We start from the raw sequence: 135051 nt of genomic DNA, 5'->3' as shown, positions 1-135051 counted from the left end.
AGAAAATTTGTACTAAGTCCAGATTGTAAACAACAACACTGGGAAAATAAATACAAGTCCAGAAAGAAAACAAACAGTGAATATGTCAATAAATATTTTCTGCTATCCGTCTGCTAGCTACTGCTTTTTCGTCTGCTGAGGGCCCAAATTTTAACATTTCTAACAAAAATTACATCATGTTCTTGCAGCTTGGAATTTTCAGAGTATCTTTGCTTTTAATGCAATCGTCATTTATAATTAATATTATGGCTTCAATGCTTCTCAAAAAGATTTTTAAAGCGAAAAAAACATTGTGTTAATTATTTTAGGTTGCCAGTACTGGGGCGACCCTCTACGTCACAGCCCACTTAGGGGTATAGGCCTTCTCTGAAGACTTGCCATACCCTGCAGGGATTCGTTAAAATACCCTGTTAGAAATTTCATAATTATAATCGTACTGCTGATCTATGCTGCGTGTTTGCACTAGATTAATAGTCTTACTCATTATCTAGACCAGAAAACACCCGCAGACACTCACAAGTTCGTTCAACGTTCATGACTGGCTGAGCGATAGCGAAGCCCGTTACTCCAGTGGGGTTAAAAAACTTTTTCTGTCTGCGCGTGTGTGTGTGTGTGCGTGCACTATTTATCCTGAACAGCTCGGCCGATCTGGCTGAGATTTTGCAGGGTCATTAGGTATGTCCTTGGCTCGCCACACACCGAAATGCAGCTTTCCATCTCAACCCGTGTGGTAATTATAGCCAAAACACACTTTAAAACCGTCAAAAAAAAAAAAAAAATAACCCTTTACTGACATCTGTTGTTGTGTTAAGTTTTACATCATTTCATTTGTTTTGAAGGGTGCTGGTAATGAAACTAGAATTTATTTCGACCTCCGACCCAGGTAAGAGCCCTTACGAGGCAAAAGTTAGCCAGAATGTTACGGGTGTCAAACCTAAAATGTCAAGCAGTTTGCCCAGCGATCCAACCTTGTCGCTCCGTACTTGAGAGGGGGGTAGCACAAAAGTTGGAACCGAATGATCCTTTGATGTGCGGTCACGTCTCTTTGTTTGGCGAGAGTGCCAGCGACGCAGCCTAAGGTAGGTGGAAACGCCAGGCGTGGATTGTCGGAACTGGTGCATCGCGAAGCCTGTTGCGTCAAGCCACTGTCTGGCGTACACCTTCCTTGTAAGGTGAAACTCCAACCCTTGCATCTGTTACCGACTACCTCAGGCCGGGGCAGTTCGAGACAGCGACGGGGCAGTTTGAAATAGCTGTATGGATCTAGGTACTTAAATCTAAGAATCAGTTATGTACCTTACAGTCGCAGCTGAGTGCTGGCCATGAAATTTTCATGTCACGATCAAAACTACTCATGGTTCAGTGCATTAGCCCATTCAGCCCAAACCCCGCCCGCGTCGCATCTTATCTGAACTCCTGCTCAAGAGTATCAGCTCTAACCCTGCATTATCCTGGGCTAGCAAAAGATGCACCGTTGAACTGCCATCGGCCATAGCAGAATCGGCTAACGGTAAGGAACATTCAACTTTAAATCACGCTGTCAATACTGCAACCACTAATTTTTGTTTGAGCCACGGAGTCTCTTATTTGTGGAGTAGCGGCAAGTCGTTTCCCTCTTTCTCCACCCTTAGTCTTGCCTTCCACCCGTCGCACAGTGGGGCGAAAACGGAAAAAGTCACACAAAATTATTTTCTTCACCAGTTTTGTGTATAGTGTATTTAGGGGTCGCCGAATAGACTATTCTAGTCGTGGCTGAGTGAAGAACAAGAAGAATCACAAAAGACGCCATTAAGGGCATTTAAAGTGAATATATTTGATGAAATATGTTGCATTTACTAGAAAATATTTGAATTAACTTCTACCAAGCAAGGGGACTTAAACATTTGAAGTAAAAGTGCAAAAAAGTACACTTTTGTTATTCTTCTTGTTCTTCACTCAGCCACGACTAGAATAGTCTATTCATTTCTGACGAGATTTGAACGTGACAGGCACCCTAAGAGGCGGAGCCAGGTGCGTGAAGGGGGGTAAAACGAACCTTATCGCTGAATTCTCGCAAAACTTTGGATTTTAGGGTTTCATTGGTAGTGAAAATCATTTCTGAGGAGATAAGAAGATATACCCAGGATATGACCAAACGCGCCTCTTGGGTCGCCTATTGATACTGGCTGCACCCGAGGCCTGCGTAACGATGCATGTCTTGGCGTAACAGCATGACCACTGAAGCTGTAAGTATCACTATCGGTGGCAGCCCAAAACGATGTCTGGTGTGGCACAGAGTCTGTCAGAGCTGGCTGGAGTAGCCAGCGCGCATAGCGCCTCTGCCGTCCTCTCCCGAGGGCGCGGCGCGGTGGCGGCGGCGTGGCGCGGCGAGACGAAGTCGCATGTTTCACTTAGATTTCAAAGAAAACGGCATCGAACGGCATCGCCGGACAGGATGGACATGAAAGTGGGGTCGCCATACTATCTCACCACGGTGCCCGACCGGTTCGCAAATGTTCGCAACTCGACTTATCCCTCGTCAAAAAAGTCGCAGACGACGACATTTGAAGACCCGCAGTTTCCACAATTTTTGTTTGAAACCAATTCCAATGCATGGACTGGACTGCTTGATCTTTTGCCTTTCCAAAAACATATAAAACTTGTTATTTTGCTCTGCAACCACTATGCCTTCAAAAGTTTCGTTCAAAAGAACAAGTACGAGCAAGAAATGTGAAAACACAATTAACTATCATAAATAAGGGAAGCGACATACTCGGACATACTCATGCTGAATCTGTCGAATGAAGAAAACTCCAAATACCCCAGGCATCATTTAAGCTATACAAATAGACTATTCTAGTCGTCGTCGACTGAAGAACAAGAAGAATCACAAAACCGGAAATAGCGTAGATCGGGAGTAGGTAGTGAGCCTGGTTTAAGAGAGTAATGCTAACAAATACATTTCTTTCCTTTGACAAAAAGTATTTGACACAAGCTAAATTGATTTTGAAAGAGTGTCGAATCGAAAAACATCTTAAATGACGCACTCGGACGGGTTAGTGAGGTTAAGTTGCCGGCGCCATTTCCGGTTTTGTGGTTCTTCTTGTTCTTCAGTCCGCGAAGACTAGAATAGTCTGTTGCCATTGGTGAGTTCCAGTGACACCCGTTGAATGAACACGGTTTGAACTGATTCCGTGACCCAATGCTGTATTTCGGTATGCGGGGTGGAGTGACTGAAATATTAGGGCGTGTCCTTGCTTTGCGTTCAAGTCACTCACCTCTAGCGGGACGCCAAGACCCCGCGACAGCCACCGCCCTCCACACTGGAAGAGGGAACAAATCATAGTCACACTTGTTGAATGCAGCCACCTGTGAGTCATTCTTTGATCGTTGTCCTGTTTCATGTTTAGGGCTGACTGCACCATTACGGCAAGGGACTGGTCCGAGGGGGTAACGACTTCGGGAATCCGGCTGACAGCATATTAGGAGGTAATCCGGGGTAATCCAGGATTATTTTGGTTGTAATCCGGAGGTAATTTGGGGATAATCCGGGGTAATCCGAGGTAATCCCTAATCCGGCTGACACGAAATTTACCAGTCGTTACCCCCTCGGACTGGTCGAGGTCTTCTTACTGGTGTCCTTGGGCTCGGCTGGCGTTGGGCGTTGGGGGCGATCACCCCGGCCCTCCTCCTTTCTGTCCATGGTTGCTTTGGGGGGTTTCTGCTTAAATGATCTGCATGGAACAGCCCACTCAATGCTCAGATTACCTTACAAGGTACGTTTACGCTAGACCGCGTCTTGTCGTGACAGGCTTCGCGATGTCTCGCTGCCCGTTTCTCCAATCCGCGCCTGGCGTACTGTTGATGGGTTAACTGACTAATTTTGTTCCTGCCATTTGTTTAGGACGAGCTCAGAGAAGAAGAAGATCTGCAATTGACCATCGCACTATCTCAGAGGCAGAAGAGGAAGAGAAATTGGTAACTTAATTAAATTTTAACAGCCTACCTGAGTACCTTCAGGTAGGCCTTCAATTCTTTAAGTCAAAATACTTTGGTATCTCTAGCATTTTATCATCTGTTTTGAAGGGAAAAGTGCAGCTAGCCCGTCAGCGTATTGAAGAACAACAGCGGGAGATTAGGTTGAGGCGAGAACAGCAGAAGCAGAAATACTCTCTACCTTGGCCTGCGGCGCTAGCCTGCCTTCGGCAGGCCATGGCTTCTCCATCGTCGATTTTCCTAACTTGTTGCGTGCTGGGGGCCCAGACCCCCTTATTCTAGATATAGTTGCTTCATCTGCAGATAACGCGATCTTGACCCTTGTAGCTTTTTCACTTGTCCCCCTTTCTTCGAGACAGAAGCGATCTGCCTACAGAAAACTCGATTTTTCGCCGTTTTTAAGTGTTTTTCGGCTATAAAAACCAAACCAGTTGAGCTAGGATGGTGAAATTTCGCGTGTGCCGAGCCAAGGACATACCCAAGAAGTGAGCAAAATCTCGCCGAGATCGGCCGAGCTGTTCAGGAGGAGTACAGACACACAGACAGACAGGAAAAATTTTTCAACCCCACTGGAGTAACAGGCTTCGCTATCGCTCAGTCAAAAAGTTTAGTTTATAAAGATGATCAGCAGCCGTGCATACCGGTCAGTCCGGCAGCTCTCGCCCTAGTGTCTGCTGCATTTGTTGTCGTTACTGAAGGGGCGCATGCGACTGCCGTTGCCAACAAACGGCTGTTATTTTGCCGCCTACCTATCCTGCTTGACTGCAATGTCACTGCCTTGCGCTGGCGTAAACCCGATTTGCCACAATTTTGGGCAATAAAAACCGATATGACACACGAGGGATAATAAGGTAGGTGTACGCCAGGCCGTGTGTTGTCGTAACAGGCTTTGCGATGCTGCGCTATGAGGGTTGCCTACCTTCAGGCGCGTTATTAACGCGAAAAGGAGCAAAAATGCTACTTAAGTTTGTTTATTTAAAAAAAGCCATATGGTAAGAAAAAACATACATTTCGATTTATTAATTGAAGGTTAGGCACAGTCACGCACACACATTTACAATCACAAACTACATCAGCATACACCACTCACAGTGCACACACAACAATGGTCCATACATTTTATATTATACACTACAGAATGAAGTCAATGCGACGTTCCCTTGTCTTCGCGAACCTGTCGATTACATCCTCAATATTTACTTTTATGTCTCGGTGGACATGCATCAGCGCTAAACCAGTCAACCTATTCTGAGACATACTGGCGCGCAGCCATGATTTCAGTCGGCTCAATGCCGAGAAAGACCGTTCTGCCGTTGCTCAGCCAATCAAGTATTTAAAGAAATATTCCATAATGCCTTTTTGGCTGAGCGATAGCGAAGCCCTTGCCGTGTTTGGGCGCTCCGAAAAGTGACTGGTCGTGCGTCTGTCTGTCTGTCTGTCTCTCTGTATGTAATCACTCACGTTTCTCAGCAACTACTGAACGAATAGTATCCAAATTTCACACCTGATGTCACCTAAACATCCTACAGGGGGAGTTTATCTCAGATTAACAATTATCATCGTTTGAAATATTCAAAACATCATTTTGAACTAGGTAATTAGCGTGTTTAGGTTGGTAGCAGCGTGTCGCTTACCAATTTCTCATACCGGCTGCCGCGCTTGCAAGCCGTCTGCAAGACGGGACGGCACTTATGCAAATAAACAAACTAAAGAGCAAAGGGGTTCTCAAATAGGTACTGAGATAGTTTTTTAACATTCTAGAATGATTGAAACCCTTCCGGGGTGTCAACAGAGGAAAATACGGAAACTAAATGTGAGAATGGTTTACGTGTTTCTTTTCCCTCTTCCCCCGTCACGGGGGAAAACAGGTCAGTGCTTTGAGTGTAGTTGTGGATTGTAAATACAATTTTTTCTTTGCCTTTGTGTGCATCTACTGATTTTATTCTCTCTGATACTATCCTAATTTTTAAATTTCATAGTAAATCAAATCAGGTAAATGCATGAATAACTTCTGTTGAAATTAGAAGACATGTTAATTGTCTTGGTTTGTCTCGGGGAAATGACACTCTATTGCAATGCTGCAAGCTAACATCAAATTCTAGTATTACATCTTTTGATTAAAAGAATCCATAAATAGATGTATTTTGTGCAATAAATAATCCTATATTTAGTGCTAACAGATTTTGAACTGATATTGGGTTCAATCAGACGATTCAGGTTTTGAGCGGTGGGTGACTTGGTAATTGCTTTTAATGGGACGATTCCTTTCACTTCACCAAAGCTTGTGTCCGACAACTGGAACCAAGTATTGTAATGATTTAAAAGCTGGCTTTCTGAATGTAACCCCAATGTTAAGACTATACTGTACTTTTACTCTAAAGATAAAATATCACGAGGCATGAATAAGGTAAATTAAGTTGGCGTATTAAGCAACAAGTGGCCTCTGCATTTGACTTCATGAGACGATTCACTAAATTTTGACAAAACTTGTTCTCCGTCGAATGCTTCAGATCAGCCTGCCCTAAACTGAGTCATTAATAAAAACTATGATTACATATTCCAGTCTATATTTTTTAATTCACTGGTTTAAATGAAAGAATGACAAAAGGCTTCTCAAATATAACTAAAAAATTTTGTGAATTCATTAGTTTGAAAAAAAAGATGTATCGAATAGTGAGTCAAGCAGACGAGTAGCTAATTAAGCGATTCAATGCTGGCAATGGAATGTTACTCGACTGAAGGAATCGCATTGGTGTGGCATTTGAGTATTGGTGACGACAAAGGGTGATCCATGAAGACCAACCCAGACCCATTCTTTACCCATTATTGATAAATTTTGATATCAATATTTTTCAATCGAATCTCATATTCATTCTTGGAGTTTTGGGAGTGCTGATTATGAAAACCACTTCCATCTCTACTCCAGACTTATATTTTCATCTCAAATTAGGTCATTTGGGACCAAAATTTTCAGGTCGAGTTTTATATTGTTTCCTGCAGTGTTTGATGAGCTGAACTCAAAAATAACTTCCAAATTTTTCCCAGACTCACGCCTTACCCAATTTTGACCAAATTTGGACCAAAATTTTTGAATTGAGTTTGATGTTGATCCCAACAGTTTTTTGTGTGCTGATGACGAAAATCTCCTCCATTTCGACTCCAGACTTATATTTTTATCCCAAATTCGGTCATTTTGGACCAAAATTTTCAAATCAAGTTTTTTTATTGTTTCCTGCAGTTTTTGATGCGCTGAGCTCAAAAATGACTTCCAAATTTTTCTCAGACTCACGCATTACCGAATTTTGACCAATTTTGGACCAAAATTTTGGAATCGAGTTTGACGTTGATCCCAACAGTTTTTTGTGTGCTGATAACAAAAATCACTCCCATTTATACCCCAGACCTACATTTCACTCAATATGAGCCCACAAGCTGCAGTCCGAAGTGCACAAATTCGCATCGCTCAGCCACACTACGCGCCCATACAAAACGGCGCGTACCCCTAGTTATGACTTTATCCTCAACACTATTGCATACGATTGCAGAACAAACATAGATCTTTCCATAAAGTCACTTCTTCAGGCACCACACTTCACAGAGGGTAAATCCTCTTCCTGGGATTGCGGAGTTGGAGCCGCAGATCCGCTACCCCTATCAGGGGCAACACGAAGTAGTCCTCAACATCGTTGATGAAGTCCTCGAAATGCTGCTACATCTCCACGGCACGTGGGTGCTCCGAAACGAATTGGGCGTTTTCCTACACTGGCGGAAAGGAGGCCACTGCCCTCATCTTCCGGGAGACTCTCCTCAAAGAAAAATCCAATCCGTGGGATTAGTCCTCTCGTAGATCAAGATGAGGATCTCTATTGGCAGATTTGTTAGGTTCATGATGGTACTGCAAAGCAAAAGGACGCTCGTGTTTACAAAACTTGATTTAGAGAGCCTTTTTCAGGAATACTTCCCGGTCTATTGGAGGAGTAGTGCGGACACAGGCACACACACAGGCAGACAGGAAAACTTTCCAACCCCACTCGAGTAACATGCTTCGCTATCGCTCAGCCAAAATTCTTACCAAGAAATTTTACGAGTGTTTGGGAGCTTTGCCGATCGGTCGAGCCGTTGAAGACGAGTAGCTCAGACACACAGACCGCACTGTGAGAAAAAAGTACGGAACATGTCTGGTCAATAATTTGCCTGGACCGTCCGTACTTGCCAACTACGGAACGTTCCGTACTTTTTTTCCGTACCCATTTACATGGGTTCATATGGAGCAAGTACGGAACGTTCCGTACTTTTCTCCGTCCCTCCGTACTATATTTTTCTGTACCATTTTCGTACAAAAGTACGGAATTTTTAACAGTGCGATAAAGAACTTTTCAACCGGTACAAGGTAGGTGTACGCCACATTTTGTCTTGTCGTGACAGGCTTTTCGATGATGCGCCAGTTACGACGACCCACGCCTGGCGTTAACATCTACCTTGGCCTGCGGCACTGCCCTTCGGCATGGCCTTTTGCCACTCACCGGCACTCAAAGACACATAATCGCAAAGTTGCGATCATTTGAGACACATTTATGTAAAAAGCATGCAGTTTCGAAACAAATGGGAGGGGGGGGGCGTAATTTTGGTTGCACAATGTGGGACAAACGTGGCTTACACTTGTAAGCGTGAGACATCGTGGTTCGCTCGAAATAGTGTGAGACTGTCTCACACTTCGATTGGCAGTGCCAAACAAGCTGCTGCACATTATTTGGTGCACTCTTTTCTATTTCGCAAATACTTTCTTTCTTTACTTCGGTGACATAAATGTTCTTCACATTTGATTTCATGACAATCATACAAGGTAGGTTTACGCCAGACCGCGTCATAACAGGCTTCGCGATGTCTCGCGGCCTGTTCCTCCAATCCGCGCCTGGCGTACCTACCTTGGCCTGCGGCGCTAGCCTGCTTTCGGCAGGTATTGGCTTGTCCATCGTCGGTTACTCCTTACTTGTTGCATGCTGGGGGCTCCGCCCCCCAGACCCCCCTTTCATCAAGACAGGAGAGATCAACCTGCAGAAAACTCGATTTTTCGCCACTTTTTAGGTGTTTTTCGGCTATAAAAACTGAACCAGTTGAGCTAGGAAAGTGAAATTTTGCGTGTGCCGAGCCAAGAACATACCTAATGAGCCTGCAAAATCTCAGCCAGATCGGCCGAGCCGTTCAGGAGGAGTAGTGTACACACACAGACAGACAGACAGACAGAAAAAGTTTTCCAACCCCACTGGAGTAACTGGCTTCGCTATCGCTCAGCCAAAAAGCAGCCAGGTTGTCTTCATCAGCTCCATGTGCACATGCATCATCTGTCACATTTTAACACATCCCCCGATAACATCTGGGGCACCGTTGCCATGCCCTGCGTCGGTGTTGTTATGAGACACTGTCGGAATTTGAGGGTACTATTTGGAACCAAGTGGCCGAGGAGACAGTACAGTCTACTTGCAGTACACAACATACAGATTCATATTCAGATGTAGGCAGGTTCAGGTGTTACGAGAATATGTACGGTACAGGGAAGGAAAATGTCTATATTCAACACTCACCGGTGGTGAACGGCTTTTTCCGTCTGACGTTTACTAGCTCATTTTCTCCCCTCACTGTCACGTTTGGGGTGTCCGAGTGGTTAAGCATAGTTCTTATTTCTGTATTGAGTTGTGGGGCCATCACTAATCAGCTTCCAGGCAGCAATGGGAAACTTTGGCTGAATATTTATATAGAATAGGAATAACAGTGATGCCCTTACACCACACCAGCACCAACCTACCTTTCCCTTCACCGCGCATGCTGCATAGTGTTCTGCATCCAGAAAATAAAGCCACTGCACGAATAGAGTAACATGGGACAAGATCTGCAGAAAGAACAAATTGAATGAAAATGAGGCAGGTGTACGCCAGACCGTGTCTTGTCGTAACAGGCTGCGCGATGCTGCGCCAGTTTCGACCGTCCACGCCTGGCGTATACACCTACCTTGGCGGGCGGCGCTAGCCTGCTATCCTAGTCAAACCGTATGAATAAGCGTGATCCCCACAAAATTAAGAATTTGATGATCTGCCCTTTTCAAGTGTGTTTTGGCTAATATGACCGATGGGATTGAGGTAGAAAGCTGAATTTTGGTGTGTGGGGAGCCAAGGACATACCTAATGAACCTGCAAAATCTCAGCCAGATCGGCCAAACCGTTCAGGAGGAGTAGTGCACATAGACACACACGCTGAAAAAGTTTTTTAGCCCCACCGCAGTAACGGGCTTCGCTACCGCTCAGCCAATTATGCCGGTGTTTTAAAGGGGCAGTAGCGTCATTTGCACGTATTTTGACGATTTTCGAACCTCCTGTTTAGACGTTAATATTAAGATAAGTATGAATGCCAGAGACAAACAGCCGGCACCATTTTGAAGAGGGAAGTTTTTACAACATTTTCACAGAAAAAAAAAAACATCTTGTTTTAGCATTGAATTAGGATGTTTTTAGTTCTATGCATAAATGGTCTGCATAATTACATGGTGTCACTGCGCGCACGATTGCAGCCAAAGTTTCAAAGCAAACCAAATTCATAAGAGGAGGCAGAGGAGGGGCGACTTTCTCAGTGTGATCGAACTGGCGGCACGCTCGTCGGATGTGGACAGCCTTGTGCTGGAAGGAGTTGAGAGGGGCGGCACAGAACTCACACCTCATCTTGCCTGGTGCAGGGGCGTAGCCGGGCATGTTGGCAGTGGGCACCCACTCGCCCTCAGCACCAGTGACGTCAGCTTCGCATGTTGCGACAAGTTCATACATATAGTCGAGCCAGCCAAAGGTGGCCCTTTTGACGACCGTTGGAAATGCGGCGGCTGGCCGAAGCATTGGCGCTGCCGTCGCCCGGGCTACCCCCTCCTCCTCCCGAAGCCCCGAACCGCCAATAGGAAGCGGTTCGGGAGGTGGAAGGGGTAGCCCGGGCGACGGCAGCGCCAATGCTTCGGCCAGCCGCCGCATTTCCAACGGTCGTCAAAAGGGCCACCTTTGGCTGGCTCGACTATAGCTGCAACAGTAAGGTCGGCATGAGCAAGGAACCCCAGCTCCATGTGTCTTCCGCAGCAGTTCCCTCGGCGTCGCGGTGTGAAGTGGGTGGTGCGGGTGCTTCTTCACGCACGCCGGAGGTGGCGCTGCAGGTGCTTCTTCACGCACGCTGGAGGTGGCGCTGCAGGTGCTTGCATGTCCCGTCCCACTAGAGAATAGTCGGATGAGACGTGCATCTCCCATCCCATTAAAGTTTGTTTTCTTACCACTGGTGGAACGTCCATGGGCAGCCAGAATACGAGATGGAGCTGCGAAGAACAGGTTGGCTTTAAGGTTATGTCCGTCGTGCAAAGTCCATCAACATTGGTGAGAACCAATGCGAAATTAATGAACGATTTAAAAAATAACAAAGGTAACACTAGGGACAGAGGAAACAGGGATGCGACATGCCTGTACTTACTTTCAACGACCCCCGGCAGATACACATTTCTGTTCACAAGTTGCTTGTACGCTTTTTCGTAGATAGGAATATAATTTTCTTTGGCGAACTTGTAGAGAATGATGACGGTAGTGTCTGTAGGGTTCAGTTGTGCACGTGCATTAACTTCGCCTTCATAACCTCCTAACCGGCGTTGGAAAGATGAGGGTGGGATGGGATGTCGAACATGGGCCCGAATTTCTGCTAGGTTTCCGATGTAGGCAGACGTGGCTCTCAGAAAACATACCAGAGGCACCACTTCCCGTTCAACAGTATCAGCTACACTGCGCAGATGTTTAATCTTATCTTCCTGAGCTTTTTTTTTTCCATTTTTCTCACGGACACACGCGGACAATTCGATTAACTATTACCACGGCGACGTCTACAAAGACACTGGGATGCGACATAGAGCACTTCCAATATGCGAAATATGGCGGCACGAAGTATGGCAAATACTGCTCGCTGAGGGCCAGCAGAAGACGCCTGCCAGACGCTTGAAACTAGCGATATTTTAGTATTGTCAGCGTTTTCCACCCGATTTCTGTTACTAGTTTAATCCTTAAGATATCCGAAACATTTTATTGCAATATTATTCACAGAATTCACTCTCGCGGGTGAATTTAAGAGTTAAATCATGATGCGACGCGTAACCCTGTTTGAACTGCCGCGGCTTTTCGCTTGCAGACTTAATTTCAAAAACTATTCCTAGGTATCTTTCGTGTCCTCAGTATGAAAGTACAATATCAGGTGATGCCAGAACAGGTTTTGGTTAGTCTTAAAGACTTAGCATTCCCGAGATTTGAGCGATTTCGTAGCGTCGGCTGCTCGGCCCTCAGCGAGCGGAGAACGTTCTTTACCCGGCAGTGACTCGGCTCAGACATAACGGTACGCCATTGGAGGGGCTCTATCCGGAATACGAGATAGCGACCTGTCGACTATCGAGATATCGACCTATCGATTCCAACTGTGCCAACCTCAAAAAGTCACTGCAACGCTTCATTTACGTGTGCATTATGGCCGATGCAGGTGGTTTCGACTTAAATTCATTTGTAAAAGATGTCAGCATCCACACCAAGGGGGAAATCACTTGTGTAATGGTCGGTCGAAGGGTCTGTAATAGCCCTGTAATGGCCCTGTAATGTGTAATACCTATGTAATGGGTGTAATATTAGTGTAATGCCTGTAATGGTCCTGTAATGCCTGTAATGGTCCTGTAATGCCTGTAATAGGTGTGTAATAGGTGTAATATGTGGGAAGAAAAATACAGAAAATGACTAAAACATTCGCGAAAGTCAGCGAAAAAGTCATTTGGCTGCAATAAAAGTAATACCCAACGTCCGGATCGAGCCGAAAGCAAGCCGAAAGTGGCATGTAGGGTGTGTGTGTGTGGGGGGGGGGGGGGAAGGGGGTGTCTCTTGTGGGGGCAGGCGAGGGGCTGAATCTGTAAGAAGGGGTAGTCTAAACCCTAATCTGGTTTAATATGTACAAGCTATTAAGGGGGGACCCTGGTGAAACTTTCAAGTAGGCTTTAAAATAATCCCAGAAAGTTGAAACTTTGCTTGATTATTAGGTTCATTATGGTGAGTTCATAAAACAAAATTCAATCCAAAATGTTGAACGGTTTCTGAGAAAAGTGGCTTTTTAGTGTTTTTTAGAGCGTTGGGGAAAAATCTTCCTGCGTCTTTCATTGGAACGGAAAGTCTTGAAAATTTTTTTGGGTTATCCTTAAGATGTATAGAAGAGATTTTAGTGACGGAATTTTCAATTTCAACTTCTGTCCTGAGATAACAATTTTCAAATTTTAACATTAAAAAAAAGTGAATTTTTTGCCTTTTTTTGAAACTTTTAGGTGTGTGTTAAAAAAAGTAGGGCTGATATCAAGATTCCGTCACTAAAATTTGTCGATAAGTCATCAATGAATAGAGTCCATGCAATACGACTCATGTAGGTGTCAACCAGGAACGCAGGAAGTCTTTCTACGACAAAATTTTTTGTCGACTGAGCAAAGCTGTGAAGTTGAGCGTATAAGCCAACGACAACTGATCTCAATGTTATTTCTTTCCAAATGATGAAGGAACTACCCACATAGTTTAAAGGTGTTCAACCTGTTGAATCTGAAACCTTCTATGCACATTTTTATCTATGAACTTTAAAAATACTATTTTTGGCAATTTTGGTCATTTTTTCACCAGGGTCCCCCCTTAATTGATTGGAAAGACGAAGGTTCCTGTGGCCAAAAGACATACTTGTCAAATGATATTTCGGCCAAGATTCAAATTCCCAATTTTTTCATGGAAAATGATTGATGCAAGGGCTGAATTTTATCAGGACGGGTTGTTGAGAACCGTATCTGCTAAATAGATAGTACAACCACTTCCGAAAGAATCCGACCAGCCCGGCCCAGCGATACCCCGCGCGCCCAGACGGCTACCTCCAGCGGCTACCTGGGCGCGGCGGGGTAGCGCCGGCCGGCCGCGGCGGTTCGATTCTTTTACAAGCGGTATTAAAGGTATCGGGGGGGGGGGGGGGGGGGGGAATGAAAGATCCCCCGAGACAGCTAACAACAGCGACCAGCTGAGGTGCCACTGCTGTACTACCTAGCGATACCCTGTGCCCACGGGACAAAATAGTCCCTCTGGAAGCTGAAACCTATTTCCAAGGCCGTCCTAGCAGCGTAATAGCCTTGTAATAGTAGTGTAATAGCTGTAATTGATAGGTAATTCCTGTGCAATTGCGTAATAGGTGCGTAATGGGCGTAATGATTGTAATTGCTGTAATTGATGTAATTGCACTGTAATGGTACTGTAATAGCAGAAATATCGATGTAATATCTGTAATTAGCGTAATAGGTGTAATTATCTGTAATGATTCAAAATGTAATAGTCGGTCGACCATTTTCATGAGGGATTTCCCCCTTGATCCACACTTCAAAATGTCTATTACATTACCACTGAGAAGCTTTTAAAGTTAGATTGTCAGAGCAAACGAAAGCGACATTCAGAGTGCGAAAGCATATCGATGGAATATACAATAGAGCTGTAAAGTCTGCATGACCGTTGTAAAAATGTCCCTCTGAATCTGCTGAGGCGACTATATAAATTCCATAAGTTATCCGCCACGGTGCTGTGCTTAACACCTTGCTCTCGACTTGTGTAAAAACTTATATAAATCATTGTACCGCAATAAATACAAATACAATTAGGAACATATATACAATTTATTTTCACTATTTACATACACTCATTACATTTACACACACTCATTCCACAGACACACACACACACACACCTACACACAATCCATCTTTTGCACTCTTCTTCCACTCTTCTTGCACTCTTCTTGCACTCTTCTTCCACTCTTCATTCACTCCACTCTTCTTGCACTCCTCTTGCACTCATCGTCCACTCTTCTTTCACGCTTCGTTCACTTCACTCTTCACTCACTCCACTCTTCTTTCATGCCTCTATCACTGTTCATTCACTCATCATTCACTCCACATCCATAGCATCTTCATCTCCATCCACGTCCATCATCTCCTCGTCGGGCTCCCAATCCATGTCCTCGGTGCTGCGGTGCTCAACAACTGCAACAAGAAAGACACTTCATTACCCAAATGTCATGAAGGGAAGGGTGCTGTTAAAATGATCCAGGAAGCGGAAGAAGGGTACACTGTTCGGGATTATTTTGTGAAATTACGATTAATTGTCTGTTAAATTTGTACCACGAACTGCTCGTAAATTTAAAAAACGATCTGATCATCCACCTTTTTTTCGTCAATTTACAAATATATTCTTAAACTTACAAACTTTATCCTCAAATTTTGGTCGTTTCAGGCATTTTTTCTTCCTATATAGTGTTATGATATGAAATAATAGAGAACATAACCAAAGCACGGCCTCTAGATGGTCATTCCCCAGTTTTCTAACCACTGCCCTAGTGATCCTGGCCAGGACCTCAACCCTTCTTCTTTCCGTTCTTCCCTCAAATACCCTGGTTCCTAAATCCCATTGGCCATGCACCCCCACTCTCCACCATACTGTTCTTCCTTATGTTCTTCTGCATCTGTAATATAAAGGCGCGCTGTCTGGCGCCAGCCACCATTCTGTACACGGTCACCTTGCTGATAATACAGAAGCTTCCGTCTCCACGAGACCTTCGACTACCCTTTCCCTCCAAGTCCCTTACACTGCCACACTATAACACTGGTGACAGCGGTTAATCGGGCTTTGAGGTTAAGGTCGGTCCGTGCCTTCCCTGTTAGGGGGGAAGAGAGTGAGTGATAGCGCGAGAGTTTGAACTTAGCAGTTTTCGAGTCAGTGAGTGCTAGTGTGTGAACTTGAAGCTAGTAGAGGCCCACCACAACCAATACCAGCGTGTGAATCGTGATTGAAAAAGCTGCTAACTCAAGCTAACGAAAGTGGATACTTGTGTGTGTAATTGAATCGAGCTTAATCGCTGAGGCCAGCCCCACCTGACTTCAGAGGTTAGGTTTTCGAGTGTGACTCTGAGTGAGAAAGAGTGTTGGAAACTCGCCGCAAGGTTTGAGTGTGTCCGACAGGAGTACAAGGGAGTGCTAGAAATAATTTAAGACACCTGCTACCTGAGTGGATAGTCATCGCCTGCATTAATTTGCTGAGCGAAATTACTCACTTATGGAACGGGAACAACCTGTAGACATACAAGTAGTGTGAGGCTCGCCTGCATTAAATTGCTGAGCGAAATCGCCTACGCGAATACTACAGTTAGAAATAAGTTGATTGTTACGTGACCAAGTGACGTCCACCTGCATTCATTTGCTGCGTGAAATTGCCTGCTCACTTATCAACATACTCAGCCCACACGATCCCCCAGTGAGGTTCGCCTGCATTCATTTGCTGTGCGAAATTGTTGAGAGAACGTGCTTGACTGATAAGGAACACGTAGCCTACTGCCCCTAACGCATGGTCGCCTGCATTCAATTGCTGAGCGAATTGCCGCATGATCAGTAAAGCTGCACGTTCGGTCCTCTCCGCGCATTGATGATCGCCTGCACACGCCTGCTGAGCGAATTCGTGCTGTGGTGAGGCTAGTTAAAGGCCTACTCTGCCACTGTGTCAAAGTGACCAGCTGGCATCGAGCTGTGCTAGTTTAAGGAGTGAGTGAACTAGTCTTAACTTAGGAATTAGAGGCTTGAAATCAAGTCAAAACTTTATTAAAGTCAAGTGCTATGTCCCATCCCCCACACCCAACTGCATCTGTTGTTGAAATCGAAGCTCCTCGCGAAGTGAACACCGCGTCGTCCTGCAACACAGTACACATAGATTACTGCACAGTAATTACCTGGGATAGCAAGGGCAATCTTGTTGAACACAAAACCCCAGTACGCGCTTACACAGCGCCGCCCCCGTCCGACGAGCCCACGCGCCCCACGCCGCGAATCCGCCCCGTCCAGCAAAGGCGCCGCCCTTTGAACACTATCTTGTACAACCGCCGCTGGTGGGACTAATTGTCCAACCATGGCCGACGCGCCAGTTCCCCTCGACGTAGAGGAGGCCGAAGTACCCCGCGAGCAACACGACGAACCGGGCGTGCCTGCCCCACGCGGTAGAGGGCGCGGGCGAGGACGCGGTAGAGGCCGAGGCCGCGGACGCGGAGGTTTAGGCGCAGGGCAAGCACCGGACCGCCCCCGCCGTGCTATCAGGCCGCTGCGGCGCTACGGGTACGACACCGACGAGGACGACGACGACCTCGATCACGACGAGCAGCACGAGCCGCAAGTCAGGGACCACGGCCAGCAGGCCGGCGCGCCCGGGCGCGACGATGTAATGGACTGGGACGACAATCCTGGTGGGGATCATGATGAGGAAGACGACGAGTACAGCCAGGCGCCACGCCGCCGTCGACGCGCGCACCCTTACCGCCGCGAAGATAGGCGCGATCAGCAAGATAATCTACAGCCCCAACAATTTTACAATCTAATGCGCGACCTAATTAACCGCGCCCCTCCAGCACACATGCAACCAGTAGCTACAGTCACTTCCACATCTGGCTATGTACCACCATATAATGGCAGCACGGGGTACGATGTCTACAGAGCACAATTTCTGAGCATCGCAGAACACAAAAACTGGTCCGAACAGGACAAAGGGGCATTCCTACTGCAGGCCCTACAAGGGGAAGCTACCAAGGTCATTCGAACCTTGACCACACAAAATAGGCCATTAACATTTGCCAATTTAGATGCTGAGTTAGAGAACACTTTCCATATCCGGAGAGAGTTGTGGGAGAGGACTCGAGTTTACGAGTCACTTAAACAGGAAGAGGGACAAACTCTGAGAGATTATGCTCAGAAAGTAAAGGAAGCTGTGGTCGATTACATGCCAAACAGCAATCAAATCGATAGGGATCAAGCCGGTGTTAAGGCTTTCATCAAAGGGTTAACAGATAGGAAAGTGGCTGAGCGTATTTGTTATGCATCGGTCAACTCGGTGGAAGAAGCACTCACCCATGTGAATAGGGCACTGTCTCTGACATCGGAGACTCCCAGCAAAAAGGTCAGGAAGATAGAAGTTGACGTTTCAGACGATAATGCTGAAGTCAATTACGCTGACCAGGAAGCAGCACCTGGAACAGGGACACAAACAGGTAGAGGCAGAGGTAGGGGCCGAGGCCGAGGTAGAGGCCGGGGTGGCCAAACCAGCAGTGACTCCAATTGCCACACATGTGGTAAACCAGGGCACTTCGCTGCAGCCTGTCAAAATCACTTGACTTGCTACTACTGTGGGAAACGTGGTCACATCAAGCCGGACTGCAGGCTTCGCATTGCTGATGAAGCTGAAGGTCGCTATCAGGAACACAGCTCAAATTACGAGCAAAATCAGAGTCAGAACTCTAACGGGCAAAACAACTATAGAGGCACCTCTCACCCAAGGGGCAGAGGTCGGGGCGGTTACAATAGGGGGCAGTATAATAACAATAATAGTTATAACAGTGACTCAAAAGGACCGTATGTCCGATTCCCTGAGGCCCCACCAGACCTTTACCAAGCAGCAATGTCATGGTACGCCAGACACAATCCACTCCAGGGCACGCACGAGGCACCCCAACACAACAACACTCAAGCTAATAATAATACACAAAATGACAGTAAGGTAAATATGCCATACGTTCCCAAGCCGGAAAACCAATAAGGCCTTCTATTGAGCCAATGGAAATAGAGGTCCCCAAAATTATAAGACCATTGGAAACCGAACCTATTTCTGTACTAAGGACTCAGGTGTCCCCTCCTGTCATTACTAAAGCTTGCAAACATCAAGCCAATTTGGGCAAAGAAAATATCAACCCGGCGCATAAATTAAAATGTGCAGCTTGCTTTCCCCATAAGAAAGGCCCACTGGTAAACTGCCTTGTGGCAGGCGAGGCCAGAGAAGCCATCATTGATACAGGAGCTACTATAACTGTTTTTAAACGAACTCGCAATCTACCTGTTTCTAAATTACGACTAAAAAGTGCGACATCACACAAGACATCGCTGTATGGGCCAGAGTGGACTGATGTTAAATTTGGAAACCAGACTTATAGGTTCCCAGTCTATGAGGCTGATATTACAGAAAATCTAATTGGTTATGATTTCATTGATACATTTGAGGGTGTTGTAAACACCAAAACTAAAATGCTCGAACTTGAAAATGACATTCAGGTTCCATACAAAGTAGTAAACTCAGTGCACAAGGGAGATTTCGCCAGTGGCAATCTGTCCTACCCCATACGTGCTAATCAGAAAATCTTGCTGAAACCTTTCGTAGAGAGGCAGGTTTCCACGAAGTTGGAAACTGACCTGGTGGTTGATGAGTCAGAATTGTCTGACGCGTTGCTTGCCATGACGATTAATGGGTATAGTCGTCCTCCGGAGTCGGAAAGGAAACTGTCCACTTCTGCTTCACCTCCGGAAACGACATGCCACACAGTGACGTCTCAGGCAAGAGCGGAGGGGGCTGATCATCGCCAGCTTGACAGCCAGACCGGTCATCGCCAGCCTGACGGTCTAGAAACAAAGAACAAAACCATGGTAAAAGATTGTGAGATGAGTGCGGCCAACGCACATGAAAGTGAACAAACATTGGGAATCCAACCACCCGAAAGAGCGGAAGGCAAGATGCATGTTGGTTTGTTAACAGCCAGTAAAAGTAATCCTAATGTTAAAAGTCAAATCTCAGAAAATATAGTCACACAGACAGGCGTTGTACCGTGTGTGACAGGCCCAGTAAATGTAACTCTACTAAATCTTGGAGACACTTGTGTCCAAATTCCCAAGTATGCAATTATAGCAGAAGTCCTACTACTCCACCCACTACAGTATGATGGTCTTGAGGATGAGGCAAACCCAGATTTTGAGGAGGACTTAGAAAGGGAGGAAGAGAGTGGATATGAAAGCGATAATGAAACTAATAATGAAATTAAAGAGTGTCCATGTCGAGCAGTCAACATAGCAAATGGGACAGAACATCTGAATTTAAGGGGGCACACCAGTGAAAATCGTCAAATTTTGGCCTCCTTTTTTATTTTATCATATTTTTCTGCTATTTATCCCGAGTCGAACGCCGCAAACCCAACCTCAAAATTCCAATTACTTTGGCTTGGGCACATTTTTGAAGTTCCTAAAAGGGTAACTTTTTTTGCATATTTTACCTCAATTGTCAACGTTCAGGTGTTTCACTTGAAGTCCAATGCCAAAACCCTGGAACCATCGAAACGCAGTTGGAGAAAGGAATATTTTGGCGCAAACCGAACTCAAAAATGTCAATAATTGCGTCCGTAATGAGGAATAATGCGAGTATACCGTAGTTTCACTTCAAACGTCGTTTTCTCGAAACGCCATTTTTGGACCTGGTGCCCACGATTGCGGGCGCAAAAATTGAGATAATTGAGTGTGGTTTGCGGCAAAATGTTTCTTAAACTTGTCGCTATCGTGTGAACCTCGGATATGGTCGTAGCATGTACAGGGCCTGAGCCACAAACACGGAAACGTGAAAAATATGGTCAAAAAATGAGTTTCGTTTTTTGCTTCTCAAAAAAACATATTTAGGATTGTTTTCCGACATTTCGTGTTCACACGATAGCCACATGTGTCCTGATGAGAAATTTTGAAACCCCATGTTTCAGGCTCAATCGAGGGCTACCCCTTCCAAGTACTCGCGTTAGCCACGCTTGGCCGCCGCCAAACCAAATTGCTGGCCAGTCACCCGGAAGACTAACAGTCCTGGAACGCTCACCCCAGTGCTCACTGAGAGTGTTTGCCCAAGGCCTCGCCGAGATGAGCGCCATCGGTCAAGAACACATGGCATTCTACGGATTCTGCGCGACGCCGTCGCCCAGCCCACTCAACAACCATACACTACATCTACGTACGCACACCCCCGGCCATAGCGTACCAACGATTGAACCGCAGAGCCGCACAGAGGAAGCAGGTGTCACTGTCGAGTTCTCACTCTGCTACACGATCTGACTGACACCTGCTACTGCAAGAGGAAACTAACCCAGTTTCACGTCCTGGATGGAACGCTCACCCCTGAGCAACTGCTGGCAGCCGCCTGGACATTATCCAGAACCTGAGAAACGATGTCACGCCAGCCCAGGAGTCCCAACCCGTACGCGAGGAGTAGTTCCATAAGTTAAGTATTGGCACTAGCAAACAGCTAATTAAGTTTCTTAGATTTCAAGGTGCCTTTAGAATAGGATTAGCTAGATAGTCCGGATGGCACCAGGCAAACCAACCAGACAGAGTAGAGGTTAGATACTTAAAAGCGCAAAACTGTGTAGAGTGTTTTTTCTGTTTGTTTCAGTTGGAGCTTCACCAGAACTAACACAAATTGGTTGGCCCACAGGCGGAACATCCAACTTCACGCGGTGTTGCAAATCGTGACGACGGTTGTAACATCCGTTTGGAGCTGCTGGAGTCTACCTGGCGTCTAAGATGTTAAAGGCCAACTATTCTTTATTTTTCTTTTTTTAACAACAAGCCGACCCGCGGGCTTAGGACTGGACACCCTAACGCCTGGCACCCAGAAGTGTAATGGGGAAGCGAGCCTTTGTAGCGTCACATCAAGACAGCGAGCAGTCGTCATCAACTCAAGAAAGAAAACTCAAGAAATTACCAAAATTGGACATTTAATCAGACTGTGAAATCACGTTTAAGTTGAGTGAGAGAGTGGAGAATAGTTCTAAAATCTTAAACCAGTACGTCAGAAAAATTTAAAGTCAGTGTTCAACATGAAGCCGGAAGAAAAGGGTGTACGAGGAAAATTTTAAGAAACTTCGTTTCTTTCATTCAGGAGGGAGTGGTGTTATGATATGAAATAATAGAGAACATAACCAAAGCACGGCCTCTAGATGGTCATTCCCCAGTTTTCTAAACACTGCCCTAGTGATCCTGGCCAGGACCTCAACCCTTCTTCTTTCGTTCTTCCCTCAAATACCCTGGTTCCTAAATCCCATTGGCCATGCACCCCCACTCTCCACCATACTGTTCTTCCTTATGTTCTTCTGCATCTGAATATAAAGGCGCGCTGTCTGGCGCCAGCCACCATTCTGTACACGGTCACCTTGCTGATAATACAGAAGCTTCCGTCTCCACGAGACCTTCGACTACCCTTTCCTCCAAGTCCCTTACACTGCCACACTATAACAATAGTAAGGAAACAACGGACGAAAACGCACTTTTCAGACTTGCTTTTACAATCATACTTGTAATTAACGATTTCACCTGTAAATTTTAGAAGCAGTTTGTAAAATGATAAACAGATTGTCAATTTACAATTTTCTTTGTAAAAAAACAGTGCAGTTCGTGGTACAAATTTAACAGGCAACTATTCTTAAAAATGAAGCTTCATTTTAAGAAAACAAGTTTACGCGTTTTAAAAACGAGAATAGTCGTAAGATAACGATTTTATCAGTAAAACTACGATCTTTCGTCAGTAACAATAAGATTTCATCGTAAAATCGAATTTATTCCTAAATTATGAGTTAAGTTTGTCGAAAATTTACAATTGTTCATGTCATGAATCTTGTTGTTAATTTACGAATTATTATTTGTAAAATTACAACACTAATTGTTGGGATTACTGTTGTAAAATAACGACCTCTCTTAACAGTGTATAAGTCGAGTTGAATCCGTGCACTTTTGCAAGGCCTAAACCTTGCAGGTGGGAGAACAGGTGGGGATGTCATCTAAAAATAGATGCAGAGGATGGGACTTGTCTCACCACACTTATTTTTGGACCAAATTTTCGCTCATGTTTACTTGATAGACTGATAAGTGGTCACTGAATCAACTCGACTTAACCCCTTCTTCGCTTCCTGGATCAAATATTACCAGTAAATAAATATTATCAGTAAAATATTACGAAAGAAAGTTCTAACTTACTAATGAAGCGACATTCAGAGTGGGAAGTGTATCGATGGATATAGTGGACTCTAGAGCTGTGAATGTAAACAACCTTTTTAAAATAAGTAAGTGGCAGAGAATGCCAACGCCAGCCTATCCTGACAATGCGGAGGAGAGCAGGACAGAAAATCCCAAGGCCATCTGCTACCAATTGTACATGCAGGAGAATTTTTAAGATACCTCAAACATAAGCTAGAAGTGAAGGGGTTTCCGAGAGAGAGGCATGTGATGCCAAATATTTAATTCTGATGTTTCCTTTCATTCATTTCATTCAATCATTAATTTTCTCTGTAGACATACAAGTAGTGTGAGGCTCGCCTGCATTAAATTGCTGAGCGAAATCGCCTACGCGAATACTACAGTTAGAAATAAGTTGATTGTTACGTGACCAAGTGACGTCCACCTGCATTCATTTGCTGCGTGAAATTGCCTGCTCACTTATCAACATACTCAGCCCACACGATCCCCCAGTGAGGTTCGCCTGCATTCATTTGCTGTGCGAAATTGTTGAGAGAACGTGCTTGACTGATGAGGAACAAGTAGCCTACTGCCCCTAACGCATGGTCGCCTGCATTCAATTGCTGAGCGAATTGCCGCATGATCAGTAAAGCTGCACGTTCGGTCCTCTCCGCGCATTGATGATCGCCTGCACACGCCTGCTGAGCGAATTCGTGCTGTGGAGGCTAGTTAAAGGACTACTCTGCCACTGTGTCAAAGTGACCAGCTGGCATCGAGCTGTGCTAGTTTAAGGAGTGAGTGAACTAGTCTTAACTTAGGAATAGAGGCTTGAAATCAAGTCAAAACTTTATTAAAGTCAAGTGCTATGTCCCATCCCCCACACCCAACTGCATCTGTTGTTGAAATCGAAGCTCCTCGCGAAGTGAACACCGCGTCGTCCTGCAACACAGTACACATAGATTACTGCACAGTAATTACCTGGGATAGCAAGGGCAATCTTGTTGAAACAAAACCCCAGTACGCGCTTACACAGCGCCGCCCCCGTCCGACGAGCCCACGCGCCCCACGCCGCGAATCCGCCCCGTCCAGCAAAGGCGCCGCCCTTTGAACACTATCTTGTACAACCGCCGCTGGTGTGGACTAATTGTCCAACCATGGCCGACGCGCCAGTTCCCCTCGACGTAGAGGAGGCCGAAGTACCCGTACCCCGCGAGCAACACGACGAACCGGGCGTGCCTGCCCCACGCGGTAGAGGGCGCGGGCGAGGACGCGGTAGAGGCCGAGGCCGCGGACGCGGAGGTTTAGGCGCAGGGCAAGCACCGGACCGCCCCCGCCGTGCTATCAGGCCGCTGCGGCGCTACGGGTACGACACCGACGAGGACGACGACGACCTCGATCACGACGAGCAGCACGAGCCGCAAGTCAGGGACCACGGCCAGCAGGCCGGCGCGCCCGGGCGCGACGATGTAATGGACTGGGACGACAATCCTGGTGGGGATCATGATGAGGAAGACGACGAGTACAGCCAGGCGCCACGCCGCCGTCGACGCGCGCACCCTTACCGCCGCGAAGATAGGCGCGATCAGCAAGATAATCTACAGCCCCCCAATTTTACAATCTAATGCGCGACCTAATTAACCGCGCCCCTCCAGCACACATGCAACCAGTAGCTAAGTCACTTCCACATCTGGCTATGTACCACCATATAGGCAGCAGGGGTACGATGTCTACAGAGCACAATTTCTGAGCATCGCAGAACACAAAAACTGGTCCGAACAGGACAAAGGGGCATTCCTACTGCAGGCCCTACAAGGGGAAGCTACCAAGGTCATTCGAACCTTGACCACACAAAATAGGCCATTAACATTTGCCAATTTGATGCTGAGTTAGAGAACACTTTCCATATCCGGAGAGAGTTGTGGGAGAGGACTCGAGTTTACGAGTCACTTAAACAGGAAGAGGGACAAACTCTGAGAGATTATGCTCAGAAAGTAAAGGAAGCTGTGGTCGATTACATGCCAAACAGCAATCAAATCGATAGGGATCAAGCCGGTGTTAAGGCTTTCATCAAAGGGGTTAACAGATAGGAAAGTGGCTGAGCGTATTTGTTATGCATCGGTCAACTCGGTGGAAGAAGCACTCACCCATGTGAATAGGGCACTGTCTCTGACATCGGAGACTCCCAGCAAAAAGGTCAGGAAGATAGAAGTTGACGTTTCAGACGATAATGCTGAAGTCAATTACGCTGACCAGGAAGCAGCACCTGGAACAGGGACACAAACAGGTAGAGGCAGAGGTAGGGGCCGAGGCCGAGGTAGAGGCCGGGGTGGCCAAACCAGCAGTGACTCCATTGCCACACATGTGGTAAACCAGGGCACTTCGCTGCAGCCTGTCAAAATCACTTGACTTGCTACTACTGTGGGAAACGTGGTCACATCAAGCCGGACTGCAGGCTTCGCATTGCTGATGAAGCTGAAGGTCGCTATCAGGAACACAGCTCAAATTACGAGCAAAATCAGAGTCAGAACTCTAACGGGCAAACAACTATAGAGGCACCTCTCACCCAAGGGGCAGAGGTCGGGGCGGTTACAATAGGGGCAGTATAATAACAATAATAGTTATAACAGTGACTCAAAAGGACCGTATGTCCGATTCCCTGAGGCCCCACCAGACCTTTACCAAGCAGCAATGTCATGGTACGCCAGACACAATCCACTCCAGGCACGCACGAGGCACCCCAACACAACAACACTCAAGCTAATAATAATACACAAAATGACAGTAAGGTAAATATGCCATACGTTCCCAAGCCGGAAAACCATAAGGCCTTCTATTGAGCCAATGGAAATAGAGGTCCCCAAAATTATAAGACCATTGGAAACCGAACCTATTTCTGTACTAAGGACTCAGGTGTCCCCTCCTGTCATTACTAAAGCTTGCAAACATCAAGCCAATTTGGGCAAAGAAAATATCAACCCGGCGCATAAATTAAAATGTGCAGCTTGCTTTCCCCATAAGAAAGGCCCACTGGTAAACTGCCTTGTGGCAGGCGAGGCCAGAGAAGCCATCATTGATACAGGAGCTACTATAACTGTTTTTAAACGAACTCGCAATCTACCTGTTTCTAAATTACGACTAAAAAGTGCGACATCACACAAGACATCGCTGTATGGGCCAGAGTGGACTGATGTTAAATTTGGAAACCAGACTTATAGGTTCCCAGTCTATGAGGCTGATATTACAGAAAATCTAATTGGTTATGATTTCATTGATACATTTGAGGGTGTTGTAAACACCAAAACTAAAGTGCTCGAACTTGAAAATGACATTCAGGTTCCATACAAAGTAGTAAACTCAGTGCACAAGGGAGATTTCGCCAGTGGCAATCTGTCCTACCCCATACGTGCTAATCAGAAAATCTTGCTGAAACCTTTCGTAGAGAGGCAGGTTTCCACGAAGTTGGAAACTGACCTGGTGGTTGATGAGTCAGATTGTCTGACGCGTTGCTTGCCATGACGATTAATGGGTATAGTCGTCCTCCGGAGTCGGAAAGGAAACTGTCCACTTCTGCTTCACCTCCGGAAACGACATGCCACACAGTGACGTCTCAGGCAAGAGCGGAGGGGGCTGATCATCGCCAGCTTGACAGCCAGACCGGTCATCGCCAGCCTGACGGTCTAGAAACAAAGAACAAAACCTGGTAAAAGATTGAGATGAGTGCGGCCAACGCACATGAAAGTGAACAAACATTGGGAACCAACCACCCGAAAGAGCGGAAGGCAAGATGCATGTTGGTTTGTTAACAGCCAGTAAAAGTAATCCTAATGTTAAAAGTCAAATCTCAGAAAATATAGTCACACAGACAGGCGTTGTACCGTGTGTGACAGGCCCAGTAAATGTAACTCTACTAAATCTTGGAGACACTTGTGTCCAAATTCCCAAGTATGCAATTATAGCAGAAGTCCTACTACTCCACCCACTACAGTATGATGGTCTTGAGGATGAGGCAACCCCAGATTTTGAGGAGGACTTAGAAAGGGAGGAAGAGAGTGGATATGAAAGCGATAATGAAACTATAATGAATTAAAGAGTGTCCATGTCGAGCAGTCAACATAGCAAATGGGACAGAACATCTGAATTTAAGGGGCACACCAGTGAAAATCGTCAAATTTTGGCCTCCTTTTTTATTTTATCATATTTTTCTGCTATTTATCCCGAGTCGAACGCCGCAAACCCAACCTCAAAATTCCAATTACTTTGGCTTGGCACATTTTTGAAGTTCCTAAAAGGGTAACTTTTTTGCATATTTTACCTCAATTGTCAACGTTCAGGTGTTTCACTTGAAGTCCAATGCCAAAACCCTGGAACCATCGAAACGCAGTTGGAGAAAGGAATATTTTGGCGCAAACCGAACTCAAAAATGTCAATAATTGCGTCCGTAATGAGGATAATGCGAGTATACCGTAGTTTCACTTCAAACGTCGTTTTCTCGAAACGCCATTTTTGGACCTGGTGCCCACGATTGCGGGCGCAAAAATTGAGATAATTGAGTGTGGTTTGCGGCAAAATGTTTCTTAAACTTGTCGCTATCGTGTGAACCTCGGATATGGTCGTAGCATGTACAGGGCCTGAGCCACAAACACGGAAACGTGAAAAATTGGTCAAAAAATGTTTCGTTTTTTGCTTCTCAAAAAAACATATTTAGGATTGTTTTTCCGACATGTCCGTGGTTCACACGATAGCCACATGTGTCCTGATGAGAAATTTTGAAACCCCATGTTTCAGGCTCAATCGAGGGCTTCACAAAGTTGGGCAAAGTGGAGCCGTGTCACCGAAAAATGAAATGGCGCCCACCCCCCCTTCCCGTCGCCCCCCCTTGCTGCCGTGTACTTTTTTGGTTAATTGACATATTTTATGCTTCAGAATAAAATTTCAACCCATTACCTTCGTTACTTTACTCAGAATAACGTTTTTACGAAGCCTCTGCATTTTCACTGGTGTGCCCCCTTAACTGAGCATGAAATAGAAAATTTCCATGATGCAGAGTACAAGTTGCCAGAAAAAGAACCCATTCCAGAAAATATGCCATTACCTGCAGACTTAGATGCCATGATCAAAGCCACTGCCATGCCACCAGAACAGAAGGTAGAAGTAGAAAAACTCATTCGCAGACACCACGATGTATTTGCACCAGACAACTTCACATTTGGTCGATGCCCATGGATGAAATTCAGAATAGACACCGACGACCATCCACCCATCAAACAGAACGCACGTCCAGTACCCCTGCATTACAGAAAAGAAGTGTATGAGACATTTATGAAATATTTAAAAATGGGAGCCATCAAGCCCAGCCAATCCGCTTGGGCATCACCCATTCTCTGTGTCCCTAAAAAGACTGGAGAAGTAAGAGTTTGTGTAGACTACAGAGCACTCAATGCCATCACTAGAGTTCCAGCAGCACCAATACCCAGAACACAGGAACTACAAAATTTAGGGGGACACAAAATGTATCACACCTTTGACTTAGCACACGGGTACCACAATCTAGAGGTACACCCTGATGATCAACCCAAAACAGCTATCATTTTACCAGAAGATTTGGGACTACCACACAGACAGTTTGAATACACTCGATTGAGTTTTGGGCTCTCTGCAGCCCCAGGGGCATTCCAACAAGTCACAGATAGACTAGTCACACCAGCCTTAGAACCCAACAAGCACAATGATTTAGGAAATACTGTATCTGTTTACCTGGATGATGTCTGCATAGCTGGAGACAACTTCGAACAAATGTTGCAACGGCTGGAAGCCTTCCTTAATAGAGTCAGGGCTGGAGGGTTCCTCCTCAAAGCCAAAAAGTGTGAGTTGTTTCAAAAGGAGATTTCCTTCTTAGGACACATCCTGTCTGAAACAGGAATAAAAGTAGATTCAAATAAAATCGATAAAATCATTCATTGGCCACAGCCAAATGACAGCTCAGAATTAAAGTCATGGCTTGGTCTAGCCGCCTACTATGGCAAGTACGTACCTCATATGGCCAGCAAGGTTTCACCCTTGTACCGCCTACTCAGAAAAAGGAGTCCACTTTGATTGGACGCCTTATTGTCAGGAAGCTTTTGACTCTGTCAAAAACAGCTCTCACCACTGCGCCAGTCCTTGGTTCTCCAGATGTGGATAAAGGACCATTCACGTTGACTTGTGATGCCAGCCTCACTGGCCTAGGAGCAGTCCTAACACAAGAACAAGACGGCAATGAAGTAACAATAGCTTATTGGTCAAAAACATTAACCCCAGCACAGAGAAATTACTGTGTCACTCATAGGGAGCTCCTAGCATTGGTAGAGTCAGTAAAAGCCTTCAATCATTATCTAGCAGGAGCACCTTTCATAGTAAAATCAGATCACGCAGCTCTACAATGGCTTAAAAATTTCAAAAACCCTACTGGCATGTTAGCAAGATGGTTGGAAAAGTTGTCTCCATACAAGTTCACAGTTGTGCACGAAAAAGGCACTAACATCAGTCATGCAGATGCACTAAGTAGACGGCCAGACAGGCCATGTGAACCTAACTGCAAAAAGTGCACAAAAATCGAAGCTAAGGACGCAACAGCTTACCTCATCAGCTCCACTCTTGTGGAAGGGTTAACAATCCAGGAAGTCTTCACATCAGTACTCCAGGCCCCCAACACAGCACCAGTAGTTCACCCAATCAGCTTGGAAGGGAAGTTCTCCTCTCCACTGGCCAGGCAAATCGAAGAGTGGTACCAAGTCAAAAGAGACTTCCACTCGAACACAGACAAAACATTCCCCGGGCTGTGCACCTACAACAGAAACAACAAAACAATCATTAGTCTCATTGTCAAGGAAAAGATGGAACGCAGACCACACGTTAATGATGTAGAAATAGCATTAAACATCCTGAAAGCCTGGCTCATCAACAGAAACATCACCGAGTGGAATTTACCAGAGTTTGACTATTACAAAAGTCCAGAAAACAATTTAGAAATAATTCCGCTACTCTACAAAGTATTCAAAGACACAAATATGACCATCAACATCTGTCACCACCACACTCAGCCAGACCCAACTAAGGTGAGAACTTGTGAAGAAAGTTGTCGCATTTGCCAAACAGTTGAGGAAAATAAAAGGGTTACAGAAATTCTACACACTGCAATCTCACCTGAAGGGGAAACACCACTAGAGATGGCATCACTGCAGAGAGCAGACAAAAACTTGGCCCCAATTATCACAGCAGTAGAGAAAGGCCAGAAGCCCCTTCTTCAAGATGTCATCAAGTTTGGGCGCAACACCAGAACACTTTGGCACCAGTACAACTCCTTAACACTTCAAAATGGAGTACTCTACAGGAGGTTTGAAGACCCAACAGGAGACCCTGCAAAAGAAACGCTGCAATTAATATTACCCAGGGCCAGTGTAAAATTCACAGTCAGAGAATACCATCAAAACTTGGGAGAAGGGAATCACTTTGGTGAAACAATGACACTCAATTACCTACGTAGGTTTTTCTGGTGGCCCAGAATGGCCGATGATGTAGCAGCACACATATCCAATTGCGACACTTGTCAAAGGTTCAAGAAACCAAGACACCCCACCAAAAACGCAGCACTCAAAATATTCAAGGAAGGAACACTCCATGGCAGGTGGCATGTAGATATTTGTGGCAAAGTACCTAAAACAAAAGAAGGATACGAGTACATATTAGTGGCAATAGAGGCATTTTCAGGCTGGCCAGTTGTAGTCCCACTTGTTAAAAATGATGCTAAAGAAATTGCAACTGCATTAATAACCCATGTTTTCTCAGTTTACGGAGCACCAGTCTCTATCCTTTCGGATCAAGGGACACCCTTTGAGTCGCAACTATTCCAGGAAATAATGGACTTGTACCAGATAAAGAAATATCGAACAACAGCCTTTCACCCTTCAGCCAACGGAAAAGTGGAAAGGTGGATCAGAACCCTCAAGCAGCAGTTGGCAATGCTTGTAAATAAAGTCCAAAAAGAGTGGGTGAAATATTTACCTCACATAGCTCAGGCGTACAGGAACTTGCCAAATCCAGTCCACAAGTTCTCTCCGTATGAAATGATGTTTGGCACAACAATGAGGACTCCACTCACACTGAATCAAGGAAGCCCACCATGGACAAAGGACGTTGGAACCATGCCGCAGCAAATCAGAGAGCGTCTGGACCAAATCCACGAACTGGTCAGGGAAATGCAAGAATCAGCTGCAACAAAAATGAAACAACGATATGACAACACGGCAATGCTGACCCCATTCAAGGCAGGAGACAGGGTCTATCTCTACAGACCAAGAGGGATTAAAGGAGTCTCCCCAAAGTTAACATCACCATGGGAAGGACCCTACACTATACTAAGTATCTTAAACGACTGTAACGCAAGAATTCAGAAGGAAGCTCACCCATATACCATGATGATAGTCCACACCGACAGATTGGCAGCATATCCAAACTCCGAGGAAGAGACTCAAGCTGCCTGGCTCACATACGTCTGAGTCATCCAATAACCAAAGACGACATGTCAACGGGCCAGCACGACTGACCAAGGGTGAAGGAAAGGGCAGCCTGGCCTTGTCCAGGTCTCCGGTATGGTCTGTGGCAATCACCGCCAGCCACCCGCTTGTGGTGCAGTTGTCGTGAAGCTTGCTGTCACAGAACCCGATGGTGAGCTCTCAACCTGACGGTGCTGCTGGCGCTGGTGGCGGCGAAGAGCAGCCTTCCAGCCCTGCGCTGCGAGGCTTTCTTCTGGTCCATCGGAGCCGCTCTCGAAGTGAAGTTCCGCTTTCATCCGCCTCACGCTGGCGGTGCCCCAGCAGACCACGCTGGTATTCGCGGCGGCGATGGCCGGGACCACCATGGCCGCGCTGCGGACGCTGGTGCTGCGGTCGGCGCCCGTTCCAGAGGCGTTGCTGGTCTTGACTGAGCCGCTCCCGACGAAAACTCCACTTACATCCCGACCCGGTCACGGAACCAGGCCGGGAACGGAAGAGGCAACTTCCAGCCCAACTACGCCGGCGGGGCCGCACCAGGGGGCTATCCCCGACATAAAGCCGAGGCCTTTCCCTGGCAACGACCCCGGGCCCCCGTACACAAAGGGGCCCGCCGGTACCCGGTTCCACTGGCCAGATGGAAAAGACTGTCTCCCGGATCCCAAGCCTGAGAACAGCCCCCGAGACCCCGACACCACAATGATGCCGAGAGTCCCGCCGGGAAAGCCGTGAAACGGCAAAGGTTGGAACGTCCACCAACAGGACGCGGCGGATCTTCTTGAACCACTTGACCCACGACGTCGGTCACAGCTGGGCATCTTCCGGAACTCGAAAATCGGTGTCTTCAAGTTCAAACGTCCGGAGCAGTCACCAAAAGTTCAATTCTTCACGGACGCACTCCAACCTTGTCAACAAACAGCTGCGAAGCACCGCCTGCTCGCAATCGGCACTCTGACGCCTCGGAAATAGTCGGGCCCACATAACCTGCAACAGGAGAACCAAGCATGAGTCGAACCGGCCATGAAAGCACCGCCTCCTACGACTAACCGGAAACAACCGGCCGCCATCTTGTCCTTGCCCGCCATCTTGTATCGAAGTTAAACTTGAATCTAAACCCAACTCAGCTACCAAATCGGAAATCGGAAAACATCTGCAAAAATGGCCCCCAGAACTTGGATTGCTCGTAAAGGAACCAACGAAAAGGACCCTACCCACGAATTGAAGGATGGAAAGGTAAAGAAAACTTACCAAATACCCAAAACCAGCCACCATAAAGAATGGGCCAGGGAATCGCCACTTCAGCCAAAGGACACTCTCAAAATGAACACGGATCGGATTACGCCACTGAAACAGAATAACAAGCAAATTAAACAAACCAAAACATCACCACTAGCAAAACTATTTGAAAAAGAGGAGGAGAAAGAAAGAAAAGTAAGACAGAGGCAACACCAAGAGCTACTTAGAAAGAAAAAACGAGACGCAGAATTTAGAAGAGAACAGCTCGAGCAAAGAGAAAAAATCAGAAAACAAAAGATCCAAGCTCAACGAGAACGAGAAGCCAGAGAAAGAAAAGAATATGCAGAAAAACTCAGGAAAGAAGAAGAGGCTCTAAACTGGTTCGAAGACCCAGGGTATACAAATTTGCTAGGAGCATGGGACTCAAACTTCAGAATCAGAAATTGAAGTTATAAATTTGGAAGAAAACGATTCGGACATTGAGGAAATCTACTGCACAAGCCCAAAAATAATAAAAACTAATGAAAAAGATCCAGAGTATGTAAAGCAAGTGTTGGAATGCATGAGAGCCCAAGAGAAAGAAATGATGCAAGAAATAATGGCAATAGAACTCCAAATAAAAGCTATAGAAACAGTAAACTCACCACAGAAGGAGCAGCGGGAACTGCAACCCAAACTCGTCCTCGATAAATCCAACAGCAACACAGCATTGGAAGCAGCTCAGAACAGCACGGCGACTCCAAAACAATCAGCACGACAGGAGGAAACCACTTCACAGAGTCCAGCGCCACTGAAACATAAGGAACAACTAGTTGAAACAAAAGAACAAATGGAAAATAAACCAAGCATCAAGAAAAGAGGAAAAACCAAGAAGACAAGATGCAATAAATGCCATTCAAGGGGACATAGTTCACTAATGTGCAAACTCATCGAGGTAAACGAAGCCAAGTAGAGTGAGCAACAGCAGGGAAGTAAGGGACGTCAACAGTAAGTCCAACACGTCTGGTCCCCGAGCAAAGAAGTAAACTGCTTCAACAACGGCTCGGTCGAGACCAGAAGAAAAACAACATCAAACCTGAAACAAAATAAACCAATTAACAACTGAGCGAGGGAGCGTCAAGTGGGCCCTTATGATGAATAACAAGCTAACAAAAGAAAGCACATTACCAAACCCAAAAGAAAAGTAAAAGAAGAATAAAACTCACCAGAGGGATCGTCATGCACATGCCAAGGAAGTATTTCCAACATGCCAATTAAGAATTAAAAAAAAAAAAACATGGGTCACGTGCAGAAGGAAAGGACAAGCACAAGGTAACCCTAGCGTCAGTCAAGCCAAACAACCAACGAAAGTAAACATTAAGTATGCACGTTCCAACACATGATAAGTATTATGACTGACGTGAGAGCACCAACAATGCAAAAGGATGAGACCAGGAGAAGTGTTTAATTAACATGCAATCCACTTAGAGGGTGAATAAACAAACAAGTAAGGAAGGTTATTGAACACCAGAAAAACTGTAACTTTGACGAAACAAAACGGTTACTAAACGAGTGGAGAGGCCACAATTTCAACAAGGCACTTATTAAATAAAAGGACCACAATTTAACAAATGGAGTTAAACAGGAGGAAGGACGGGCCAAGTTTTCTTCTCGCAATAACGGCAGGGGCAACCCTCAAAATGAACCAACCCAGCTGCCCGCTCTTCAGGGTCCAGGGTGATTCCGTACGTAGGGGCCGTTTTAGCCACCTTAGGAAGTCACATGATCAATCTTGCTTGTTCGGCCTGAATTTTGCCTAGATGGCGTCAATAGGACACCAGGACGACACTGTGAGCGTGGGCGAGCTACAAGTTGACTTTCGTTTTCTCCCCCTATAAAATATGACGAAATTTACTGAAAATATGACGGAAATTACGCTCGACGGAAATTACAAACAGATGTTTCTAGCTCACTACAAATGCCCATCGCCTCAGAAATATGCTTTAAGTTTGGCACACTAGTCCGACGTCAAGACACGCCCTTCACGTGTAGGATGACTTTCTTAACCCAATAGGAGAGGGGTGAGAGGGGCATACGGAAATTACATCAATTGTTACAACCCACCGTTTTCACACACAACTTCCACTCGCACACACAGCCCCCTTACTTTTTCGCCACCGGGATTCGTTCATAGGGTAAACAGACCGTGCTGATTCTAAATACGGCGGTGGTTTTCAGCAGGGAGCACTCTAGTAGTTTTATGGTGGTAACTTTGAAACTACTAAGTCAAAAGTCGGAGTACGGTGGACATTTTGTACGCGTTCTGAAAGGACACTTCCAATCAATATACGATCTTAAAATTCAAGCAAGATAGTCACTACACGTTAGAGATTTGATGGGTGTGTGTGAATTCGAAGATTAGAATGGAACAAATGGTTACAGAGCCGCAAAGTTGGTGCAAGGTGCGAATGGACATGACGGAACTTACAAAATCGACCCTTTTGGCCCCTCTCCCGCGTCACATGTTGGCTTCGAAAGTCCATATACAAAGGGAACAGCTAGTCTGGTGCCAAAAAAGATTATTAAGTGCATAAATGGGCTGCACTCGATAAATTTGCCCTGGGGAGGTGTGTGGGACACGAAAACGCCCTCTACGCGCGGAATCACCCTCAGAGGGAATCGGAACAATTTTATGCCCCGGGGAGGAATACGGTGGGGCTGCAATAAACTCGTCCTCCAAGAAAAAGGGGTCAGACCCTCCCCAAGTGCAACTTCTTCAGCAGCCGCAGCAAACGCAGCATCGGCGGCCCGCTTAGCGTCACGAGCGGCGCGCGCCTCCTCAATCTAAACGACAAACAAGTAGTACGCGTACCCGGGTAACGAGTACAACACCACAGGAAAGGAGAAGGGCACATACCTCATCGGCCGCAAACTCGACCACAGGGAGAGGATCCATTTTGGATAAGGGCTGCCCCGTGGCTGGCCCACACCCGGGACCACGCCAGAACGAATTCAGACTCGGGCGTGGGTTCAAAAGGGTCGGGGACGATCCCAGCTCCCAAACTAACACGTCAGGATCAGGGTCAGCTACCTCAATCCCATAGACGAAGTCCCCAGGACAAGTTCGAGTTCCGGGAGGACATGGCCGGGGGGCATGCATGGTGTAGCACCTCCGGCACAACAAACCATAGGGAATGAGGGGACCCGGGAGTTGTTCCTATAACCCAGGTAAGGTCAGAAGCAAGCAAGCCAAGTACACCAAGCAAACGCAAAGAGGGAGTACTCACAAAAACGGGTGCATCACAACCAACACAGCAGAACAACGGCCACGTCTGCATGAGCGCGACGGCATCCCATTGCTGAGTTTCAAAGATTCCCAAGGGGGGCCAGCAAGGAATCAAGTGAGGGGGATACCCACCATACTCACACCCAAAGCTGAGAAGGAGAAAGCAAATCATGCACCACACCACCCAAAGAGAGCACCAGGCTCAGCAGGACTACTCACGTATCCATCTGACCCCCGGAGCAGAAAACTCGCACACACAGCGCACAGAGTACGCCTCGAAGCGCAGGTGGAGCAAGGACGGCGCCCACATCCATCTTCAAAAACAAGAAGTGGCACAACAGCCAAAATACACCGCAACGCAAGCTCGCGAGACGCTGAGTCGGGACAAGATGGCGCACGAACCTTCCAAACCAAGCGTCCCACGGAGTGACGCTACCACGACCGACGCTCAACGCCGGCGTTGAGGACGCCGCGAGAACCGGAAGCCGCAACAACAGCCAATCAGGAGCCAAGAATACGTCAGCTGACCCGAGCCGACCAACCACAGGCCGAGCGCAACAGTCAGAGACGCACCGCAAGGCCCGACCTGCGCAAACTCGGCGCAACGCAGGCTAGCAACGGACAGCGACGGCACAACCCCAGCGCCACCTGCACTGGCGGCGGTGCACGTACCAGACCGCGCTAGGAACCCGACGCGAGGAGTATCGCCAGACGCAAACGCACGAACGGCATTACACAAGGAGTGTCGTCAGTCGCAACCGAATAAAACCATAATAAAACATTGTAACCTGACTGTACAGACATGGAAAGAAGTAAAACTGTTCAAATGCTTCGCATTTCCTTCATTCGGAGAGGAGAGGAGTACAAACAGAGTTTAGCAACTAAAGTCTAAATTCACAGAACCACTGTCGACTTGGCGCGCGCCTACCGAGCCAAAATGATCTTCATCATGATGAACGTCGTCTCCTGGCCATCGTCGCTGCCTGATGGTGCACTACTTCATGAAACAACGTCGCCCGATGGCTCCAATTATCTACCTGGAAGGAAACATCGCAGCCGGAAAATCGACTCTTGCAGCCAACCTCAAGCGATTGGAACTTTCCCAGTATTGGACGACCCTGTCAAAGACTGGCAAAACGTAGAAGGGCACAATTTACTGGAATCCTCCTACACCGACCGAGCTACTTGCAGCTACCCCTTCCAAGTACTCGCGTTAGCCACGCTTGGCCGCCGCCAAACCAAATTGCTGGCCAGTCACCCGGAAGACTAACAGTCCTGGAACGCTCACCCCAGTGCTCACTGAGAGTGTTTGCCCAAGGCCTCGCCGAGATGAGCGCCATCGGTCAAGAACACATGGCATTCTACGGATTCTGCGCGACGCCGTCGCCCAGCCCACTCAACAACCATACACTACATCTACGTACGCACACCCCCGGCCATAGCGTACCAACGATTGAACCGCAGAGCCGCACAGAGGAAGCAGGTGTCACTGTCGAGTTCTCACTCTGCTACACGATCTGACTGACACCTGCTACTGCAAGAGGAAACTAACCCAGTTTCACGTCCTGGATGGAACGCTCACCCCTGAGCAACTGCTGGCAGCCGCCTGGACATTATCCAGAACCTGAGAAACGATGTCACGCCAGCCCAGGAGTCCCAACCCGTACGCGAGGAGTAGTTCCATAAGTTAAGTATTGGCACTAGCAAACAGCTAATTAAGTTTCTTAGATTTCAAGGTGCCTTTAGAATAGGATTAGCTAGATAGTCCGGATGGCACCAGGCAAACCAACCAGACAGAGTAGAGGTTAGATACTTAAAAGCGCAAAACTGTGTAGAGTGTTTTTTCTGTTTGTTTCAGTTGGAGCTTCACCAGAACTAACACAAATTGGTTGGCCCACAGGCGGAACATCCAACTTCACGCGGTGTTGCAAATCGTGACGACGGTTGTAACATCCGTTTGGAGCTGCTGGAGTCTACCTGGCGTCTAAGATGTTAAAGGCCAACTATTCTTTATTTTTCTTTTTTTAACAACAAGCCGACCCGCGGGCTTAGGACTGGACACCCTAACGCCTGGCACCCAGAAGTGTAATGGGGAAGCGAGCCTTTGTAGCGTCACATCAAGACAGCGAGCAGTCGTCATCAACTCAAGAAAGAAAACTCAAGAAATTACCAAAATTGGACATTTAATCAGACTGTGAAATCACGTTTAAGTTGAGTGAGAGAGTGGAGAATAGTTCTAAAATCTTAAACCAGTACGTCAGAAAAATTTAAAGTCAGTGTTCAACATGAAGCCGGAAGAAAAGGGTGTACGAGGAAAATTTTAAGAAACTTCGTTTCTTTCATTCAGGAGGGAGTGGTGTTATGATATGAAATAATAGAGAACATAACCAAAGCACGGCCTCTAGATGGTCATTCCCCAGTTTTCTAAACACTGCCCTAGTGATCCTGGCCAGGACCTCAACCCTTCTTCTTTCGTTCTTCCCTCAAATACCCTGGTTCCTAAATCCCATTGGCCATGCACCCCCACTCTCCACCATACTGTTCTTCCTTATGTTCTTCTGCATCTGAATATAAAGGCGCGCTGTCTGGCGCCAGCCACCATTCTGTACACGGTCACCTTGCTGATAATACAGAAGCTTCCGTCTCCACGAGACCTTCGACTACCCTTTCCTCCAAGTCCCTTACACTGCCACACTATAACAATAGTAAGGAAACAACGGACGAAAACGCACTTTTCAGACTTGCTTTTACAATCATACTTGTAATTAACGATTTCACCTGTAAATTTTAGAAGCAGTTTGTAAAATGATAAACAGATTGTCAATTTACAATTTTCTTTGTAAAAAAACAGTGCAGTTCGTGGTACAAATTTAACAGGCAACTATTCTTAAAAATGAAGCTTCATTTTAAGAAAACAAGTTTACGCGTTTTAAAAACGAGAATAGTCGTAAGATAACGATTTTATCAGTAAAACTACGATCTTTCGTCAGTAACAATAAGATTTCATCGTAAAATCGAATTTATTCCTAAATTATGAGTTAAGTTTGTCGAAAATTTACAATTGTTCATGTCATGAATCTTGTTGTTAATTTACGAATTATTATTTGTAAAATTACAACACTAATTGTTGGGATTACTGTTGTAAAATAACGACCTCTCTTAACAGTGTATAAGTCGAGTTGAATCCGTGCACTTTTGCAAGGCCTAAACCTTGCAGGTGGGAGAACAGGTGGGGATGTCATCTAAAAATAGATGCAGAGGATGGGACTTGTCTCACCACACTTATTTTTGGACCAAATTTTCGCTCATGTTTACTTGATAGACTGATAAGTGGTCACTGAATCAACTCGACTTAACCCCTTCTTCGCTTCCTGGATCAAATATTACCAGTAAATAAATATTATCAGTAAAATATTACGAAAGAAAGTTCTAACTTACTAATGAAGCGACATTCAGAGTGGGAAGTGTATCGATGGATATAGTGGACTCTAGAGCTGTGAATGTAAACAACCTTTTTAAAATAAGTAAGTGGCAGAGAATGCCAACGCCAGCCTATCCTGACAATGCGGAGGAGAGCAGGACAGAAAATCCCAAGGCCATCTGCTACCAATTGTACATGCAGGAGAATTTTTAAGATACCTCAAACATAAGCTAGAAGTGAAGGGGTTTCCGAGAGAGAGGCATGTGATGCCAAATATTTAATTCTGATGTTTCCTTTCATTCATTTCATTCAATCATTAATTTACTGAAAATATGACGGAAATTACGCTCGACGGAAATTACAAACAGATGTTTCTAGCTCACTACAAATGCCCATCGCCTCAGAAATATGCTTTAAGTTTGGCACACTAGTCCGACGTCAAGACACGCCCTTTCACGTGTAGGATGACTTTCTTAACCCAATAGGAGAGGGGTGAGAGGGGCATACGGAAATTACATCAATTGTTACAACCCACCGTTTTCACACACAACTTCCACTCGCACACACAGCCCCCTTACTTTTTCGCCACCGGGATTCGTTCATAGGGTAAACAGACCGTGCTGATTCTAAATACGGCGGTGGTTTTCAGCAGGGAGCACTCCTAGTAGTTTTTATGGTGGTAACTTTGAAACTACTAAGTCAAAAGTCGGAGTACGGTGGACATTTTGTACGCGTTCTGAAAGGACACTTCCAATCAATATACGATCTTAAAATTCAAGCAAGATAGTCACTACACGTTAGAGATTTGATGGGTGTGTGTGAAATTCGAAGATTAGAATGGAACAAATGGTTACAGAGCCGCAAAGTTGGTGCAAGGTGCGAATGGACATGACGGAACTTACAAAATCGACCCTTTTGGCCCCTCTCCCGCGTCACATGTTGGCTTCGAAAGTCCATATACAAAGGGAACAAGCTAGTCTGGTGCCAAAAAAGATTCTTAAGTGCATAAATGGGCTGCACTCGAATAAATTTGCCCTGGGGAGGGTGTGGACACGAAAACGCCCTCTACGCGCGGAATCACCCTCCAGAGGGAATCGGAACAATTTTATGCCCCGGGGAGGAATACGGTGGGGCTCAATAAACTCGTCCTCCAAGAAAAAGGGGTCCAGACCCTCCCCAAGTGCAACTTCTTCAGCAGCCGCAGCAAACGCAGCATCGGCGGCCCGCTTAGCGTCACGAGCGGCGCGCGCCTCCTCAATCTAAATGACAAACAAGTAGTACGCGTACCCAGGTAACGAGTACAACACCCGCAGGAAAGGAGAAGGGCACATACCTCATCGGCCGCAAACTCGACCACAGGGAGAGGATCCATTTTGGATAAGGGCTGCCCCGTGGCTGGCCCACACCCGGGACCACGCCAGACGAATTCAGACTCGGGCGTGGGTTCAAAAGGGTCGGGGACGATCCCAGCTCCCAAAACTAACACGTCAGGATCAGGGTCAGCTACCTCAATCCCATAGACGAAGTCCCCAGGGACAAGTTCGAGTTCCGGGAGGACATGGCCGGGGGGCATGGCATGGTGTAGCACCTCCGGCACAAACAAACCCATAGGGAATGGGGGACCCGGGAGTTGTTCCTATTAACCCAGGTAAGGTCAGAAGCAAGCAAGCCAAGTACACCAAGCAAACGCAAAGAGGGAGTACTCACAAAAACGGGTGCATCACAACTAACACAGCAGAACAACGGCCACGTCTGCATGAGCGCGACGGCATCCCATTGCTGAGTTTCAAAGATTCCCAAGGGGGGCCAGCAAGGAATCAAGTGAGGGGGATACCCACCATACTCACACCCAAAGTAGCACCACACACAAAGCTGAGAAGGAGAAAGCAAATCATGCACCACTACCACCCAAAAGAGAGCACCAGGCTCAGCAGGACTACTCACGTATCCATCGTGACCCGCCGGAGCGGAAAACTCGCACACACAGCGCACAGAGTACGCCTCGAAGCGCAGGTGGAGCAAGACGGCGCCCACATCCATCTTCAAAAACAAGAAGTGGCACAACAGCCAAAATACACCGCAACGCAAGCTCGCGAGACGCTGAGTCGGGACAAGATGGCGCACGACCTTCCAAACCAAGCGTCCCACACGGAGTGACGCTACCACGGCCGACGCTCAACGCCGGCGTTGAGGACGCCGCGAGAACCGGAAGCCGCAACAACAGCCAATCAGGAGCCAAGAATACGTCAGCTGACCCGAGCCGACCAACCACAGGCCGAGCGCAACAGTCAGAGACGCACCGCAAGGCCCCGACCTGCGCAAACTCGGCGCAACGCAGGCTAGCAACGGACAGCGACGGCACAACCCCAGCGCCACCTGCACTGGCGGCGGTGCACCGTACCAGACCGCGCTAGGAACCCGACGCAAGGAGTATCGCCAGACGCAAACGCACGCACGGCATTTACACAAGGAGTGTCGTCAGTCGCAAACCGAATAAAACCATAATAAAACATTGTAAACCTGACTGTACAGACATGGAAAGAAGTAAAACTGTTACAAATGCTTCGCATTTCCTTCATTCGGAGAGGAGAGGAGTACAAACAGAGTTTAGCAACTAAAAGTCTAAATTCACAGAACCACTGTCGACTTGGCGCGCGCCTACCGAGCCAAAATGATCTTCATCATGATGAACGTCGTCTTCCTGGCCATCGTCGCTGCACTGATGGTGCACTACTTCATGAAACAACGTCGCCCGATGGCTCCAATTATCTACCTGGAAGGAAACATCGCAGCCGGAAAATCGACTCTTGCAGCCAACCTCAAGCGATTGGAACTTTTCCCAGTATTGGACGAACCTGTCAAAGACTGGCAAAACGTAGAAGGGCACAATTTACTGGAACTCCTCTACACCGACCGAGCTACTTGCAGCTACCCCTTCCAAGTACTCGCGTTAGCCACGCTTGGCCGCCGCCAAACCAAATTGCTGGCCAGTCACCCGGAAGGACTAACAGTCCTGGAACGCTCACCCCAGTGCTCACTGAGAGTGTTTGCCCAAGGCCTCGCCGAGATGAGCGCCATCGGTCAAGAACACATGGCCATTCTACGGATTCTGCGCGACGCCGTCGCCCAGCCCACTCAACAACCAATACACTACATCTACGTACGCACACCCCCGGCCATAGCGTACCAACGATTGAACCGCAGAGGCCGCACAGAGGAAGCAGGTGTCACTGTCGAGTTCCTCACTCTGCTACACGATCTGACTGACACCTGGCTACTGCAAGAGGAAACTAACCCAGTTCACGTCCTGGATGGAACGCTCACCCCTGAGCAACTGCTGGCAGCCGCTCTGGACATTATCCAGAACCTGAGAAACGATGTCACGCCAGCCCAGGAGTCCCAACCCGTACGCGAGGAGTAGTTCCATAAGTTAAGTATTGGCACTAGCAAACAGCTAATTAAGTTTCTTAGATTTCAAGGTGCCTTTAGAATAGGATTAGCTAGATAGTCAGGATGGCACCAGGCAAACCAACCAGACAGAGTAGAGGTTAGATACTTAAAAGCGCAAAACTGTGTAGAGTGTTTTTCTGTTTGTTTCAGTTGGAGCTTCACCAGAACTAACACAAATTTTGGTTGGCCCACAGGCGGAACATCCCAACTTCACGCGGTGTTGCAAATCGTGACGACGGTTGTAACATCCGTTTGGAGCTGCTGGAGTCTACCTGGCGTCTAAGATGTTAAAGGCCAACTATTCTTTATTTTTCTTTTTTTAACAACAAGCCGACCCGCGGGCTTAGGACTGGACACCCTAACGCCTGGCACCCAGAAGGTGTAATGGGGAAGCGAGCCTTTGTAGCGTCACATCAAGACAGCGAGCAGTCGTCATCAACTCAAGAAAGAAAACTCAAGAAATTACCAAAATTGGACATTTAATCAGACTTGTGAAATCACGTTTAAGTTGAGTGAGAGAGTGGAGAATAGTTCTAAAATCTTAAACCAGTACGTCAGAAAAATTTAAAGTCAGTGTTCAACATGAAGCCGGAAGAAAAGGGTGTACGAGGAAAATTTTAAGAAACTTCGTTTCTTTCATTCAGGAGGGAGTGGTGTTATGATATGAAATAATAGAGAACATAACCAAAGCACGGCCTCTAGATGGTCATTCCCCAGTTTTCTAACCACTGCCCTAGTGATCCTGGCCAGGACCTCAACCCTTCTTCTTTCCGTTCTTCCCTCAAATACCCTGGTTCCTAAATCCCATTGGCCATGCACCCCCACTCTCCACCATACTGTTCTTCCTTATGTTCTTCTGCATCTGTAATATAAAGGCGCGCTGTCTGGCGCCAGCCACCATTCTGTACACGGTCACCTTGCTGATAATACAGAAGCTTCCGTCTCCACGAGACCTTCGACTACCCTTTCCCTCCAAGTCCCTTACACTGCCACACTATAACAATAGTAAGGAAACAACGGACGAAAACGCACTTTTTCAGACTTGCTTTTACAATCATACTTGTAAATTAACGATTTCACCTGTAAATTTTAGAAGCAGTTTGTAAAATGATAAACAGATTGTCAATTTACAATTTTCTTTGTAAAAAAACAGTGCAGTTCGTGGTACAAATTTAACAGGCAACTATTCTTAAAAATGAAGCTTCATTTGTAAGAAAACAAGTTTACGCGTTTTAAAACGAGAATAGTCGTAAGATAACGATTTTATCAGTAAAACTACGATCTTTCGTCAGTAACAATAAGATTTCATCGTAAAATTACGAATTTATTCCTAAATTTATGAGTTAAGTTTGTCGAAAATATTACAATTGTTCATGTCATGAATCTTGTTGTTAATTTACGAATTATTATTTGTAAAATTACAACACTAATTGTTGGGATTACTGTTGTAAAATAACGACCTCTCTTAACAGTGTATAAGTCGAGTTGAATCCGTGCACTTTTGCAAGGCCTAAACCTTGCAGGTGGGAGAACAGGTGGGGAATGTCATCTAAAAATAGATGCAAGAGGATGGGACTTGTCTCACCACACTTATTTTTGGACCAAATTTTCGCTCATGTTTACTTGATAGACTGATAAGTGGTCACTGAATCAACTCGACTTAACCCCTTCTTCCGCTTCCTGGATCAAATATTACCAGTAAATAAATATTATCAGTAAAATATTACGAAAGAAAGTTCTAACTTAGCTAATGAAAGCGACATTCAGAGTGGGAAAGTGTATCGATGGAATATAGTGGACTCTAGAGCTGTGAATGTAAACAACCTTTTTTAAAATAAGTAAGTGGCAGAGAAATGCCAACGCCAGCCTATCCTGACAATGCGGAGGAGAGCAGGACAGAACAATCCCAAGGCCATCTGCTACCAATTTGTACATGCAGGGAGAATTTTTAAGATACCTCAAACATAAGCTAGAAGTGAAGGGGTTCCGAGAGAGAGGCATGTGATGCCAAATATTTAATTCTGATGTTTCCTTTCATTATCATTTCATTCAATCATTAATTTTCTGACAAATTCCCTCAGACTCAATGTGAAGAAAGCATGTAACACGCCGCGTTTCAGGGGACCATTCTTATTGCGCAATGCGCGGGGTGCGTCACGCAGCGTCTCCGTCTCTCTCCACCTCATGGGGCGCTCCGAAGGGGTGCGAGAGAGAGCGAGCGGCGAACAGTTGGGAATCATCCTAGCTCCGCCCCTACACACAAGTCGTGCCCTGTCCGGGGCAAGGGCGCGGCGGGGCGGGGCGGACTGATTCAACTTTCCCCTTTCAAGATTCCAGTGTCAAGTTCAGGGTTCAACTATTAGCCGAGGGGTGGCTTCACCCTCCGACGGTCGTTTTCGTCGCTCTGTCTCTCTCGCACTCATGGGGCACCCCGTGATGGTCGCGGCGAACAGCGGCCGAACGACAGCAATAGCGAACGCGCTCCACCTGGCGACCAAGACGCTGGTCGCGGTGGCGGTCGCCGTCGCGTCGGCAGCCCTCACGGTGGAGGCTGACAGGGGCGGGCCGATAACCAAGGCCAGCATGAACCTCAAGGGGTCACCGCGACACACTAACACACGAGCCGGGGTGGCGCCCCGCGCAGCAGGGCAACTGCGTGTGAGTCCTTAGTCCCGGGGTGACCCGAAGGCACTGCCAGGGGCATTCGGCGGGGATCCAGATCACTCTCACGTGATTAAGCTCGCAGTCCTGTACGAATGTTGTTACGGTAGCCAGGCCGTGCGCGGCCCTCGGGAGCGGCAGTACCAGCTGGAAAAAAATTATCAACATTCCGACGGGGTTTCCACAAAGGCTGGATCTCACAATCGCATGACCCTCGCTCCGCGGTGGTCGCCACAGGACGCGCAGCGGCTGGCGCGTGACCTGGGTAATTCCACGCCAACTTGAACACTCATAAACCTGACGTCGTCCGATTTCAACCAAAATTGGTGAATCGCCACCAATTAGTGTCTAGAATGACCCCTTAAAATGGTTTTGGCCAATAGCCAATAGTTCCGGAGATATAGCACTTCACCATTTTTGGCCATTTTCCAAGTTACAGAAACAGTGTTTCACTTAAGTGCCATTATCTCAGCTCCTATTGGACTTACAGGTCTGATTCTGTGCTCATTGGAAAGGGAATGAAATTTTGCATCAAAATGTGGTACTCTTAGGTTGATAGGGCAAAAACTCAAATAAATGTATTTTTCGATTAAATGTTTAACTTGGAAATGTCGTTTCCAAAATACGTCATCCTGAAAAAAAAAATTTTTTTCACCAAAAGGTCTCCTAAGGTGTCTACTTTAATGTCCTAAAGTGCTTCAAAAAGTATTTGAGTTTTGCAGTATTTGCAGGGGAAACCGTGATGAAATGTGCCCAAAAAGTGCACTTTTTTCACTCTTCGCCCAGCCTACGATGGTCCTGTTGCAGTCCCACTTCTTCACCACCCTCAAAACTGTTACTCCTATGCCCAGCATCGATTGGTATGTATCAAAGTAATTGTTTGAGTAAGTCTGAGCGCTCAGGGAAGGGGTCAGATCAAATTCCAGCTTAGAACTTTGCGTAACAAGACATCAAATCGACTACTGAGTAACTCCACCCCAAGGTGGACCGAGATCTGGGATTGGGTCACGGATTCGGTTCAAACTTTGTGGGTTCAATAGGTTCCACTAGTACCTATCAACCCATAGAGGAAAGTTGGCTAGCTCAATTAGAACCTGAGATATTTACATTTTTCTAAATTTGACTAATTTAGCGGAAAAATGTAGCTTCCTGATTTTTTTAGGGTAAAAGTTAGTTTTTAAGTTCTGGCTTGTGATTCTTCTTTCTAGTCATAAAAAAAGAAAATAAAAGGTTGTGGTAGTCCAAGTTTTGTACGTTGCTTGGTTTGGCCTACTTGAGCAATTTTGTCGAATTCATTGAAACTTTCATACCCAAAATACACCACCTTGGATTTGACCCTGGTACGTCTCATTCCACTTCTTTTACTCTAGTAAACATCTGCTTCTAGAAAGAAGAATCACAAGCCAGAACTAAATTTATTTTTTTTCAGGATGACGTATTTTGGAAACGATATTTTCAAGTTAAACATTTAATCGAAAAAGACATTTATTTGAGTTTTTGCCCTATCAACCTAAGAGTACCACATTTTGATGCAAAATTTCATTCCCTTTCCAATGAGCACAGAATCAGACCTGTAAGTCCAATAGGAGCTGAGATAATGGCACTTTAGTGAAACACTGTTTCTGTAACTTGGAAAATGGCCAAAAATGGTGAAGTGCTATATCTCCGGAACTATTGGCTATTGGCCAAAACCATTTTAAGGGGTCATTCTAGACACTAATTGGTGGCGATTCACCAATTTTGGTTGAAATCGGACGACGTCAGGTTTATGAGTGTTCAAGTTGGCGTGGAATTACCCACCTGTTCCGTCGCGACCAGCCTGGCTTAGAGAAGCTCCAGACAAAAAAAAACCACTTGGTCGGCGACATCCTAGGAGCGGGCGCTTGTGGTGTTTTATCGGTTCCTTGTATGTATACGAACTGCCGAAAAGACACTTGGACGAAATCCGACACCCCCTGTGGCTTTGGTACGGGTCTAAACACCCCAAAAACAGCTGTTTTCGAGGGTTTGGGACTAGATGGGTTCTCTCAAACCGAGATCCAAAAAAGTACCCAAATGGGTCTCAGATACTCAAAAAAATGCGCTCTTTCGAATGCCGTGTCGAACGAGGCTCTACGTCAGGTTTGCATGCTACGGGCTCTCAAAGTTGCTCAATTTCACTATTTTTACTGAAGATTTGAGCATATCAGGGCCGTTTCACTGGTGTAAATTCATTCAGGAAGTCACTCAGGAAAATTCACTCAGAAAATTGTCTGAGTGACAAATCCTGAGTCATTTTCGCGCACCTCTGAGTGACTTTTCCTGAGTGACCCTTCTGAATGATGTATCCTAAGTGGCCTATTTCTGAGTGGCTTTCTCTGAGTGAACCATCTCTGAGTGGCAATTTTTTGACTGCCTTAAAAAGTCAAGAATATTACTGATACGAACATAGGAAGAACTTCCTCCCGATGTTGAAATCAAGTCCGATCCGAATCCGAGGTCCGTTTGGCGATAGCTCGCCATCGGCTCTTGGAATGCTAGTAAATGCGGTCCGATCTCCACGAAATAAAAACTGCCCTTGTCAATTGCCGAGAACATGCCGCCTACCAAAATTGAACCGAAAATTCCGTCAACTTTCGGTTTTATGGGCATCAAGATTATCTGAATGGCACGTTTCCTGAGTGCCCCAGCCTGAGTGTGCAGGAATTTCCTGAGTGACACTCAGATTTCTGAATGGCATTCAGAGTTCAGAGAACCACTCAGAAATTTTCTGAGTGGCATTCAGACTTCAGAAAACCAGTCAGAATTTTCTGAATGCCATTCAGAACTCAGAAAACCACTCAGAATTTTCTGAATGCCATTCAGAATTCAGAAAATCACTCAGGAAATCCTGAATGATTTTACACCAGTGTTGAAGTAGACCGTCGGCGATTTCGCTCCTCTTTGTCTTAAATGGTGCCTACCCATCGGTGAACACCTCCACAAAATTTCAGCCATGTCAGCCAATTTTTAGAGGAACTGTGATCAATTTAAGTTTTGGGTCATTTTACCACTGGGCTTAGGTGGTTTTGGGTCCAGAAAAAATAGCTATCTACTTTTGATCAGCACCTCTTAAAACGCCTTTTTAACATGGTGCCTCAAAACTTTTTTTCGAGGACAAACTTGTCTTTTTCTAGCTGTAATTGGAACATAACTTGGAGAGTTTAATTACACTAAACTAAGTTAAATTACAAAACACTCATTATCTCAGTAAGTAGACGTTTGCGCCCACTAGTTCACTAACGAAAAATGATCCGCTAGGGGTGCCTAAGCTTCCTACAAATTATTGACACATCGAAAAAACTCACCCTGTACTTCTTCTGTTGCTATTCTAATAGCCAATAAATACACTGCATCATCATCAGCGTCATCCCCTTCAACAACTTGAGTAGCCATGACGGCCACGTTCATGGCAACAATTAACGCAGCTTCATCCATTTCTCCAAAATTTTACAATTTTACAGTAAGGCAGCACAGAGCAAGTAACCACTACATTTAACGAAACCGGATGTTTTTGTTTTCCGCTGCGGGTGAGCCCCAGGTCTCAGCACAACATATCAAAGTATGCACTCGCTGGATTTCGTGTTTTTGCAATCTTCGTTTCGTGTGCTTGCACCCTTTGACTTAGTTTGATTTTTTGAAAAGACGCTCTCTAGTTCTAAAACCATAAATGCCCATTACTTTGAGTTTATAAAAACAGTTTTCATCTTTTTTGGTTGGTACAACCTGATTGCCCCCTCCATTGCCATTCCCACGAGAGGGGGCCGAAAGTCGGCGCAAAGTCGGTCCCAGGTCGGTCCCAAGTCGGCGAGACCCAACAACAGAGCATAAAGATTATCAACTCTACATGAGTAAATTTCCGCACTGGCCTGGAGGCTGCAGCTAATAACCTTAAATACAAAAGTTCACTTAAAGGGAGGTGTCTAATTTCAGACAATGCAACCTGTCGTTGAAGTTCCACAAGCCAGCATCAGGCCCTCCCGACGCACCACGAATCGTGCGAAATCTCACGGCTTGGGTACTCACCAATCACTACGATGACCAACATCTCGCCTGTCGCCTGCGGCGTCACCTTCCCTACTGTCTGTCGGGGGCGGCAACACTAAGCGTAGCCGGCCGGCGGCCGGGCATACGGGAGGGGAGGGGGAGGACCGCCGGCTTTCCGCGAATCGGCAAGACAGGACGGCTGCATGTCGCGCCGGCCGCGGGAGTCCTGCACTCCAAATCCAGGGTGGCTAGAAACTATACGCCTTAGGCGTATGCAACAGAAAAGCGAGCGCCTTAAGGTGAGGTGTGGGTGAAAATGGAAACTTCTATACCACTTGGCTGTGGTGGTTGAAACTTTAGGGTGTTTAAGTACTAGGCAGGAAACTATTACACACCAAATTTCATCCAAATCTACCCACCCATTTAGCCACAGTAGGCTTTTTTCATTGAAATTAAGCGTTTAGTAGAAAAATCAGCCACGCAAAGTTTTTTGACGGAATGGTCTGAAACTTGTTTTGGAGTTACTTAGACCCCTATACTTCAATGTAACAGAGAGATATTTGAATTTAATTTTTTTGTTTTGTCACAATTTTTGGCCCGTCCCGTTTATTTTTTGTAAAAAAATGACGGAGGGACGGGCATATAGTATGATGCATGCTGTGCGTCCGTTCGTTCGTTCGTTCGTCCGTTCGTTCGTCCGAGGACTTCCCGTGGTCCGATCTTGACCAAATTTGGTATGCAGCCTCCTTGGGTGACCCTAAGAACGGCCCGGTGGCAGCAAATCCGATCCGAGCCCCGGGGGCGCTGCTGCAGGTGCATCATGGTCTACATGGGATCCAGGAGGATCTCGGCAACGGATGCAGCTAGGAGGGCATGTAGGGGTATTTTTGGAATCGGGGCGACGAGAGAAACCCAATGGCGCCAGTTTCGAGCAAATCGGAGAAGTTCGGACCCGGGTTCAAATCCCAGCGGGGTATTTTTGGAACATTCTTTTTATTCGAGTTTTTGCATTGTTTCTGATGTTTTGGAGGGTGCTGATGACGAAAACGACATTTATTTTAACCCCAGACTCAGATTTAATTCCCGTCAGGGTCAAACATAGGAGAAATTCGTACGTTTCTTAATGTACGGGACGGGCCAAAGTTGCCGATGTATATCGCTACTTTTCCTGTTATTTAATTGGAAAAAATAAATTTTTTTCTCCATGCAAACAAACTATTAAGTGCAGGTGCAGGCACAATCAAAATCAATGCAGTTTCATTCAAGCAGCTATTCAAGCTGTGCAAGTGAGGTTCACAAGCCGTCAGGTTTTTAAAGCAACAACCATGGAACAAGGGTTACAGGAGCGAAAAGTAAGGTAAGATTAATACATGTATTAGTACATTAAAAACTTTGTACAAAAGTGGTTATCAATGTAAAGATTTATCAAAAGGGCCCGCTGAGCGAAGCTGAGGTAAAGAGTATGAGAAAAAAAAAGTACAAACACTGTACGAAACTAGTACAATTGGAGGCCCGTTATTAACGTAGCTGAAGACAGAAAATAAACGTGATAACACATTGGTGAAGTTCACTGTTCATTGTTGATTGGGGCATGCTGCGATGGAATGCCGCCTGTTGCATCGGTAGCACAACATCCGTGGCTTCCCAGTGCGTTCCTTTCGCACTACATATTTCTTCACCACTGGGACGGGTACCATCACATAATCAACCTGTTGCTGTCCTGGTGGCAGGAGCTGCGCTGGTTGCAGGTAGGGGTTGTGCCCCGCGGGCTGGAGATGATGCGCTGGGGTTGGGGTTGTTGTCCTGCGGGCATAGGTTGTTGCACCGAGGCTTGTTGATTGAGTTGTCGCTGGCGCTTGGCGTGCTGTCTCTTCTTCTCCAGACACCAATGGCAGAGGCCACTTTCCAGCGGCATCTGGGTTGGGCACCCACAGTGCTCGCAATGATCGGGCGGGATGACCTTGGGCTGATCCTGCGGGTGGGGTGGCATAAATGTTCTTCGCATTTGATCTCATGACAATCATAAAAGCAGCCAGGTTGTCTACATCAGCTCCATGCTCACATGCATCATCTGCCACATTTTTAACACATCCCCCGATAACATCTGGGGCACATTTGCTATGCCCTGCTTCAATTTTGTTATGAGAGACTGTAGGAATTTGAGGGTACTATTTGGTTACATAGGTTGTTAAAAGATGATAGAAGTACTTATTTCTGTATAGGGTACTTTCGTAGATCCCTGAACCGGAAGCACACAGACGCCATGTTGGCGGAAGTAGATCCAAACTTGACATGGGAAAGAGACGTTCGTCAAAGGTATCGGCCACACTTGAACATAAACAGTCGTTTGATACTTGTTTGCAGTGCATATGTGTTTCGCGAGCAATATTTGTACAGCTCGGCTATAGTTTTGGATCCGAAGAGAGGTTAGTTTCCGGCCAATTTGGCGTCTGCTGGTCTGCTTGCTTCCGGTTCAGGATTCTACGAAAGTACCCTATTGAGTTGTGGGGCATCACCAATCAGCTTCCAGGCAGTAATGGGAAACTTGGCTAAAAATTTATCTTGGAACAAAAGTGATGCGCTTACACCACACCCGCACCAACCTACCTTCACCGCGCATGACGCATAGTGGTCTGCATCCAGAAAATAAAGCCACTGCACGAATAGAGGAACATGGAACAAGATCTGCAGAAAGAACAGAAATTGAATGAAAATAACAAGGGCAGTGTACGCCAGACCGTGTCTTGTAACAGGCTTCACGATGCTGCGCCAGTTTCGACTACCTACCGTGGCCTGCGGCGCTAGCCTGCTTTCGGCAGGCTGCTTTCCTAGTCAAACCGTAGGAATAAGCGTGATCCCAGCAAAAATTAGAATTTGGTGATCTGCCCTTTTTGAGTGTGTTTTGGCTAATATGACCGAATGGATTGAGGTACAAAGCAGAATTTTGGTGTGTGGCGAGCCAAGGACATACCTAATGACCCTGCAAAATCTCAGCCAGACCGGCCAAGCCGTTCAGGAGGAGTAGTGCACACAGACACACACGCACGCACACACACAGACAGAAAAAGTTTTTTAGCCCCACCGGAGTAACGGGCTTCGCTACCGCTCAGCCAATTATGCCGGTGTTTTAAAGGGGCAGTAGCGTCATTTGCACGTATTTTGAGGATTTTCGTACATCCTGAAGTATGAATGCCAGAGACAAACGGCAGGCACCATTTTAAAGAGGAAAGTTATTAATACATTTTAAAAGAAAAAATCTTGTCTTAGCATTGAATTAGGATGTTATGTGTTCTATGCAAAAATGGTCTATATAATTACATGGTGTTACTGCGCGCATGATTGCAGCCAAAGTTTCAAAGCAATCCAAATTTATACACTGTCAGAAAATTCCGAAAAAAAATGGAAAAATCATAGAGTTTTTCCGAAACTTCTGCATGGAGCTCTCCATAAATGCAAATTCTGGGCTTTCTCCGAAAAATTTCGGAATTTTAAACAAAAATGCATGCTTCACTATCACAAAAACACGAAAAAAAGGTTTGCAACCAGTTAAAAATTGAGGGAAAGGTGAATCCCTACTTCTGGAGCTCAGTTTTCATAATATTAAGGGAAAGCTACAGGATGTAAGTCAAATGAGTTTGAATGAGATTGTCCCTTCTTTGACCATTTCAGACCAAAAAATGCTTCAGCGAAGTCCGCTATAATATATCTGAGAAAAGACTTGCATTTTACCTGCTATCTGGACCCAAGGAATGCTCCGAAGAACAGATGTTCTTCGGAGTAAGCACTTCTTCGGCATAAGTAAGCACTGCGAAAATCTCTCCGAAAAAAAAATGGGAAATGAATGGAGTCTCCATGAACGTGATAATAGGGTTTTTCTCCATAAAATTTCGGAGCTAATTTCTAACAGTGTAAGAGGAGGCAGAGGGGCTACTTACTCATTGTGATCGAACTGGCGGCACGCTCGTCGGATGTGGACCGCCTTGTGCTGAAAGGAGTTGAGAGGGGTAGCACAGAACTCACACCTCATCTTGCCTGGTGCAGGGGCTCGCCCTCAGCACCACACTGAAAAAACAAATGCGGAGAATTCCGCATTTGAAATGCGGTTTAGGTAAGTGACCGCATGAGGTGATGCGGTCACCTGAATAGCCAGGATTTTGATGCAATTTCACCGCAGGAGTCATGCGGTGTAAAATTTAACCGCATTTCCTGATGCGGTTTCCATTTTGACCGCATGAACAGATGCGGAGTCCTACATTTCATAACAGCCAAACAGCTAGCGGCTGCTACCAACTTTCCGTCTCTTACTGGACAACCAGAAAAGGATGGCATGTACTGTGCCTTCTCATTTACTTCTGATGCTTATCATTGACTAACTAACACATACCTTTGATGTAAATGTTTGTAACGCTGCGATGAGTAAATATCCTGTGTTTGAAACAGCAAGCCACGGAATAATAATTTTGGCTGTATAAAATGTTGATTGACACTGGATATTGTTCCAAATGCAGTATCAAACTATTGTTATTCATCACTTTAAATTATTTTTAGCCTCAAACTTCTTGGTGATACTAGTTTCCATGAGCCAGGCTATGCTGCTGCATGCTGGTAAGGTTAAACCAGCCGGCTGCTTGACTGAAGAATTGTCTCTGCTGCTGTATTTGAACAAGTCAACGCACACGACGCACTACAGCATTTCTTTGATTGAGGTTATTTCAGGGTCTGAATCATTCCAAACCATTGCAAGAACGTTTTCTAAAGGAATAATCTTTCAAATCTCTGACACTATCACACAAATCAACAACAAAATAAATAAGCTAAACAAAAACAAAGGAGTGCCAACATAAGAAAATAACATCTTATGAGTCAGAAAGTTAACTATAAAGTTGTTCTTTTGTGTGAGTCGTTCATCAAATTTTAAGCTTTAAGAAACAAACCGTTCCCTTAAAAATCCCTAAAATACATCCAAAGTTGGTTTTACTTTAACGCTAGCACGTTCCCAAGATCTTAGGTTGGCACTACCATCTTCTTGTTGTTAGGCTTGTTTTGTTGTTCTCTATGAGAGTGTGTGTCTTGAACTTTCTTTGTGTGAAAAAACGATTTTTCAATAGTTGTGGATGTTTCACTGTGGCAAAAAGCTACGGAAAATTCTGTAAACAGCTTGTGGTAATTCTCCGTAGCCCCCTTATCAATATTCTCCGTAGGCCCTTACAGTATTTTCCGTAGGACCGCACAGTATTCTTCGTAGGACCTTACAGTGATCTCCGTAGGACTATACAGTCTTCCATGTCCTACGGAGAAGACTGAGCGGACTTACAGAGAATACTGTACGGCCCTACGGAGAATACTGTAAGAGCCTACGGAGAATATTGATAAGAGGGCTACGGAGAATCCTGGCAAAAAATTTAACAGAATTTTCCGTACCTTTTTGCCACAGTGTTTAAAGCATAAAACTATGAATATTACTAAAATACAGTTGTACTGTAGTGCTTCGCATGTGTTGACATGCTTCTATATTGCGGTATTGAAAATATTTGTGCCAAAGCAACCCGGTCACTTAACCTCAACCTTGCCCTGGGCTGGACAACATTGGAAACCTCAGTGCTGTTCTCACCGAAGACTGCCGAGGACTTGAAAGATAAAAAGAATTTTGAATTGTGTTTTCAAATTGTGTGACAATTCATCTCTAAAAAAATGCAGTTTCAATCATTGGTTTTTATTTTTAAAAAAACTACTTAATGAGGCTGATATCGCTGTTAACTTTACGCTCATCTCAGCGTTACAAACATCTACATGACAGGTATGTACTGGTTTCCCAAATAATATTGTTTAAGAAGTAAATGAGATGGCCAAGTAAACGTAACCACTTTGAGGATGGACTGGGAAGGGAAGTTGCCACTGCTGTAAATATCGTGGGATCTTCAAATCCACCTCAACTAATGCGGTCAAAACTGAGACCGCATCAGTTTGGCACACACCGCAGGAGTAAATGAAGTCAATCTTCTCCGCATCAGTTAGTGCGGTCAAATTGATAGAAAATTACACCGCATCAGATTGTGCGGAATCCTCCGCATTTGTTTTCTCAGTGCAGTGACGTCAACTACGCATGTTGCGATAAGTTCGCTGCAACAGAAAGGTCGGCATGAGCAAGGAACAGTCGCCTGACTGGGTCCAAAAAACAAGACGACACGACAAGATCACGATGAGATGCACCCAGTTCCACCACCTGGATCCCTGGGAAGTGATAAAACGCCATTTCTTGGCGCCTTACATTCGCATTGTGAGCGGAGCAACCTGCAAGAAGAAAGGGAAACGTTAAGGCTGACGCTCCCTCCAGGTGGCCCATGTCCTCGGAGATGTCCGGGCACTGACTTGGAGGAGCCCCACCAGTTTGCTGCCCGCTGTGCCGACGGCACACATCACCGCACAGTGGCGAGTCCAGGCGTCCTAGAAGTCCTCGCAGTCTAACGACCCCCTTAACTTTTTACCAACCGGTAAAATGCATCTGAAAAAGCATGAAATTGCCCATAAAATGACCCTTATTGGGTTTCAATATTGGGTAAGAAAAACTGTTAAAACGCTCATCTTCAACTTAAGATAGGAACGAACCACATTTTTTCTTGCCCAATATTGAAACCCAAGGGTCACTTTATGTGCCATTTCATCCTTTTTCAGATGCATTTTACCGATTGGTAAAAAGTTAAAAACTTTGGCTGCAATCGTGCGCGTAGTGACACCATTTAATTTTGCAGACCATTTTCGCATAGAACACAAAACATCCTAATTCAATGCTAAAACAAAATATTTTTGTTAAAAAAATGTTGTAAAAACTTTCCTCTTTAAAATGGTGCCTGCCGTTTGTCTCCGGCATTCATACTTATCTTGATATTAACGTCTAAACAGGAGGTTCGAAAATCGTCAAAATACGTGCATATGACGCTACTGCCCCCTTCATGTGAAATTGGAACGTACAAAACTTTTCGTACCTGGAGAGCACTATGCATATGACAACTGTTCTTTATGTTCACAAGAGCAGACCCGGCCTTGAAGAGATTCTTGAAGTCATCGTCGAGTAGTTCAATATCGGAGATGGGTTTCAAAATAGGTGGGAGGTCATTACTTTGAGATTCAGACTAAAACCGCACTAGCTCAGACTCAGGCATGTGATCTGCCGCTGGACCTTAGGACGCTTCGGTTTCTGTTCAGGCCTTGTCTCCTGGAACAGAAAATGTTTTTGTCCCTCAAGCCCTCAGCCTGGCGCGCTGCATGGCGGCGGTCACGGCCAGGACCCCGGCGCTGGATCCCGAACTGGAACTTCTCCTAGACGAAGGAGCCCCGCCAGGACCGACCATGCTCCCCGTGCACAGTCACTTCGCATTTGCAGGCCGAATGCATTAAGGACATGCTCTGCTGATCGAAGGCTTCTCTGTACAAAAACAAAGAGGATCCTGCATTAAACGTTTCACAAACGATAACAAAGCATTTGATGTCAAGTTTCTTTTCTTAAGGCACTACAGGCTGAGACGTGGAAACATGCCCATGCGGCAGCGGAGTCGTTTCGTCGCTCTGTCTCTCTCGCACCCCTACGAGGGGTTCCATTAGTGCGAGCGAGAGACAGCGAATCAGCCTGCGGCAGGGGCGCGCAGCAACGCGTCCGAGTTGAAAGAGCACGCCCGCGGCGTTGCGTGAGTTAGTGGAAGCCGAAGAGTCATTTCGTCCCGGTCGCACTCGTGGGATGTCTCGCATGGCCGAGAGAGAGAAGGAGTTCTAACTTAATTAGTGCCATTGCTGCTCCACCTGCAGGTGCTGCAAGTTGTGTTCTTGCTGTTGCTGCAATTGCTGCACTAGGTCCTCTTGCCACTGCAGTTGCTCCTCTTGCTACTGCAGTTGCTCCTGCTACAGCTGGTGCTGCTGCTGGAGCACTTCTATTTGCAGCGGCAGGGGAACATTGGCAGCCGTCAGCTGAGCGGGGAGCGGGGCTACCACGAGGGCCCGTGGTAGCTCTGTGGTGCTCGGTGCGTTCCAGAGGGGGGAGGAGATCTAACTAACTGCCATTGCTGCTCCAGCTGCAGGTGCTGCAAGTTGAGCTCCTCCTGCTGCAGGTGCTGGTGCTGCTGGTGAAGGTGTTGCTGTTGCTCCTGCAGCTGGTGCACTTCTATTTGCAGCTGCAAACTTTTTTGTTTACTAGCTTATGGTACGAGTCTTGTACGTTTCGGTTATGTTCTTCCTAGTGTAATGGTCCACAAGTCGCTGCGGTTCCTCCTCGGCAGTGTCATAAGGTACTCGTAATTGGAGATGCGTCGAGAGAGATTTGCCGGTGCCATCGGGTGCCTGACGTGGGTTTTGTCTCCACTGGAGTACAGAGGACGATTTCAGCTTTCCATAGATGTTAACTACTTCAAGTGAAATCTTGCAATGTCATCTCAAAACATACGGTCAGGGCATGGATTTTCTAGCTCCACAGCAAGAAAAGCTACATCAAAAGTATAAATACGGCAAATTTTTTACAAGGTAGGTGTACGCCAGACCGTGGCTTGTAACAGGCTTCGCGATGCTGCGCCAGTTTCGACTATCCACGGCTGGCGTATGAACCTTCCTAGCCTGCGGTGCCACCGTAGAAATGCACGTGATTCCCTCAAACATTGGCATGTGGTCATCAAAATCTACACTAATGGGACTTAGGGTCGGAGGTCCGAATGGATTCTATTTTCGTCATCAGCAGCCTCAAAACCATCGGAAACGACGAAACTTAACAAAAAGTTGAATGTGCTTAAAAAGTTGTCCTTTTTCTGCCGTTTTTAAAGAGTAAATTGGTGGTTTTAACTGCAGGGATTGAGATAGAAAGCTGCATTTTGTTGTGTGGTGAGCTAAGGATACACCTATTGACGCTGCTAAATCTCAGCCGAATCGGCCGAGCAGTTGAGGAGTAGTAGTGCGGACAGACTCACACACAGACAGAAAAGGCTTTCCAGCCTCACCCGAGTACTGTCGGAACCGGGTCCATCGAATCGGTCTTGTCGCCCCGATTCCAAAAACAACTCTTCATGCCGTGCTAGCACCAATTGTGGCCGAAATCCACTGCTCATGTAAACCATGCCTTTTTCTGCCGTTATTAAAGTGTGTTTGGTGGTTTTAACCGCAGGGATTGAGATGGAAATTTGGTGTGTGGCGTACACTGCAGGAAATAACCACAACAAAAGTACACAAATTTCTGGCAAATTTTTTATCAGGTTTTTGTTGTACTTTCAAAGTACAACAATTGTTGTACCAAGTACAATGGAACCGGCATGACGAGTGCTGGGCAGTCCCGGCCTCGTTGTGGTTTGTACAATTCTCGTTGTACTTTCTACAATCCCTGTTGTACTTTTATTGTACAGTTTTCGTTGTACACTTGTTGTGCTATTCACACTTTTTCTTGCAGTGTACCACTACCAAAGTCGTCCGCCCTCCAAGCCTGGACGGGCCCGACGGCTGGTGACCGCGCCTCAGGGATTTCCGGCTTGTCGAGGAAGTAAGGGAGAGTGGGGTAATTCCGGACACGGGGTAATTCCGGACACTTCGATTTTCACTGGGTTTGAGTGAAGATAACTCAAAAGCCCGCCTAACAGAGGAAGATAATCAGTTTAAAAGGAGAATCCCAAATCGCCAAAGTAGGAGGTCAAACCGTTTGCCTGTGGTCGCTTCACGAAATTTGAGTACCATCAAAAATAGGCAAAAGCTGCATCTTTCCCTCGTATTTCCATGTACTTATCGTACCTTACCGTCAAGTTCAGTCCCATGACTAAAATTTTATCATATTGTATGATCATTGGACTTTACTTTGGCGTTTCGGGAGTGCTCGTATGGCTCGCCGTTTTCTTACAGTTGAACATCAAAGGTTTTCACTACCTGTGGGGTAAATCCGGACAATAAGGGTTATTTTCTTCAATTTCCCGCATAATGTTAAGGTAGTGGGTTCAAAATTGTGGACATGCATCCCCACCGTTAAGAAGGATAAAGAAAGAACGAAAAATAGCATTGCAGCTGTATTTAAGAGCTTTACTCAAGACAGTGTTGTCAATTTAGGGGTTTTGATAGAAATTATTCCTTATAATATGCTTTGAGTAATAATCAAACACTTCAGTTCGCAGCAAATGTCCTTGAACGCCTTCTAAAAGCATGCCTCACATCAAAACAAGCGAAAGTAAGCTCGAGTAGTGTCAAATTTTAAGGTCGTCCGGCATTGCCCCATAGGTCGTCCGGAATTACCCCAGCCTGGGGCAATTCCGGACACGTGCAGGGCTTTTGTTAGGCGCCTATATCTCCCTAACCGTTGCTGAGATTTGGCTTTCATGTATACCATTTTGAAGGTAAAGGTCCATACTTTACTCTCCTGTCATAACATTTAACCCAAGAAGCATATTCAAGCTCAAAGACCAAAAAGAAAAAAAGCGTCCGGAATTACCCCACTCTCCCTTACGGCGGTGGGTCCACGGTACGAAGAAATAGTTCGTAAATAACGAAGTATTTTCTTTGTAAGCTTATGTATGCTCAAAATACTGTGTTATACAAGCTGCTTTGCTTTAAAAGGCACAAAATAGTTTGTAAGGTTTTGAGAGTGTACTTACGGCCTGGGAACAGCTCCTGAAGCAGGCGGCTGCACCGCGGTTAGGGCGCGTCGAGAAACCAGGGTATTGGGCCGGGCGGAGGGGGCGGCGCCAATCCCCGGTCCTCTTTTTTAGGTATTTCGACGTGGGGTAATTCCGGACGACTTATGGGGTAGTTCCGGACGACCTTAAAATTTGACACTACTCGGGACCTGACATCTACTACAAATTCAATAGTAAAGGCACGGCCAAAAATTTTATTGTGGTTTACTAGCTATTTTTCTCTGGGTTTGGTGCCCTTGAAGTCATGAGAATGTTCCTTCTTCATAATGTCAGCTGCAGACGAGAGTAACATTTGACACAAGAAGAAAGTTGAGACGACTAGGTGCAGACAGCGGTCCGTATTTTCCTGTCTAGAAGACAAGCTGTCTCAATTGCTAATACCCTTAAATGGAGCTGGTAAAGGTTGAAGCAGTAGCTGTAAGGTAACATGGCGACCGAAATTTTTCAAAATAAAGAGAGCATATTAGACATAATGAGTGCACTTTTAATGAAATTTCACCTCCAGATAAAACTAAAAATTACATGCATTTTTTTATGCCTATTAAGAAATTCACTGTTAAAAAAATCAGTTGTAATTTTCATAACATTGGTTGGCATTTTTTTTTTTTCACAAACAATTGTTATGAAAATTAAAATCACAAATGATTGTAAATTGTTTTATCACGTTATGAAAATTCATATTCGCGTTTGCGAGGTCATTTTAGGGCAGTTAAGCAAAAGGACGACCAAGTGTTCATGTATATGAACACCTATGCGGCCTTATGCCATTTAGTGAACCGATTCTGCTTTTGATCAGTGGGTTTCGAACCCGGGATCTTTGACTTGTGGTGCGCGCTCTTCACCGCTGTGCTACCACGTCCCACGGGAGGCGGAGGGTCAGCTGCCTGATGACTCTACCAGCGCCCCTTGGCCACGCCTCTTGAGCTAGTTATGAAATTTACAATCGGATTCGGAAAATTACTATTGTGTGCTCAAAATCAACACTTAAGATTCGCAATTTTCAGAACATGGTTTGAAAATTACCAACAATTGTCAATTTTACGAAATTGTTTCGAATTTTCGCATCAAGTTCTGAAAATTGTAATGTTTGTAAATTTCATATCCGTGTTCGGAAAATTGTCATCAAAATTGCTTTGAAAATTCATAATTTTTTTAACAGTATTTTACAGTCTTTAAAAATATTGACTTTCAAATAAAAATTTGCAATTGGGGCACTCAGCCTTGGTGCCCTCCTCCTTCCCCTTGTTGGCCCGGCGCACGATTGTTTTCCCCCCTGCCAGCCGGGATTGTCGCAGCAGCTCCCTCGGCGTCGCGGTGTGAAGTGGGTGGTCCGGATTCTTCTTCACACACGCCCGGAGGTGGCGCTGCAAGTGTGTTTGGGGCGCGCCGCGCACCGGGCAGGGCCAGCGGCCCGCACCGTCTGGAAATAACAGGAAAAGTAGCTGTTCGTTCACACCGGCAACTTTGACCCGTCCCGTACGTTCAGAGATGTGCGAATTTCGCTTTTGTTTAACCCTAACGGGAATCGTAACGTAAGTCTGGGGTCAACATTCTTGTTATTTTCGTCATCAACGCCCTCAAAAACATGGGAAAAAACGCAAAATCTGCAATTTAAAACTGCATCCTTCACTGATAGAAAAAAGTACAGAAATTACACGGAACATGTCTGGTCAATTTTTTACCTGGACCGTCCGTACCTTGCCAACCACGGAGGTTCTGTACATGATTTCTGTACCCGTTTACATGAGATCCTTATGGGGATCACAGAGAACCAGTACAGAAGGTCCGTACCTTTTCGGTACCCGTCTGTACCCCATTTTTCCGTACATCTTCCGTGCCAAACCACGGAATTTTTTGCAGTGTTGCAGTGTCCAGCCAGGAAACTTTCATACAAAAACACGCTTTGGGTTAGGCTCTGTGCACGTGTCAGCCGGTCTGGACCCATCGCCCTGGCAACGGCAGTCCAGCGCAGAAAGCACCCTGGCCAACCCTGGCGTGGCGGCCGGCTCCCTACTCGCTGGAGCTTCCCCTTCACCTAGAGCCACAGCACAGCGGGATACATACCGCTCGCTTCCGCTTCCTGGAGAGGCGCATGCTCCTGCTCGGGGACATCGTCTCCTGGCTCGGGTTCAGCAAAGCCTGAAAATGATGGAATTTTTTACTCGTTCTTTACACACCACTCACTAACATACAAAACTCTATGTGAAGAGAACGAGTATTGTGTTCAAAAATGAGTTTTGGGGGGACATCTTTCATCTCAGATCTCACAGCATGTGGGAAAATGAGAGTGGTATCAAATGAAAGATGGAGTGTCAGTCGCTTGATCGTAAATGAAGTTTGTGTCCTCGGCGGGTCCTAAGAATTGGCGGCCTTCCAACGTGTACAAAATGAGCAATTGTGCGAGCGAAGCGAGCTAGAAGCCAGGGCTATTCATCGCTTTAAGCCTGTTCAAATGACTGATTTGGCAGTTTTGTGGCGCTCTGATTTTAGTCCTTGCCATCTAGGGCCGCAGACAGGGTCTTTGGGGGCCCCGGCCGGGCTAGGGCCCACCCGGGAATCCCCGGGCGCCCGGGCGGGCCAGTCCGCCCCTGGAACCGCGTGACGCTTTTGGGTTGATCCCCATTAATTCTGGCTAACGTCTGTCCCATTGGGAATGGAACTTGGGTCGGAAGTCGCAATGAATTCCATTTTCCTTCTCGGCACCCTTCAAAACAAAATGAAATGATGTAGAACATCACATCACAAAATATGTAGGGAAAAAGTTAATTTTTTGCTGTTTTGAAGTGTTTTTTTGCCTGTAATGACCACATGAATTGAGACGGAAATCTAAATTTTGGCGCGTGGCGAGCCAAGAACATACACAACGACCCTTTAAAATCTCAGCCAGATCGGCCGAGCTGTTTAGGAGGAGTAGTCTGTCAGAAGTCAGTAACGCGGACCGACAGCCCCTGTGAACCTGATGGATAGGATCTACTCAGGACACGTGCCGACCTGGCACTACTGCCAAGGATGAATTCGTTAACTTGTAACGCAAGGCATTCATCAAATAGCTCACTGTTCTGCGGCGCTACAGGCTTGCTTACGGCAAGCTGTCACAGAGATTGAGGTTGAAGCAGTGAGTAGAACATTCCGTGAAAAAGAGTTCAAATTCGAAAAGAGTGAAACATTAAAAAAAAAACTATTTTTCTTGCAACAGCACATTTTGCAGCCTCACAGTAAACGAAAATTCGAACTCGCACTACAGCACCATCAAAACCGAGGCAAACGGCCACCAGAGGTCTCTGTGGTGACATAGCCTCTCAAGGGGGGCTTCTAAGGTGGCCGGCGCACAAGCGTTACTCATAGTAAATAGTCGCAGGCGACCGCTAAGCGATGGGTCTGTGCCACTAGGGCTTGAGAGGAGAATCACACACAGTAACGCCAGACAGTGTTCTGCTCGGCGGAAACGACAAACGTTCTCACCCTGCCACACTCTCGGCTTGGCCATCTGTGCAAGCCTCTCGGCCCGCTCGGCGGCCTCCTCCCGCGGGGTGGTGGTAGGGGTTGAAACGTGCGCCCGCGTCACGGCGTGCGCCGAGGGGTGAATCACTAGTGTACTCATGTGTACAAAATTTGCCCGTACTCAGTGTACTCACAAGTTTGTATAAGGCGAAATTCTGTAGTTATTTGACCGATTTAACGTCGAGTGCCGTTAAAAACGCTAAATAAACCCTAAAATCGTTTAAAATTAAGCAATTTGTGAGCAAAGCCAGGTGTACTCACCCGTACTCATGTGTACACCAGAACGCTGCTCGGCGTGCGCGCGAAGCCGGCACGGCGTGGTGAGAAGAGAGACTTCCCTGACGCCGCCGCCTCAACCACCGCCTTGGTGGGCATTTCCTATTAGGAAAAAAAAATTATGTTAGGATTTCTAGATGGGAGTGACGAGTCTTGAACATTTTCGTAATTTCATAATTTTTGGCCCACCCCGTGTATTTATTTACAAGGTAGGTGTACGCCAGACCGTGTCTTGTCGTAACAGGCTTCGCGATGCTGCGCCAGTTACTACAATCCACGCCGGCGCTCACACCTACCTCGGCCTGCGGCGCCAGCCTGCCTTCGGCAAATTGTTCTCCTAAACAAACCGTTGGGCGTGATCCCTACCAAAATAGTAGATTTTGGTAATTAAAATCTATACCATCGTGACATAACTTTGGATGGGGGGTAGGATTGTTCTATTTTCGTCATCAGCTCTCTGCAAAAATATAGAAGACGAAATGAAACTAGACAAAAGTTGAAGGTACCTAAAAAGTTGTCTTTTTTTCTGCCGTTTGTAAAGTGCTTCATTTCATGATATGCAAAAGGAAAAGAAAGTCAATGATTTGTCAATGACAGGACATGATTATCTTAAAATTACAGAAACCCTTGGGATACGTACGTTCAGTCGGACAGACGAGAGCAAAGTGACTTGAACTGGAGGAGTGCAGTGTAGACAAGGTAGGTTTACGCCAGACCGCGTCTTGTCGTAACAGGCTTCGCGATGTCTCGCTGCCTGTTCCTCCAATCCGCGCCTGGCGTACCTACCTTGGCCTGCGGCGCTAGCCTGCCTGCGGCAGGCAATGGCTCGTCCGTTGTCGGTTATTTTTTAACTTGTTGAATGCTGGGCCCCTACATTCTAAATAGAGTTGTTTTATCTACAGATAACACGATCTTGACCGTTGTCACTTTTTTACTTGTCGAGGCAGCCCCCCAGAGCCCCCTTTCTCCAAGGCAGAAGTGGTCTATCTGCAGAAATCTCTATTTTTCGCCGTTTTTTAGGTGTTTTTCGCCTATAAAAACTGAACCAGTTGAGCTAGGATGGTGAAATTTCGCGTGTGCCGAGCCAAGGACATACCCAAGAAGTGTGCTAAATCTCACCGAGATCGGCCGAGCGGTTCAGGAGGAGTAGTGCGGACAGACAGACAGGCAGACAGACAAAACTTCTCAACCCCACTGGAGTAACAGGCTTCGCTATCGCTCAGCCAATAACATGACGTTTTTAATTTAATTAAAACTTTGTTAAAAATCCATAAACTTAAAACATCTTACGATAACTTTAAAAGTCATTTGTTCCTATTTTTAAGCTTTAATTGGCTTGTATTTAAAATAACATACATTATCGAGAGATTTTCACGTTTCAGGGTTGCTTGCCCTGCTCCTCAAGTTTTGAAACCCCTCAAGCGCCTGTTGGAGGCCGAAGCAAGCACGTGGTGATTAGGGAAGACGAATAAACGTCACTGACACTGGAGGTATAAGGGAGTATGGGGCGATTTGTAACAGATTTTGGAATTCTCTATACAAAATTAAGAACATTTTGCATATCGGTTCCAAACTTGTGCCAGTTGAGCAGTCTGGCCCCTCATCTAGACTGTGCAGCTCCATTGGATCAATCTGGAGTCCGTAATCTTTGAAATCTAAGACGCTTTCCGAACCCTTGCATGCTGTTACGAATCGCCCCAGCATGGGGTGATTTGTAACAGCCATGGGGCTTTTCATAACATCCTACACATTAAATGAAACATCGTCGGGAATGTTACCTCCTCCAGCAGTTGTTCTTCGGATGTCCTGCAGACGCTTTAAAATCTACATTACAAGCTGCCGTTTACCGCTTAAGCATTAACCCTAACCTCACTTTTTTCAATTTTGGAGGAAAGAATAGAATAACTCGCTTTAAAATGCATTTTGAGCTGTGTAAATGTATTGGAATTAGGCAGCAGATGATTCGAGAAATAATTCAAGCATTTAATTGTGAAAACTACTTAAATTCTTGTTTTTATACGGGTCTTACGAATCACCCCAAATGCCTGTTACGCAAGAAATACGTCCCTAACTATCACTGGACAAAGTAAAAGCAACTTATGCCACGTGGTTACATTGTAAAGGGGTCACGCTTCAAGGCCCCAACGGTACTTCGATGGTGATTCATACCTGGGGAGCCTCAGACAGAAACTTCCTAGAACTCAAAATAAAAGATTTGCTTGTTTTCGGTGTACCCTTCATTTCAGACGCCCTCCAAAACTATAACTGAGAACCGATCACATCCGCTTCGATTGTTGAAGGACCCTGTACTTGAAGCGAAAGAGAGGCCATACTCAGATTTTCCTCTGCTCCCTCCACTTAAATTAATACACGCATTTGTTACGAATCGCCCCAAACTCCCTTACAGGAGAACAAGAATCTTTATTCAGGTTGTTTGATGTATATATGAGACAGAGGGAAGCACAAAAGGAACAAGAGTAGGTGTCGATATCTTGAACTCGATGAATGGTCGCTGGTGGTCACTTTCGACATTGTACACTGCTGACAACTGACGGCGTCTAATTCACTGCAAGAAAAAGTGTAGATAGTACAACAAAAGTACAACAGAAACTGTACAAGAAAAGTTCAACAGGGATTGTAGAAAGTACAAGGCGAATTTACAAACCACAACGAGCCCTGGACTGCACAGAACTCCTCATGACGGCTACATTGTACTTTGTACAACCATTGTTGTACTTGAAAAGTACACTAAATTCCTGATAGAAAATTCGCCAGAAATTTGTGTACTTCTGTTGTGGTTATTTCCTGCAGTGAACTCCTTTCCTCCACCCTGGGAGTTACCACGCACTGGCGCGCACGCTACCCCCACCACCGCTCTGCACGGCCTCGCAACGCTCGTTTGTTTCTCCCGTTGTGTCTCTGACTTCCGGTCGCACACAAAACCTATGTCTGTACTCAGTTCACTCCTCGAGTCGCGTGCTTGCAAGCATGCACCTCGAGGCCTGTACTTGCCTAAGCACGCACTTAGAAGTGTGTGTCTACTTGAATGAGTACACTCTAGAAACTGAAGAGAGTGCATGGCATGCTTCTCCTAGGAGTCAACCACAAAGCACGCTCTTCCCAAGAGCGTGCTTGCAAGCACACTCTTTCCAGGAGCATGCTTGCAAGCACACATTTTCCAGGAGCATGCTTGCAAGCACACATTTTCCAGGAGCATGCTTGGCAAGCACGCTCTCCCTAGGAGTATGCTCTTGCAAGCACTCTCTAGGATGAAAGCGTGCCTCTTCGTTAGTCCATATCCCCAGAGTGTGCTTGCAAAGCATGCTCTTGGGAAGAGTGTGCTTGCAAAGCATGCTCCTGGGAAGAGTGTGCTTGCCAAGCATGCACCTGGGAAGAGTGTGCTTGCAAAGCATGCTCCTGGGAAGAGTGTGCTTGCAAGCACGCTCTTGGGAAGAGCGTTCTTTGTGGTTGACTCCTAGGAGGAGCATGCCATGCACTCTCTTCAGTTTCTAGAGCACTCTTTAAAGTGCGTACTCAGTACACACATGGAAGTGCATGCCTTTTCCCTGTGCCGCGCATGCACCTCTCAAGTGTGTACTCATTCAAGTACACACTTGTAGGTGCGTGCTCAGGCAAGTACACGCCTCGGAGTGCATGCTTGTAAAGCACGCGAGTCGAGGAGCGTACCGAGTACACACACAGTTTGTGTGCTGGATTTCCTCCAGGGTCCTTTATATTTAGTGTGTGATACTATTCACAGTATTTCTTGCAGTTTATCGTGTCTTCAAATTTCTTGCTGGGATGATGCTGGACTCCCTGCAGCGGTCGCTCGAATGCGAAGTGTGCTACGAGCAGTTCAACCTCGCGGCGCGGCGGCCGAAGCTGCTGTCGTGCGGCCACACTGTCTGCTTGAGGTGCGTGGTGCTGATCTCCGACAAGGCGCGGAACGCGCGAAACGACGCCGAGACATCCTTCCTGTGCCCCATCGACCGGAAGGTGAGCGCCCTCGTCGCTTGCACAGGAAAAACCTACAAAGCATCGACTCGTAATGCAAAGAAAACGACAGCATTGCAGCACCACGAAGAAAACGAAAGCATTGTACGACGCGTTGAAGTGCTTCCCATCATGAAGCGAAGTCCTACGAAATACGGAGCACACTCTCAAAACCTTGCTTCGTATTACGAAGCGAGTCCGTAGAGTTCTTGCTGTGTACACGAATGTGCACTAAAATAGGTGCAGTTTTCCGTACCAAATTTCTATGAAAAGTTCATAACTGACGCGTCTCGTACAAAATTGTGCATGACATTTAGTGTGTAGACTTTCATGAGTGTGCCTGCTGCAAACGGCTGAAACGCGTGAAATATGTCTTGTGTTTCAAAACGATGAACAAAACTTATTGATTTGGGGTTACAGGAAACGCGACGAAAACCAGAGGAGCTGAACGACAACTACTACATCTTGTCTCTGATGCAGGAGCCTCCGAAGCGCGAAAAGAAGAGGTAAAGCGGAGCTGTGCGCCGAGTACGCCCCTTGTGCAGCTTGAAAATAGGCGTTCTTGCAACAAATCGATGCACTGATAAAAGTTTTGTCGTGACTCAGTGACACATTTGTTGCCAATTTTTTTAGCGATAAGATTTGTTGTCGGATGAATAGCTTGTTAAACCGAAGTCGCATTGGAACTAAAGGATAATTTCTCAACGGCAAACTTGTAATATCACATCAACAATGCACCCTCAAAAGCAAGTCATTGATCAACAAGTATTGCAAGTCGGCAAAGATTTTGTAATCCTTTTTTATGGTTCTACTTCAAATATTTAGTAATTTCCCTATGTCTCAAAAGAATGAAATAGATGATCATTCATAATCTGCTTTAATTGAGTAGATAATGGCTAAAGTTGTTGTTTCCACTCAAATTGTATTGTTAATGGTGATAACAAGAATTTTGATGTCCAACGACAAATTGTCGCTTACTAGATTCAATGACATTGGTTTCGTTTTGGTTCATGATGACATTCTATGTTTTGGAAGGACTAAATTTTCACTCATCTAATTGGTTCTGTACAACCATTTTTTAACAGTGGCTCTGTAAACTGAAGAGTGTACATACATGTTTAACCTGAAGGTTGAGGTTGACGCTTACTTGTCGTCCACTTGACAGAAATGCTGCATGCTGCAATCAGGTGTGTGCATGGCCATCCTTGCCCACAATCACACGGGAGCATTAGCGTGTACATGCCGTGTAGAGTTTTGTTCACAGCACGCGTGTCCCGTAGATAAAAAATTTGCGTCAACTTTCAGGTTGAATCTCTGGAAGAGTCAACCATGTACACTCTTCATTTTGCGGAGCGGTCTTGCCAGCAACAAGAATATTGCTTGGAAACAGTGGATTTTGTTTTGTTTCAGCTCACTATGGCAAAGTGTGGCAAAAACAATTCTTGCCATCTTTGCTGCCCTCTTTGCCGAAAGGGGCGTCGTTGGAGGAAACACTGCCAGGTTCTGGTGCTTGGACTGCCAGGCGGTGGCTGACCGCGTGTGCGAAGACGAACACGCCCTCCGCCGTCTGCAACAAGAGCGGGCCCAGCAGATGAAGCCCACACTGGACGTGCTGGAGCGCGCCGTCAGCACGCAGCGCCGGCTGGCGAAGGAGCTGGACACCGTAGAAGACTTCGTCATTGACTTCGTGCAGCAACAGGTATGACACACTCCTTCCAGGAAAGTGACATCACCACAGACAACCACCTATATACATAGACCGCCTGCTCCGTGTAAAATCCGTGAGGGCACAGCCAATCAGGGCGCGGCGTTGGGCGTCCAATCAGGGAGCGGCGTAAGACAGCCTCTCGGATTTTTCTCGGAGCAGGCGGTCTGTGTATATAGTTGGTTCTATGACATCACGTTGAAACGATTGTCACAAAATGTCCGCTCCTCTGAACGGTGTGTCACATTCGTCTGAATGCGAGTCAGCTAATTTATGGCTGATTTACATTCCAACGAATGTGGCACAACGTTCCAAGGAACGTGACATGTTGTCGTATTCGATTCGAAGTGACGTCGCGTTCCTGGAATGAGAGCGGAGGCTTGGTGGAACGCACCCGGGCCGTTGAGTCCCAAAGCACCACAATACCGAATGACCCGCCGTCGCGAGGAAGAACCTAATTGTTTGTGCTGCGCGACAAAGACCCTCGTGACTTTAGACAGTTGGAGTTTTTGAACCAGTTAAGTTGCCCTTCTCAAAGATTCACTTCTGTACTTCTCGATGTTTTCCACGGCTGTTAAATTTAAAGTTGGGTGGTCTTAGTGGGCCCCATTGGGAAGTGACAATGGTGCAATTAATTGGAGGAGGCGAAGCTTTCGTCGTGAATTTCAAATCGAGTCTTTACAGTGTTGTGCATTTTGTCTCGGCAGGTTTCAGAGACCACGGCGGCAGCCTTGCGAGGGCAGGAGGCGCTGCAGCGCCTGTACGACGGTCTGGACCTCGTTGGACCCGAGTGGGACCTCGTGGAGGCCGAAGTGGAGAAGGCCCGCCAGGAGAGTGAAGACAGGTAAGCCGCCACCAAGCCACGAAACCCAAAAGGCACTCAGATAACCTTAACTATTTGAGCACATGTCGGGGACAAACTGATCCAGGAAGCGGAAGAAAGGAACACTGGTAAAACTAAAGCGTAACTCTATGCTTGAGTCAAGCATAAAGTTACGCTTGAAGACGTTACGCTTGAAATCAATCATAGACTAGAAATTCCCCCATGCATTTAGATAGGAGGAATCTTGGCGGATGAGCCTGTTACGCTTGATTTCAAGCGTAACCTGATTACGCTTGAAAACAGTGGGTAATACTACGCTTTAGTTTTACCAGTGAACAGTTCGACTCATCTCAATATTGAGTTTGCAACTTTTTATCGTGCCTCAGGATGGTTTGCATCATTACACCAAATTATTTGACCCAACTCCTATCAGTTCCGGAGAAAATCCACAAGAAGTTGGATATTACTCAACTTGACCCCCTTTACGGTCTAAATTTCATTGGAAAATGGAGGTTACTCAACCACTAAGTCCACGTGACTCCGTTGCACAAACTGGCAAAAGGAGATATAACTCAACCTGTGTCTTAATGAATCTAATGTAAAAAGAATTAAGGTTACTGTAAAGTGAAAAAAATGTGAAATATCATTTCTCAATATAATTGTGGCATCATGTTTGTATTTAGGTTTCAGGTTGCTTACTATAAGATGAACTTAAGCTCAAAGTTGAGGCACTCAACTCCCATTATTTTCTGAGTTATTGAAGTTTACGTAACAAATTTAGTCGTTAACTAAAAATTCTCCTTGCGATGAACCAAAAGTTGTCGAGACTTGATTTTTGTTTTACAAGTTCTTTATTGATTTGCCTATCTCGTAGCAAAGCCGGATTTCCAAAATTCCAACATAAAACAGGAATTTTTCCCAAAAATACAATAAAACACCAAAAAATAGCAAAATTTTACCAAATCTAAGTAAAAAATTCAAAACGCATTTTCCAAACAGAAATTACAGCTCATCTATGCATATATTGTGAAATCCGGCTTTGCTAGTCTGTTTGCATGTCCATTGGGCCTTAAAATAAAAAATCACACCTCCGTAAACTTTTTGGTTCATCGCAAGGAGAATAAACGACTAAAATAACACTAAAACCCTCATAACTTTGGAACTAATGGGAGTTGGGAGCCCAGTCTGTGGCTGTAAAAGTTTTTCATAGTAAGCAACTAAATCACCAAAAAACCAAAGCACTGCCACCTATACTTTTGAAGATAGTTTTTTCACCTTACAGTAACCTTAACTTATCTTACCTCCTACTAACTAGTTGGAAAGAAAAAGGGAAATTCCATAAACATTTATAGTTAAAACAAAAATTAAAAGATAGTTGTTTATTTTTTATTTGACTTTTAATTTTCTGCTTTGCGCGCAGGATGAAATTTTAGCTTTTCTGAATAAAATGGTAAAGTGACTGCCATGGCATTGCACGTTGCGATATCTCAGCTGCATTGCAGGGCGATTCCGCGCGTAGAGGGCGTTTTCGTGTCCACACCCTCCCCAGGGCAAATTTATTCGAGTGCAGCCCATTTATGCACTTAAGAATCTTGTTTGGCACCAGACTAGCTTGTTCCCTTTGTATATGGACTTTCAAAGCCAACATGTGACGCGGGAGGGGGGCCAAAAGGGTCAATTTTGTAAGTTCCGTCATGTCCATTCGCACCTTGCACCAACTTTGCGGCTCTGTAACCATTTGTTCCATTCTAATCTTCGAATTTCACACACACCCATTAAATTTCTAACGTATAGTGACTATCTTGCTTGAATTTTAAGATCGTATATTGATAGGAAGTGTCCTTTTAGAACGCGTACAAAAATGTCCACCGTACTCCGACTTTTGCCTTAGTAGTTTCAAAGTTACCACCATAAAAACTACTAGGAGTGCTCCCTGCTGAAAACCACCGCCGTATTTAGAATCAGCATGGTCTGTTTACCCTATGAACGAATCCCGGTGGCGAAAAAGTAAGGGGGGTGAGTGTGCGAGTGGAAGTTGTGTGTGAAAACGGTGGGTTGTAACAATTGATGTAATTTCCGTATGCCCCACTCGCCCCTCTCCTATTGGGTTTAGAAAGTCATCCTACACGTGAAAGGGCGTGTCTTGACGTCGGACTAGTGTGCCAAACTTATAGCATATTTCTAAGGCGATGGGCATTTGTAGTGAGCTAGAAACATCTGTTTGTAATTTCCATCGAGCGTAATTTCCGTCATATTTTCAGTAAATTTCGTCATATTTTATAGGGGGAGAAAACGAAAGTCAACTTGTAGCTCGCCCACGCTCAGAGTGTCGTCCTGGTGTCCTATTGACGCCATCTAGGCAAAATTCCGGCCGAACAAGCAAGATTGATTACGTGACTTTCTAAGGTGGCTAAAACGGCCCCTACGTACGGAATCACCCTGCACCGTACGTGCTATACTCATAGCAGCGTTTGGAATCTCAGTGTCGTCCTACACTTGGATTTGCAGTGTAGTTTTTACGGAGATGACTGAGTAGACGCCCCCTTGTCTTCTCGCAGGCTGGCCGCAGACGAGCTCTCGCTGCAAGTGGCCGAGACGGGCAAGTGGGACGCCGCCGCCGGCCTCGGCGCGGACGGGCACGGCACGGCCGTGGTGCGGGGCCTGCTGCTGCACGTGCAGCGCGCCAACCTGCTGCGCCTCAACAAGGAGGACGTCACGCAGCACGACAATGAGGAAGCCGACACCGACACCCGGTCGCCAGGACGCTGGGGTCGAGAAGTGGTCCGCGTCGGCCTGCACGTCATTGTGGGTGTCTGGCTGTCCGTCGCAATGTTCCTGTGCGTGTTCCACTCGTGACGTTTCCGGACTCTCATTTGATTTGCAAAAACGGCCAACTCGACAGAAAAATAATGCAGCAATTGTACAGAATACATGACGTAAGTTAACTACCTATTTCAAATGGGGTTTTGTTGGTCTCAGCCGAGTGGGAACTCACTCAAAATTAGGGCGTGCGAACTATTTCGCGCCATTTAGAACAACATCGCCATAGCTATTAACTGCAATTTGTTCGGATACTTAAGTCATTTCAGAGATGCATCCCTTAGTTTCGAAAGAATTTGACCCCATTATTTCGCATGCCTATTGCCTCTCTGGTTCAACGAGGCAAAACCTTGTGTGCTGTGTCACTTTGTGAAGAACGGCATGGTTTCTGGCTTTTTAGAAGCGCTCGCTGTCCTGTCTGTGTTATGAGTACATTGTGAAGGCACTGGGTACAAAGGTAAAGTGCAGTTTTGTGTCCTTTACGCATCTTTTCTTCCATTTTATGTTTAATTCAGGCCTGGTGTGACATGACTGTCTCGCTGATTCTTATCAATCTATTTCAGCATGGTTAATAATTGTTACACAAATGATAGCCAAACCCTGTTATGTACTGTGGATACTCTCGCGGAAAAATAAAATTGACGGCTCTTGCCGAATAAAAAAAAAACATGTCTCTCAGTGCTACGAAATTATTTATAACCTATTCGTGAAGTCTTCCTTTGCTCCCCTCGCTTTACTGACCCAACGCTTTGGCTACTTGTTCAAAATTAGTGCCCTGGATATGATTTTTGAAAAAAAAAAAAGCTTCTACTCTACAGAATCAAATGTGTACGCGGGTACAAACTACTTATGACCTCACGCTCCTCCTTGTGTGAGTGCGCTCCAGCGCTGAACTCGGAGATTGCGAGGTGTTCTGCTCTGTGCCCCCCCCCCCTTTCCCCTTTTTTTCTTCTCCGACGACACTGAAAACCAAACGTGGTCTTGACCGCACCAACTAGTGTGGTCAAATGGGTGCCATTTTGACTGCATTTACACCGCGTCAAACGTGGCCCCTGATCTGCGGATTTAACCGTAATTTTGGCCGGTGACCAGGCTTGCTGCTTAACGAGTGATCAAGAGCGGGTTCTGGAATTCTGGTAATTTGAACCAATACTTTCAGGTTACAAAACCGTAATGGAAGAAAGAAGGGGCACAAAAAAGGTCAAACATTTCGTAGGGGCGACATCAAACTGTATATTTCAAATAGTTTTAACAATAAGGCTTGCACATACACAATAGGGCAGTTGACCGTGGATAGACAGCCCTAGGTTTTGCCTAGGCTTTCGACACTGCTGTAAGACCTACCCACAACCTATGTACACACAGATTTAAAAACAGCTCCGAGGCTAAAAAAAGACTACAATATAGGTTACGAATAATACATTTAAAAAATTATTCAGGCGCAGATTTTAAGTTATTGCTGCTCCGCTCCTTAAGAAACGCCCAAAATTAATGCATAACACTTAGAACATAAAATAAATTATTAAGGTAGAGCTTAATAGATGCTGCTGAGCTCCCTTAGGCTCAGTTTAAAGCATGCCTAAATTTACGAAAATTAATAAGTAAAAGAGTATTGAGCAAATTGTTGCTGCTGAGCTCCCAGAGGCATACCCAAGTGCTTCTCTTGGAGGGAGGGTCCTAGGATTCCCGAGTGGACCAGCTGACACAGACGCCACCCTCACTCGATGCTGACGTGAAAGGCTCTGTCCCAGTGGCCCGGCTCGCACCACTCGTCTGCAGGGTGGGTGAACAGCGAGTGCATCTCGCCGTCACAGTCGCGGCACTCGAACTGGTCGCAAAACGGGCAGTGTGGCTTGTCCTCGTGGAACGACTCCCACTCCAGGTGCAGCCCCGGGTACCTCCGCAGGACACCGGCTAGCTGGCCGGCGACTTGGCGGTGTTTCCCGTGGGCCAGCTTCGGGCAGTCGTCGAACTGGAACTCCAGGACCCCCAGCTTGGGCAGCACCACGCCGTCCAGGGCCTCCAGGAACTCGTCGGTCGGCTCCACGTCGACCTTCAAGCGGACCAGGCTCCCCAGAGACTGCAGGACGGACAGGCTTGTTAAAGTTGTTTTGAAAAAGAAACGCGACACCGGTAACGTTGATACGTTATCGCGCTAACGGTAATGCTCAGCGGGGAATGTAACGCGTTAACGATAACATCGTTAACGCGTTACCATTACCGCCGTTAATCCCCGTTAATTAACTTGAACTACCCTGAGGATGGTGGCCAAAGGACGCAGCTGCGGCGCAGACGTCTTCGGCTTCCACTCCTTCTTGTAGGTGAACTTGAAGGACAGGCTCCGCAGCGACGGGGCGGCACTGCCGCCCAGGCTCAGCACCAGGTCCACCGCCTCCGGGCGAGCCTCGTCGTCGATGTACTCGAAGGTGAGGTCCTCCAGGCGCGTCACCGCCGCGCGCAGGTACTTCTGGACCCCCGGGAAGAGATGCCGCGTGGAGGGCTCCTGGTTGCAAGGGGCAATCACTCAAATTCAGTGTACAAATCCAATGAAGTTCAGTCGAATTTCAATGAAGTTCAGCTGAATTTCGGTCGAAATTCGATTAATTTCAGTCAAATTTCGATAAATTTCAATCGAATTTAGATGAATTTAAGAAGTTTGATGAATTTCTATGTACAAATTTGGCTGGAGTCAAGGGTAATTCACCGTGAATTTCGGTGTACCAATCCCACGAATATTCGATGAATATCAGTCGAATTTCCGAGGGGGTATTCACTGCTGTAATAGTCTGTTCACCTTGGCCGTAATAATCCCCGTAAAAAATGGGAAATAACGCGTAATAATGTGTAACTAGGGGTACGCGCCGTTTTGTTTGGGCGCGTAGTAGGCGAGCGATGCGTCTGTATTCTTGTAGAAGATGGTGAAGAATTATGCAAAGTAAGGCCAATACAGGGTCAATGTAAAACTCAATTTTAAAAGTTTGGTCACAAATTGGTGAATTTTGGGGAAAGAAAAGGGTTTGGGATGAAATTGGAAGTCATTTTCGTGATCAGCACACCAAAAACTGCAGGAAAACTATGTAAAACTCGATGTAAAAATTTTGGTCCGAAATTGGAAATATTTGGAAAAGTAAAGGTCTGAGATAAAATTTGGAAGTCATTTTCGTGATCAGCGCACCAAAAACTGCAGGAAACTAGTAAAACTCGATGAAAAAATTTTTGGGTCCGAAATTGGTAAATATTTGGAAAAGTAAAGGTCTGAGATGAAATTGGAAGTCTTTTTCGTGATCAGCGCCCCAAAAACTGCAGGAAACTATGTAAAGCTCGATGAAAAAATTTTTGGTCCAAAAATTGGTAAATATTTGGAAAAGTAAAGGTCTGAGATGAAATTGGAAGTCATTTTCGTGATCAGCACCCCAAAAAACTGCAGGAAACTATGTAAAACTCGATGTAAAAATTTTGGTCCAAAATTGGTAAATATTTGGAAAAGTAAAGGTCTGGGATGACATTGGAAGTCATTTTTGTGATCAGCACCCCAAAATACTGCAGAAAGCAATGAAACCCCGGGGAAAATTTTTGGTCGCAAATCATGTAATTCTAGTTGAAAGTATGGGTCTTCAGTTGTTAGGTTTCTTAAGAGCGTTTCCTGTTCATAGTGTCATGCCACGAACCCTGACCCTGTTACTCGTCGAGTAACATTTAACAGCCAGCATTGAATTGCTTAATACGATTCACAAATTTTAAATTTACCATTCGATATCTCCTTGTTACTGAACTTATGAATACGCAATTTTATTAGTAATACCTAAATAGCCTTTCTCCCTTTTAGTTTAAACTAGTGGATTTAACTATATTGATTTATCTGCATTAATTAAAAAGAGACATATTTACAGGCAGGCTGATTTCAACTACTTTACGGAGAAGACCTTCTGTCAGATCCAATGAATCGTGTCATAGAATCCAATGTCGAGGCCACTTATTGCTAAATGCAAGTTTATCTTATTGATAATGATAGTCATGGTGTGTTATTTAATTTTTGAAACAGTTTAGCAAAAGTATTTACCTAACATTCTGAGTAAATTAAAAAAAAAAAACAAACTCAAACCATGACCAACACAAATTACCAGTTGTCGCAGACAATGTATGATTAAGTTAAAAGAATCGTCTCATGAAATCATATGACCAAGTCAGTGAATCGTCTCATTGAATCTGATGTCAATGTCAAACCCTTTAATGCGCTACACTCATCATCATATGGTTTTCTTTAAGGGTTTGTACTATAGTAAACTCACAGCATTGCAATGAAGCCTTTTTCCCCGAATCAGTGCCAAGAGTCAGCAAAGACTATTTATTTTGGCAAGATTAGCATCTGGTTTGTACTCATAGAATGTATTAATATATTTTCTAACTGTTATTTAGCAAAGCAAAAAACTGAAAAAAATAGTGTCTGAGAATATAAATGGAAATACACTCACAAAGGTTAAAAAGACCAAAACATTCTTGCAATTATCAAACACACTCCACTGACTAAAACATTTCCCCTGTGGGGGGGGAGGGGGGAGGGTGGACGGACGGACGAAACGCGTAATAATTGTTTTACTTTCATTTTTCCCTATTTCACTGAGTTGACTCTCCCGGGGGGGTTTCAATCATTCTAAAATATCGAAAAACTATGACCGTACTCACTTTAAGCCCTTCTGCTCTTTAGTTTGTTTTATTTGCCAATGTTTTGACAGGTCCCGTATTTAAGAGTCGCGGCCGCAAGTATGAAAAATTGCTACGAGCTGCCAAGCCCCTGCCAACCTAACCACGCTAAGAAACCCAATTCAAAAAGATGTTTTTAAAAATTTTTAAACAATAGTAATCGTGAATATAAGATAAACTCCCCCTGGGGGGGATTTAGGAGCCTTCCGGTGCGAAATTTTGAAACTATTTGTGCGGTAGTTGCTGAGAAACGTGAGTGAGTTACGGACACACAGACAGGGCAGACACGCACGACCAGTCACTTTTGGTACCCCCCAAAAACGGCATGGGCTCGCTATCGCTCGCCAATAATGTAAAAAATGAAAAAAATGTGTAATAATGTGCAATAACGTGTAATAACAAATAAGGGGTAATGTACGCATTTTGTACTGAAATTTTGGCACATATTGGGTACAAAATGAAATTTGGGCTTAATTCGCTACTCTGTGCAGCAATATTTTCTACCCTTCGGTGGTCCCGCCATCCTTTCTGTTTCCCCCCTCTTCCCCCACCCTTCCCTACCCCTTCCCCCCCCTCCCCGATGTTCATGTTGGCGGGAAACGGCACGGTGGAGTGGCTGATTTCATGAGGCTGCGCACACTTGGATCAGAGCAAGAAAGGTTGCCAAGAAAATTTTCCGCTGCGGGAAAGCTCAAAAAAAAAAAAAAAACTTCTTAAGGAAACAAAGAGAAAGCTCATAGAAAAGCTGAGTGAGGGGTTTTCTATCCGTACGCAGCTTTTTCATTGAAACTCACTGTTCTTGGTTACACCCTTAAAAACAAATATGAAACAAAAATTTGAATAAAATAAATTTTGGTTAAAATTCCCTGCTGATTATTTGGGCAAAATAGTAAAATCATGCTCTCCTGAAAATCTTAGAAATCCTATCGGTAAGGGGGGGTATTTGGAAAAAAAAAACCATCGGAATCTCTCTGCCCATTCAAACAAACTTAAAATTTTAGTAGCATGTAAGTAACAGCATTCTGTAATATGAAAAACTACAGTTAATGGCGAACACGGGAGGGGGGCAAGGTGGTGCTGGGCTTCCCCTTTTGGTCAAAAACGACCGTAATAATGACTGTAATAATCCTGTAATAATCCTGTAATAATGTTAATAATGTAAAATAAAGCAAAATAATGTGTAAAATGTAAAATAATGTGTAATAACGCGTAATAATTGTAATAAGCGTAATAGCGACTACTCTGTGCGCCAGTTTTCGAAGTGAATACCCCCTCGCGAATTTCCGTCAAATTTCGATGAATTCCAATCGAATTTCGATTAATTTTAAGGAATTTCAGTGAATTCTGCAAGTTTGATGAGTTTCGGTGTACAAGTGTGGCTGGAGTTATTTCCCCTTGGCTGGAGTTATTTCCCCTTGCCTGGTTGACGCGGAGGTGCAGCGACTTGAGCGCCGCGCACTGCAGCAGCACCGGCATGTCGCGCAGCAGGGGGCAGTGCAGCTCGCGGAGGCGGGGCAGCGAGCACAGCAGGGGCACCGCGCGGGGAGGGGCGGCCCAGAAGTGCACCACCTGCGTGGAACAGAGAAGGCGATTCGATACTTTAAGAAAGTGTAGAGGAGGACGACGGGAGAGGAGGAGGAGGTGGAGAAGGAGGAGGGGGAGGAGGAGGAGGGAGAGGAGGAGAAGGGGAGGGGAAGGAGGAGGAGGGGAAGGGGGGAGGGAGGAGGAGGGGAAGGGGGGAGGGAGGAGGAGGGGAAGGGGGGAGGGAGGAGGAGGGGAAAGAGAAGGAGGGGAAGGAGGAGGAGGGGAAGGAGGAGGAGTGGGGGCACTCCCCAAACTCAGGAGTGCATGGCATGCTCCACGTGGGAGTGAACCACCAAACACGTTTCTTCCTGAAGTGTGCCCCCCCCTGGAGCGGGAGCGTGCTTGCGAGGGGTAAGCACTAGCGCGATACTCGAATCACTCTGTCCGTAATAGCACGCCCTATTGCGCAGAATACTATGCAAAATCGTGGCGTAATAGCAGAAATTTTTAGAATTCTAGGGTTTTTGGGGGGGTTGGTTAGAGCTGCGTTTGGCCAAATCTGTGCGCGCATACCTCTAAAGTGGCTGCATTCCACTTGAGTTGCAGGGGCAGGTAAGGGCTTTTGAACCATGTTCCATGCACCAGTGCTCGCAGTTTCGCCGGCCTTGGGACTTCGTACTTCGCTGCATTCAGGAGCGCTGGCGTTTTCTTGAAGTAATCTTGTCCAGCTGCCGCGTTGACGTCCAGGTTGATCCCTTCCAACCCTTCAACAAAGAAATAGGCATTCAAAGAGGTCGGCCTCTCCCCTCTCTCGTTGTTGAGGCAGCGTCTCAATCCTGAGATTCTACGTGAGGCCCCACAACACTATGCGTAAAAACTACAGTGAATCCTGATTAATTATTTTTTTTGCCACAATTTACTGAAGTTCAGAATACAGGATTTAGGGTACCAGGATTCACTGTACCTTGTACAGGATTTTCCGTACTCCACCTCTGTTGCACAGTAAATCCCGTAGAAGTACAGTAGATCCTGTAAAAAAAGTAGAGGAAATCCTGCACTCTGAACTACAGTGACAGCTGTACTAATCGTTACAGGATTTACTGAAGTTTTATCGCACAGTGAACTTCATTTAAATTTTAAAAAAATATACCGAAATGGATTGATTTGATAATTTCATCGAGAACTGGAGCTTTCTGAACAGCTCCGGGGAAAATGTGCCAAGCCAATGAATTATTGTCCTCACCCACCAAATTCTTTATCTGATGCCTGAATGAAAGGCCACGTACTGATCGATAGATGGGCGGACTTCAGGCGTCATTTTGCAGGTACAACATGGGGTAAAGTCGAGGGTAAAGTGATGAAAATCAATTTTCGGTTTCTGCCTTTTTTTCAACTCTTTGGGCATCGGTACCACCAAACCTGAACATATTTCAACCCACAGCACCGTCAAATCGGCATAGGAATATTTAAGTTCGAAGAAGCATACAAATTTGTTTCAGTTTTACCGTAATCCAAATTGGTGTACCTTGGGCATGAAGCAGTCGTTCAAGAAGCAACCGTAAGTTGAACAAGCAAGTTTTCTTTTCATCCGGGTCTTCTTCGCAACTCAACTTCAGTTTCACATATTTCAATCGTCCTAAGGCAGCTTGCCTGCAAGCAGAACATAGTATTCGCATTGCATTGAGGTAAAAACAGCACACGTCGCGGTAACCCCTTTCTGAACAAGATACCGTCAACGGATCACTTCGGAGACCAGGGGCAACTTTGGACGAGCTTCCTTACCGGCCTGAATGGGAATCTAAGTACGCGACACCTGTCTGAAAACTACCCACTGTAAGCTAGTACGACTTACCAAAGTTACCCCCCACTGGTTGAACAAAGGCATACGAACTGTGCCCAAACAGCGCCTTACTGGGCGTTAACGATTTACGATCCTGGAACGGTAATAACCGTTTTAATGCCCTTTCAGAAAAGCGTGAATCGGTAATGGACTCCCAGCTGAGGTATAATTTTAATGCCCTTCCAACATGCCCTTAAGGTGAGGTGCGTGTAAAAATTGGAACCAAAATTGATCAAAATGAAAAATTTAATTCACATGACATTTTAATGAACAACATTCTTCTACTACCGACAGCATGTCCTGAAGGTCTGTGTCATGAACCCCTAGGTGAGTGGTTCATCTAAAATGGACTGATGTATCTATGCGCCTTTTCTAGTGACCCAACTCTTGCAGCAAGTGTCGAAGAAATTTTTTTTCTACTTCGTCAAACAGCCACGCATTCAATTATGTTTTATACTCATAATACTTATTGGAGTAGTTCTTCGTGGTCCATGTAAACAATGTAACAAAGAGATATTTCAAATAGCTGGCCACTTTCTCAAATCGTTTAACTCAAAGTGGTAAAAAAAAGAGGAAAACGGTAATTTTATCCAATTAAAAAATTGCTAAGTTTGCTGTGTCAAAACAAAAAAATAAAATTCAAATATCTCTCTGTCACATTGAATTATAGGGGTCTAGGTAAGTCCAAAACCAATTTCAGATAATTTCGTCAAACAAATTTGCGTAGCTGATTTTTCTACTAAATGCATAATTTCAATGAAAACAGCCTACTGCGGCTAAATGGGTGGATGGATTTAGATGAAATTTGGTGTGACATAGGTTCCTACCTAGTACTCAAACGCCCTAAACTTTCGACCACCACAGACAATTGGTATTATAGAAGTTCCTATTATCACCCCCACTCCACCTTAAAGGCAAAGTTTTTAGGCCTTGTTTTAACAGTGCCCGTTGACGGTAAATTGACGACAATAATAACCCTTCGGGACGCACGCACCTTTCCAACACAATCACGACGAGCACCGCGTCTGTTGGTTGGAAGGTCAAGTCCAGCTCGTAGATGGCGCAGCTGGTAGAGGCAAGGAGAACGCCGAGCTGGGCAAGGTGGAGCGAACTTCCCACGTTCAGCCAGCGAAGGCACGGCGCCAGGCGCAATGAAGCGGCGACCAGCTGGTTGTCTCTGAAAGTAGTACAGTGTATCGTTACAAACTCCACATTCATTTTTAACCACATTTAAACGAGTTACCAAATGGACTGCAGAGAGAGTTGTTCGGACTAAGTATGTTTGAGACTGCTGAGATTCAATAATTTCCGGATAGGATAAATTGGTTTGGGCGAGGACGGTTTTTATACAAAAACTGCGGAACACGGGGGGGATTTTCGTCGATTATGACTTGCACAATATCGATAAAATCCACAATTCCCAGTGATTCTATTCTAATTCATATTGCGCGAGTGTTACAAGCAGTGTGGGTAATCAACGTCCAGTGCATTCCGGTCAAGCAAAAAAAAAAAAAAAACGAAAAACGAAAAACACTTCCTTAAAAATTGTTCAAAAAGATTTAAAAATCAGCATTTTTCATTCATGAAGCACTTGGGGCATGTTAATTTTGGGGCTGCATGCCCCGGGTCATACGTTTCAACATGTACCTTTCTCCGTTGAAAAAATTACGTCAGCATCGCGTTTACCATCGAAATGAACCAGCAGCGGAAGCTTACTCGGGGTGCGCCTTGAGCCACATGTAGCGCCAGAGGTCCGGGTGGAGCGCCATGTCCCTCAGCCTGCGGCACACACGGCGGCACTCCAACAGCTCCTTCGGGCCCAGGTAGCTCAGCACGAACAGAAGTCCCTCGTCCGGCAGCTTGTCAAGCCCCACCTGGAGACACACGCAGTATAAATTCAATCAGGACTAAAATGTTGAGGCAGGTATTCTTTATCGCCCAAATGTGGGTAAAAATTATTTTACCACCTTAACTTGGGTGGTACATGTTTCCTCCCAAGGACTTTACTGTAAGGACAATCAGTCCCTGCATTGTCATTCAGTGAGAACGGAAATGTAATTTATAGCTTTACTGACTAGAATTTCTCGGTTGTTTTCTCGCCGGTACAACGATTGCGCTAACGTTATCCCGTTATTACAGTTTTTTTCATAACCAACCATTTTTGGAATGGATAAGGCAACAAAAGGGGCCTAAAATTAATGAGCTATTCAAGGGCATTAACCATCAATGCTACAACAGGAGGAAAAGCTCTTGAAGGCCATAAAAGTAATGCATTAATTTCTCCGGCGATTGGTGTGGTTTGCTAGCAGTTTGGACTCAAATTGCATGGGAGTAGAAATGTCTTACCACGGGGTCGACAACTATCCTCGGCCGTACAGAGTATTGAAAGCGAACTCACCTCCGAGCTGGGTTCATCTGCGCTACACTGCACTGTGAGGCGAAGTGAAGTATCCTCCACCAGTCGTCGCTGTTGCACCTGTTGCTCCACGTCCTTCAAGAGGGCCCTCGCCGACTCCAAGTCGTCCGCGGCACTCAGCTCTTGGGCCACCAGCATCGCTAGTCGGTCCTGGACCTCCGCCAAGGCCGCCACGTCATCCGAGGCGTTAGAAGAGAAGGCATTGGAAGTGGAGGCGTTAGACGAGGAAGCGTTAGAATAGGAGGCGTTAGAGGAGAAGGCATTGGAAGTGGAGGCGTAAGACGAGGAGGTGCTAGAAGAGGAAGCAGTCTTCCGCTTCTTGGCCGCGGGAGGCGACGGCTTCAAAGATGCGTCCGTCAAATCCTGAGAATTCATTTTTACAAAAGGGCAGAAAATTGGGTGAGCGTAAGGTTTTTTTCCCTCACTGAGATTCCTAACGCTATGAATATAGCACGTATGGTGCAGTGCTCTGAGATTTCGCACCAAACGTGCATGGGAGGGCATTGCACTTCATGTGCAATACACAAACATTGCACCAATTGACGCTATATTCATAGCGATTGGATTTTCAGTGTTTACTTTCAATCTTTGTGCATGCCTTGTGGAGGAGACCCTGGTGAAACTTGAAAGTATTCTTTAACCCCCCTCCCCCCCCCCCCCCTACATGAAACTTTGGCCATTTATTAGGCGAAGTATGACGAGCTCTCAGAACGAAATTAAACCCAAAGAACTTATTTGTTCCTGAAAAAAAGTCTTATTTTAATGCTTTATGGAGCGTCAGCAAAAAATCTTCCTACATCTTTCATTGGGACGGAAAGTTTTGGAAATTTTTACGGGTAATACTTGAGATGTCCTCTACAGATTTTAGTGGTACAGTTTTCAATTTCAGCTTTTGCTTTAGATAAGACATATTTGAATTTTAAAAAGTGCTTTTTTTTTGCACTTTTGGCCTTTTTTTTTGTGCTTTAACACACTGTTGTAACTTAGAAACACATTTATTGCTAATTTTTTTAGCATCAAGGTTTGTTTTGAAAAGAATAGCTTGTAAAACCAAAGTCGTACGAGAACCAAAGGATAATTCCCCAACGACAAACTTGTAATGACATTTTAACAGTCTACCTTCTAAAATAAGTCGTTGACCAACAACAAATGTTGTTAGTCAACGACACAGTATTGTAAGTCTCCAAAGATTTTGTAACGTCTGCAACAAGTAATTTATTGAGTACTTTTGTCAATAAATTTAGTTTTCATGGGTTTATTACTAAGGGGGCATCCATAAAGTACGTCCGCACTCGAAGGGGGAGGGGGAGGTGGCCTAAAGCGGACGTTGGTGGACGTGAGAGGGAGGGGGGGTCCGAGGTGGTCGGACGTCCTACTTTATACGAAGAAAATTAAGAAAAATAACAGGAAAAGTAGCGATATACATCGGCAACTTTGGCCCGTCCCGTACATTAACAAATGTGTGAATTTCTCCTTTGTGACGGGTTTGAACCTGAGTCTGGGGTCAAAATAGATGTTATTTTCGTCATCAGCGCCCTCAAAAAAATAAGAAACAATGCAAAAACTCGAATAAAAAGAAAGTTTAAAATATACCCCACTAGGATTTGAACCCGGGTCCGAACTTCTCCGATTCGTTCGAAAGTGGCACCATTGGTTTTTTCTCGTCGCACCGGTTCCAAAAATACCCCTACATGCCATGCTAGCTGCATCCGTTGCCGAGATCCTCCTCGACCCCATGTAGACCATGATGCACCTGCATTTTTTTTACAAAAAATAAACGGGACGGGCCAATTAGACGATTTGCGCCGTTTTTACGCGCCCCGCCGATGTCAGCGGCGACGGAAACGGAACCTAGTCATATTTTTATTTTTATTTTCTGACTATATTGTAATGCAGAAGGCCTCTTTTTGTGACTTAACACGCGTTTTTTATCAGTTTACCCCTAAAAAGCGCTTTATTGTTGAAATTTAGAATACTTTGGTCAAAACGGACGTCCAAAGGGGGGAGGGGGAGTCGCCGAATGCGGACATTGGCGGACTGGGGGGAGGGGAGGGTCAAAATGACCGAAAAAAGTGCGGACGTACTTTATGGATGGCCCCTAACACTAGTAATATCCTTCTGACTTAAAAGGAAAAAATAGATACTTAATTATCATTATTTTAATGGAGCAGATAATGACAAAAGATGTTGTTAGAACACAAATTGTATCCGTAATGGTCATGACAAGAATTTTGTTTCTACGACAAATTGTCACTGTCTGGATTCAACGACATTTGTTTCGCTTTAATTCATGATGACATTCTATGTTTTGAAATGACTAAATTTTCACTCATCTGATTGTTTCTGTCCAGCCAACAGTGCATTGTACTTTGTATAACAATTGTTGTACTTTGTACAACAACTGTTGGACTTTGAAAGTACAATAAATTTCTGATGAAAAATTTGCCAGGAATTTGTGTACTTTAGTTGAGGCTTTTCCTTGCAATGCATTGATCAATTTCCTACCACCGAGCAATTTCACATACTCTCCCGGTTAAGTAGACTTCGGACTTCCGGCTCGCACCTCTTTCGAAATACACTATCAAGAATAAGAGGAGTATATAGCACGTGCTGGATATACCGTAAGCCGGGGTAATATGAGACAATTTCGAGGTAATATGAGACGCATGATTTTTATCGTTAGAGTTATAATGCTCATGGCATTTGATGACTTATCCCTGTCAAACTTCACGGCAAAAATGGTACCATCAGGAGTTATTAATTTTTTACAGCAGTGGCTCTCTTGATGGCCGAATAGCGGGCTCAGAGTGAATCCTGCTCAAACCAAACTCCGTCTCATATTACCCCGAAATTGTCTCATATTGCCCCGGCTTACGGTAACGTTGAAATCCCCACTCACCTTTGAGGTGTCTAACGGCTCTTTCGACTCCAGCAGCTCCCTGCGTGCCACGGCGTGGTCCCTGCCGAGCTCCGCAAGCTCCACCTGCTCCCTGGCGATGTCCACGGCCACCTCCGCCGCCTGCAGCTTGAGCCGCTGGATTCGCAGCGTCACTTCCGCGGCTTCCACCTCCAACTCAGCCAGCCTCGAAGCCATCACAATCCTGCAGTGAGAAACCGGGGATCTGACACTTTGACTGAACAGTTAAAAAGAGGCACACATGCAGGATACACTTTCATTCCAGAAACACGACATCAATTTGAAACGAATGTGACAAAATCTCACGTTCTTGTGTCACATTCGTTTGGATGTGAATCAGCCTTAAATAAGCTTTTTCACATCCAAACGAATGTGACACAATGCTCAAATGAACGTGACATTTCGTCGGATTCGTTACAACGTGATGGCACGTTCCTGGAATAAGAGTGTATTCACTGATAAAGGCAAGAAGTTGAGGTAGGCTACTGCCCTCAATCCTCCCGCAAGGGCAACAGTTTTGTAACAGTAACTAAACGCCTTGCCTTGGTGCCTTGGGCGTTGAATAACGTAGGGGTTGAGCTACTAACTGCCCTGAGGGGCTGTCCATTAATTACGTTACGCACTTTGGAGCACTTTTTGCCCTCCACCCTTTCCCAAGTGTTACGCAGCGTTACGCTGGGCCTGAACCCCTTTACCCCCTCTTACAGCGTAACTTTACGCACAGTCTCTCAGATAACCACATTAATACTCTTATTTACCGTTTGAACTTCGCTGAAATGAGCTGATTATGGCAGTGCTGGGTTGACGGCTTGCCCGACGGGGCGCATTCGGGTCTCTCCGTGCACCCGAAAAAGTATAGCCTCCCTTGGTGCCTGGAAGCATGCTGGAAGTGCCTGGCGGGCGCAACGGCTTGGAACCAGGCGCATCAGGCTGACTGGTGCCCTTCCGAGGACGGGGTTTCCCGGAAAGAGGGTTCGTCGCCGGCAAGATTCAGGCGAACTAGCGCGCGACTGCGCTCCCCAGCGGGAAAACTCCCAGGGCGCGATCGTGGTTCGGGCGGGCTCGGGTGCCGAAGGCGCGCGATCCGGGCGCTCTCTGCTCGGTGGAATCTGGCGACTGGCGAGGCAGTGCCAAGTGCCAGTGGCTGCGTAGTGGGCAAGCAAGCGGCAAGCTGACGCTGAGCTTTTGCCAGTGGCTGCGTGTCGTGTGACTCGTGTGCTGAGACAGTGCGTGTCGGCGGGAGGTCATCGTGGTCGTGGATCGGAGCGACGCCTCCAAAGTAAGTTCTACCGATATTTCGGACTCCTCGTGGTAAGGTTTATCACAGCTCTTCGGAAAAAGTTCCAAGTGCACTGCAAAGGGACGACGCACAGTGGGCCAGATGACCGGTGGAGGAGGCAAAAACTCTAAACGCGTTTAGAGCTCCAAAGTCGCTGAACAGGACTCGAACCGAACGTGTGACCCCACCAATGGATTCCTCGTTGGAAGAGCAATCCGTTGGTGGGGTCACACGTTCGGTTCGAGTCTCATTTAGCGACTCTGGAGCTCAAACCGCGTTCAGAATTTTTGCCGCCTCCGCCGGTATTCTGCACTGAGAATCCAAACGCTATGAGTATAGCGTCAATTGGTGCAATGCAAAAGCATTGCACATGAAGTGCAATGCCTTCCATTTCCCATGCATTACCATAGGGCCTTTTCGGGAAGCATTGCACCAAAGGTGCAATATGGCTGAGGCATTGCACGTATGGTGCGATATCGCAGCGCATTGCACCATACGTGCTATACTCATAGCGTTTGGAATCTCAGTGTGGTCCACTGTGCGACGTCTACGATGCTTGCTTGTAGTTTGGAACTTACAGCATGTAAGTCTCACGCTTGCTGGTGCCGTAAGACTAATAAGAGTAGACGCCTGCAAGAGTAGAACATGAAGACCAAACCTAGTGTGGAACTGTCCCACACTTGAGCACGACGTTATGCGATTGAGACTGTCGTTTCGTTGGAAGACAAGAACGCGCATACACACGCAGTGGTTTGTACCTTGTCATACACAACTTTCTTGCAACAGTCTCTCTTTAAACTTACTCCACAAGTTTTTAGGCTTTGTTCTATGCTAGAATACAGACGGTTCGTTTGGGATGCGAGAGCGTTGAATTACGTTGATTAAGATAGTTACTCTGGGGAGTTTTAAACATTTTAAAGAAATTTTGTCCTTGTTGCACTTTTTGGGTGTCATGACCCTTTTTGCCCCTCAACAACTGGTGGCTAAACTTCAAGACTTCTTCATCGGTGAAGAGTCGAAGGGAATCATCTGTGGTCGACTTGACGATTGAAAGGTTTCGTTCTAATTTGGAAGCAGAAGGTGTTTTCTGCAGGTTAGGTTGAGTAAGGTAAGCTAGTCCCTACTATGCCTCTGTCATTACTGACCGAAAACTATCTAGCTAAACAAGTTAGTTGTGCGCTAGCTAGACCGTGTCTTGTCGTTGTCTTCGCGATGCTGCGCCAGTTCCGACAATCCACGCCTAGCGTTTCCCGACAACGTAAGACGTCTTCACCGGCAACAAAAGTTAAATATCTTCTCTAAATACACCGGTGTGTGAGTGTTACGGCATTGGTGGCAAATTGCGGAAGAAATCTTAGTAAGCGGAAGACATCTGACACAAGTATTTTTTTGGAAATTTAGTAGACACGTTTAAAAACATTAGGTTGTCATAAGATTTTGTCAGCATACTTGCTCAGATCTGAGGGGGGAAATCAGGGAGACTCATACCTAGTAGTGTCATAGAATTTACTAGAATGGGCTTTTAAGGGGAGGTTCTGGTGAAAATCTTGCCACTTTCCAAATGGATCCCACTGTCATAATTTGTTCGGAATATATAATTTTTCATTGAGGAGCCTAAAATTTGAGTTTTGAAGGCACATGCTAGGCTGTAAACCCAGTCGAAGAGTCTTTTTGAGCCTATTTTGGCTGTATCTTAAAAAATCTCCTTGCGCATACTATTTTGTCGTAAAAGGTTGACCTTGACATTTTTCTCTTCTTCGATTCATTTTCAAAAGATTCCGGCATGCATAGCTCAAAACTTCTATTATATTATTAATTGTTAGCTTTTTGAGCTGAAAAGTCCCTAAAATTTGTCTATTTTGTACATTTTTTATCAATTACAGTGAAATGCTTGGTTAGAAAGCTTGCGATAAAAATGCAATTGACATTTTGAGATGTGCATGCCAGCTTTGAAAAATGAATCGAAGAAGTGAAAAATGTCTAAGCCAACCTTTTACGACAAAATAGCATGCGCAAGAAGATTTGCAAAGTTATAGCCTAAATGGGAGAAAAAGGCTCTGCGACTGGGTTCAGGGCCTAAAGTGTGCCTCCCCAATGAAAAATTTTAATAAATACTTGATAAGACATCAAATTTTTAACAAATTTTCACAGTGGGACCTATTTAGGAGATAATAGCATTTTCACCAGAACCTCCCCTTAAAATGCAATAGTTTTCAAGAAAAAGCCATCAATTTTTTTCATACAATTTTTTAACAATTCTAAAAAATTAAAGCTATTGTATGCAGAGACGTCAATTTGAATAGCTTTATAAATTCACTCCTTGAAGGCTGTTATTTACCATTAACAAGTGTCCCATTTTGGTCGGGAAGGTCTAAAGTTCATTCGCAGCGTATATTTCTCATAGAAACACATTTCTGACTTCCGTGATCTTTCGTCTTCTGGGCCAGAGCTCCTTTGGGGTACTCTATCCGATCAGGATAGAGACCCCTGGCTCCCGGTCCAGACCTTCCCTGCAACACATACAGCCGCGAAGAGTTCGCAAGGTTTAAGCTGTGCTGTGAACGCTTTCATTGTTGTTACAGAAAGTGCCGGGCTTCGCTGAGAGTCATCTCTCCCCGTCTCCACGTCCAGTGTGGTTCTGCTCCAAGATGTCCGTTGCACCGTCCCACCTTCCGGCTGACGATGGAAGCACGGACAGCCACAGCCCTTCAGATGAGGTGAGATGTGTCTGTTTGCTCAGTGCGAATGCTCGCCAATACGAATCTTCGCCAAATCCTATTAAAGTGGCATGATCATTTCCAAATTTTTGAGCTCTTTCGCTCTTTTAAACCACTTCATTCTTAGTCATAATCATGACTCATTCATTCTCAGTGTTCAGGGGCGCCCACAAGTTTTGAGGACGGTGGTGCGGGGACCTCGTACCTCCCTCCCTCCCGGGCTGAAAACCTCCCTCTTTTTGACCCGTTTCGTATTTTTCCAATAGAAGGTCTCTCCTTTTCCTTCTCTCTTCTTCTTTCCCTTTCCCCTTTCCCCTTTTCTCTCCCTCCCTCCCTTTTACCTCCCTGCCTCCCTCTCCTCCTCCTAACCTCCCTCTTTTCTGAATTTACGGTGGTGCGGCCGCACCACCGTAAACCCCGTGTGGGCGCCCCTGTCAGTGTTCAGCGACATTGTGTGTAACTTCTCACGTCAGAGCAGTGAAGGAAAAAATCAATTGTGGGTCGCTTTTTTGAAAAATGCATTTTTAAAATATTAATGTTGAAGAAGTAGCCAAAGTAAGAAGCTTTGAGACATGTTAAAATGATCCCTTGGACTACGTTTTGCAGCATTTAGGAGGTGGTCAGGCACAAAAGTCTCGCCATTTTGTGCTGAGACTTTGGTGTCTGACCGTTTTGTGGCGAGACTTTTTTGTCTGACCAAATTTTTGCGATACTTTCAGATCTGACTTGGCGAGACTTTTTTGTCTCGCCCTCGCCTCTGGAGTGGCGAGAAGTCTGACCTTTGGATTTGTAGTGATGAGGCTGGGAAGGGTTCTCGGCCGCGTTCGGAACAAGCTCAATGGTATCAATGTCACACTTGTCGCAATGTGCAATGTTTACAAACTCCTCCTCGAACTGTTCGCTGCAGGAGTGCGAGCGCTGCGTGGTGTGCCTGACGTGGAGTGCCCGGCCCTCGCGCGGCGGGGTGAGCTGCAGCCGCTGCCAGGACGAGTTCTACTGCGGGGACAAGCACCGCACGCAGCACCTTGCCGCCCACAAGAAGGTGTGCTTCCAGCCCAAAGGCCTCCAGGCCCCAGCGGTAAGTGACGGACACACTCTTATAGCACGTTGCTTACTTTTTCTCATTAATTACGTACTTGTATTTTTAAAACCCACTTAAACTCTTCTTTTGACTCACGTGAGAGGAAACGATAGGCCAAAACCAGCATTGGACTCCCCATAAAGAAAATTACCACTTTTACGTCAAATTAACACATTTCGAAAACTTAAAAACTAAAATGGCTGTGGAATCCAAACCGCTTGATGTTTTTGAAACCCCTTTGGCATGGGTGCTCAGGGGGTCGGTACCCATCACCCAAGACCAAAAAATTTGGAATCTGAGATGGGTCATTTTAGGGATTCGATGGTCTCACAAAGAATGGCCCTCACTGCACTTCACTTCTCGAATCGTCTGCTTGCGCTGCGCCAATCCTAGGTATGAGAAACTTACTGCTCTAGAAACTGAAGAGTGTGCATGGCATGCTCCTCCAGGGAGTATGCCACAAAGCATGCTCCTCCGTAGAGTGTGCTTGCAAGCACACTCTACGGAAGAGCATGCTTGGCAAGCACACTCTACGGAGGAGCATGCTTCAAAGCACACTCTAGGATGAAGGCGTGCCTCTTCGTTCATAAGAGCCTTGCAATAGCGACGCAGCACGCTTTATCCTGGAGTGTGCTTGGAAGCATGCTCCTCCGTAGAGCGTGCTTGCCAAGCATGCTCCTCCGTAGAGTGTGCTTGCAAGCACACTCCAGGATGGAGCGTGCTTTGTGGCATACTCCATGGGGGAGCATGCCATGCACACTCTTCAGTTTCTAGAGTGTGCAGCACTATCAATTTCTCCTGCCTGGGATTGGCGCAGCGCAAGCAGACGATTCGGATTCGTAAAGTGCAGTGATCACATGGAGAATAGAGGGGATGGAGGATCGGCTGCGAGTCAGAAATGAACTGCCCGCTGCGTCCGGTAGCGTCGGGGGTTGGGAGTACGCCGCCCGGCCACCACGCGGCGCTGCGATCGCTATGCCTCCACTCTGGGTTGGTTCCAGCCGGGTCCTTAGGGAAGACTCATGTAAACCAGCGTGGAATGGTTCTCTATTCTCCATGGTGATCAGGACAACTCAACTTCCGGCGCTTTACGGCCTTTAGGTGGCGGTCAGACACAAAAGTCTCGCCATTTTGTGCTGAGACTTTTGTGTCTGACCGTTTTTTGTGGCGAGACGTTTTTGTCTGACCAAATTTTGGCGATACTTTTAGATGTGGTTAAAACTTGGCGAGGCTTTTATGTCTCCCTCTGGTGTGGCGAGAAGTCTGACTTTTGAACTTGTAGTGATGAGGCTCACACTAAATGCTATGTACAATTTTGTACGAGACATCGCAGGTTTTTGTGCACACAAACTTTTCGTACAATTTTTGTACGAAAAACTGCACAAATGTCCCCTTTTTATGCAAAATTTTGTACAAAATTGTACGAAAAGTTCGTGTGCACAAACAACTGTGATGTCTCGTACAAAATTTGTACAAAAACATGAAGTTGCGCTGGGAAGGGTGCTCGGCCACGTTCAGAACAAGCTTAATGGTATCAATGTCACACTTGTCGCAATGTGCAATGTTTACAAACTGTGGTCCGTCCTGCAGGGGGTGTGCGCTGTGTGTGGTCGCAAGGGCTCACTCTGCGCGCGCTGTGGCCTGGCCTCCTACTGCAGCAAGGCGCACCAGAAGCAGGACTGGTCGCGGCACAAGCTGAGCTGCAAGAGGGCCGAAGAGGAGACCCCCGGGGAGAATGATGATGGACCGGTGAGTGCAAGGGTCGAAATTGACGCCAAACTTCAAGATAATGCTTTTCGTTTTCGAAGATTTTTCGTTTTAAACTGCCTAATTTGTTTTATTTTGGAAAAAACATTAACCTTTTTGGAATGGAGTTCCTATTTCAAAACTCATTTTGGTTTGTTCAAGAATGTTTTGTGCACTCTTGCATGCGAAGCATTGGTTGGTAACATTGTAATGTTACGTAGTTAGTTGCTGGGTCGTATACTGTTAATAAATGGTTGTACAGAAACAATCAGATGAGTGAAAACTTAGTCGTTCCAAAACATTGAATGTCATCGTGACTCAAAGCAAAACAAATATCCTTAAATCTAGTAAGCGTCAATTTGTCGCTGAAGAACAAAACTCTTGTTATACAATTTGAATGGTAACAACATCTTTTGCTATTATTTGCTCACTTTAAGTATATTATGAATAATAATCTACTTTTAAGTCATATGGAAATTACTATTATTAAAAGTAGAACCATGAAATATGAATTTAGCGACAAAAGTATTCGATGAATACTTGTCGCAGACATTACAAAATCTTTCTCATCTTACAATACTTGTCGATGACGAACAACATTTGTTGTTGGTCAACGACTTGTTTTTTAAGGTAGACTGTTGACGTGTTATTACAGGTTTGTCGTAGTGAAACTATCCTTTAGTTCCAGTACGACTATGGTTTAACAAGCCATTCGTTTTACAACAATTCTTGTCGCTAACGAAATTAGAAATAAATGTGTCGCTAAGTCACGACAAAATTTTTTAGTTCCAGTATGACTATGGTTTAACAGGCTATTCGTTCCACAACAAATCTTGTCGACAAAGAAATGAGCAATAAATGTGTCGCTGAGTCAAGACAAAATTTTTCTCAGTGTATAACAGTTTTGTTGTTTGCAGGCGTTGGGCTTGACCGCGCTACCCAAGGAGCTGCTGCTGGCAGTGTGCGCGCTGCTCGGCCCCTACGACCTGGTGCGGCTGGGCCAGGTGAGCCGCGCGCTGCGGTCCGTGGCCCGGGACCCCGCCGCCTGGCAGCACGTGACCTTCCCCGAGAGGAAGCCCGAGGCCGACGCGGCCCTGGACCACGCGGGCCACTCCGTGCTGCACATGCTGCACCTGGAACGGACCACCACCAGGTACGGTCAGGGGAAACCAACTTTCCAGTCCAAAATCCAAAAGCTCCAATGCTAATCACTGTTAGAAAAATTGTCCCAAAATTAACGCCGAGTAGGTCCTCAATTTTTACAGCGATGGAGATGGAAGTCGTTGGATGGATCCTAAGAACTAAGTTCGTTCTTACTCATCTAGATTCAAACGGAAGGAATGGCAGTGTTATTAACAATCTGCCAAGTATTTACAATGCATGGAAACAAGTAGAAATCTTAACTCTAGGTTGGATGAGTAAGGGCAACGAGAACAAAATGGGGAAAAAGTAGCGTCGTCGGAAATCGAACTTTGTACTCACGGAGCTTTGGGCATCGGCTTTTGTGCTGCTCTGGACATCGAACTTAGATCTTACAGGACCCACCGCCGTTCTGGAACGACTTTTAGAGTGAAGACTCCAGCGTCTGTTGGTACCGCATAGTGCAGCGGTTCCCAACTTTTTCCGACTTGCCACCCCAAATTTGTAGCCAAAAATTTTCGAGACCCCTAGGAAAATTTTGGAGACCCCAAGGAAAATTTTCGCGACCCCACGCGACCCAACTCTTCGCCTCGACCCCAGGCGACTCAAGCCACCTCGCCGCGCGTCCCCACAAAATTTTGTCGCGACCCATACTATAGTAAAAAAAATGTTACGTACAATTTTGTACGAGATATCGCAGTTTTTAGTGCGCACGAAAGTTTCGTATAATTTTCGCACGAAAAACTGCACATTTTTCGCCAGTTTTGTACTAAATTGTACAAATTTTTGAACAAATTTGTACGAAAAGTTTGTGTGCACAAAGAACTGTGATGTGTCGTTCAAAATTTGTTCAAAAACATCTAGTGTGCCTCAAAGTTGAGAACCGCTGGCAAAGTGCCGTAGTGCCTCTGGCTCTGGCCCCTTTGCAGACTGTTTTTCCCCACAGGGCGCACTGTCAGATATATTTTGTCGTAAATTAGCGACAAAAACGTCGCTAATTTTGATAGCGACAGGAATCGTTCTGAAACTACTTCGTTGTAACTGAACGACTAAAAAACCATTTCTCTACGACAATGTCGTAATCGCGATTACATATTTTGAAATCTAAAATTCCCGAAAAGTAGATGAAAAGTCGCAATTTTGGTCGCTTATTTACGATTTGTGTCGTTCATTTACGATTTATTACACAGATTTACGAAAAGATTCGTAAATGGACGACTGAAGTCATAACTGCACGACATATTCCATAGATAAGTTACGATCGTTCGTAAACTTACGATTAAGTTGTAAATTTACGACTTATAATTCGTTTCAAAACGGAACGTCTCGCTATCAAAATTAGCGACAAATACGTCGTAAATTTACGACTCAAGTCGTATATTTACGACTTGAGTCGTAAGAAAATATGAAATATGTCGTTCAAAAACGACACAATTGTTTTACAAAATGTCGTAAATTTACGATTATTTTTAACAGTGCGCTGGGCCGGGACGCGGGGTACGGCGTGCTGCGGGTGGCGCCCGCCCTGGGCACGCTGCGCATCATCCACGGGTGGCCGCCCGTCAACCTGCTGCGCTTCACCCGCCGCGTGCGCACGCTGGAGCTGCAGTGGACCGAGATCAGCGGCCAGGCTCAGATCGGGGACGGCTTCGGCGCGGAGCGCTTGCGGCGCGTGCTGAGTCACTACCGTGGCCATCTGCAGGTGAGTTCGAGGGGTCGCATTCAAAACATCTCATCTGGGCGTTCCCCCCAAGTCAATCTTATCTTAAACGCAGGCGAATTTCACTAATTTTGACCATTTGGGACGGGAACGAGAGGAAGCGGAATTTATTTCTAAATGCACTATTGGTTTCTTTGATCTTTCATCGTCACATTTCAGTGAATATAATCAGAACTTGATTGATTTGTAGCTGTATCAAATAATCAAACTAAGTGAAATTTGCCTGCGTTAAAGATAAGATTGTCCTGGGGGGAACGCCCAGATAAGATCTTTTTAATAGGGCCCCTCGAGTTGGGCGGGGCTGCTTAGAAGCGGCACTGAGAAACGTTCTGTCATAACTTGGCGACAAGACTTGTTGTGGGACGAATAGCTTGTTAAACCAAAGTCGCATGGACCTAAAGAATAATTTCACAACGACAAACTTGTAATATCATATCAACAGTCCACCTTCAAAAAATGGTCATTGACCAACAATAAATGTTTTAGTCAACAACAAGTATTGTAAGTCAAAAAAGATTTTGTAATGTCTGCGTCAAGTATATTTATTGTGTACTTATGTCATGGTTTGATGGTTCTACTTTAAATAGTAGTAATTTTCCTATGACTTAAAAGAACGAAACAGGTAATAATTCATAATAAATTTTAATTGAGCAGGCTAAAGTTGTTGTTTCCACACTACTTGTATCATTAAGGGGGGACCCTGGTGAAAAAATAGCCAAAACTGCCAAAAACAGTATTTTCAAAGTTCATAGATAAAAATGTGCATAGAAGGTTTAAGATTCAACAGGTTGAACACCTTTAAACTATGTGGGTAGTTCCTTCATCATTTGGAAAGAAATAACATTGAGATCAGTTGTCGTTGGCTTATACGCTCAACTTCACACCTTTGCTCAGTCGACCAAAAATTTTGTCGTAGAAAGACATTCTGCGTTCCTGGTTCACACCTACACGAGTCATCCTGCATGGACTTTATTCATTAATGACTTGTGGACAAATTTTAGTGACGGAATCTTGATATCAGCCCTACTTTTTTTACAAACACCTAAAAGTTTGGAAAAAAGGCAAAGAAATCACTTTTTTTCAGAGGTTGAAATTGAAAATTCCATCAGTTACATCTTAAGGATAACCCAAAAAAATTTTCAAGACTTTCCGTTCCAATGAAAGACGCAGGAAGATTTTTCCCCAACGCTCTAAAAAACACTTAAAAGCCACTTTTCTCAGAGACCGTTCAACATTTTGGATTGAATTTTGTTTTGGGAACTCACCATAATGAACCTAACAATTAAGCAAAGTTTCAACTTTCTGGGATTACTTTAAAGCCTACTTGAAAGTTTCACCAGGGTCCCCCCTTAAAAAACGCAGAGAATAGTGAAGTTGTCGGTTAAAATGCGTTTATTTCTTAAAAATACGGGTCATCTTCGTTAAAATACGGAAAATCGGAGTAGCCGGAGTAACTTTCTCCGTCAATTTACGGACTGTGTTTCTGACAGTGCCCTGTCTGTGCTGCCCCAGGTGCTGCGGTTGGCTCGCATCGACGACGTCGCCACGCTGCACTTCATCGACGGCCTGGGGCTGCGGGAGCTGCGCTTGGGCGAGTGCGTGGTCAGGACGTACGGCGCGGAGGGCTCGGTCCAGGGCGTGGCCACGTTGAGCGTGGGCTCCAACGTTACCGGTAAGGAGGTTGAACGATTTGCCGTGAACAACCAAGGGATCCCCAACCGCACTGTGAAAATTTGAGTCGTCACTTGATGACAATTTCAAGGCTAATTTTCCTTACAACAATGTCATCAAATCAATTGATTACATTGTTGTCACGCCCATGCAATAGGCATAGGAGCTTTGAGGAAAATGTCATCAATTTGAGATGAGATTGTCATCATTTCGAAGTGATGAAAATATCATCCACGTTTTTGTCATACAGTAACAACAAATTTTCACAGTGCGACCCGACGAGCGTACACCGACTTAAAGTAAAAAATTGATTTTTTTAAGGACTTCTGACTATTTATTTTTGCTTTTTGGCCCGCCCTTCTATTCAAAAAATAGGGGGAGGGCCTATGCATTTGCCTTTGTGTCTGTGTGTTGTTGTTGTTGTTGTTGTTGTTGTTGTTGGCGTCTGTGTACAAGGAAGGAGTTGAGCTAGAGTAACCAGATTTGGAGGGTACTTCAGGAGTACCGTCCAAACAAATAATCCGGTGGTGCAAATCCCGTCCGGGTCGCGCAAGGGCTGCTGCAGGTGCATCATGGTTTACATGAGCGGGAGGGGGATTTCCGCCATTATTGGTGCTAGCAGGGCACATAGGGGTATTTTTGGAATCGGGGCGACGAGACAAGATGAATGGACCTGGTCCCAACCCCATCGGCCGCTTTTACAAGTTGGCCAGATCAGGATCTTCAAAAAAGGGGGTCGACCGACTAAAAGAATTTATTGCAGATTTCGATTGGTCTCAGCAAGACCTTTTCAACGAGGGGTCGGAAAGGGGGTCCAGGAGCCCGACTTCGTCTATTAGTCACATCAGGATCTTGAAAAAAGGGGTCGACCGACTGAAAATTTTTACTTAAGTTTTGGATAGGTCTTGGCAAGACCTCTTCAACGAGGGGTCAGAAGGGGGGTCCAGGCGCCCGCCTTCATGAGTTATGGGAAAGAGTGCGACGGACTCGTTTTGAGCTCCTGCTGTGCCTCTATTGCAAGGAGTTGCAGTAGCATGGCAAATACGGGTATTTTCGGAATGAGGGCGAAGAGACAAATGAAATGGGCATATTCTAAGGACAGTTGGAGTAAAAAGTGTAAGGACTATTGCATATTGTGAATAGAAGGGCGGGCCTAAGTCACGATGGTACATCGATAACTTTGCTTTACCCGCTCACGGTGTGTGTGATGCGAGCGGGCCGAAGGCCCGGGCCTTCGACTGGCCAAGTTGGGTCTGATGCGAGGGCCAAAGGCCCGAGAAAAGGCCGCCGGCAGGCCAAGCTGGGCCGGCCCCCTGTCGAACCGAGTTGCCGGCGCAGCGAAGCGGAGCTGGCAACTCGGTTCGACGGAAGGGCGGGCCCTAGCTTGTTTGTGACTTTTTTGGTTACCCTTTTTGACTTCTTTGGTGACCTTTTTTGCCTTTTTGGTGACTTTTTTTGGTTATCTTTTTTGACTGTTTGAGACTGTTTTGCCTTGGGACTTTTTTCATTTGTAGAATTTTCAATGACTTTTTGACGTTTTACTAATGACTTTCTGACCTTTTAATGACTCTTTTGTCTTTTCAAATTACTTTCCTGCCCGCGCCTTTTTAAAGGATGTTCGGTGACCGTTTTGTGACTTGAATGTGTTTTTTTTTTGTTTGTATCATGGGGCAAAATCTTTCAAATTTGAAGGAAAATAAAAACAGGCCAGGTAAAATTGATTTTACAGCTGTCTTTACGCTGTCTGTTTTCTATTCAAAAATAGATATAACTGCCAGAATCTGAAGACTGGGTAGGTAATCCTTTGTCGTGAGGAGAATTTGGGAGAAGCGACCAAAAGTTTACGTAAACCTCCATAACTCAGAAACTTACAGGAGTTGGGGCCCTCATCTTTGGGAAATAAATTCATCCAACAGTGGTTGACTTTTGACGACAAAATGAACTTTCTGTGACAAATATTTCTAGGAAATGCTTGTTTCACTTTAGAGTATTCTTAAAATCGTAGTTCACATCTCGCGTTATTTCTTCCAGAGGAGGTGGTGTTGGAGCTCCTGAAGCCCTGCGTGGACACCCTCACCACTTTCGAGGTCAAGTCGCGGCTGCTGGACTTCTGCGGCTGGGCGTTCCGTGAGCCCCAGGAGGCCCTGCTGCCGGCGCTGCGACGCTGCCCCCGCCTGGTGTCGGTGGACGTGCCGGCCGATTGGTTCGTGCGCGGCTACCTGGGCGACTTGTCCGGCCTCGACACGCTCAAGCTCATCGACCTGGGCACGCAGAAGCACGCCGACGTGGAGAGGGCGCTGGCAGCCTTCCCGCTGGCGCGCAACATCAAAGTGCTCACAGCGTCGCTGGCCTTCATGGTAGGCTTGGTTGCAGACCCACAGTAGACCGGCTCAAATTTCCCGAAGGTTCGAAATGTCGATGCGCGGAAACGGAATTCGGTTCCTTTCCGGATTCTAAGACTCTGGGAATTTTTCGGGATTTTTGAGGTCACCGGAAGTGGTCCCGCACGGCAGGGTAAGTTAGGTGCACTGCTTATTGATAGACCAGGAGTAAAGCGGCCTTCATATTCGTTTTACGGGCATATTCCATGGAACAAAAGTTGTCAGAAATGGTCAAATTAATAAAAATAAGTGATGTCTGATTTCGAAAACTCAAAATTTGCAATCTGGGTGCCTACCTGTAAGGGGCAACTGGCGTCTATTTTCGCACTGAGCCCCAAAATGAAGTGTATCAGGACGGAAAACGTTTTGAAAATCGATTTGGCCCTACTGGTGGTGCTATTTTGAGTGCCTAATCTTCGCCCGGTCTAACGGATTAATTGGAGGCCTTTAATGAGTATTGCCTTGTTTACGTTTGGGCGCCCGTTGCGTGGCTAAACTCGTTTTCTTTGACTTTTTCGGTAATTTCCGAAGATTCAGTCGAGAAGGTTAAAAGCACGAGAACGTAAAAGAGAACACCAGATGGACAGGCCTTTAGCCTGTCTAATCTGAAATGTTATTCTGAATAAGAACTCTTTCATTGTGATTTACTTTTCCCTACCTCCAACCGATCTTTACTGAAATGTTGTGCGTGCGATGAAAGTTAGCGATTTGATTACTTTGCTTCACCAACGCACATTCGCATAGACCCGGTTGAAACTCATTTCGCAAGTGCTTACTTTAGTCTTAGAGATTCATCATACTCGGAACCTTTTGTGACCAATAAATTGATCGTCACGAGCCTGCACTCATTTGAGTATACTCCCAGGGCACAACTGAGTACATTCTACTGTAAGTGTGTTAAATTGAGTACTACACGCCCGTGGGAGTGCGCTTGTGGGTGCACGCCGAAGAGTGCGTATTAACTAGACCGTTGACTTAGCTAAGCAGATTCGGAATAGGACGAGCTTTTCGTCATGCGTACACTTCTCGTCAAAAACGTCGTAAAAACTCGCTTGCCGCGTTACTCTACGTATATGCCAGTTCAAATTTAAGTGAGGCAGACTGTTTCTGGGCTCGCTCCTCACTCCCAGGTTTAGAAGTGTTCTTATTTGAATGGCACCAATAGATTTATACTAGCTTTAACATGAAACGACACTTACGTTATTTTCCAAACCAACTCTTAAAAACTAACAGTCTTGCCTTCGGTCTCATGTAGACTTTCCCGCAGTGCACCTGATCACCGCGCTCCAGCCCTTCGCCGCGTGGCTTTGGCGCGGCTCTAGTTTCCGCACTATTGCTGTGTCAGGGATTGGATCTTCGCAAATCACCGAGTAAAACGAGAAGTAACCAGACTTCACCACAATCCGCACCCCCAAACGTAAACAAGGCAATACTCATTAAAGGCCTCCAATTAATCCGTTAGACCGGGCGAAGATTAGGCACTCAAAATAGCACCACCAGTAGGGCCAAATCGATTTTCAAAACGTTTTCCGTCCTGATACACTTCATTTTGGGGCTCAGTGCGAAAATAGACGCCAGTTGCCCCTTACAGGTAGGCACCCAGATTGCAAATTTTGAGTTTTCGAAATCAGACATCACTTATTTTTATTAATTTGACCATTTCTGACAACTTTTGTTCCATGGAATATGCCCGTAAAACGAATATGAAGGCCGCTTTACTCCTGGTCTATCAATAAGCAGTGCACCTAACTTACCCTGCCGTGCGGGACCACTTCCGGTGACCTCAAAAATCCCGAAAAATTCCCAGAGTCTTAGAATCCGGAAAGGAACCGAATTCCGTTTCCGCGCATCGACATTTCGAACCTTCGGGAAATTTGAGCCGGTCTAACCCACAGTCTCATTCACCTTTCTGATACCTGATAGTACAACAGTTTTTGCTGTACTTGCGTTGTTCTACTATTCTCACTGTGTAGGGTGCAGACACTGGTAGTCAACGAATGTGACGTCGTATCCGTTGCAGCGTGAATTTTGTCACGTTCGTTTGGATATGATGTCATTCGTTTGAAGGTGACTCGGCCGTTTAAGTGGTGTCAAATTCGTTTGAATGTGAATCAACATTCAAACGAAAGTGACATCAAATTCAAACGAGTGACAAAATTCACATACGAATCGTTGAATATGACGTCACATTCGTTGGCTACGTACCAGTTGACAAACACAGTGCGTGCTCTCTCTGGCAGGCTCATCGCGGATTGGTGATGATGGTGGCCGACGCCTTCCCGCGGCTGCAGGCCCTCTGCCTGGCCTTCGACTCGGACAGCGACGACCCGACCATGGACGCCATCACCAACGGCATGGGCGAGGCGCTCCCCGACGCGCCGCGCGACCTGGCCGCCATCCTGGACCAACGCCTGCCCGACTTGGAGGTGCTGTGGTTGTCGGAGGTGCGCGTGCCCAGCACGGTGTGGGCGGGGCTCGCGTCCGGCCTGCTGCCGAAACTACGCGAGCTGCAACTACAGGAAGTCCAGGTGAGGCACGGTGGGCCAGAAGAACGGGAAGGCGATCAAAATCCCGGACGCGTTTTGAGCTCCAGAGTCGCTAAATTGGACTCGAACCAAACGTGTGACCCCACCAATGGATTGCTCTCCGAGCAAGGAGAGCAATCCAATGGTGGGGTCACACGTTTGGTTCGATTCCCATTAGGCGACTGTGGAGCTCAAAACGTGTGTCGCCTCCACCGGCCTTCTGGCCCACTGTGCAGCCGTCAACCTTTTGTTTTGGAATAGGCTATTCCGCTGCTGGGAAAAGAGGCCACACTAATCTACGAAGTCCTTTGTTTTTGTACATACCGTTTGCACGAAATTAAACATGCGCGCGACATGCACGAATTCGTTCATTTCGCATACACTCTACAAAAAATGTCCAGTCAACGCCGTTAATTTATTACCAATGTTTGCTGTTATGCAGTTCACGGCGTTTGCTGTGAACTAGTTCACGGCGTTTGCTGTGAACTAGTTCACGGCGTTCACTGTGATCTCGGTTACAGTGTTCACTGTGATCTGGCCACAGTAAACGCCGTGAATTGGAGCCTGATTTACAGTACTTCGGTGCTTAGCGGCGTCAAACTCACAGTGTTTACTGGGGACCAGATCACAGTGAACACCGCGAACAAGATCACAGTGAATCCCGTGAGCAGACCACAGTAAACGCTGTGAATTGACCTACAGTGAAAACTGGTAATAAATTAACGGCATTTACAGGACATTTTTGGTAGAGTGTAACCGTACACTCTCGTGAATAGTTGATCCAGGAAGCGGAACGGTGTGCGATGAGTTTGTGCGACGACACCTGACGTTGCTCTTGTCTGCCCCCAGCTAACGCCTCAGGGCGCGGCCGCCCTCTTGGCGCTGCGTGCCGCGCGGCCCGCTCTGTGCGTCCAGGAGCACGGAGTCACCGCGGCGCGGCGGCCACAGGACGACGGTGTTTGGAACATGTTCGGGGAAGCGGACGACGTGGATCCGTTTCGGTGCCATGAGCCTGTCTGCGCCGCGCCCTCCGACTGCGAGGACGAGGACCCCGTCACCACCGAAGACGAGGACAGCAACGACGAAGACAGCAGCGGCGGCGGCATCAACGACGACGACATCAGCGACGAAGACAGCACATTCGTAGACATCGACGAAGACATCAGCGACGAAGACATCAGCGACGAAGACAGCAGTGGCGACGACAGCAACGACGAAGACAGCATCGGCGAAGACAGCAACGGCGAAGACAGCGACAATTAGGGAGGTCACCGCACTGCCTGCTCGGCGTCGTGTGCCACCCTGGCCTCGAAGGCGTGACCCGCTTGCGAGGCCCCTCGCGTGCTAATAAATGTCACAGCCACTAGATATACCAGGCGATGACTTCGCGGAGGGCGCACCTGACAAGATGTTGTGATGAAGGACAAATATTGGCGTTTTGTTTTGCGTAGTGTCAAAGTCAATATTCGTGAAAACTTTTTAAATTTAGTCTTTTTACTTTGTGTATTTGTAATATTGATTGAAATAAATCCAGTGTATTCTTACTCCAAACGATTATTTATGTTGGACAACATATTTATTTTGGACAACTTTTTTTGGGCATTACAGTTTTAGGGAAAAATTTCTGTTGGGAAAATAGGATTGGGAAAAATGACCGTGAATCGGATTTTCCAGCCCTCGTGACTCAACTCGATGCCCATTTAGCCCCGGTGGAAACCCAAGTCGTGGCAATCGAGCGGTTCCGCAATCGGAAACAAGGGGGCGATTCTGTACGCACGTGGATCGCGGATTTGCGTAGGTTAGGGTCACGCTGTAAGTTCGAAACAAAGTTCGATCAAGAAATGTGCTCACAACTGGTTCGGGGAGTGGCCTCTCAAGCAAACAAAGTGCGCCTCATGGAGGAACAATCGTTAACGCTGGAGAAGGCCATGATACTCCTGTGTACTTGGGAAATGGCGCTCGACACTACAATTTGGATGGAAAGACTTCGCGCCAAAATATGGCGAGACATTTAAGTCTCGCCAAGTTTTGGTCAGACCTGAAAGTCTCGCCAAAATTTGGTCAGACAAAAAAGTCTCGCCACAAAACGGTCATACACAAAAGTCTCGCCATTTTGTGGTCAGACTTTTGTGTATGACCGTTTTGTGGCGAGACTTTTTTGTCTGACCAAATTTTGGCGAGACTTTTAGATCTGACCAAAACTTGGCGAGACTTTTATGTCTTGCCTCTGGAGTGGCGAGAAGTCTGACCTTTGGATTTGTGGTGGATCGAGTCAACAACCGAGCTTGGTGCGTCCGGCGGCTCCCCCAGGCTGCACGTGTTGAGTGAAAAGTCCCAACAGGGCATTCCTCAAAACGTGCGAACAGTCATAGAAGTATCGCCAAAATTTGGCGATACTTTTTGGTATTGCCAAAACCACGGCATTAAACTAAGAACTTGTCCCCTTGATTTGTTCAACGTTTATTGCCAAATTGTGGCAATACTCCGAAGTATCGCCAAATTTTGGCGATACCTTTGTGTATTGCCGTTTTGAAGGCAATACTTTTCTGTAAGGCCGTTTATTGGCAATACCAAGGGCAATACTTAATTGTATCGCCAAAAAAAGTACCAAAAGTATTGCCATTGGATTTACAGTGAACCTGTCCGACGTGCACTGCAAAAAATCAGTGTCAGATACGGACCATGCTACGGCGTTCCGTATACCCCCTGAAATGGTGATACGGACATCTGCCGTACCACTCCTCCCATAAGAGCCTGTGCTTTGTAAAGAGTGGTACGGAAATTTAACGGAAAATGTACCGCTAATTTTACACCGGAGGTTGCCGTTCCGGTTTTCCGTTTGTGAAATAGTCCAAAATGCTCTACGGACAGTGAGGAACGGACGCTCCGTAACGCCAAGTTCTCTGACGAAACGCATGAAACGGTCACTCCGTAGGGATACGGACTGGCCGTAACACGTTATGCGTTATAGAAATTTGAGTTGCGGCGTGTCCGTTCCTCACTGTCCGTAGAGCATTTTGGACTATTTCACAAACGAAAAACCGAAACGGCAACCTCCGGTGTAAAATTAGCGGTACATTTTCCGTTAAATTTCCGTAGCACGCTTTACAAAGCACAGGCTCTTATGGGAGGAGTGGTACGGCCGATGTCCGTATCACCATTTCAGGGGGTATACGGAACGCCGTAGCATGATCCGTATCAGACACTGATTTTTTGCAGTGTGTAACGCTACTGTGTCAAAGGTTTTGAAATGTGTTCGATGTGGGGGCAAGCACAGCCCCGCAACGTCCAACCACATCAACTCAAAATGCAACTACCAGGCGTGTAGGAAGATTGGCCACCTCGAGAGCGAATGTTTTTTAAAGAAACGTCACGCTCGGGACGGGCCGGCCGTACCCAGCCACGGCTCGGGGGGCTGGGGGCGGGCAGGCACAGCAAAGGCCCTCGCGGAGTCCGGCGTTGCACGTCCTAACCCAGCCCAGGGCCACCGACTCTGCAGAGTCCCTCCAAACGGAGGCGGTTTGGCCTGAGTACGCATTGTACACTGTCAATCCAATAGCAATACTTTTGGTACTTTTTTTGGCGATACAATTAAGTATTGCCAATAAACGGCCTTACAGAAAAGTATTGCCTTCAAAACGGCAATACACAAATGTATCGCCAAAATTTGGCGATACTTCGGAGTATTGCCACAATTTGGCAATAAACGTTGAACAAATCAAGGGGACAAGTTCTCAGTTTAATGCCGTAGTTTTGGCAATACCAAATAATATCGCCAAATTTTGGCGATACTTCTATGTATCGCCGTTCTGAAGGCAATACATTTCCATAAGGCCGATTATTGGCAATACTCAATTGTATCGCCGAAAAATGTATTTCAGTGTCGCCTTTGCATTTGCAGTGTACACCTTGTCCGCGCGCGCCACTGCAGTGTCACGACGCAGCCGATGCGGATCAGCGTGGTTATCGACGGCAAAACCGTGCCGACGGAGCCCGATGGGGGAACCGATTGAACTGCATGTGCGTCCAGAGGTAACACCAGTGTTCCTCCGGGCGCGGCCGCTTCCGTACGCTCGCCATTTTGGAGGCATTTTGGGTATTTTGTCCCACAGACACAGTTTTCGTCCGAATGACTTAAAATTTGGCATTTTTATGTAAAATTGAACAAGGAACAAGAATATGCCCTCAGATTTACTCTACGGCCAATAGTTTTAGAGATATTTGCGAAAAAGTCGAAAAATTACAAAAATACAAACAATTTGTGGGGAAACTTGGAAAAAAATTTCTTTTTGACTTTCCGAAATTTGCATCGTGTAGAAAATGGTCCGCTGAATCCAATGAGCACACGCCCAGGTCTGTACCTGAAACGGTCTAGGCGCTGTGCCCCTCCAAAGTTGAGCATTTTTTCGTTTTCCACTAAAAACGTAATTTTCAAGCAGGAATTTCCACTGGGCACAAAAAGACTGCGAATGAGAGGTTCCCTGTCTCCGCAGATGGTTCGCTTGTGCCTAAACGAACGCACAGGGGCTCGCGCAACCGTCCGCTCAGAAGCGCCTGTGAAGGGGCGGGTAGGCAAACCCGCCAAACTCACCAGTTAGCACGCGGCCCAGTCCGGCCATACTAATTGATCCAGGAAGCGGAAGAAGGGAATAACTTGACTTATCCCCAAATTGAGTTTTTATTTTATTATTGTGCCTTAGAATGGTTTACATCATTACACCAAATTATTTGACTGAATTCCAAGCAGTTTAGGAGAAAATCCACATGGAAAAAGGGTATAACTCAACTTAACCCCGGTCTAAATTTCATTGGAAAATGGAGATAACTCAACCTTAGTCTACATGAGTCCGTTTGACAAATTGGCAAAAGGATATAACTCAACTTGTGTTTTTATGAATCTAGTGTAAAAAGAATCAACTCAACTTAACCCCCCCTTAATTTTAAATTTCAATTTGGAAAAAAGAGCTAAGTCCAAAAAATACACCAGAATAACATACACTTTATGCAGACTATTGTTCCACTTGACTTGTCTCCAAATTCCTCTTTGTTTAGGAAATATAAGGTGAGCTGACTCTGTTTTCCATTTCAACGGAAAGTGACAAGTCGCAGAAATCCTCTACGGAGTGACCTTACACTTTTGATTCTTTTTTCAAAATTTTACTAATGCTTTTTGAAATTATTAACATGTGCAACATTCATTTGTTTTGTTTTAGTTTTCCCTGCTAACAGTTTTTTGTTTCTCCTGAAAAATGGCCAAAATTGAGTTATCCCCTTCTTCCGCTTCCTGGATCAATTTAACGGCAGAAAAAGGGTATTTTTGCTGTCTAAAGCGCTTCCGAGGCTCCCCATAACACTCCTGGCGCCTTTTTCGGTACCGCGGTAATAGTGGGTGCGAGCGTGTGTCGGGCCCGAAATGGCATACGATCATGTGTGGTCTAGTCCGTAATGGAAATGGTAAAGCAGCCCCACAGACACGCCTGTTGAGCAGGCTGACCTACGCTGTGCCCTGGCAGACGCTCGCACGGCCCTGGCAAAAAGCAACGCGGGTGACATGGCGATCAGGCACGCTTTTTCAGTGGTGTGGACGGGGATGGGCAGCCAATTTACTATTGAACCTTGCACCACAAGCTTCAACACGCAGTTTGTTCTCTTCACTTTTTTAGCAGATGGTACCTTCACACCTTACACTTCAAACATACTTAAAGCTAATATACACATGAAGGTGTCAGCTTGCTTTTACTCTCGAGTCCAGAAACCAAGCGCGTATCCTTACAATACTAGGAAAAGCTACCGCTTCAGGCTGAGCCTAAGGGCTCCTATGTTCACATATTTGTAATTTATTTTTCAAATTTTCCTCTATGTCGCTAAGTAAGCGACAATTTTTAAGCATTTGTTTAATTTATTAAGGATGTTTCAGGATTAATTTAACAGTGCTGTCATTTTTACTATGACGTCGCACCGTATCCAGGTTGAAAAAATTCTATTGTGTTCCGGAAAGTGGGTCTGTGACGATAATTGATGTCTTTGACGCTACGCTAGGTGGGCTCGGCTGGAACAGGAATCAGCCCAGTGGGTAGGCAACCCATCATGCCTCGTGAAGCGTGCGGTGATACCCCGTGCCGCTAGGATTTTAGCTCTGTACATTTATTTATTTTATGACCTTGTACTGCAAAGGCCACCTAACATCTCTAGATTAAGGATACTGTCAAGTGAAACTAGAATGTCCTAAAAGTATTTGTCATGGAAAGTTCATTTTGTGGTCAAAATTCAACCACTACTAGGTGAATTTATTTCTGAAGTTGGGAGCCCCAACTCCTATTAGTTTCTGAGTTATGGATGTTTACGTTAACTTTTAGTCGTTTCTCCCAAATTCTCCTCATGACAAATGATTTGCTACCCAGTCTTCAGATTCGGACAAGTATATCTATTATTGCACTGGAAAAAGATAGCGTGGGCAAATTTGAAAATATCAGTCTGGAAGAGGCTGTAAAAGCTATTTCACCAGGCCCATTTTTATCTTTCTTCAAATTTGAGAGATTTTGTCTTATTTTGGTCTTGAAATTTTCAAGAAAACTAAGTGACATATTGAAAAAAGGGCAACGCTATCTTTTTCCTAGGCAAAGAAGAATACAATTGCTAGAATCTGGGGACTGGGTAGCTAATCCTTTGTCGAGAGGAGAATTTGAGAGAAACGACTGAAAGTTACCGTAAACATCCATAACTCGGAAACTAAAATGAAGTGGGGCCCTGCTCTTAGTGCATGAGTTTATGCAATAGAAAGGAACTTTTATCCATAAATGAAGACATTTGACACAAGTAAATAAAAAATATTAAATTGTCACTTTTTTCACTTTACAGTACAATAACCTTAACAGAAACTTCTTTGATTGCATATAAGTCAATAAAATACAGATGTCATGATTATGTTTCCGTCAGTTTCTCATTACAAATAAAAGCTAAGAAACGTAATTGGTTGCATTTAAAGGTATCAAGTTCTCCATCAGAAAGATTGCAGCTGTTTGTTGTTTTTCTAGTTGCCTTTGTGCACCCCACACAACTGCGCACCAACAGTTTATGTGTAATTTTAAGAACAAGTGGCAAAGGCCACCTAACACATAACATCCCCCTAGGCAGGCAGAACGCCTACCCCAACAGAGCGCCTTTGCCCACAGAACGCCTTTAAGCGCTCACAATTTACATCCACCGACAAGAGAAAGTGGCAAGGGCCATATATTCCCCTGAAGATTCTCCTTGTCTCTTTTTATATTTTTAGATGACCGCAGAATAAGGTCTTTAATTTCGTTTGATCTATCGCTTCGCATCATAAACTTTTGTGAAGTGAATATTAGTCTAAAAGAAAAACACTAGACACTGTGATACATGTGCCAGTGTTAGATGTTTGATAATACGTATGATAATAAATTTCAATCGTTTTACAGAAACTACTTTGAATGCATAACCAATCAAATTTGGAAAAATATTATTCCATTATTAAGATTAAGATTATGAACGGTGAGATGTGTCAATAGAATGCAGGTTTCATGTACTCATTTCCTTCGATTCCACGTTACAATTATGGTGAACGAACAATCATTAGTACATTTAAAGTGTCAAGTTATCTGAAAGAATGTTATTATTTTCTTGAATTCTGCTTTCTGCTGCTTTCTGCTCGAACGACTCTGCGCTTCACTATTGGCAGGATCATGCTATTCACAGTTCAGCTAGTGCGCTCTCGCCTTCGCCATTTCACGCCCGTCGTCTTCTCATTTTCACATAAAGAGTTCAATTTCACGGAAATTAGCGTCAAAGTAACCTTTGAACCTTCCTCTTTCCATAAATATACAATTTATGCCACTTTCGGCGTTCTAAGATGCGAGTAAACGACGACCCGCCGATCATTTTCGCCTTCTCTCGCCTTCTCCATTTCGCGCCCGTCGTCTTCTCATTTTCATATGAAGAGTTCAATTTCACGGAAATTAGCGTCATAGTAACCTTTGAACCTTCCTCTTTCCATAAATATACAATTTATGCCACTTTCGGCGTTCTAACATGCTCAAAGATGCGAGTAAATGACGGCCCGACGATCGTTTTCGCCTTCTCTCGCCTTCGACATTTCGCGCCCGTCGTCTTCTCATTTTCACATAAAGAGTTTATTTTCGTCAAAATTAGCGTCAATGTAATCTTTGAACCTTCCTCTTTCCATAAATATACAATTTATGCCACTTTCGGCGTTCTAACATGTCAAAGATGCGAGTAAATGACGGCCCGACGATCATTTTCGTCTTCTCTCGCCTTCGACATTTCGCGCCCGTCGTCTTCTCATTTTCACATAAAGAGTTTATTTTCGTCAAAATTAGAGTCATCGTAATCTTTGAACTTTCCCCTTTCCATGCATATACATTTTATGTTACTTTCGTGGTTTTAACACGCCTAAAGATCGAAAGTAAACTTGACAACCGGCTGGGTCCCGCCAAGTCCCGGCATCTCCACTGGGCTCTGGGCTGTGGGCTGAATGGAGGGCTTCGCCCAGTTAACGTATAAGATAAAGATAAAGATAAAGTTTGGCTCAGCCAATAATAGGGGCTGCCGGCCGGGGCGGGCTGGTGCGTGTGGCTGGCTGGCTGAGGCGCAGCCTGCGCGGAATTTCGACAATGCCTCCACCGTACAGCGCCAGCGGCACCGGGGGTAAACAATGGCACCTCCTCCTCGCGCGCGACGGCCTGCGCGCAACATTGACAATCCCTCCCCGCCTGCCACGTCACAAAGGGTGACTGCTACAACTAGCACACACGACAATACCAAACGAATATCATCGAAACAAAACAAAGTATCATCTGCTTTCATTAACGTTCGTTGAATGAGATTTTTAGCAGATGATACCTTCACCACACTTGAAACATACTTAAAACTACTATACACATGAAGGTGTCAGCGTGCTTTTACTCTCGAGTCCAGAAACCAAGCCCGTATCCTAACAATATGACAGGGGCTGGCCGCCGGGGCGGGCTGGTGCGTGTGGCCATGAGGCGCAGCCTGCGCGGAATTTGACAATGCCTCCCCCGTACAGCGCCAGCGGCACCGGGCGTAAACAATGGCACCTCCTCCTCGGCGACAATCCCTCCCCGCCTGCCACGTCACAAAGGGCGACTCGGGCAGGCCTCGGCTCTCCTCAGCTCGTGCCGACGTCAGCGCTAGCTCGGCCTCGTTCGGACGTTCGTTTGATTTTTCAAATATTGTATAGATATGAATAACATGTTAACTGATTGTATCTTTAAATTTTTTAAACAAGAGCTCTATGTTATCCATTATGTACCGTAATGCAAATATTTTTAATAGAGTAGAAACTGACACATCCTACAGAATATAAATTTTAATTATATATGTTCTAAATCTTATTTACAGTTTTAAATACAAAACAGACATGAAAGCACACTGCTACAACTAGCACACACGACAATACCAAACGAATTTCATCGAACTAAAACCAAACGAGTATCATCTGCTTTCATTAACGTTCGTTGAATGAGATTTTTTTTACTTTTCCCTCCCTAAATTGTGTGTTTTCAGGTCACTCTACAAAAAATGTCCTGTCAACGCCGTTAATTTATTACCAATGTTTGCTGTTATGCAATTCACGGCGTTCACTGTGATCTCGGTTACAGTGTTCACTGTGATCTGGCCACAGTAAACGCCGTGAATTGGAGCCTGATTTGCAGTACTTCGGTGCTTAGCGGCGTCAAACTCACAGTGTTTACTGGGGACCCAGTCAACATTTCAACATTCTGAAGATGTCCTTGGAATATTCTGATTGGGACACAGGATACTCCCCGGACGACATTCCTGGCACATGCTCAGGAGTAGTGAATGTATGTTTTGCCATAGTCCTGGGAATATCCTCAGGAGTACTCTCTGGTACATGCTTTGGGGAGATGGTTGGGACCATCGCAGCCCGGGGCAAATGAGGTCAAAATCAAATCTCGACTATGTCATCGTTCATTTCGTCCAACCTCCTTCCCACCGTCCCAACCAATTCGCTTTTTTTGTCCGAGATTCGAACCCCGATCCTTCATGTTATGAGCCCGATGCGCTGCCAACTGCGCCATGGATGAGCTCTGCGAGACCCTGCCGCCGCGCCGCAGGTGACTCCGGAGGCTGCCCGCCGCGCCACCCGCAGCCCGAAGTGGAGGGGGGAGAGGGCGGGGCTGGCCGGCCGGCCGGCCGGGGTCGCCTGGACTCAGAGTCCGGCGGTTCCGGCGGCACCTCTACCGCTGTAGATGGCTCATTTCTCAGAGGACGGACTTGAAATTTTCGCGACGCTAATGAGCGTCACATGCGCACCGGCAGGTATTTGAAAGGGCCTAAATAAAAATATGGGTGCAGTATGCGCTGATGCATCGTCGGCGAGAAGGACAGCGCAAGCGCTGAAATTGAAAGCTATGGGTCCGAATTTTCGAACAAAGGGTAATTGACATGGTGAAAATATTTTTAAATCCTAATTTTGGGTGAGCAAAATTAAATTTCCGCGAAGCAGGGTGAGCATATGCATTTCAACCAAACATCAGTTAACGCAATTTGGATAGAAACTAAGGGAAACTCATCTCACCCGACTTTGGGGTAATACAACCTCATTTTGTGCAATGTGTGCGTTGCTTAAAATGTTCAGGGGGTTTTCTAGGGACTTGAAAAAGTCAAAGTCGTCCGAATGTTCTGATCTGACATCCCGGGGACATGCAGTCCGGATGAATCACAGAACGGTGCACGTGAGAATGTTCTCAGGACATGCGGAAGAGGTGCGAACCGGGACTATACCGGGATGGTCCTGAGCGGGAGACTAGTGGGACATCGTCCGGGCTGTTGATGTTCTGAGGAAGTCCCCACCAGGATAACGCCAGGAGTATCCCGGCACGGACCTCCCTAGAATATGCAGCTGTGCTCTTAGGTGTGAGTGTCCCGCCTGGAAGACCAGGGGAATATTCTCGGGAGTATCCCGGTCGAGACATGGACATTAAATGTTGACAGGGGACCAGATCACAGAGAACACCGCGAACAAGATCACAGTGAATCCCGTGAGCAGATCACAGTAAACGCTGTGAATTGACCTACCCGTACAGAAAAATTCAGTACGCTTTTGGGTCGTTTTCGGGACGCTTTTAGGTCGCTCCCCTGTCGACTAGGTCGCTTTTGGTGCGCGCGCAGTGAGACTAGTACGCTTTTGGTCATCGAAACAAGGAGGACTGGTTCGCGAAGGGTGCGCTTTGCCGGGACTGGGGCGTGAATAGGACGCGTCGTTGGCCCGTCGGAGGCGTACTAGTTCGCTAAAGGTTCGCGTGCGAAGGGACTAGGTCGCTTTTAGTCACCGGCAGAGCGGACTAGTTCGCTCGGAGTACGCGAAACGCGGCCTCATCACGCCCCAGTCCGCCCTGGACGGGTACTATTAGCGTACTGGTGCGCTCTGCCGGTGACCAAAAGCGACCCAGTCCTCACGAACGCGAACCTTTAGCGACCCAGTGCGCCTCCGATGGGCCACACGCACTGCCGTCGTCTTAGAGGCCGCACATTCTTCTTGCCCTCCGGTACCCTCTGCGAAGAGTTTGCCAAGGGGCATATTGGGGCCCCTTTGAACTAAGTAGCCTATGTCTCTACCGTAGTTTAAAATCATGGTAAAAGTAATCCGACAGTTTTAAATGCTGCCTGATAACAATCTGCCAGTAAGATACTAATGCCACGTCGCCAATCTAGTCACTAAATAGATTCAGCTTTGGTAACAAAACAATGACACAGTGCCGATATGCAATTTTCAGCTCGTGTAGTTTTCTTCGGGTCAAACCTTTAACTCGGGGTCAAATTAAAACAATTTTCCCGTAGCACTCTTGTGCGCTTGTGACGAAGTATCTAATCATGATATCCGCGTCGAAAACCGCATCTCTCTATCTTTATTCTGGCGCCCTCCAGAGAGCGAAGACTGAGAGCGAGCGGAGCGCTGGGCGCCGAGCCGCGCTGAGCCAGTGAAGAGGCTCGCCTGCGGGCCCGGTCCTCGTGTTTCAGGTTAGCGCAGTGGGCAGCGACGTCGACACCGAGGATCCAGAGGAGTCCACATCACCGAAGGCCAGGGGTTCGACTACCATCAGCACCGACGCCCTCAAAAGAAAATGCCAGCCCCTCCCCCAGTGTCGGCCCTCTCTTTTGACTCTCGGAATCGGACGGGGACTAAAAGCGTACTAGTCCCCCCGTCACCGAAAGCGAACTAAAAGCGTACCGGTCCGGCGCGGACTAGGACGCTTTGAGGGCGGTTTTTGGTACATTTGGGCCAGGAAGCGGACTAGTCCCCTCGTCGGAGGGGACTAAAAGCGACCCAGTCCACGCGTACCAAAAGCGTACTGTTTGGGGACTAAAAGCGTACTGTATTTTTCTGTAAGGGTACAGTGAAAACTGGTAATAAATTAACGGCATTTACAGGACATTTTTGGTAGAGTGGTGAGTACCGCAGCCCATCTGGATCAACCTCCACTGTTGAGGAAGCAGCAGTCATCAGCCCTACAGGATATCCCAGCGCGCAGCATTGCAGAATTCTGTAACCGGGAAACAGTTTACCGTAACGCGTGATACAAAATTTTGTATCAGTGCTGATACAAAATTCTGTAACATTTGTAATGGAAATTACTGCGTAACCATGTTACAGAATTTTGCATTGAAATTTTTTTGAGTGCGGTTCTCAACCTTTATCGGCTCGCGACCCCAAATTTGAAGCCAAATATTTCCGCGACCCCCAGGAATAATTTCGCAACCCTACGGAACCACTCCTTTACCATGCCTTTGTTACGGAGTGCGATTGTCCGCCTTCGTTAGGGAGCAGTATTGTCTCAAAGTTGATCAAAACGGTTACAAATGCGTTTCAAAAATCGTGTTTTGGGCCAACCCAAAGCGGAAACCGCCTCTGATCCGAGGCGGCCCTTCGTACTTTTTCAACGGGCAATTGGTCTTTGGACCTTCCTTTAGCATGCCTTTGATACGGAGTGCGATTATCAGCCTTAGTTTGGGAGCAGTATTGTCTCAAAGTTGATCAAAATCGTCTAAAGTGCCTTGGAAAATTCGTGTTTTAGCCGAGCTTAAGCAGCCACTGCATGTGATCCGGGGCGGGCCTTCGTACATCCTCAACGGGCAATTGGTCTTTGGACCTTCCATTAGCTTGCCTTTGTTACGGAGTGCAATTATCAGCCTTAGTTTGCGAGCAGAATTGTCTCAAAGTTGATCGAAACGGTCACAAACGTCTTTGTAAAATCGTTGAGACCGTTACTGCGCCCAAACTAAGACGGATAATCTGCTGGGTGCTGGTCTTGTTCCTTGTTCAATTCTACTTAAGGATGCAAAATTTTAAGTCATTCGGATGAAAACTGTGTCTGTAGGACAAAATGCCCAAAATGCCTGCAAAATGGGCAAAAAACACAAAATGCACCGTATCTCCGAAATGAAATTTTTTTCGGCCAAACCAAAAGTGGACGATTTTTACTTAATATGAAGAGAACTTACCCACAAAAAATCAGAAGGATCGGACGACATCAATGTAAGGAAGGGGTGGCTTTTCTTAAATAAATTTGCTCAAATGAAGTTTGCGGGAAGAAGTTTTAATAAGTGATACGCATGCTTTTATTTTTTCAAAATGCTTTCCTATTCAACTTTTGAAATTTGACGCACCTGGGGTCAAAGTCTAGTCGCCTGTTGAGCCAAAGCGTCGTACGGGAAGGTGGGGTACCATGTGACACGGCCACCATGTGTCTTTGGCTTTTTCTCCCAAACGGCTTGCTATCCAACAGCGGCAAGAAGACTCAAAGGAAGGTATCATGAAGGACAATCGACGTGCAATAGGTACGATAATTTCGACTCTCCTTCGAAAAGGACGGGAATGGTAGCGATCAGGCGCTGATACCGTCTTAAAATAACCCATTGGAAACTTCTTCTATTTCCCGCCACGTCCGCCTTTTACCTTTAAACTACATTTGGAGGACATATGCCTTGCAAGATGTTCTTCTTTGATGTTTTAGGCGCAAAATAAGCTTTGGCTCGATTCTCCACGGCATAAACTTTGAGCGTTATGGCTGTTTCCCCTAAAACTGTTGATCAGGGCACCATATGACACTACCGTCAAGTCCCCTAAAGTGGGATGATTTTTACGGAAAATCGTCTGTTATTCACAGAATAACGATGACACCGAAAATCGCCGGAGATTTAAGAATCTTCATGTCAAAACACGTCTTTTACCGAAAACAAAAAAAATTTTCAGCTCATGGGGCTCCAGTAGGAGCAGCAAGAACCGTGTCCCAATTTAGGAGCCAAAGTCTCCTAAAGTGGGACAAAGTCGAGGGGTGAATCACTAGTGCACTCATGTGTACAAATTTGCCCGTACTCAGTGTACTCTCAAGTTTAATAAGGGTGAAATTCTGTACTTTTTCGCTTGATTTGGCGTTGGGTGTCGTTTAAAACGCTAAATAAAGCCCATGAGCGTTTACAAGTGCAAAATTTGTGAGCAAAGCAAGGTGTACTCACCCGTACTCATGTACTCATGTGTACACCAGAACGCTGAGTCATTCACCCCTCGGACAAAGTCCCCTAAAGTGGGACACGTTCATTCTTTTTCGCCCAAAAACTGCAGTAGCAAAAAATTTCATAAAATGTATTATGTTCTAAATTTAATTTGGAGCAAGATTGGTTCTGAAGTCTTTTTCGATATCTCGATTGGTTAAGCTGATATGAGCCTCTTCAATCAATTAGTTTTCCTTAGATATATTTAAATTAAAAAACCGCCGTAGCGCCTAAACCAATTGAAATACGGCGAAAACCAATAAAACAAAATGGCCTTAAAATTCAATTTCTGACCAAAAACATTTTATGAAATTTTTTGTTCAGGTCGTATTTTATAAGTTTCGAAATGCACGGCAAAAAATAGATGTTGAAATTTTGAAAATTAAAAACCGTTCGCCCGGCAACTTTTTTTCTAAAAAATTTTTTGTTCCAAACATTATTTTACGCAAGATTGGTCTTATGGTCGATAACGATATCTTTGTCGGTTAAGCCAAGAGCAAGCATTTGCTTTCAAACATAACTAAATTTTGTGCTGACTTAAAGCGTACCGAACCGTACTTGCCCGACTGCCTGGGCCTCCAAACCGACCTGGCAACCTAATATAGACCAGGTGGCGTTTGTAGGACGCTGGAGGTGAATGTAACGCCTCTGAATCGGTCAAAACCTAAAAGAAACGAAGAAAATTCATGTGTCCCACTTTACAGCCCCTTAGAAGATTGCTTCCCACCGTAAAACGAAGCATCGGAAACAAATTTTCTAAAGTGCATCTTGTAGATGAAAGAACGCGCTACAACATGTCTGAAGTCTAGAATGGTCCGAGCATCAACGGCTCGAAGCCCCGAATCCGCGCTAGACGTCTGAAAAAACTTCTCTTCTTTTCTGCATCAAATTCCAATTTTCAAGATTTTTTCAGGGAGGGGGTATGAGCGGGAACAAGACACTCTCTGCGGATATGGTCTCGGAGGGGTCCTACCGTTTAAAAAACATTTTTTACCTCGCAAAATATCCACGCGTTGGCCGTTTACGGCCTAAAATAGGGAAAATAGTCAAAATGTCCCACTTTAGGGTTCGTGTCCACATTTAGGGGACTTGACGGTAGTGAACTACGTGGGGTACGAAGTGACACTTTGACTTAGGCCCATTCAACTCGGGATAACTCAGCAACCAAAACAGATAAATTAGAAATCTCAACAGAAATTATAAGGTGAAGAATCATTTTGTTCACATGCCTACTTATGGATGTAATGTGATTGATATTATTGGGTTGACGGGCACTTAACAAAAACCGTCACATGGTACCCCACCTTCCCTAATGCAGCGCCAATGAGCTCCACCGGCGGCAAACGGAGCGACACTTAAGCAGCTCTTCAGTGCTCAAGTCACTGTAAATCCAAAGGCGATACTTTTAGCACCTTTTTTGGCGATACAATTGAGTACCGCCAGTAAACGGCCTTACGGAAAAGTATTGCCTTCAAAATGGCGATACACAAAAGTATCGCCAAAATTTGGCGATACTTTGGAGTAATGCCACGGTTTGGCAATAAACGTTGAACAAATCAATCGGACAAGTTCTAAGTTTAATGCCGTGGTTTTGGCAGTACTCCAAAGTATCGCCAAATTTTGGCGATACTTCTATGTATCACCGTTTTGAAGGCAATACTTTTCCGTAATGCCGTTTATTGGCGATACTCAAATGTATCGCCAAAATATGTACTTAAGTATTGCCTTTGCATTTTCAGTGGTACTTCAGAACCTCCAGCTGCACACTGTCAGGCAACGCACTGATCTCCATCTGCGGGTCAGAGAAATGTTGTACTCGATGGGAACTGCCGACTTTTTAAGAGAGCACACTTTACACGCAGTAAGAAAAAACTCGGGTCATTTCGTAAATGCACGAGGAATCTTCAGTCTAGCACTGAGTAAGCAAAAACACTCTCGGCACGTTACCGCCTTTTTTCTCAATAAGTACGTGTTCGTTTAGGCACACTGAGAAAACCTTACAAACTATTTTGGGCCTTACAAAGAAAAGTAGTTTGTATAACAAAGTATTTTGAGCACACGTAAGCTAACAAAGAAAATACTTCGTAATTTACGAACTGTTTCTTCGTATAACAAAGTATTTTAGTTTGTTATATGTATGCTCAAAATACTTCGTAAGGTTTTAAGAGTGCAAGGATGATACTTGGTATTTTTTTCCTAAGTAGGCCTAAGGCCAATTTTCCTTGTAAACTTTTTGATGAAAACAAATATAGTCAAAACGTTGTTTAAAAATTTCTAGGTTGTTCTTTCAGGAACGGAAAGAACGTGTAATGGTAGTACAAATTACTTGCACAAGTACTGACAAAATGAGCAAAAAGCCAGTAACGTGCTGAGAGTGTTGAAACTGGAAATAGGGTATTCCAATGCTCTTCCAGGACTGAAGTGATAGATGGGAGTTTTGATGAGAAATCTACGCGGCGAAGTTCATCCGCCGCGTAGATTTCGCACAGTAACTGCCATTTATGACTGTTATGGTTCATCTCACTTCCGTTCTGGGAGGGCGCTGGAATACCCTATTGCGTTTTCAGTGTCACTGTAATCCTTTCAATCCGTCTACGAAAGTTCAGTCGCGACTTCCGGTTTATTTGCTTAGTCCACGGATCGGAGTTGGCGGAAAAGCCTCCCAAGGTATCTATGAGCGTCTTAGAAACGCGATGTGATGATAATAGTTAAAGGTATTCGTTTACCTTGACTGAAATGTTTTGAGCTTCCAACTCCGCTAAGAAGATTTATGGGACCTATCGGCTACGAAAACGTGACTCATTTTTTGAATATTTTTAAACTGTTTATTTGTCAGTTAGGAGGTGTAGGAAAATTAACCACATTTTGAGTCCAGGCAAAAATAGCGAGACATAATTTATTGCTGTCATACTCTTCATGGAAAATAATGTACTAATACAAATATAAATTATTGATCTAGCAAAAAGAGGAATAAACTAGCACATTATTAAAAACACATTATTCTAACTCAAAATCATTAAGAGGTACACTGAAATATGTTTCCTCTTCACAATCAACTTTAAACATAACAGCTTCCAAACTGCTCACATTGACAAGATCAAATGTAGCTTTGTCAGCGCAAATATCATTACATTTGTGGGAAAATATATGTGATATTTCAATACCTTGGATTGTAAGAACATTCAGTGCCTTTGGTTTGACAACAGCCACATGATCCGCTTTACAATTGCAACTACTAGTACACAAGCAAGACAATTTTGTAAAACAGTGACAGGCGCGTAATTAGGGGGGGGGGCGATCGCCCCCCCCCCTTTGGCCCCCGAAGGGGGCCAAGAGTACTGCCCTTACTGGGTCCGATTGGCCCAAGAAATAGCAGTTAGTCAGGAATCGTCCCTTAGCCTGGCCCGAACAACTCACATTTTGGACACACTTAGGCATTGGCTTCTAGCTCGCTTCGCTCGCTGGAGGTAACTTGCTTCTGGGTTCTCTCCGCTGGCAAATAAACCGGATTGAGGTACCTTATGACTGGTATATGTATTCTTAGATCCTTAACCATCTTAGGCCGGGAAGAAAATTTGGGTGCAACGTATTTTCAACCATTTGTTCGTCTGGCCAACAGAAAATATGTACCTGGTAATGTTTAAAATCTCCTGGAATCCTAGGACTAAGACCCCAAGTTATAATATTTCCCGCTCAACAAGGCTATAGCTTTTAGCTCGCTTCGCTCGCAACAGGGAGCCTCTTCTAAATTTCGGCTCCGTGGCAAGTGGAGGGAAGCAAGTGTTCCAGCCCTTCTAGACGAAAAAGTCTTCCCCATTGTAGGACTCGGAAACAACGTTTCAGACAGTTAAGCATTTATAGCTTTTGGCTCGCTTCGCTCGCTGAGAGCTATCTAATTCTAAATTTTCGCTATGAGTCCAAACAAATGTAGAATAAAGTGAATTCTCTTCCAACTTTGTAACAACCCCTCAATTTTCTGTAACGTTGTTTTGAATTTAGCCCCCTTTCCCCAAACCACGTCCCTAAAAAATTACCTATCAGACACAGGCTCCTTGAAGGTAGGCAACTTTTCAAACATTCGCCCCCCCCTTTCGACCCGCCTAATTACGCCCCTGGCTCGCTGGCTTTCCAGTGCACCAATTTGTCGATTGATTGAGGTTCTCTCTGCAGATAATGAGGGGGTTTAAGTTCCTGCAATCTTCTGTTAACAATATGAATCTTGTCATAACATGAAAATGGCTTATCCTTATGCTCCTTATCAAACCACAGATGTAGGAGTTGACGAGTCACACCTAAATATCCACAATGCATGACATCAATAGCTGTGCATGAAAATAAATCTGGTAACATGTCCGATAAAAATGTAGGCCTCTTTATACCACACCACTCTTCCTCATTTTTCGGGTCCTTAGTCATAATGATCTTCTTCTCCACAGCGTATTTCACATGGTCTTCATATTGGGGCATTGTTCTCAGACTAACATTCTCCTCATATGGGAAAACAGTTGGCTCCTTTGGGGTCCGCTTAACTCCTTTGATAAGACACACTGGACACGAGTAGAAACCAGAATGATGTTTCATGTTCATAAATGTGGCTGTAGCTGGAGCATCACACGTACCACAAAGTAATTTCACTACAACCTTTCTTGGGACATTTTCACCACTACACATTAAGTCAATTCCTTTTTCCATTTGTTAGTACGACATGTTAATGCAGCAGAAGTGGTTGAAACAGGGGGCCTCCTTACCCGGAAGAGAGAAATTGAAAGGCTTCGCATGTTACAAGTAAATGCGGAAAAAATTACTCTACAAACTGCAGCTGAGCAGCTTTTAGCTGAAGGTGCAGGTATGTCAATTAATTAGTTTGACTGGAAAACATACCCTAAGACATTGTTTGTTCACTCTATATTTTCTCATTATTTCGCTCAGATGCTGTTTCTCAGCTGGCTCAGCCAGTCATTAAGACCAAAAAGGTTGCAAGTAGAAGAAACCTGCGTCCTTCAGAAGCGCAGAGGCTTCAAGAAGAGTTAGCAAAAATTGGGTGCTTTGGGGACAAGAGTGGCAGAGTAAGTAAAAATATTATGAACAATTTTAAAAATTCATAAATGGTTTGTGTTACATTCTATATTTTACGTCGCAGACAAGGCTCTGCAAGGACTACAATGTATTTATAAATTCCGAGAAGCTTTCCATAGCCCTGCTGAAGTATAGGAGGAAGCCTGCCAAGTTGCATCAAGCAGTCCTAAAACTTGCATTGCCAGAAAAAATTCTGCGGCTTGATGGCATCAGCCGTACGGGAAAGAAGGGGTGTGTGGGAATCAGCTCTGACATAACAGAAAGCATAACATGTAAGTTAAATGGAAATAAACCTTGCACTACAAGCACTTGAGCTGTTTACTAATGCTTTTATTTTTTTGCAGTGTATGTAAGTGCTGTCTATAGGGCTGCTGGAGGCGATGTGGCAGAAATTGATTATGACCCGGACGCTAAGCTCAAGAATCTTCTTGACGCTGCGCTGGTCGCGGGACATTTATGTGGAGCATGTGAGCGGCGTTAGGCAATACAAGACTACGGTCCTCCTGCCTGCGTAGCCGCATTCATGTAGTTAAGTTCCAGTTTTCTAATTTTATTCTGTGCAGTAATTCGTTAATGCCTCCTTTTTACAGTATTTTCTAATGCTAGTTGCTTATATTTATAGGCTGAAAATAATAATGCTTAATTTATTGCAGCTCTCTGCTTAAATTGATATGTATTTACCGTCGTCTTCTAATTCTGCACCTTTTTTTAAATGTAAAATACTGTTTTGTTACCATTATGTTCTTTGAGTCCCGTGTGGTATGTTGCAGGTCCATCGTCGCTGACTGGGTTGCTCCTTTTCCAGGAGAGGGGCAGCTCACCAGCGACTCCAGGCCTGCCAACTGCCACTCGGGACGCCACTCTTCAATTAACTTCAAGTTAACCTTCCTACTATGTGCCCAAACTTCAGTATTTCTACTATTCAAATTTTAATATTTTCGTAAAGAAAAATTGTAAAGTATAGTGACAGGGCAATAAAAACTTTCAGTTTAGTCAACCTGTCACTTTACTATTGAACTATTTTAAATTCTTAATGAGTAATCTGCTGATCAACGGCTTCAACTTTATCACTATCATCAAAAAATGTTCAACAATAATGTGCAATAAATGCTTTATAAAAAGAGCATTTAAGAACTTCACCTTAGGAAAGCTGAAATGGGGTATCCTCTCAGGGGAGAAGCGAAGGCAGAAGCAGAGAAAGACCCAACAATGAGAGTTACTTATGGTTTTTGACTTTCAACAATGCTTGCCAAACAACGCATTTGAAATGCAAGGACATTTTTTATGCCAGACAACTGTATGTGTACAACTTCACAGTGACAGACACAACAACAGATCCTATTCACTGTTATATGTGGAGTGAAGTGGAGGGACACAGAGGTGCAAATTAGATTGCATCCTGTCACCTCCGACATATTCTGCAGGAAATCCCACCTGGAGTAGTAAAATTGAAGCTGTTTTCTGACTGCTGTGCGGGCCGCCACTCTGTAATCGAGACGTACAGGAAGAAGGTCAACAGGATAAATATCCCAGCTGGGTGGTATACAGGCTTTAAAAAATCTGGAATGACAGACGGGAAGAGGTTTCCGAATGGAAAATTCCAAGTGGTCCACATGACAAAGTTCTCTGACATCATGACTCTTGCACAAAAATATTTTGTCAAGAGAAACAAATGCACAGGGAAAGAACCATTCAAGTACCTTGAGACCCATTGGATTGAATAGTAAATCTCGAAAATTTTACTTAATGAAGGAAATGAAGCGAACTCTGCAACGTTGAAGATTTTACACTCTGAGAAATTCTTTGCACAACTAGCCCAGAAATTCATGGAGCCAAGCAATTTGACCGCCCTGCAACGGGCAGATCATCTTCCGCCGAAGGCACAGGCATTACTCAAAGCAGCTGTCCAGGAGGCAGCATCCTTCCCTGGACTTCACACAGCTGAAGCCACTGCAATGCAAGGTGCGCTAAATACATTCATGTTAGACCAGTATAAAATTATTGGCTGAGCGATAGCGAAGCCTGTTACTCCAGTCGGGTTGAAAAGTTTTTCTTGTCTGTCTGTCTGTGCGTGTGTGTGTGTCTGTGTGTCCGCACTACTCCTATTTAACGGCTCGGCCGATTCTGCTGAGATTTTGCAGGGTCATTAGGCATATCCCTGGCTCGCCACACACCAAAATTCAGCTTTCTATCTCAATCCATTCGGTCATATTAGCCAAAAAACACTCTAAAAACGGCAGGAAAAAGACAACTTTTTTGGAACTTTCAACTTTTAGTCAAGTTCCATGTCGTTTTAAATGTTTTTGAGGCTGCTGATGACGAAAATAGAACCCATTCGGACCTCCGACCGAAAGTTTAGCCCCATTAGTGTAGATTTTCATGACCAAATGCTCTTTTTGAGGGGATCACGCCCATTTCCACGGTCTGCCTAGGAAGGCAGCCTGCCGAAGGCAGGTGAGCGATTCTCACGTTTCGGGGTAGTTTTGGCGTCTCTGATTTGCCGAAAGTGAGAAATATCCAATTAAGTTTTTCTGATTATTGGGGACCTGGATGATACTAGAGTTATGGCAATGGTATTTATAGTGAAGACCTTGTACTATCTTCCTAAAGACATGAGCCATAAGGTATTCCCATACGTTTTAGTGGGTGTTTTGATCACGGAAATTACGTTATCACGGAAGTTACAAAGTGTGAAAATCAGCTTTAATGGCTGACTCGGGCTTGCTGTGGCTTAAAAGTCGTTCCAGGGTCAAATCATACTCTAAGCCCGACATTTAAGCGGAAAATTTTTTCACCTAGTGCTGCTGCAACATTGGGTAAAGGGTGCCACGGAAGTTACAGGTAATTGTTGATACACGCCAATGCTCTAGCCCGCTTTGAGACCGTGTACAGCATCTTAGATTTCCGCGACCCATGCAATTATGTCCCAGGGACTCCACTTTGATGGCTTGTGTCATGGAAAGTTACAAGGTAGGTTTACGCCAGACCGCGTCTTGTCGTAACAGGCTTCGCGATGTCTCGCTGCCTGCTCCTCCAATCCACGCCTGGCGTACCTACCTTGGCCTGCGGCGCTAGCCTGCCTGCGGCAGGCAATGGCTTGTCCGTTGTCGTTTTTTTTTAACTTGTTGAATGCTGGGGGGCTCCGCCCCCAGACCCCCCTACATTCTAGATAGAGTTGTTTTATCTACAGATAACACGATCTTGACCCTTGTCACTTTTTTGGCTGAGCGATAGCGAAGCCTGTTACTCCAGTGGGGTTGAAAAGTTTTTCCTGTCTGTCGGTCTGTCTGTCTGTCTGTGAGTCTGTGTGTCCGCACTACTCCTCCTGAACAGCTCGGCCGATCTCAATGAGATTTTGCACACTTTTTGGGTATGTCCTCGGCTCGGCACACGCGAAATTTCACTATCCTACAGCCTCGACAAGTTAAACAGTAACAAGGGTCAAGGTCGTGTTATCTGTAGATGAAGCAACTCTATCCAGAATGAAGGGGGGTCTGGAGCCCCCAGCATGCAACAAGGTAGAAGTAACCGATGATGGACAAGCCAATGCCTGCCGAAGGCAGGCTAGCGCCGCAGGCCAAGGTAGGTACGCCAGGCGCGGATTGGAGGAACAGGCCGCGAGACATCGCGAAGCCTGTTCCGACAAGACGCGGTCTGGCGTAAACCTACCTAGTAACTTGTCGTAGCTGGGGGGCTCCCCCCCTTTCTCCAAGACAGAAGTGCACTGAGAAAACCTTACAAACTATTTTGGGCCTTACAAAGAAAAGTAGTTTGTATAACAAAGTATTTTGAGCATACATAAGCTTACAAAGTAAATACTTCGTAATTTACGAACTATTTCTTCGTACAACAAAGTATTTTAGTTTGTTATATGTATGCTCATAATACTTCGTAAGGTTTTAAGAGTGTGGTCTATCTGCAGAAATCTCTATTTTTCGCCGTTTATTAGGTGTTTTTCGCCTATAAAAACTGAACCAGTTGAGCTAGGATGGTGAAATTTCGCGTGTGCCGAGCCAAGGACATACCCAAGACGTGTGCAAAATCTCACCGAGATCGGCCGAGCCGTTCAGGAGGAGTAGTGCGGACACACAGACAGACCGACCGACAGACAGACAGACAGACAAAACTTTTCAACCCCACTGGAGTAATAGGCTTCGCTATCGCTCAGCCAACAAGTTTGGCTTGGGGAGAAGTCCAGAGCTGCCTTTTCGGAATTTGTGTAGTGAAATTGAATATACGGAGGACATTTTTCGTTGCAGCATAAGTACCTTCGAAAGAAGTCTGGCGTATTGGTCTTCGGTTGAAATTAGCTCGAGACATGCCAAGCTTCGAATCCCCATCGACAGTTGGCAGCATTTTCGAACCACACCGCCACACTGGGGGCGGAAAGTTCGAGTATGTTCTCTTTGGACAATCACGGAAGTTACATTTGGGGTATTCCAAACGCTACGTAGAGCAATCCAACGAACGTGAACTTTTCGAAATGTGTGCGTTTAGTGGGCAATGGCCCTCCCTTACATCAGAAACAAACCCCATGTCGATATCTGCGCTCGTTTGGGCACACGAGTCAGAAGAAACGAAACTACCCCGAAACGTGAGAATCGCTCAGGTTAGCGCCGCAGGCCAAGGTAGGTGCAGACGCAAGGCGTGGATTGTCGAAATTGGCGCAGCATCGCGAAGCCTGTTACGACAGGACACGGTCTGGCTCTGACGTACACCTACCTTGTTAAACCCATGAATTTGTTTACCTCATTTCCTCTCAAATTATGGGCGGTCGTGGAACCTGGTAACGGTAGAATCAGCATTTCTTACCCGTTTCCGTTTTCTCTTCACTTTCTGCCTAAGTTACTTTAGTAGAAGAATTGGCTGACTGACAAACTATGTCTGCCAAAGGAGATCGCTAGTCGATGAAGCCGACAAGCAAGCGTCACTTGAGCTTGGTAAGTCATTTTTAGCAACTATACTGTTCGCGTTTCAAAGGATTCCTCTTTTGTTTGCGTCGCCTGGTGACTCTCGCGTGTTCATCTCTGGTTCGTCTGTGCGCCAAGCTAATCAGCTGTAAATGTTGGGGCGGTAACATTTTACGTTTATGTTAACTTGCTCGGGTACTGCTAGAAATAAGTGTCCTGATGCCACGCGCTCTTCGAACGTGCTTCCATGAACGAAATGCCGTCTCATTGTTTTCAGACTCGACAACAAGGTGGATCTGCTACGCCCACCTCCATGCCTATGATGTGGCAGCAATATTTTTTTAATTGTCTGAGCTATAGCGAAGCCTGTTACTCCAGTGGGGTTGAAAAGTTTTTCATGTCTGTCTGTCTGTGTGTCTGTGTATACACTGTTAGAAATTAGCTCCGAAATTTTATGGAGAAAAACCCTATAATCACGTTCATGGAGACTCCATTCATTTTCCATTTTTTTTCGGAGAGATTTTCTCAGGGTTTATACAGATGTTCTTCGGAGCATTCCTTGGGTCCAGAAAGGAGGTAAAATGCAAGTCTTTTCTCAGATATATTAAAGAAGACTTCGCTGAAGCATTTTTTGGTCTGAAATGGTCAAAGAAGGGAAAATCTCATTCGAGCTCATTTGACTAATATCCTGTAGCTTTCCCTTAATATTGTGAAAACTGAGCTCAAGAAGTAGGGGTTCACCCTTCCCTCAATTTTTAACTGGTTGCAAACCTTTTTTTCGTGTTTTTGTGATAGGCATATATTTTTGTTCAAAATTCCGAAATTTTTCGGAGAAAGCCCAGAATTTGCATTTATGGAGAGCTCCATGCAGAAGTTTCGGAAAAACTCCATGATTTTTCCATTTTTTTTTCGGAATTTTCTGACAGTGTATAGGGTAAGGTTACCAAACATGGATCACTTTTTAAATAATCTTCTCTGTATCGAAATTAAGTATGGGTTGACTACTATTTTTGAATCTAATACTGGTGTTTACCTTACTGGATGGCTACCAAAAATGGTACCTCTAGCTCGAGTACTTTGGAAGTTGTGAGGACAAGAAAATATGGCTATTTTTGCTGAGGTTAGGTTAGGGTGGTCCAATCATGGATCACCCCACCAGCGTTTAGACACAAAGCAAGGTATGCATTCAGTAGTCCCAAAATATCAAAGTAGTCCGTCCAAAGTGCACGATGAAAAATTTTGAAGTGACTGCGGTGATTGCTTGGTCCAGAATCAGGGGTGCAAAACTCACTTTTTTGAACGTCATTTTCCCATTGATTTTCGGGGGTCTGCTTTAGGTGTCTTTCTAAACGCAACCCTGCAGAGTAGAGAAAAGCAGTTGCAAACTTGTCAGCTTCACATCTAACAGTCAAAGGGTCAGTCTTGTAAGCAAGGAAAGACAGAAATTTAGAATCTGGTCACCTGGTCTTGAGTTATAGACCCTCAAACAGAAATGATCCATGTTTGGTACCCCGATCCATGTTCAGCTCGGCACTTTACCCCACACTACTCCTCCTCAACGGCTCGGCCGATTCGGCTGAGATTTCGCACGGTAATTAGGTATATCCTTAGTGATTCTAATGCCGGAAAATTTCCGGGGAAAAATGCAGAAAATTTCCGATAATTTCCGTATTTTTCCAGGAGCCTCGGAAACGATGGAAAAATTCAAAAAATGCGTATTTTGCATGTTAATGAAGTCACATGACAAAATCGCTGGATTCCTGTTATTTTTGAACACAAAAGTCAGTCGCAGTGAGTTGGTAACATTGTTTTTCGTGGCTTTCGTGGTTGTGGTCGTCTGCTGAAGCTTCTAGAAGGCAGTGAGGGGGATGGACACAAACGTGAGTGCATCGGTATAAGCAGTTGCCTTGTCTGGCGAGTGTCAGGTGTTGTCTCAAAAGTCCATCACAAGTGTCAGGTAAGCTAAAAAAAGAGTTGCTACGCTGCCCATCTTTTAAGTATTGATTCACTCTCCCCCGCCGATCTCGTCGCCGTCGCTAGATTTGATTTTGACTGCAAATGTCACAATGTGGATAGGGATAGGGGTGGATAATTAAGTATTGTCAATAAACAGCCCTACGGAAAAGTATTGCCTTCAGAACGGCGTATTGCCAAAACCACGGCATTAAACTAAGAACTTGACCCCTTGATTGGTTAAACGTTTATTGCCAAATTGTGGCAATACTCCAAAGTATCGCCAAATTTTGGCGATACATTTGTGTATTGCCGTTTTGAGGGCAATACTTTTCCGTAAGGCCGTTTACTGGCAATACTTAATTGTATCGCCAAAAAAGGTACCAAAAGTATCGCCATTGGATTTACAGTGGAGACAGTAGTGTTTCTAATTTTCCGGAAAGATTCAACTTTTCCGAAAATTTCCTGAAAAATAGGAAAGATACGGAAAAATTCCAGAAAAATTGAAAAATTTGGAAAAATAGTAAGTTTTGCTGCAAAAATGTCAGAAAACGTGGTAAAACGGTGGGGAAACTTGTGTGAGGTGCAGGAAAAGGAAAACAATTAACCATTTGTAATATTTGCAGAAGTATTGTGGATTAAATGGATTCAAATCAACAAAATCAGATTACGATGGAACAGTACAGGACAAAAGTACAGACAGTACCTTACCTGTCTCCACTGTAAATCCAATGGCGATACTTTTGGTACCTTTTTTGGCGATACAATTAAGTATTGCCAGTAAACGGCCTTACGGAAAAGTATTGCCCTCAAAACGGCAATACACAAATGTATCGCCAAAATTTGGCGATACTTTGGAGTATTGCCACAATTTGGCAATAAACGTTTAACCAATCAAGGGGTCAAGTTCTTAGTTTAATGCCGTGGTTTTGGCAATACGCCGTTCTGAAGGCAATACTTTTCCGTAGGGCTGTTTATTGACAATACTTAATTATCCACCCCTATCCCTATCCACATTGTGACATTTGCAGTCAAAATCAAATCTAGCGACGGCGACGAGATCGGCGGGGGAGAGTGAATCAATACTTAAAAGATGGGCAGCGTAGCAACTCTTTTTAGCTTACCTGACACTTGTGATGGACTTTTGAGACAACACCTGACACTCGCCAGACAAGGCAACTGCTTATACCGATGCACTCACGTTTGTGTCCATCCCCCTCACTGCCTTCTAGAAGCTTCAGCAGACGACCACAACCACGAAAGCCACGAAAAACAATGTTACCAACTCACTGCGACTGACTTTTGTGTTCAAAAATAACAGGAATCCAGCGATTTTGTCATGTGACTTCATTAACATGCAAAATACGCATTTTTTGAATTTTTCCATCGTTTCCGAGGCTCCTGGAAAAATACGGAAATTATCGGAAATTTTCTGCATTTTTCCCCGGAAATTTTCCGGCATTAGAATCACTAGGAGACAGGTAAGGTACTGTCTGTACTTTTGTCCTGTACTGTTCCATCGTAATCTGATTTTGTTGATTTGAATCCATTTAATCCACAATACTTCTGCAAATATTACAAATGGTTAATTGTTTTCCTTTTCCTGCACCTCACACAAGTTTCCCCACCGTTTTACCACGTTTTCTGACATTTTTGCAGCAAAACTTACTATTTTTCCAAATTTTTCAATTTTTCTGGAATTTTTCCGTATCTTTCCTATTTTTCAGGAAATTTTCGGAAAAGTTGAATCTTTCCGGAAAATTAGAAACACTATATATCCTCGGTTCGCCAGGGTGATTCCGTACGTAGGGGCCGTTTTAGCCACCTTAGGAAGTCACATAATCAATCTTGCTTGTTCGGCCTGAATTTTGCCTAGATGGCGTCAATAGGACACCAGGACGACACTGTGAGCGTGGGCGAGCTACAAGTTGACTTTCGTTTTCTCCCCCTATAAAATATGACGAAATTTACTGAAAATATGACGGAAATTACGCTCGACGGAAATTACAAACAGATGTTTCTAGCTCACTACAAATGCCCATCGCCTCAGAAATATGCTTTAAGTTTGGCACACTAGTCCGACGTCAAGACACGCCCTTTCACGTGTAGGATGACTTTCTTAACCCAATAGGAGAGGGGTGAGAGGGGCATACGGAAATTACATCAATTGTTACAACCCACCGTTTTCACACACAACTTCCACTCGCACACACAGCCCCCTTACTTTTTCGCCACCGGGATTCGTTCATAGGGTAAACAGACCGTGCTGATTCTAAATACGGCGGTGGTTTTCAGCAGGGAGCACTCCTAGTAGTTTTTATGGTGGTAACTTTGAAACTACTAAGTCAAAAGTCGGAGTACGGTGGACATTTTGTACGCGTTCTGAAAGGACACTTCCAATCAATATACGATCTTAAAATTCAAGCAAGATAGTCACTACACGTTAGAGATTTGATGGGTGTGTGTGAAATTCGAAGATTAGAATGGAACAAATGGTTACAGAGCCGCAAAGTTGGTGCAAGGTGCGAATGGACATGACGGAACTTACAAAATCGACCCTTTTGGCCCCTCTCCCGCGTCACATGTTGGCTTCGAAAGTCCATATACAAAGGGAACAAGCTAGTCTGGTGCCAAAAAAGATTCTTAAGTGCATAAATGGGCTGCACTCGAATAAATTTGCCCTGGGGAGGGTGTGGACACGAAAACGCCCTCTACGCGCGGAATCACCCGCCACACACCAAAATTCAGCATTCCACCTCAATCCATGTGGTCATTAAAGTCAAAGAACTTTAAAAACAGCAAAAAAAATTACTTTTCACTGGCATTTGTCATCATTCTAGATTTTACATCATTTCATATGTTTAAGAGGGTGCTGAAAATGAATATAGAATCCATTTCAACATACGAGCCAGGTTTCAGACCAAATGCGACAAAAGTTAGCCAGAATTTTGGGGGAGTCAGGAACCGAATGCGTCTTTATGTGTGATCAGGCCTCTTTCTCTTTGAGTGGCGATGTGTGGCGAGAGAGTCTGCCGAAGGCAGGCTAGCGCCGCTGGCCAAGGTAGGTGTAAACGCCAGGCGTGGACTGTCGGAACTGGCGCAGCATCGCGAGGCCTGTTACGACAAGCCACTGTCTGGCGTACGCCTAACTTGTTATTTTAACAAGTGAGCATGTGTCTCAACGCCTTGCTGCCCACTTTCATTAAGACTTTCCTGTATTTTATTATTTGTCTGCGGTCAAAGTAAGTAGTCCTTTTTAAGTATCTTTCAATTTCTTTTCGTTTCATTCCAGTTGCTGCTTGGTTCTGTTCTGTACGAGGTTCTGTACGAACTGAATAACTAGCTTTCTTTTCATGGTCGTCTCAATTTTGTTTGCCCTTTTTTCCTTCGTGTTCAATATTTCCAGCTTCCGGTTGTTCTCCGGAAAACTGTCCATAATAGAGCGTCATTTGTTTAACAGTCTTCACATCTCAGGGACAGAAGGGCGTTTTCTGAACGAGAAACGTGGGTTGGAAGATCGATTCCACGAAAAACAACGAAAAAGTAGCATGATTTTCGAATTTTGTTTCCTTTCCAGCGTCTGAAATGCGCCTCGAAAGATCGTACCGCAGTAAAAACGGTTCCTGGTTTTCTCAGGAAGTCCCTGAAAATCGCCTATGTCTTTACCATACACTTTTAAAAATCCACTGTAATATTACAACACAATATTCAACAGGAATGTTGTTATACAACAACATGTCTGTTTGGTGTCTAAACAGGATATCCATCCAATCGACAACTCTTAGGTTTTATTTCAACTTTCTTGTCTGGAAACAAAAATGTAATCGTGATTAAAAACAGTGATGTTGTCATTATCTTATGCATGTGGCCTTTAAGGTCATAACTTCAGGGTGTTCAGAGTCTGTGCACATTGCATTCAGCATAACTTTTTCTACAACTTGACAGTCCGAAAAAAAAATAAATGCACGTCTTTGATCCACATTTTTTTATTGCTGTCCCAAAACTGTCCGAATGTACCCCAATACTGTCCACTTTGGGACAAGTGCAGACTCTTAGAAAATTATCTCTCTTGACAAATAACGTGTCAAATGAAGTTTGAATGCTTCAGGATGTGATAGGCTACATACCAATGCACAATTTAGGCCTGCCCTGACCATTATAGCTCGTAAGCCCTTTGACGTAGAGCGCCAAGAAAAAATCCGTCCCTATGTGCCCAACCTTCCCTTATCGCTTATTTTTCCTGTTGTTGACGTGACTTTGTCACGCTATAATTTGATGTGTCCGACCATTACGTTTTCAGTGATCAGAGAAATCTCCACTTTCAACCAGCTGGCGGTTTCCCGGAATAAACAATAGCGCAGTGCGGAGGCCGGAAGTGCCGCTGTGACGCAGGGCGTGTGCGAAGTTTCAAATTACATGAGACGCAGATCGTCCGCGCCACAAGGACGATCAGATACAGTCAAAAATTAAGCATCCGTGCTCCCCTCCCCAAGGACCCCCGAAATTATCAGAAATGACGTCCGGGGCGCCAAAAAGTGTAAATTTGAAGCACAAATTGGCGCTGGCTTCTAGCTCGCTTCACTCGCCCTAAATCTTACTCGAAAATATGTGTCTTGTCTTTCTCTCGTTGAAAATCAATCAATCAAAATGTGTCACAGAGCGTACTAGATGAAGCCCGATAAGCGAGAAGCGTCGAAATGACGTATCCACGATGCCACTGATATTTCTGATGTGATAAGTTTCATACAATTTGCTGCGATAAAAAGGCTAGTGTGATCCTTCTAATTATCGCATCTGTGGCAGCAAAATAAAAAATTATCACAATTAAAATGCAATACGTAAGTCTCTTGGGTGTTGGCCGGTCTGGGCCCAGATTATCACAATTTTGGTGTGATAAAATGATAACTACGCCAATGAAGCGATAAATGCGCTAATGCCATGCAATAATAATACTTATAATGCAATAACTTTTTCATGGCGCTAATAACGAAATAAAAAATGTTGTCGCTTCTAAAATTAGTTCATTATTACACTTACACTACGAACCTAACTGTCTACTAAGTACAGACTTACAAATGCGTGCTTGGCCAAGTACACACTTACAAATGCATGCTTGCAAGTACACTCTTACAAACGCATGCTTGACGCATGGAGTTATACGGCCTCAAGCATGCGTTTGTAAGTGTCTACTTGCAAGCATGCATTTGTAAGTGTGTACTTGGCCAAGCATGCGTTTGTAAGTGTGTACTTGCAAGCACGCATTTGTAAGTGTGTACTAAGTAGACAGTTAGGTTTGCAGTGTATAAAAATCTGTGGCGTTTGGCTTTTAGCTCTCTTCGCTCGCGTCATCCGATATTGTCTAGTTGCTAGCATAGAAAGTTGGTGGAACCTATCTTTTGTCGGGTAAGGGTTTTGACAAAATCGGCAAGACGCCCTCCCCCCTGGTGTAAATTTACAAAGGGCTTCGTAAATTAACGACGGGCTTGCTCTACAAACAAAGAGTGTACATAGTACGCTCTAACTGGAGCATGCCTGCAAGCACGCTCTAGCTAGCGCATGCCTGCCAAGCATGCACTAACTAGTGCATACATGCCATGTACACGCTAACTGGAGCATACTCTGCAAACTCAAGTTTGCTGCACTCAAGAAGTGCCAGGCATGCACTTCTTGGTGCATGCCTGCA

At 45.4% G+C, this 135051-nt stretch overlaps 6 protein-coding genes and 1 long non-coding RNA gene across 31 annotated transcripts; 4 read left to right on the top strand and 3 right to left on the bottom strand.

Annotated features, from left to right (window-relative positions):
• Window positions 1–23719: 23719 nt before the first annotated feature.
• On the bottom strand, window positions 23720–26355 carry LOC117645128. The gene is made up of 3 exons (XR_004587705.1): window positions 26336–26355; window positions 25009–25127; window positions 23720–23803 (listed from the first exon to the last, which is right to left on the bottom strand). It is a non-coding gene; the product is annotated as an uncharacterized LOC117645128 (long non-coding RNA).
• A 5-nt stretch (window positions 26356–26360) lies between these two features.
• LOC117645127 lies at window positions 26361–28961 on the bottom strand. Of its 2 annotated transcripts, none has more exons than XM_034385090.1 (4): window positions 28896–28961; window positions 28619–28772; window positions 27957–28150; window positions 26361–26541 (listed from the first exon to the last, which is right to left on the bottom strand). In XM_034385090.1, exons 2-4 carry the CDS (start codon window positions 28633–28635, stop codon window positions 26384–26386), a joined length of 369 nt encoding a protein of 122 aa, XP_034240981.1. In that variant the 5' UTR covers window positions 28636–28772; window positions 28896–28961; the 3' UTR covers window positions 26361–26383. The 2 variants fall into 2 exon arrangements, with proteins under 2 accessions (XP_034240981.1, XP_034240982.1); XM_034385091.1 differs by having other exon boundaries at window positions 28619–28768; window positions 28896–28937.
• Window positions 28962–41970: 13009 nt separating this feature from the next.
• Window positions 41971–42735, top strand: LOC117644227 (deoxynucleoside kinase-like). The gene has a single exon (XM_034383496.1). It carries the CDS (start codon window positions 41986–41988, stop codon window positions 42733–42735), a length of 750 nt encoding a protein of 249 aa, XP_034239387.1. The 5' UTR covers window positions 41971–41985.
• A 3417-nt stretch (window positions 42736–46152) lies between these two features.
• LOC117645123 (tripartite motif-containing protein 2-like) lies at window positions 46153–73872 on the top strand. Of its 22 annotated transcripts, none has more exons than XM_034385059.1 (6): window positions 46153–46285; window positions 67626–67849; window positions 68267–68352; window positions 69257–69545; window positions 70259–70395; window positions 72933–73872. In XM_034385059.1, the coding sequence occupies exons 1-6, from the start codon at window positions 46168–46170 to the stop codon at window positions 73228–73230; spliced, it is 1152 nt and encodes a 383-aa protein (XP_034240950.1). In that variant the 5' UTR covers window positions 46153–46167; the 3' UTR covers window positions 73231–73872. The 22 variants fall into 22 exon arrangements, with proteins under 22 accessions (XP_034240950.1, XP_034240953.1, XP_034240951.1 ...); XM_034385062.1 differs by lacking the exon at window positions 46153–46285 and adding an exon at window positions 51305–51349; XM_034385060.1 differs by lacking the exon at window positions 46153–46285 and adding an exon at window positions 56502–56532.
• Window positions 73873–74402: 530 nt separating this feature from the next.
• Window positions 74403–87883, bottom strand: LOC117644990. 3 transcript variants are annotated; one of them, XM_034384858.1, is made up of 10 exons: window positions 87351–87883; window positions 86575–86776; window positions 83658–84038; window positions 82976–83133; window positions 82254–82436; window positions 80945–81069; window positions 79993–80183; window positions 79315–79464; window positions 75449–75697; window positions 74403–75274 (listed from the first exon to the last, which is right to left on the bottom strand). In XM_034384858.1, the coding sequence occupies exons 2-10, from the start codon at window positions 86767–86769 to the stop codon at window positions 74912–74914; spliced, it is 1995 nt and encodes a 664-aa protein (XP_034240749.1). In that variant the 5' UTR covers window positions 86770–86776; window positions 87351–87883; the 3' UTR covers window positions 74403–74911. The 3 variants fall into 3 exon arrangements, with proteins under 3 accessions (XP_034240749.1, XP_034240748.1, XP_034240751.1); XM_034384857.1 differs by lacking the exon at window positions 87351–87883 and adding an exon at window positions 87135–87281; XM_034384860.1 differs by lacking the exon at window positions 87351–87883 and adding an exon at window positions 87028–87075.
• A 523-nt stretch (window positions 87884–88406) lies between these two features.
• LOC117644991 lies at window positions 88407–104396 on the top strand. Its single transcript, XM_034384861.1, has 10 exons — window positions 88407–88454; window positions 90454–90588; window positions 91496–91666; window positions 93260–93418; window positions 94333–94568; window positions 96032–96257; window positions 97788–97947; window positions 99978–100303; window positions 102568–102855; window positions 103702–104396. The coding sequence occupies exons 2-10, from the start codon at window positions 90520–90522 to the stop codon at window positions 104113–104115; spliced, it is 2049 nt and encodes a 682-aa protein (XP_034240752.1). The 5' UTR covers window positions 88407–88454; window positions 90454–90519; the 3' UTR covers window positions 104116–104396.
• Window positions 104397–122008: 17612 nt separating this feature from the next.
• LOC117644226 lies at window positions 122009–123079 on the top strand. The gene is made up of 6 exons (XM_034383495.1): window positions 122009–122054; window positions 122129–122275; window positions 122359–122495; window positions 122570–122777; window positions 122850–122972; window positions 123069–123079. Exons 1-6 carry the CDS (start codon window positions 122009–122011, stop codon window positions 123077–123079), a joined length of 672 nt encoding a protein of 223 aa, XP_034239386.1.
• Window positions 123080–135051: the final 11972 nt, after the last annotated feature.

The sequence above is a fragment of the Thrips palmi genome, unplaced genomic scaffold, assembly GCF_012932325.1.
Source record: "Thrips palmi isolate BJ-2018 unplaced genomic scaffold, TpBJ-2018v1 HiC_scaffold_18, whole genome shotgun sequence".
NCBI lineage: Eukaryota > Metazoa > Arthropoda > Insecta > Thysanoptera > Thripidae > Thrips > Thrips palmi.
This window is presented reverse-complemented; position numbering and strand designations above follow the sequence as displayed.

Bases quoted from the DNA above. Each gene is read 5' to 3' on its own strand.
- LOC117644226 (XM_034383495.1), top strand. From the start codon at position 122,009: ATGTTCATAAATGTGGCTGTAGCTGGAGCATCACACGTACCACAAA. The intron at 122,276-122,358 runs GTATGTCAATTA...TATTTCGCTCAG, and splicing joins GCTTTTAGCTGAAGGTGCAG to ATGCTGTTTCTCAGCTGGCT. The intron at 122,778-122,849 runs GTAAGTTAAATG...ATTTTTTTGCAG, and splicing joins CATAACAGAAAGCATAACAT to TGTATGTAAGTGCTGTCTAT.
- LOC117644990 (XM_034384857.1), bottom strand. From the start codon at position 87,199: ATGGACAGCCCCTCAGGGCAGTTAGTAGCTCAACCCCTACGTTATTCA. The intron at 79,465-79,992 runs GTATGCGCGCAC...TGTTCCACGCAG, and splicing joins GGAATGCAGCCACTTTAGAG to GTGGTGCACTTCTGGGCCGC. The intron at 75,275-75,448 runs GTAGTTCAAGTT...TCCGTCCTGCAG, and splicing joins CTTTGGCCACCATCCTCAGG to TCTCTGGGGAGCCTGGTCCG.
- LOC117645127 (XM_034385090.1), bottom strand. The intron at 26,542-27,956 runs GTAATGGCATAT...CTTTGTTTCTAG, and splicing joins CATGGCATCTAAGTCTGCAG to ACCGTCAGGCTGGCGATGAC.
- LOC117645123 (XM_034385059.1), top strand. From the start codon at position 46,168: ATGAAATGTGCCCAAAAAGTGCACTTTTTTCACTCTTCGCCCAGCCTA. The intron at 68,353-69,256 runs GTAAAGCGGAGC...GTTTTGTTTCAG, and splicing joins CCGAAGCGCGAAAAGAAGAG to CTCACTATGGCAAAGTGTGG. The intron at 69,546-70,258 runs GTATGACACACT...TTGTCTCGGCAG, and splicing joins TTGACTTCGTGCAGCAACAG to GTTTCAGAGACCACGGCGGC.
- LOC117644227 (XM_034383496.1), top strand. From the start codon at position 41,986: ATGATCTTCATCATGATGAACGTCGTCTTCCTGGCCATCGTCGCTGCA.
- LOC117644991 (XM_034384861.1), top strand. From the start codon at position 90,520: ATGTCCGTTGCACCGTCCCACCTTCCGGCTGACGATGGAAGCACGGAC. The intron at 90,589-91,495 runs GTGAGATGTGTC...TGTTCGCTGCAG, and splicing joins GCCACAGCCCTTCAGATGAG to GAGTGCGAGCGCTGCGTGGT. The intron at 100,304-102,567 runs GTAGGCTTGGTT...TCTCTCTGGCAG, and splicing joins CAGCGTCGCTGGCCTTCATG to GCTCATCGCGGATTGGTGAT.